The sequence below is a fragment of the Jaculus jaculus genome, chromosome 1 (genome assembly GCF_020740685.1).
Source record: "Jaculus jaculus isolate mJacJac1 chromosome 1, mJacJac1.mat.Y.cur, whole genome shotgun sequence".
NCBI classification, from domain to species: domain Eukaryota; kingdom Metazoa; phylum Chordata; class Mammalia; order Rodentia; family Dipodidae; genus Jaculus; species Jaculus jaculus.
In genome coordinates, this window is record NC_059102.1 from 211,115,020 (window position 1) to 211,259,198 (window position 144,179).

At 37.4% G+C, this 144,179-nt stretch overlaps 2 pseudogenes; both read left to right on the forward strand.

Annotated features, from left to right (window-relative positions):
* The first annotated feature begins 5,082 nt into the window (after positions 1-5,082).
* LOC101594123 lies at positions 5,083-58,326 on the forward strand (annotated as a pseudogene).
* Positions 58,327-97,084: 38,758 nt separating this feature from the next.
* Positions 97,085-97,811, forward strand: LOC101594415 (annotated as a pseudogene).
* The last annotated feature ends 46,368 nt before the right edge of the window (positions 97,812-144,179 follow it).

Sequence of the window (144,179 nt, forward strand, 5' to 3'; positions counted from 1 at the left end):
GTTTGCAGTGGCTGGAGGCCCTGGCATACCCATTCTTATGTCTTTCTCTCTTCTCTGTACTTCTCTCTGCTTGTAAATAAGTAAGTAAGTAAATAAATAAATAATTTTTGAGTTTTAGTATAAGTAGATTAAGCCTTAGTAAATCTATTTTAAAATTTTGGTGCACATGAGTCTCAGTTCTACATAAAACTGTCCTGATTCCTTCTCTTTTGAAGTAGTCCTCTGGTACCTTTAAAACTATGACAACTGTAGTAGTCACTGACTTATAATGATTCCCAAGTACCTTTTATACAACTTAATTTTCTCTTGAGTAAATCATAACCTTAAAAAAAATTGGTAAAGTAGTGCTTCTTTAAAAAGTTACAGTTGGGGGCTGGAGAGATGGCTTAGTGGTTAAGAGCTTGCCTGTGAAGCCTAATGACCTCGGTTCAAGGCTCGATTCTCCAGGACCCATGTTACCCAGATGCACAAGGGGGCGCACACGTCTGGAGTTCGTTTGCAGTGGCTGGAAGCCCTGGCGTGCCCATTCTCTCTCTCTGTCTCTCTCTCTCTCTCTCTCTCTCTCTCTCTCTCTCTCTCTCTCTCTCTATCTGCCTCTCTCTGTCTCTGTCATTCTCAAATAAATAAATAAAAGTAAACAAAAATTTAAAAATGTCACAGTTGGATTAGTGACGAAAAGGCAGATTATGCAATATGTGAGAACACTACTGTAAGAGTATTTTTGTGTGTATGAAAATACTCTTTTAAAGGTCTCTATTGTAGAGAATTCAACAATGGTTGACGTACCATGTTCAGTGCAACAGGAGATTATACTGAGATGACCAACTTAGTTTGTGTTGGAGTACAGAAAACACTATGCGTTTTCTGTGTTTCAGAAGCAGAGTACAGAACAGTGCTTAACGGACCACTTTAGTTCTTAGGAGACCATTAAACTTATTTAGAATGTCTCTTGCTTGCAGTTATGAATGAAGAAAATATAAAAATGACTGCACCTGCCAGAACTTAAGCCTGCTTTACAGCCTGTACATTCCAATACTTGTATGGCAAAACAACTTAGTTAAGTACACAATTTATTCCCAAAATATGCATAAAATGATTTTATAGACATTATGTTAGTAAATCAATAATTAAGAAAAATTAGTTTTGAAGTAAATGTTAGATTTAATCATATGAAATGTTATTTTGTTACAAGGATGGGTTTTACTGGTAATTTTGGTGATATTAGAAGATGATGTTTGAGTAACTTAGGTAAAAATGACACTGTGGAATCTTCCCATAAAAGCATGAATTCTCCTTTCCCTGTTCATCCATCTGCTATGGTGTCTGCTTTTGAATAGTATTTTATCTACTTACTTGAGAATCTTCCTTTCACATAAATTAAAGGACATCAGTCCTTCTTGGGTCTCATAAACTATGAATATCTGTCAATATTTGGAAATACATTACTATAGATAGAATGTTTATTCAAATTTCATATTTTGGAAAGCCTACTCTCAATTGGATGGCTTGAGGAACTTAAGAAGATTCCTGATGGAGCTTGCTTGCAGGCACATTACGATCCAGAAAGATGTAAGCAAAGAGCCAGCAGGATGTGCTTTCATTAGTACATGTCTACGGTGGCATCTTGATTTCAGACGATTCAACATTAAGAACTTTCAGCAATCATTTTCTGTTCTTTATAAGATATTTATCCTGTGGCATTTTGTTAAAATAACCAAATGAACAAAGATTGCCTCACATCTTTTTTTAAAATTTATTTATTTATTTTTATTGAAAACTTCCACAATTGTTAACAATATCCCATGGTAATTTCCTCCCTCCCCCCACTTTCCACTTTGAAACTCCACTCTTCATCACCCCCCCCCCATCAGTTTCTCTTTTATTTGGATGTCATGATATTTTACTCCTATTCTTATAGTCTGGTGTAGGTAGTATCAGGCACTGTGATGTCATGTATATCCAGGCCATTTGGTATCTGGAGGAGCACATTATAAGGAGTCCTACTGTGGTGGTTTGATTCAGGTGTCCCCCATAAACTTAGGTGTTCTGAATGCTAGGTTCCCAGCTGATGCATATTTGGGAATTAATGCCTCCTGGAGGGAGTGTATTGTTGGGGGCGGGCTTATGGGTATTAAAGCCAGTTTCCCCTTGCCAGTGTTTGGCACACCCTCCTGTTGCTGTGGTCCATCTTATGTTGGCCAGAGGGTGATGTCCACCTTCTGCTCATGCCATCGTTTTCCCTTGCCATCGTGAAGCTTCCCCTTGAGCCTGTAAGCCAAAATAAATCTCTTTTTCCCAGAAGCTGCTCTTGATTGGGTGATTTCTAACAGCAATGCGAACCAGACTGCAACACCTACCCTTCTTTTGGCTCTTACATTCTCTCCACTGCCTCTTCCACAATGGACACTGAGCCTTTCAAGGGGTGATAGAAATATTTGAGTGCTGCCTCTGCGGTTCCTTTTGAGTCATCCTAAGGTCACTGCCACCTAAAAAGAGAAGCTTCTCTAACCCAAAGTGAGAGTAGCATTAATATATGGGTATGAACATTAAAAGAAAGTGATTATTGGGCAGTTTGGTGAGCTACAGTATATATATTTAGCATGACACACATGCCACTATTGCACCTGTTAGCTCATTTGTCCTGGCTGGGCAAATATAAGGCTTGCAATGTCCACTGTTGAGTATCTTCACTGGTGATTTCTCTCTCTCCCATTGAACTGCATGCAGTACGGCTTTATCCAGATTTCTGTCATCTGGTTTACATGGAGGAGATTTACAGCTCAGCTCCAGCAGTATTGCTTAGTAACCTTGCAGTCCAAGTATGTGGGTCTTCATCAACAGGATCTTACCATGTCTTCCTGGTGGGAAACCAAGGGCCTTGGCAATGGCCTGTAATGGTTTTGGGTATCAGAGAACTCCCTGCCCAACAATTGACTAGAAGGTATCCCATTCCTGGTACTGATTCCTGACAGATATTGGTCATTTTCCCCCAGTAGCCCACATAGCACCTTATGGCACTAGACACACTGACTGTCTGGTGACTGACTCTCTTCCAGCTTCCAGCCATGCCATTCCACTTTAAGTGTCAACCACACATGGTGTCTTCAGGAGTACAGTCTTACCACTAATCTTTGGTGGGTCATCAGTTACTGTGACAGAAATCTGTCTTTCTTTTAGGAAACCTTTTATGTCTCTCTGATCAAAAGCTCGTTGTGGATGATAGCTACATGCTGGTACTGGGAGTTACAGGTCAGTGCCCACTAAGAAAAGGAAGAAAAAGATAACTAATATACAAGAGTTAGAGTTAGAGAGAGAAAGAGAGAGAGGGTGGGGGAAGGAGAGAAGGAGGCTGTGGAAGATTAAGGTCAGTCTTCATCATACCCTCTCCAGTGTCTTGTGGCTCAGGTGTTTTTAATGGCCTGGTGAAGGTTCAACCATTTGATCTGCCTTTTACTATTTAGAATTTTATGGTACTATTGCCATTTGGGTCTAGATTTGGGTTTCCCACCCCCTTTCTTTGCCTTCCCCTCTCTCCCCACCAATCTTATTGTCTAGTCCTCAAGATGCTTGCTGGCTATGTAAGGCATCTTGGGTAGATTCAGTTTAGGTGCTGTAGATGAGGGAGACTACGTGGTAATTTTCTTTTTGTGATTGGGTAAGTTCACTGAGAATGATCTATTCCAGGTTCCACCATTTTTCCTTAAATTTCATTGTGTCATTTTTTCTTACTGATGTGTAGATTTCCATTGTGTAGATAGACTACATCTTAGTTATCCATTCTTCTAGTGATGGACATCTGGGTTGAATCCAGCTCTTAGCTATTATGAACTGAGCTGCTACAAACATGGTTGAGCAAATCTCTCTGGCCTGTGGTTTAAAGGTTTTAGGGTAGATGCCCAGTAAGGGAATAACTGGGTCTGTTGGTATCTCTATAGTCAGCTTTTTCAGGAGTCTCCTGCATTCCAAAGTGGTTGTACCAACTTACATTCCCACCAACAGTGGATGAGTGTTCCTAATTCACCACATCCTTGCCAGCATTCATTTTCATTTGATTTTTTGATGTTTTCTATCATTACTGGGGTAAAGTGGAATCTCACAGTTGTTTTAATTTCCCTGATGATTAGAGCCAGTTCTTGGCCTGCTACTGGGCCTTAGTGGAAACTGAATGTTTGACAACGGTCCATCAAATTATAATGCAACCTGAGCTGCCCATTATGAGCTGGTTGTTGTCTGACCCACCAGACCATAATGTTGGATGTGCACAGCATCAGTCCCTCATCAAGTGGAAGTGGTATATATGTGATTGGGCTGAAGCTCAAGCAGGCCTTGAAGGCACAAGTAAGTTACATGAGGAAGTTGCCCAAATGTCTATGGTTTCTACTCCTGTAACCATGCCTTCTGCTCCTAGTCATGCACCCATGGCATCATAGTGTGTTCCCTATGTTCAGCTGACTGAGGAGAAGAGGATAAGGGTATGGTTTACATATGGTTTAGCATGTTATGCAGGCACCTCCCAGAACTCGACAACTTCTTTATTATAGCCTCTTTCTGGACCAACTCTGAAGGACTGTGGTGAAGGGAATTTTTTACAATGGGCAGAATCTTGGGCAGTGCACATAGTTTTGCATTTTACTTGGAAAGAAAAAGGGCCATATGTGTGGTTATACACTGATGGGCTGTGGCCAATGGTTTGGATGGTCCAGAACTTGGAAGGAGCAAAATTGCACAATTGGTGAGAAGGACATTTGGGGAAGGTGTATGTGGATAGAATTCTCTGAATGGGAAAAGGACATAAACATACTTGTGTCTCATGTTAATACTCCTCAAAAGGTGAGTTCAGCAGAGGATGACTTTAATATTCAAGTAGATAAGTTGACCAGTTCTATGGATAGTTGTCAACTTCTTCCCTCAGCCATCACTGTCATGTCTAGTGGTCCAATGAACAAAGTTGCCATGGTGCCAGATATGCAGGCTATGCATAGGCCCAACAACATGGACTTCCACTAAGTAAGGCTGACCTGGCTATGGCTACAGCTGAGTGCCAAATTTGCCAGCAGCAGAGTCCAACTCTGAGCCACCAACATGGTAGTATTCCATGGGTTGTCCAGCCAGCAACTTAGTGGCAGGTTGACTACACTGGCCGACTTCCATCATGTAAAGGGCAATTCTTTGTCATTACTGGAAGAGACACTTATTCTGGGTATGCATTTGTCTTTGCTGCATGTAGTGCTTCTGCCCAAACTACCATCTGTGGTTTACAGAATGCCTTATCCATCATCAAGGTATTACACACAGCATTGCTTCTGACCAAGAAACTCCTCTCACAGCCAAGGAAGTATGATCATGGATTTAACTGGTCTTACCATGTGGCCCACCACTCTGAAGCAACTGGCTTGATAGAATGATAAACTGTCCTTTCAAAGAAACTGCACCAACTATGTGGCAATAGCTTGGAGGGTTTTGGGGAGTGTCCTCCAGCAGGTTGTATATGCTCTGAATCAGCATCCTGTATATGGTACTGTTTCTACTATAGCCCAGATTCACAGGTCTAGGAATCAAGGGGTGATAATGGGAATGGTCCCACTTAACATCACCTCAAGTAACCCATTTCCAAGTTTTTGCTTGTTGTTCCCACAACCTTATGCTCTGCTGGCCAACAGGTCTTGGTGTCAGAGGAGGAAGTGCTTTTTCCAGGAGGCACAAAGAACATTCCATTGAACTGGAAACTAAGACTTCCCCTAAGCCCTTTTGGGATCCTGATGCTCTTGAGTGAACAGGCTGAGAAAGCAGTTACAATGATACCAGTGGTGACTGAATCCAGACTATGAGGGGGAAATTGGACGTCTGCTCCACAATGGAGGTAAGAAAAAGTATGTCTGAATTGCAAGAGATCCTTTAGAGTGTCTCTTAATGTTACCATACCCTAATAGCAAAGTCAATGGACAACTGCAAAAACCCAATGGAGGTAGTATGATAAATGGCCCCGATCCTTCAGGAAGGAAGGCATGGGTCACTCCTCCAGGTAAAGGTCCAAGACCTGCTGAGGTTCTTGCTGAAGGTGGAGGGAATACAAAATGGGTAGTTAAAGAAAGTAGTTACAAATACCAGCAAAGGCTATGTGACCAGTTACAGAAACTAGAAATTGCAGTGTTTGTGTCCTACATTCATATAGAGTGTTTGTACATATCTACACCAATATTAAGATTATATCACTAGCTAACTGTCAAATTTATGTTAGACCTATTATATTAGAGACTAAGCATTCATTAAGGAATCTTGCTTTGTGTTGGGGGAAGATTTTGCATTTCTGGTTATATGTGGGATAGTTATACAATGTTAGGCAGAATTATGAGTTTGTTACTGATTTCATTTGGAAATTAAGTATGATATAAGGAGATATGGTTTGGTATCAAGTTGACAATGGGTGGACTTGTGATAGTTAAGGTCCCAACTTTATTTGTTCAGTAATCCATGGAAATCCCTTTTAGGTGGGTAGTTTTTAGGAAATATTAACTGACGGAGGAAGTCCTTCCCTCAGAGTGAGCCCTTCACTCAGAAAGGGCTGCCTCTCTCAAAGGTGGACTTTGTATAAGGAAGCTCTGGATGAGAAGAGCCCCTTCCTTCCTTCCACTTGGCTGACAAAACTGCTTACTGCCTTCCAGTGTGGAGTGAAGATCAGCATGGACTGAAGACCAGTGTCAACTGAAGACCCATGTAGATTGAAACCCAGCAGCTCCTCAGGAAGCCTCCAGGCCTTCAGTGCTGGATTGGGACTGCTGAGGCATCTGGCCACATGGACCAAGAAGCTCCTGGTTCCTTGATTCTCAGGCCTGCAACTGCTTTTGGACTACCATAAACTAATCAAATAAATTCCCATTATAATATAATTTATTCCAGCAGTTCTGTTGTTCTAGAGAATCCTGACTAATACTTCCTATCTTGAATTAGAATTTACTTTAGTTCAGTTAAAGCTAAGTGCTGCTCAGCCCAGATTCTGTGACCTTCTTGATATAGTTTCTGTGAAGCAGGGTCACTGTGCCCTGGTAACTCACTTCTTTCAATCTAGTGCAACATATGCCCATGTACATATTAAGTCACATGAAAAGAGTTTGTCACAGAGAGACAACAGAAGAAAATGGAGGTCCAGGATTCATTGTGAGCTATTAGAATACAGGTGTAGTCACTTTAAGAGGCCAGATGCTTCCCAGAGCCAAACACAAAACCTGGAGTCACAACTTTAATGTGTTATATAGTGCTCATTTGATCCTTCCACTCTGCCCTTCCAAGAACAGAGGCACCACTAAAGGGCAACAGGACAGCATATCAGATTAGGCCTTTCCCCTCACATACCATAAAGGATCAGAGGCCTTCTATATCAGCCACTCTCTCATCCACTTCTTCTATGACTTTTCTCAGATTGCCTCTGACCAGACACATCCTCTTCCCCATCCAGAATTGTATAAAAGACAATGCCTTCCTTTGCTATTTAGAACTGAAATCCCAGTTTCAGAAACTGCTGTGCTCCTCTGCAGCATTCTGCTCCCACTAATGTACTTCCCTCCCCAGAGAAAATTTCCTGTCCCTCAACTGAACCTGTACCCAACATCTTTCTTGTAAAATCATGTATAATAATGGTGTATGAGTCATGGCCCCAAGGCTCAGGAAACCTGCACACATAGAGTTGCAGTGCCTTCAGTATTGAAAGGTAACTGGTGCAGTAGCTATGTTATCCCAGTAACGTCTCCCTTGTTTCAATATGCCACAACCCAGAACATTCCATAGTTATTTCTGAGGACTACAAGCAAAAGAGAAGTAATGTCTGAACCAGGTCATCCATAGATCCATCCTGTATTTAAATTAACATTTTCATACAGTAAAATGCAGTTTTGGTTATAGAATTAGGAATTATCATGATTTTGAAATTTACTGTAAGAACATATTGCATATTAGTCACATTTCTATATGGTTTTGCTCCTATATTTTCTCTCTCCTATTGCCTGCCATTCCTTGTTTCTTGTTTCTTACAATCTTTCTGTCCCCTTTCCACAATGTTTCCTGAGCCTTGGTGTGTGTGTGTTTTAAGTCTCTTTTAGTGTTTTATACTCAGAAGCCTCTGTTTTTCTGCTTTGATAAGTTTTGAGTATCCTTGGTGTCTACTGCCATTTCCTTGGTGGTGGGTCTCAGACTAGTAGTGAGAACAACACAATATTTAGTCTCTCACTTCCTCAAAGTCTCCAGAGTTCTAGGAGATGCTAGGCAGTCATCTTTCCTTGTTATATTGATGGCACTTGTGTCTCCCCAACATTCACCTCCATCTTTAAAAAGGAGATTCTCCAACCAACAGTAATAGTAGCATGGATGAAAAGGGATAAGCCTAGTTATTTACAGTACTTTTTGAAGGGTATACTCATTAATCCTAGTGAAAGAACAGTGGGAGCATTTATAGTCTGACTTTTCTATTCATAAACTTCTGACTGGGTTCTCAGTACCAGCAATGAATTCCGTCTCACTGGGCAGGCCTTATAGATAATCAGAGAACAGTTCCTCATATGAGATTTTACAAATGCAAAGAATTATGGGAACATCACTATAATAACACTATACAGCAATTCTATCCTCTTCAGAGGTTCTCATGTACTTTTGCTTACCCACCAGAACTAGAACTAGAAGCCCATATTGCTGAAGGATTCATTTGTTTGAGCTGCAGGTCACCGAGAAATCAAACTGGAATTGATCTGTAAGCCACTTTCCTGTTGGGACTAGCTTCCAGGATGCCAGAAAGACCTATGCAGTCTTTTAGGGAGAAAAATCATCAATGGTTTTAACCAGATGTGGACCCTCTAAGCTTTACAACTGGCCAGCCAGGCTAAATGTGTCAACTAGTGCAATGGTGGTATGTCTGCTATTGGGGAAACCAATTGTTCTTGATTGGATTTGAGGCCTGCTCCCATGGAGGTCACTTCATTCCTAGTACTGAAAACCAAATCAAAAGCAATAGAGGTAATAAGCCCCAGGAGGGAAGCTACAGCTACTGTCTTCTGACTAAATGGACATATTATTCTTACCAAACTGCCCTCTAAATATTTAAGTTTATGTTCATATATTAATGCTGCTCTCACTTTTGGCTAAAGAAGCTTCTCTTTTTCAGATGATGCTTACCACTAGAGTGATGCAAAACTCATCAAAGTGTTAAGAAGAAGTGGCAGTGGAATGTTCAGCACTAAGAGAGACATCTATATCAAACCTCCAAGGCTCAGGTTCTACTGTGGAAGAGGTGGAAGAAAGAATGTAAAAATTAAAGAAAGAGAAGGAGTGCCTATGATAGTCTTCCAGACACAAGATGTCTTTGATCTTTATGATTTCACAGTGGCTGGTGCTGCCTACTCAAGACTTGAATAATAGGAGAAAAAAAATGATGACATTAAAGTAGAAGGGAGACAAGTTGGAAAGAAGAAAGTATTCAGTGGATGGGGGGATTTGGCAGAGAGAAAAGGGAGGTTGGACAGAGGACATTATGATCATGGTATATTGTTTATATTCATGGAAATTGCCAATAAAAAAATGTTTCTGGGGCTGGAAAGATGGCACTTGCCTGAAAAGTCTAAGGACTCATGTGTGATTCTCCAGGTCCCATGTAAGCCATACACACAATAACACAAACATGCAATGAACACAAGGCACATGAACACAAGGAGACAAATGCATATGGAGTTCTATTACAGTAGCTGGAAGCCCCAGTATGCCCATGTTCTCTCTCATGTAAAAGAAGCTAGTCTGTTGAGGTTGCCTCAAAAAAAGTTTCTAAAAAGTTACTTTAGGTCACTTTTTTGTTGTCAAATCAATTTTATACTTATATGCTAAAACTAATGATTAGGTAAAATTTAGTATCACCAGAGGTTGTTAAATTTAGGGAGATGTTTTGAGAAGGATGCTCATACTGCCTTAAAGTATTTTCCTGCCATCCCTACTAGGTAGCCTCAAGGAAAAAGCAAATACTAATTATAGCTGGTGAAATCTGCACCACGTTCTCTGGGCAACACAGTTAACATCTACAATGAAGGACAGATGGAGACAATGGGATTCCAGATGTAATGTATTGTGAAGGACATAATAACAGTTGTTCAATATTTGGAACGAAAATAAAGAGTTTCTATAGAATCATGCTAATGAAAAACAATGAGCAAATCTAAGAGGAATATTTGTTTTTTAAGATGAGTATTTTTCAAACAATGATATGACAACAGATAAGGTACATTGTGGAGATGTCAGGTTAAAGGAACTTAAGAAGAACTGAAAACAAATATGTATCTTTGTCACTAATTAGACAAAATATATAGGTAACAATACTATGACAGACATTATTAAGTCAATTGGATAGTAAGTTAGGTACAAATTATCCTAGATGTCTTAATTCATTAATATAATAACCGTATTTTATTACATATGTTGATGGTTCTTTTCTTAATACAAGATGAAGAGTTAGGGGCAAAAAGGCATATGTGTTAACGTCTGATAATTATGTGACAAAAATTGAGAGGTCAACATTAGTATATAATATGTGATACAAGTGAGAGGAAACAGTAACAATATTCAATTTTCAGTGAAAGGCATACAAATAACCTTTGTGTGAGTTTTGATTTAAAAATGTTTAAGATTGAAATTATTTACAAATAAGATTTTTTATGTGGTTGCAGCATTGTACTGGAAGTGAGTTATAATTACTGTTTAAAACCATCTATTTGTGTCAAATTAACACATCAATAAAATATAAATAAAATTACATTGTTCTAAGGTAATAAAAAATGCTGTTAAATGTTTGTAAAACCAATCTAAATAAATAGTTACCAATAACTAGAAAAAAATTTGGGCACCTAAAGAAATGAGAGAAATGTGATACTAAATGGTATAAGACATTGAAAAAACACCTTGTATAAGACAGTGTGAAGCTTCTCAGAAATGAGACATACTTGAGCACAATAAAACCTATAACTGTAAACTATATTCACTATTTAGATACAATGCATTCTAAAATTTCAAAGCTGCCCAAATTGATTAGGAACTGGTACATTAATTATTCAATCCTCATGTTAAGAAGATGGCAATATTTTATTTAAAAAAATGTGTTCTTTACTTATCTCATCAAAATAATATTATTGAGTGTTTTAATGTAAAAAGTGATGAAAAATTTAATATTCCTCTACTTACAGATGAATGCATCTTCATTCATAACCAATGATCAAAAAGTAAAGGCTGGGCTGGAGAGATGGCTTAGCGGTTAAGCGCTTGGCTGTGAAGCCTAAGGACCCCAATTCGAGGCTCGGTTCCCCAGGTCCCACGTTAGCCAGATGCACAAGGGGGCGCGCGCATCTGGAGTTCGTTTGCAGAGGCTGGAAGCCCTGGCGAGCCCATTCTCTCTCTCTCCCTCTATCTGTCTTTCTGTGTCTGTCGCTCTCAAAAAAAAAAAAAAAAAAAATTAAAAAAAAAAAAAGTAAAGGCAGATATGTAAAAAATAAAACCTTTTCAGGATAAGGGGGGTGCACAAAAGCACAAAGTAACTTCAATGAATGTTTATGAAAAGTAGTCACTAATATTCAAAACCAGTTATCTCAATAGATAAATCATGCATTCCTGGTTAGGCTTGTTAGGACAATGTACTTTATCTCAGTGAATACTCATGTAAAATTCAGTATTAGGAAGAAGCCTCATAATGGAGTAAGATATGCTTTATCTAATAGAACATTTCACTTAGAAATATGACAAACTGCTTCTTGTCCCTTGGTACATTTTGTTAAGCTACAGAAAGTTAGCTTTTCTAATATCTGGAGATTTGTTATGTGGGGTCTTAGAAATATTTGTTTTAATGATTACCATCCAAAATATGGGAACTAAGGAGAATTAATTGAGAGAAGTGCCATGTCACAGATCATCACTTCAATGTGGAATAAAATCAACACATCCAAAATGCTAAGTAATCCACACACACTTGAATAAATGACTGACTTTCTGTCTCAAAAGTAAAAATAAAAAGAGCTGTGAATATAGCTCAGTTGTAGAACACTTACTAGCATGTGTTCAACTGGAACAAGAAAAAATCAGAGTATATTGATAGAGCTGCATTCCTCCAGGATCCATAAAACTTGTTTCCAAACACACATGTTCACTCAATATCATCCAAACCTGTGAATTCCAAAATACATTCTCCTGAGACTTTTATTGTCACATTTTGCTTATAAATTATCATGTGACTAGACAATTCAAATATCTTTCCTCCTGTTGGTAACTGCAATTAATTTTGTTAAATAATTTATTCTCCTATATAGAAATAAATAGGTATGAGGACACTATTTAAGAGAAGCATTAACAAAATTTATTATGAGAGTAGAACAACCTGGATGAGGGTCTTCACATATGGTCTTGTCACTAAGTGCTTCTCTAATATAAAAATGTTGGGAAAGCACTTGAGATTTAGCAAACCTGAATCAAAAATGTTCAGAACATATAAAAACATAGACTTCTTTACTTCTATTCTCATGACAGGGGATGCCAATGATAATTCAGGTCTATCAAGAATAATAATATTAATCAACATAGCTTAATGTTTGTTTATAAATATTTTTTCTTTTGCTAATATCTAGTTCATGTTATCATTACTTTGTAAAATCCACATTTCTCTTTCAAAGGACTTGCAGGGCTGAAAATAAACAATATACCAAGAAGGAAATGGCTACAGCTCTCCAAGTGCAAGATAAAATGATTAAATGACTCTTTTTTTATTTTTCCAAAGTAATGTGGTTACAGCATTATTTGAGCAGATGCTGAAGTAATAAACATCTTGCATTATTTTATTTAGTGGAAGCTGCATAAGTACCACTATAAAATAAAGTACGTGGTGAATGAAAAAAAAATATGCCATCATCAGACAAATGCCTTTATTATGTGCAGGATAAGATGGATTGGCCTTCTCGTTTTGATATTTGTTAAAAGAAGTGTACTAAGGAGTATGTAGGTGGCTAATTATTTTCAAGTGGCACTCAGTGCCTTAGGAATTTACTGAGACTTATCTTAGAAGGGCCAATGGCAACTCAAAGCACATCTCATCTCTTATGAAAATGTTTGATAAAAAATGATTCTCTCTCTCTCCCTCTATCTGTCTTTCTCTCTGTGTCTGTTGCTCTCAAATAAATAAATAAAAAAAATTAAAAATTAAAAAAAATGGGCTGGAGAGATGGCTTAGCGGTTAAGTGCTTGCCTGTGAAGCCTAAGGACCCTGGTTCGAGGCTTGGTTCCCCAGGTCCCACGTTAGCCAGATGCACAAGGGGACGCACGTGTCTGGAGATCGTTTGCAGAGGCTGGAGGCCCTGGCACGCCCATTCTCTCTCTCTCCCTCTATCTGTCTTTCTCTCTGTGTCTGTCGCTCTCAAATAAATAAATAAAAATATTAAAAAATAAAAAAATGATTTTCCAAGTAATATTAATAATTGGTAGAGTTAAAATATTTTTGATGTTTTTGAATAGGACCAAAGTGAGATTAACGAAGGTAAGTTGAGGAATAAGTCATCTTAACCAAAACTCAAACTAAAACAAAAAGATAAGCATGTATAACTTACAGTTTTCATGCCTAATCTTTAATGTTGAGCTGAAACATGATCTGAAAGATTATTAATCCTGCCTTGAAGCATACTCAGCTGCATTCTTTGATTCCAGGTTCAATTGTGTGAAATATGATTTTTTTCCCTTTTCATGGAAGCCAGTTCTTGGGAGAAAAAGGATATTTCTCACATCTTTATAGCTTATCACTGACCCAGGACTTCCCATACAAATTTCCATGCATTTTGAAGGAATAAGACTCCCTCCTCTATTTCTTTCCCATTTTACCTGCATCTTTTCCCCAATATTTTATGATATAATATAATCTTTGACTGCTATAAACCATTATAGATTATCTAAAAGTTTCTACCATGTTTAATTTTTAAAAGGTGAGCCAAAATGCAACCTGTGGAAATAAAGGGCTAGGATAAAATATAATCTGATTTGCTTCAGAATTTTAATCCATAAAATTGTCCATTTCTATCTCAGAAAAATGAAGCAATTTTATATATACTTTGTTATTGAATATAAGAATGGGTGAATAAGTAAATCACAAATGTGGTCTGGCTTGAATTTTTAGATAATTGTCTATGTTCCCTATTTCCCTAAAGTGAATAAACATAGTCAGAAGCAGATGCTACATTTTATATTCTTGGTGTCTGATATGTAGAAGTCACTGAGAAATAGTATTTAAAATGCATGTTTCTGATACAAGTGAATCTATCTGCATAATTATTTCCTATGAGGTTAGTGGCTGTTTTTAAACCAAAAAAAAAGTATTTAAATATGATTTATTATAAATTTATTTTCTGACCTATTTATGAAACAGAAAGTTATTCTTACACCACATTCTGAATGGGTCCTCTTATTCTCTTTAATAATTTTTTTGAGAAAAAGCATAAATTTGAAAGAATTATACTTACTGTTATGTTTATATATTGTAGAACACGTGGCTTTTTCTTCCATCTATCAAGGTATTGACTTCAGAGATTAGACTTCTTTCCTCCTGATCATATTGCCACATAAATATTTGGTGAAAACACTGTAATATTTGTTTTTCACTGATGATAAGGTTTTGATGATTAAGTGTTCATTTAAAAACATCTCTTATGCAATAGAAGCTATGTTCTATTTGTAAGGGTTTTAATTCATTGTTAATTTTGAAATTACCTCCCTAGTTACAAGGTTTAGAAATACATGGCTATAAAAATTTATTTAAAGTATTGTAGTGTCTGCATGCCCTAGCACATATACCACTATAGTTCCAAACATATAATGGGTTTACATGGTAGTATTAAAAATAATTTTTTAATAAATATAATTTATTAAATTTGAAAATGTACACTCATTAAACATAGCTTTCCTGACTGTTAATTAAAAAATAAAACTGTTCCTTTGAGGACAAATGTTGAAGATAGTTTCTCCTTGATGGTCAATGTTTTCTTTCTAAATAAAATGTCTCCATACATTGCCTGATTCATTTGCAGTTTTACAAAAGTTGTGGTAATTATTTGCAGAAGAAAGCAATTTACTGAATTTACTTTGCTTTCCTTTTATTTATCTATTTGTAAGAATAGGTATGCCAGGGCCCCTAGCCACTGCAAATGAACTCCAGATACATATACCACTTTGTGAGTCCAGCTGTATGTGGGCACTGAGGAATTGAACCTAGATCATCAAGGCATTGCAGCAAGCATCCAAACTGCTGACCTATCTCTCCAGCCCATTCAATTTATTTAACCAAAAAAATTCATGCAGATTAAGATCCTATTGCTGAAGACACAATAAGCTGCTGACATAGAGCAAAGAGAGACCTAGCTGGAATTCAGAAGAAAGCCAGTGCCCAGACAGTTAGCCTGTCTAGTGCTGGAAAGTGCTACATGAGCTACTGGGGGAAAGTGGCCAAAATAAGTTATGAGCAACCAGAGGTCTAAGCTACTGAAAAGCAAACATCCTGATGTATACACCAGTGCAATAATGACATACAACTTGAATGGGTAACCAATAACTTTCTGATTGGCTAAGAGATTCTCTCAGTGTAAAGGAACCCATATCTGGAATTTGGAACCAGGTCAGAATCCTATGTAGACAAAGATTATGTTCTCCAGTGCCAAGCTCTCACAAGTCTTTGGCTAAAAGAGTGGTCACATACATCAAATTCTCTCTAAATGAATAATGCTTAAAACTCACCCACGTTGGTTCTGGAAATTTTGCAGAAGAGGGAGCAAAAAGGTTGTGAGAGCCTCAAGTTGAGAGGCTTTCACTCTGAACCCACAATTTTAGAGGCATTCCCTTCCCCCAAAATTAACTGACTGCTACTCCAACAATGCATAAACCACACTCCATGGGGAATACCTGCCACTGAGGAGCATCCCCAGTGGAATGGGGCAGGGATAAGGTAAAAAAGAGTACCAACACATGATGTATCCATGTAAAATATGTTGTTAATAATAATAACAACAATAACATAAAATAATAAAAACAAAATAATAAAAAAAATTCAGAAGATAACTGAAAGTCCTTAACAGAAGTTTGAAAGGCATCTCTCTATAGACAGCAATGGAGGAACAAGCACAGTAAACTTACCACCATGCTGTCTTTCAGTGATGTTCCTCACTTGTCTGACTTCTTCCATCCTTCATTAATCTGCTATCTGTATAGCCTCTGTGGTGCTTGGCCAAATTATTGAAGGGTATAGTGACACACAGTGCATACTTAGTCTTCAGAGCAGAAATTCTTCACTTCTATTGTAACAGATGCTTTTGGTTTGCATGTCTTAACTTGTTTTTATGACTTTTGGAGGAAATTCACTAGCCCTCCAAAATATTCATGTACCATTAAAATATGTTTAACTAAACATTAAATAAAATCTCTAGCACACTCACCTAGGCCCAGGGAACATTGTAGAAGAAGGGGAGGAATGATTAAAAGAGACTCAATGTGGGTGAGATTAGCCTGATTAGAGACTGACTGAAGCTTTTAGGACCCCATTTTGGATACCAATAACTCCAGCAGGAAGGATCCTCAGTAGAATGGAAGTGTGGAGAGAGAACAGAACAGTACAGCCTTTTAATAAAACATCAATAAAATATATATTTCACATGATTTTCCCTTCCTTCTGTTCTCTTACTAAAATACTAAATTTACATGTTACTGTATCCTGTTGCACAGAGTAATCTCCTGGCACAATTTAATTCTCCCCCCATTCTAAGTCATCTAATTATTTTTAATTTATTTATTTATGATGTGCAAGCCAAGAGAGAAAGTGAAAGAAATGGGTGTAGAAAGGCCTCCTGGCACTGCAACAAAACTCCATACGCAGGCATCCCTCTGTGCATCTGGCTTCATGAGAGTACTGGGAAATAGAACATTTGCTATCAAACCTTGCAAGCAAGTACTCTTAACTGTTGAGCCATCTCTCCAACCCTAGTCTCATTCATTTGTTTTGATATTTTTTATAAATATTTAATTTTTTATTATATATGGACATATTTAGTATGTAAACAAAATATGTTGGTATCATCCTTTCCCTCCTCCCTGCCCTTTCTATGAAGAGGCCGTCCTCACCGGGGATGCAGTTCAACCCAATCAGGATTGTGGGTCATGGATTATGGGGAGGGGAGAAGCAATGTCTCTGTGCAAGATGTCCCAACTTGACTCTAACAATGTTTCTGACCCCTCTTCTGCAAAATTTCCTGAGCCATGCTGGGAGCATTTTAAGTCTACTTCAGTAATGAGCACACAGGAGCCTCTGGATCTCTGGTTTGGTGGGTATTGAGTGTCCTCAGTGTTGATCTCCATGATCCTTGTATTGATATCAGATTCACTAAGAAAGCAACACTCTTGCTCATTTCCCCAAATCCCCTGTGGTTTCAGCTGGAGCCAGGGTGGAGTGCACTGGGTCATTTATCTCCCCAGGTCCAGCTCCCATCTGAAAAGAAGCAGATTCTCCAATGGAGAATGAAGTCAACACTGGCTAAATGGATAACCATTAGTAATTTAGAGAGAAATTAAAGGGAATTTAAAGACTCTCCTACAGCCCAAGATCAGTGGGAGTTTGACAATGAAAAGCAGAATCATTATCTGGATAATATTCTGACTTGTTTCCCAGTTCCAGATATGGTTTCCTTTCCGCTAAGTAGATCTGTTAGTGAATCCAAGAGCACACGGTTACCCACCATGACTGTGTGCCACTATTGCACTTGTGTGAGCATCACATCAGGTTGGTTGCTTCTGAGTAACTTGGACTTTGAGTTGCTTGGACAGATGTTGGCCACTTTTACCCAGTAGCTCATGTAGCACCTTCCAAGACTGGATGGATAGCCCACCAGAGGTTAATGGTAAGACTTTACTGTTGAAGACACCATATGCTGTTGCCATGGACCATGGAGAGACCTGGTTGGAATCCAGAGGACAGCCAATCATCTAATTACTTCTAATACTACTAGATGGGTGTATTTTCCACATATTAAAAGTTTCCTTACACCCATGTGATCAACACAGAGAAAAATCAACTCCTACCAAATCAGATATCTAGAGACCCAGACCCCCCCCAACACCTCAGCACTGAAGCAGACCAAAAATGAACCCAACATGGCTCAGGGAAATTTTGTGGAAGAGGGGGTGAAAATGTCAGAGCCACATATTAGGTCATGATATGCAGAGACATTTATCCTACCCATAACTGTGGGTTAACTCCAGATTATGCATGACCCATACACCTCAACAAGGAGGGGCCAGCGGGAGAGGATAGGACATGGATGAACCTAACAATGGTACCAAAAATGACTGTATTCACTGAGAACAAAACTAATTAATAAAAAAAAAAAACAATTATATTAAGCAGGCTGGAGAGATGGCTTAGTGGTTAAGCACTTGCCTGTGAAGCCTAAGGACACTGGTTTGGGGCTCAATTCCTCAGTACCCATGTAAGCCAGATGCACAAGGAGATGCATGCATCTGGAGTTTGTTTGCAGTGTCTAGAGGCCCTGCCACACCTATTCTCTGTCTCTATCTCTCTACGTCATTCTGTCATTCTGTATTTAAATATATATATTTATTTCAGACAGTGAGAGAGTTGGAGAGAGAGAAAGAAGAAGAAGAAGATAATGGACAGGCTTGGATGTCTAGTCACTACAAATGAACTCCAGAGGCATATGCTACATTGTGAATCTAGGTTTATGTGGATACTGGGAAATCAAACCTGGGTCCTGAGGCTTTGCATGCTAGTGCCTTAACTACTGCCCCATTTCTCCATGCAGATATTTTTTCTAATTTCCATTTTATAACATCTACAATTAAAAAATAAAGTGAAATTCAGACTTGAACCATGAAGCATTTAATATTAATCTATACATCAGTCCCTGTAGTAAGTAATCTCAGCACTTTTGATATGTCCTGTAATTTGTTAATTGCAAAATTTTTGCTATGATTTTAACATCTGAAGGTTGATCTTTTATGACAATTTAAGAATATATTCATCTTCAAGCAGTAACTAAAGAATAAGGAAGCCAGACAAATGATTTTTAATGGAAAATTACATTTTGCTTAGAATCATTTTTATATTTTAGAGATAAATTATTTGATATGCTTCTAGACTTTGGAAAATATTAATAATAGTATAATTTCTCCCTGGCCTTATATGGAGGTAAGGACACTACCTGTGACTGTGTAAACCCTGTATAGACTTTGAAGAAGAATTGATTCCTTGGTATGATTTCTCTTTACTGGCGAGTCAGCAACTCCAAGTGTGTTATAAATATAGGGTCACATTTTGTGTTATATCTTGGTATAAGAATTTATGGAAGTTAGGAAAATTCACATATTTTGTAGACATCATATCACTTTTTCCAGTTCCAAATAAAATCTGGGCTTGGAATAACCATCCAACTATTGGCTTTCCTTTAACTGAGAGCATAAAAGGAAAATAAACATTTTGTTATATTCCTGGAACTTATGTCATGAGAAAGGCAGATATTAAAGGTCAGAGTCCTGAGGTGGTTTCAGAGGGCCATAAGAACTCTATAGGAGATGGAGATACAGGTTTATAGTAGATTCTAAAGCAGAAGCTGATTATATTCTATCATGTCATAAAAACTTGAAAGAAACTGAATTAAAATTAATAGACTATTTTTCAGAGATAATTTCAAGATAGCACAGCATTAATATTGTGGCATGGTTATTATTCATGGCATTATCTGATATATAGTGTATGAGAGGGAGAGAGAGCAGAAAGTTTAACAGGAAGACATGAAAAATATACAGCCTGTCAAGGAAAAAAACAAACTGAATGAAAGTTAAAGACAGAAATGTTAAGCTAAGAGATGAATCTTGCAGTTGAGCAGATGTGTATAAAGGTGCTATAACTGTTATAGAGATTAGTGTATATAAGGATAAATCTAAGACCATGTCCTGGGACACTAGAAGAGGTGCCTTCAGGACAAGGTCTCACTCACTGAGAGCCCAAGCGCAACAGTGAAAATTCATTTGAAAGGGGAATAATCAGGGGACCTTGTAGGAAATTGAACACCTAAGGAAGTCTTTCCCCAGATTCTATTGCACTTGCCCCCAGAGCTTATATATACTTATAGTCCAAAGTGGGCAGGTTGCATCTTGAGCTAGCAATAGAACTTGGTGTGGTCCATATTGTATGGATTTTTCAGGTATACAGGATGCCACACGAAAACCAGGCAATACATGCAGGCCAGCCTCCCTATAAGGAGAGCCTCAGAGGCTCTTTAGTGAAGCTATAAACTTGAATCCAAAGTTGCAATGGAAATCCTTTGATACTGGAGATGCTAGAAGCATGGGATTTCTGCTAAGGAAAGTTGTAGTCCCTGAGAGGCCACATGCACTGTAGGCAACAGAGTGGGAGAGATGAAATTAGTTGGGGTTCAGATGATGTCATCAAGATCTCCAATTTCCAGACATAGTGCTTCATGACAGAGTGAATTTTAGTCTTGTCTTGACCCAATCTTTTCCTTGTTTTGAATACAATCCTTCCCATTGTATTGTGGACTATTTTGTATATTTGAAATATGAAAGTATTTTATTGTTTCATATGCTGAGTCTAAAGTAGATGCATAGTCAAGGTCTGGCAAATTATTCTGGACTCATAAATAAACCATGAATTCTGCTTACAAGGTTAATATTTCCAGTCCTCTCTGGTTTTCATTATAAGTTGCAGGTGATTCCTACAGGTATTGTCATTTTAAATCAATGTAAAAGAGTAGAAAGGGGGCTGGAGAGATGGTTCATTTATTAAAGGTGCTTACTTGCAAAGTTTGCTGGCTCAAATTCAATTCACCATCCTCCACATATAGTGAAATATACAAAGAGGTACATGCATCAGGAGTTCATTTTCAGTGGCACATTCATTTTCTCTTTCTTTCTTTCATTCCCTCCTCCCATCGCTCTTTTCCCAAATAAACAAGTAAAAATATCTTTTAAAGTGGAAAAGGCAAATTGTTTTCTTACAAAAGGGGCTGAGAACAGAGGATTTCAGTTGAGAAAGGGATGAATAAAAACAAACCATAATTATGTTATGTATGAAAATTTCAAAATTAAACTCATTACACTGTATGTGGGCTTTAAAAATGCAGTAAGAATCACAAATCAAAATTAGCATATATTTGCAACCATTGCCTAATATATATTCATGTTCATTTGTGAGAATTTTGATAGCAGCCTACAGCTTTTAAGTATCTAAGTAAATTCAGGAGTTGTAGTACTATATTCTTTTTAAAATGTCAAAGAAAGCCAAGTATGGTGGCACACACCTTTAATCCTAGGACTTGGGAGGCAGAGGTAGGAGGATCACTGTGAGATCAAGGCCACGTTGACAATAATGAATTCCAAGTCAACTTTGTCAAGAATGACGCCCTACCTTGACATACCCAGCAAGCACCTCATGGACTAGACAATAAGATGGATGGGAGGGAGGGGAGGGAACCAAAGGGTGGAAAACAGTAATCCGGACCCAAACGGCAATGGTACCATAAAATTCTACTTCCTAAAAGACAGACCAAATGGCTGAACCTTCACTAGACCCTTACAGGAAACACCTGAACCACAAGACACTGGAGAGGGTAGGATCAAAACTGACCTAAATCTCCTACATCTTCCCTCCCTCCCTCTCCCCCACTCCCCTCTATCTCTCTCCTCTCTAACTCTTGTATATTAGTTATCTTTTTCCTCAATTTCTTAGTGGACACTGACCTGTAACCCCCACTTCCAGCTTGGGCCTACCATCCACAATGAGCTTTTGATCAGAGAAACCTACAAGGTTTCCCAAAACAATGACAGACTTCTGTCAGAGTACTTGATGACCCACCAAAGGCCAGTGGTAAGACCCTATTGCTGAAGACTCCATACGCAGCTGATGCGTAAAATAGAATGACATGGCTGGAAGCCAGGAGAGAGTCAGTCCCCAGACAATCAGCGTGTCTAGTGCCAGAAGGCGCTACATAGGCGACTGGGGGAAATGACCAAGATCTGTCCAAGCAACACATTGTTTAACTTAATTAGCAACAAATAACCAGATGTGATGCCTACCTTGAAAAACCAAAATAAATAAATAAAAATACAACTTCAAAGAAGCAATGAAATTTAGGGAAGAAATTCTGTAAATTCACACATTATACATGAGTTCATCACATTTGTATTTACATGTAAAACTTATTATGCATTCCTGTGGGTGTATATGTTTATAAATTTATATGCATGTGTGATAACTTGAATTTGCATGTCCCCCAAAGCCTAGGTATTTAAGCTTCCTGCTTAGGTCTCCAGTAGCCTGCTGGGGGGGATCAATCTGATTCTTGCTCAATGGTGTGGAGAGAAGAGTTTGAGCTTCTGGGATTTGTGATTGCTGCTCTTTGGTTTCTGCTTGCTTCTTTTTCTCTCTGTTTGGATGTACAGAAGGAAACATTTCTTCCTCATCTTGCTTGCATGGGGAGAATTGAACCGGAATCCTTTGGTTTTACAGGTAAGCACCTTAACTTCTAAGCCATCTCTCCAGCCCAATATATGAACATTTTAACTTCAGTATAGTATCTAAAATATGAGTTCATTATCAAAATATAAGAATATGCACTAATGTTTTAGAGAGTTATGAAAAAATTCAAATAGGAAAACAGAAAATATGGTATGTTAAAATATTTACAACTAACTTGTAGATTCATAAATCAAAGTATGGGAATTGTTTCCCCTTTACCAGGAAATTACCAGAGAATCCAGGTACTTCTAGTTATCAATAGGGTACTGCCTCAGAAGGAATAAAATGTCCAGTGTCTATGAGAGCTCTTTAGGGTTCCCACTCCATAACAGTATGAAATTTCCAGGAAATATTTTCTGTATACCCTTTAGTATGATAGATGTAGACCAGTTGGCTCAGAAAAAAAAAAAAAAAAAAAAAAAAAAAACCAGCACTGGATCCTCCTTGAACCAATATCCAAGACATAGCTGAAAATTAAGCATTTCACAGTAGAGCAGGGACAAAGTTAAATAACCTGCTACTAGTTCTTCTACTGTCTCATCCCCTGGTGTGATGGTTTGAATGGAACATGGGTCCCATTGCCTCATGTGTATTTGCCATTGTCTCAAAGGTAAATCTGAGCCTTTGGGAGGTGAATCTTTGTGACAAGATATGCACTATGGGGGCAGACCTTGTGGTATTATTGCCCACCTCTCCTACCACTAGAAGCTCACTTTCTATACTTTCTGTCTGCTGCTTTAGAGATGTGATGCCCAACTGTTTGCTCTTTCCATGCTTTTCCTGTCATGAAGAAATTTACTTTGGAAACAGTACACTGGAAATCACTCTTTTCTTCCATAAGATTTGGATGGATTTTTTTTTTCCAGCAACCAGAAGGCAACTGCTATACCAGACATGCCAGGATATTTTGTCTGCTTCTTGTTATTTAGACACCATAACTAGGAAACATATGGACTCAAAATAGAAACAATGTTCATTTGTAGTTACTATTTTCTATATATAATTCCATATTCTGCAAAGAGTAACAAGTTGAGATTTTCAAGAGTGAATCCCAATTTTTATTTATCTTATTCGATTGCTTTGGATTAGAGGAGGATACATAGGATAGTGCAAAGAATAGCATATGTGTGGAACTCTGTCTTTTCTCAATTTTGTTCGTAACTTAAATTTTCTAAAATACCAAACTGACTAAATTTTTTAAAAAGCACCAATTATAAACCAGCAATTAAATATTTATAGTGAGCAGATATTGGCCTCAAAAATAAAGGGTTTAAATTAAAATGAACCAATAAATTATAATGCTTTTGACAATTTCACTTAAACTATAGGTTAAATTATCTAAGACACCATGAAAATGAAAGTGCAAGTATTTCAAACAGTATTGTTTCTCATGAATTAAATATTCAGCCTGGTATTTGCATTCTAATTTATTTTACTGGAAACTAGTTACAAGGTAAATTAATTTTCATGCTAACCCAAAGTTGGCAGGTCTCCTTGCTATTAAATGAGAGTTGACAAGGAAGCTAAATCAGAGCTCCAATTACAGCATATTTTGCTATATTTAAAGTTTACAACATATGAATGGAAATATTGTTCATAGATGTGATATAAATTATTCTTAAGATTCATAATTTGTTTTTGCTGTTCGTAACAAAAATGGAAATCAAGATAATATATTTTAAACTACAAATAGAATTTTCTATTTATATTTTCAAAGTATATATATGTGTATAATGTGATATTATATAATATATAAAAATTCATTATATTTATATATGTTAATATATAAATATATTTATATTTTATGTTTTACATATATTGGATTAGAACAGAACTCCAGCTCTCATGTGTGCTCAGGGCATTAACACATAGCCTTTACAACTTGCTACAAATGGCCAAATGTGGCAGAAGGCACTGAGAGAGGACATGAAGTTCCTCTGTTATAAATGTGGAAATAATTATTATTTATATTAATCTAAACTCTTGTATCTATGCTCATGAGATTAAGCCTTCAAATATTCCTTTCCTAGTCAGCAAGTTTCTAACAGAAGTGAATATAAAATACAGTCCCATCTTTTCAGATCTTTGCTGACAATTCTGTCTGAAATTTAACCTTCCAAATCACTCCACAATACATTGCTATTAATATGTTCTTTGTCCTACTTTATTTTTCTAAGTTTTAACACCCATTCCATAAATTATTTATTTAACTATTTGAATTTTTATTATTTTCTGTTTTGTCATTTTTTGATATTTCCTTCTTTTTTATTTTTTCTTTTTTATGAAGGAGGGAGACAAAAAGTCTGAAACATAAAGAAAGAACGAGAGAGAGAGGGATAAAATTGACTTGCCTGGGTCTTCAGCCTCTGCAATGGAACTCTGGATACAGGGGCCACGTTGTAAACATATGTGACCTCATATCACCTTGTGAGTCTGGCTTATGTGGGACCTGAAGAGTCGAGCATGAGTCCTTAGGCTTTGTCTTAAGGAAATACATTCCAGTTTTTATTTGTATCTGCAGTACCAAGGAAAATGCCTTGCTTAGTGGTCAATAAGCATGTGCTTAATTATTTATGTGTGAAAATTTAAAAGCTCTTTTCCATACTTTGAATATATTTTTCCTTATGACCTTTTAAAACCATCTGTCATTTGGTTGTAGGCTGGAGTACATTGTGATTGTCTACCTGATCAAGTTTTGTACCACTGGCATTGTTTAAAACTGCCAGTGAGTGGGGAAAAGAAACAGGCTATTGATTTAAACTGTGTTCAGTAATGTACTTCTTATTGTCATCTCTTGTTTGGAGTGTTCTCATTACTTTTTCCTGGTAGCCATTGAACTTAAACCTGACTCTGGCTCCTTGGGAGGAAGGATTTTAACAAGGGAAGCAGCAGATAAAGGTGATCATGAACTTTGCAGTGGATCTCAAACCTGAAAAGAATTACTTCAGTGAATCTATTATCACTTTCTGAACTATTCTCTACAACCCAAACTTTGTGCTCTTGTGACTAAAGACACTAAGCTTCAGCAGTTCACCCAAGAAGTTCATAATGGCTCTTATCCTATGAACATGAGGCCAATTTCCTTAAACAGACAGTTTCACACGTGCTATATGTCTTCAGTGAGCATTAATAAAGGTGTACTACTATTGTAGTCAGCTCCATGTTGCTGGGACGAACATCCCACCAGACATAATTTAAGGGAGGAATGCTTTTATTTCAGAATTACAGATCGAGGGTAAGTTCCATCAATGCTTGAAGATGCTAACTTCCTTTAACAGAAGTCAAGCAGATAGAAATTACCAACAGCCAGCACAACAAACGTGAATTGCTAGAGTCCAAACTTCTCCACATCTTAGTGCTGGATTCCAGCTCTGCCCCAAACTCACCTTAGGGCCGGGTTGCAGGATCAGCCCTAAAAGACATGACCTCTTGTATCAAGAATGTGTGGGCTGCAAATTCAATTTTAATAAAACACCTGATTCTATGGGGCCATGCATTTTCATTACCACATTCAAATTATTACACCTAATATTGATTAAATGAGTTTCATTTATAATTTATTTGTATCATGAAAGGTAATGCCTTTTACCAACATGTAGTCAAATGATTTTCAAGGCAATATAATTTTACTCTTACAAACTAAATAAATACTGAATGGATTGGTATTTCTTTTGTCCTTCCTGCCCTATCTGCTAACAAAACTCCCTCCATCCCTCATTTCAATGAAGCCATCTAGCTGTGGGATGTTAACTTTATGATATTCAAGAATATATCTAAATGTTTTATTTCATTTGTGTGTATGAGAGAGAGAGAGAGAGAGAGAGCATCCTAGGGACTTCAGCAGCTGGAAACAAACTTCAGATGCATGCATCACCTTGTGCTTATGTGGGTCCTGGGGACTCGAACCTGGGTCCTTTGGTTTTGCAGGCAAGTACCTTAACTGCTTAGCAATCTCTCCAGCCAATTCAAAGATAGTTTTAACCACATGAAAAATACACTTACCAAGAGATTTTTGAGCTCTGTTCAGTGGAAAAAACATTATAAATATGTTTAAATAACATATATAACGTCCAGGTACACTATAAAGAGAAGTCTTTCATTAAGAACTGAACACATAATGAAGAAAAGACATTTTAGAGACTAATTTTAAATTTCTGGTTCCATTATTTTAAAACTAAATACAGTTAATTAAAGAGTAGAAAATTTAAAATACACAAATTCTTTATTTAACGACTACTTACTATTTTAGAAACTGAAGACAAATTGTAGGCACACAAAAATCTAAATTATATCTGTCCTTATGGAAATACACTTGTTCAACTACATTTCTTCAAATTCTGAAATTCTGGTCTTTCAAACTAGGAAAAAAATTATTGGTGAAACATACCAAATGACAATTTTAGAACAATTTACTTTCTAGGCATGTATATTAAATCTAAAACTCATTTAAAAATATAGTTTCAGATATTGTCAACTAAGTGCCTTACTTGACTCAGTAACTTTACAGATTATATCTGAGTTATCATAATTAACTAAAATCAAATCACTTATGATCAGTAGCCTAATATTGGGTTAAAATATCTATTAGTCCTTCTTAGTAGGTAACTGTTATCTTCCTAGAGGTGTCTTCTTAGAGTACTAACAGCAGATATGAGTTAGTAAAATAAAACTTTTAGGCTATAATGAGAGTCAATTTTTATGTCCTTTATAATCAGGATGAATGAAGGTGATGGAGAGAAGTATTTGGAAAAGGATGGACCATTGCATCTTACTCATAACTGATGGCTAATCCCACAATGCATACTCAGTATTCCCCAATGAAGAGGGTCCCTGCGGAGAGGTGGGGAGGACAAAGAGGAGGCTAATGATGGTATCAACATGACACACTGTGTACATAACTGATAAAAAAAAGAATTTATAAGACAAAAATTTTCATGAAATAGTTGCCTCTGAAAATCAGCTGTAAGACTAGCAATTCAAGAGGATAAAGAAAATGTGTTGAATTTCGTATAAATGGGAAGATGAACAGGAATTATTTCCTTTGTGCAAAGCCATTGTAATTCTGAGCTATAGTAAAAGAAGTCATGCACATTTTTTCAAAACCCAAGCAAAAAGTTTAAATGTTCAGAGTTTGGTAACTCTATCTGTAAATCATATGCTCATGATAATGAATACAAACTTAAGCATTACTTATTAATTTCTTATTAAGAAATTATATTTTAAAAATACTATTTTATAATTCATTCACATGCCTGAATGTTGTTAAATCATAACTTTTGTTTGGCTAAAGAGTCTGGGTTTAATGTAATATCTATATTGAATATTAGTACAGGCACCATTTATTTTTATTGTATTAAATAAATAAAATTTAATTAAGTATTTGCTACTTTTCTTTCTTTCTTTCTTTTTTTTTTTTTTTTTTTTTTTTTTGGTTTTTCAAGTTAGGGTCTCACTCTAGCCCAGGCTGACTTGGAATTCACTATGTAGTCTCAGAGTGGCCTCGAATTCATGGTGATCCTCCTACCTCTGCTTCCCGAGTGCTGGGATTAAAGGCGTGCGCCACCACGCCTGGCTCACATTTGCTACTTTTCATTTGATGTTTCTGTATGCTTATGTATATTCATTACACAAATCACTATCGATTTGTGTTTTCCACCCCATCCATCCTAGTGTCTAGTCCATGAGATGCATGCAGGGTTTCTAAGGCATCTTGGGTAGATTCAGGTTAGGTGCTGTAGATGAGTGAGACAATGTGGTGATTTCTTTTCTGTGATTAGATAAGTTCACTGTGATAGTTAAGGTGTTGTCAACTTGATCTGTTTAGTAATCCACAGGCTGCTTCTAGGAAGGATCAACTAAAGGAGGAGGTCTTTCTCCCAGGGTGAGCCCTTCCCCCAGAGTGGGCGGTCCCGCTCAGAGAGGGACTTGATATAAGGAAGCTCTGGGTAGAAGAGTTCCCTTTTCCTTCCTTCCTTCCACTTGGCTGCCGGAGCTGCTCCCTACCTTCTAGCGTGGATTGAAGACCAGTGCGGACTAAAGACCAACATCAACTGAAGACCCACGTGGATCGAAACCCAGCGGCTCCTCAGGAAGCCTCCAGGCTTTCCGGCTCCTCAGGAGGCCTCCATGTTTTCCGGCACCATCTGCAGTGCCGGTCGGGACTGCTGAGGCATCTGGCCACGTGGACTGAGCAGCTACCAGCTTCAGTGATTCTCAGGCCTGCAACTGCTATTGGACTACTGTAAGCTAATCCAATAAATTCCCTTTATAAAATAATTCATTCTAGTAATTCTGTTCCTCTAGAGAACCCTGACTAATACATTCACTGAGAATGATCTATTCCAGTTTCTACCATTTTTCCTCAAATTTCATTGTGTCATTTTTTCTTTCTGCTGTATCTAGACCCAAATGGCAATGGTAGCATAATATTCTACTTCCTAAAAGGCAGAACAAATGGTTGAACCTTCTCCAGGCCCTTACAAGGAACACCTGAACCACAAGACACTGGAGAGGGTAGGATCAAGGCTAACCTTAATCTTCTTCACCTTCCCTTTCTCCCTCTCCCTCTCCCTCTCTGTCTCTCTTCTCTCTAAGTCTTATATTACTTATCTTTTTCCTCATTTTCTTAGTGGGCACTGACCTGTAACTCCCAGTACCAGCATGGGGCTATCATCCACAATGAGCATTTGATCACAGAGACCTACAAGTTTCCTAAAAGACAGATTTCTGTCAGAGTACTTGATGACCCACCAAAGGTTAGTGGTACGACCCTACTGCTGAAGACACCATATGCATTTGACATGTGAAATGGAATGGCATGGCTGGAAGCTGGAAGAGAGTCAGTCCCCAAACAGTCAGCACGTCTAGTGCCAGAAGGTGCAGAAGGTGCTACATGGATGACTGGGGGAAAATAACCAATATCTGTCCATGCAACTCATGGTCTAACCTACTTAGCAGCAAATACATGTTGTGATGCCCACACAAGTGCAATAGTGGCACACAGCCATGGTGGGGAACTCACTGCTCTTGATTTGGCTAACTGATCCCCTCAGTGGTATAGGACTCATAGCTGGAGCTGGGTAACAAGTCAGAAACATATCCAAACATTAGCCCACTCTCCAATATCAAGTTACTATCAATCATGGGGCTACAAGAGGGCCTACAACTATTAAATTCTCTATTAAAAAAGTAAGGGTTATCTCATTTGTCCTGGTGCTAACTTACTCTGCTGGAGAATCTGCTTCTCTTTTTCAGATAGATGTAGATCCTAAGGAGAGAGACACCCCATCACACCTCAGACGGGCCCTGCTGAAACTAAGAACAATTGGCGAAACAAGCAAGGGTGCTGTTTTCCTGATGAACCAGATACCAGCACAAGGGGGAAGGAGACCAACACAGAGACAAATCAACTCCTACCAAATCAGAGAGCCAAAGCCTCAGAGGCCCCAACACCTCATCACTGAAGCAGACCAAAAATGAACCCAACATGGCTCAGGGAAATTTTGCGGAAGAGGGGGTGGAAAGAATGTCAGAGCCACATGTTGGGTCATGATATGCAGAATCATTTATCTTACCCATAACTGTGGGCTAACTCCACAATGCATGACCCATATACCTCAACAAGAAGGGGCCAATGGGGATGGGGTAGGTCACGGATGAGCCTAATAATGGTACCAAACTCACTGTATTTGCTGAATACAAAATTAGTTAACAAAAAAATTTAAAAAAAAACTATAAAATAAATAAATAAATCGATAAATAAACAAAATAAATACAAATAGAAAAATACTAAAAATATGGTATTAAAGTGGTTGGGACCCCATTCTGGTTGAAAAAAAAATTAAACATAAATACTAGTAGGCTTGAAAAGTAAAAAAAAAAAAAAAAATCACCATTGATAAGCTCTTAATATGCTTTCTTTTATACTATAAACCTGTCCATATATTTTGTATTTATTAGAAATCTACTTCCTGCATAGCTAGCTCTAGTCAAAACTAATTTAAAGTATATGTCTGTGTTGGAATTTCTCTTCCATATTTTTTTGTCTGACTTAATAATTATGATAAGGCATATATTACCATAACATATAAAACCCTAAGTGTATTAGTTCTTGGTATTTAAAATAATTCCATTATATCATCATTCTTTAAAGGTATTATGGATGCCATCGGATTTTGTTAAGACTTGAACAACAACAAGAAACAAACAACCTGATATCAGAAGAATGTATAATAATTGAAATAGTACATATTGAAAGTGAGTTCAAATCGTATTTTGTTTGTTCTCTTACATATGAGATGAGCGACTTGTGAATAAGCTTCAAAGAAATTCAAGCTATATAAAATATGAGATAATATAAAACTATTTTTGTTGAGGTTGATAAACTTTGCAGACTTACAAATACTTTAAATATTTATTTTAGTAATAATTAAGCACAGTAATTCTAAGCCCTAATGTGAGATTCCACATTAAGCTTTTGCATCTTGAGTGACCTTTCATAAATTCATAAATTTTGCACAATGCTTCTCTGTAGTGTTATTAAATCTTGATTTGCAGTAAACACTATTTCTTAATCTAGAAATAGCATTTCTAGAACCAACAACACACATAGAGACATGAGTCTCCTCTGGCATATAAATTATTTACCATAGATTTTATGAAATAGTAGACTAGATGGTTCCATAAATGAGAATAAAAGCACAACAAATTACCCATCATAGCCGTAGGAAAAACAAGATTTTATAGTCCACATACATTTAAAACAAGTTTAAAAGTCATCAAAATTTGAGCAAACACTAATTTTTGAATGTTACAATGATTTAGGACTGCATGACTTGGAAAGAGAAGGCTGTGGAAACATACAGTATACCCTTCATCTAGTATACAAGATTTCATGTTCAGTACTTCAGAGTATTCAGTATGTTAATTATATTTATTTTTTTATTATGAATTTTTCCCCAGGCATTTTAGATATGTGATATTTGAAGAAACTCTATGACAAATTTTATGTTAGATAACAGAAAAAAAATTCTTTTACAACTTACTTCTTTGAGACAAAGTGTACAATGTCAGTTAAAAGCACATGGAGACACTAAAATTTAACTTTCAACTTTACCTTCATGCTCATTACAACAGTTCACCAAAGTTACAAGTGAAGAATATGAATGAATATCTAAGTATTTCAAGATACAATGAAGATGTTAGTATAGAAAAAAAAATTAGAATAAACTGAATAGGAAAAGCAAAAACCCTAGGAGTTGTATATATGTATATATTTAATTTTTTCAATATCCTCACACATTTTTCCTCTTATGTCTTTCAAATTTTTTTAGAAATTTCATACTTCTGGATATAATTTTTATGGCCCTGAAATGATCCTTTCTTTTACCTTTTACTCATAGTCTGAGGAAATTCCTAAATTTAATCATTAATCATTTAATCATTTCCCTTCAGACTATTCATTCTCCTAATCATTCCTCTATTGGGACTTGAACAAAATAATTAGATACCTACTATACTTCATTAATTCTTTTTAAAGAAAATATGTTATTACCTCTGAAGACACTTGGCACATATTTCTTCCTCAGACCTCTTTTGGGTCTATTTGTTCTATTGATGGTTAGTTCTTCTGCTGATTTCCTTCCAATGCTAAGGATTTCAGGTTGATTGTTTGCGGGGCTCCTTCCCGCACAGGTAGTGCAGAGGGAAGGACCAGGCCTGCTGGTTCCTCCCTAGGGGTTGAGGGGATGATGAGCGTCAGACGACTCAGAAATCTCTCCTGGCCACCAGAGAAAAACCACACTGAGTCGGGAGTCTTTTCCATGCAGGAACAACTCTCTTTATTACTCTGAGCAGTTGCTTATATCATGTTGGGGACGAAGGCAGGGATTTTAGGGTGGGAGAAGAGGTAAGGGCCAATAGTAAACTTTAACTATTGAAATGGTAATTACAATTACCACGAGGAAATTACAATTACCACGAGGAAGTAGCAGGCCAGAAGCCCTTAGGCATCCTGCTGAGTCATAGCTGGTCAGAGACAGGTCGCCAAACTTTAGCTAGGCTCAGGAAGTTCCACTAGGCCTCACTCCTGGGCCTTTCAGGGCCCAACAATTGTTTACATTTGATTTTGAAAATTCCAATTAACTTCCAATTATGTTTGCTTAATACTAAACTGGTAACCTAAGTAACAGTGTTGGGGTCAGACTGAGAAATTTTTCTCTTTCCAAGGTCAACAGTTATCTGGAGAGAAGCCCTAAATCTAGGTCTAGCTCATGCACATGTTCTATACTTGCACCCCTGCTCAGCATCAGTGGAAAACATTAATCCAGTACTAGTTACATTTAAAGATTGAAGCTGGGTATAATGTTATACACCTTTAATTCCAGCACTCTGGAGGCAGAAGTAGGAGGATCACTGTGAGTTCAAGCACAGTCTGAGACTATAGTGTGTGTTCCTGGTCAGCCTGGGCTAGAGTGAGACCCTACCTAGAAAAAAAATTTTTTTAAATTAACTCTCTATTTTTGAAATAATATAGTTCAATGAAATACATGATGATTTTAAGCATGATGCTTATACTACAAGAAAGAAAACAACAACAAAAAAGAAAAAAAAACAGTACCTTGCTTATATAGCCAAAAAATATAAAATAGTATAGAAGTGAAACCCTACTATTGAATCTGTTAAAATGATTCCCCTATGTTTTGCTGTACTTTTTGGGTAACTGATTATTATTTTAAATATAGGGAGCTTCTTAAGAGATAAATATTTTCTTAATAGATTCATGAAATCTGTGTTTCTGGTAGAGCCCATGTTTGATAGATATTGGGCCAACAATAAGGGTATTCAAGCTGAATGCCTACTCACTTATGAATCCATGTTCTTCAAGAAGGTGGAGGGTAATAGCAAAGGTCTTCTTAGCTACCTTTCATATTCCAGATAGAGGAACAACACTATTCTCAGTCTTTGAAATTTAGTTAAAAATATCTACCCTATTTATTTACTTGGTGGCTAGAATTGTATTTTCCCATTGAACATTAATAACCAGGCTACATTAGTCTCAACTATCCTTTTATGATTCTTATTTATTTGAGAGAGAGAAAAGGAGAGAGAAAGAGGCCAATAAAGAATGGGCACTCAGGGCCTCTAACTACTGCCAACAAACTCCAGATGCATGTGTCCCCCAGTGCATCTGGATTATGTGGGTCCTGGGGAGTTGAACCTGAGTCCTTTGGCTTTGCAGGCAAACACCTTCACAGCTAAGCCATCTCTCCAGCCCTCAACTATCCTTAATGTCCCTGGAGTGAATGAAATAAATGACTGATATATTTGGAAAACTGTTAAACAATAAAGAGATGGGTCCTATTGGATAGATTGTACCCCCAGGCATATATCATAACAGCTGAGAATGCTACATTCTCTTGAACCAATCATTCTGTATAGCTTGTATATAAAATGATGTGTATTTTTGTACTTTTTGTATTAATTTAATGAATCATTTTACTTTGAATTTTAATTTTCTTTAGCATTTTGTGTTGTTTTAGATTTTATTTCTCCAATGACTTTAATTACAATTTCAAGATGTTCTATTAACTCTCAAACTTATACTAATGAGTAATATTTTCTAAATATGCATGCAATGTTCCAGAAAATTTAAATAACAGGTTTCTTAAAATAGGTTATAATTACAGTCATTGATGCAGAGAGGCCTCAGTGAACATCATGTAGCAATTATCTTCCTGGACAAATAGCATATGAAAGGCAAAACTTTATATTTTAGTCTTTATATTTGTCTGGTACATTTTAGGGGAAGTTTCATCATGATGGGCAAAGCACAGAAATAGCAGACAGCAAGGCATCCTATTTTGATACATCAGCTGGAAAGAAGCAGCAAGAATGTATGAGTTAGCATCACATCTCCATATCTACAAGACCAAACTATGAAGCACCCTTCTCCCTCACCTTCTCTTCCCTTTATATCTCCTTTGTAACTTACTGGCCTCTGCTACTGAGTTTTTTCCTTCTCACACAGAAGCCCAATCATCTATAGCTAGGATCCACATATGAGGGAGAACATGCAGCATTTGGCTTTCTGGGCTAGGGTTACCTCACGTAGTATAATCATTTCCAGATCCGTCAATTTTCCTGCAAATTTCATAACTTCATTTTTCTTTACCGCTGAGCATCACTCCATTGTATAAATGTACCACATCTTCATTATCCACTCATCAGTTGAGGGACATCTAAGCTGGTTCCATTTCCCAGCTATTATGAATTGAGTGGCAATAAACATGGTTGAGCATGTACTTCTAAGGAAATGAGATGAGTCCTTAGGATATATGCCTAGGAGTGCTATAGCAGGGTCATATGGTAGATCAATTTTTAGCTGCCTTAGGAACCTCCACACTGATTTCCACAATGGCTGGACCAGATTGCTTTCCTACCAACAGTGTAGAAGGGTTCCTCTTTTTCCACATCCCTACCAGTATTTATGATCATTTGTTTTCATGATAGTAGTCAATCTGACAGGAGTGAGATGGAATCTCAATGTAGTTTTAATCTGCATTTCACTGATGACTAGCGATCTAGAACATTTTTTTAGATGCTTATACACCATCCATATATCTTCTTTTGAGAACTCTCTATTTAGCTCCATAGCCCACTTTTTTAATTGGCTTGCTTTATTTCTTACTATTTAACTTTTTGAGTTCTTTGTATATCCTAGATATTAATCCTCTATCAGATACATAGCTGGCAAAGATTTTTTTCCCAATCTGTAGGTTGTCTCTTTGCTTTATTCACAGTGTCCTTTGTAGTACAAAATCTTTGTAATTTCATGAGGTCCCAGTAGTTAATCTGTGGTTTTATTGCCTGAGCAATTGGGGTTATATTCAGAAAGTCTTTGCCAAGACCAATATGATGAAGGGTTTTTCCCTACTTTTTCCTTTAGCAATTTCAGAGTTTCAGGTCTGATGTTAAGGTCTTTAGTCCATTTGGATTTAATTCTTGAGCATGGAGAGAGAGAAGAATCTATTTTCATCCTTCTACAGATACATATCCAGTTTTACCACCACCATTTGCTGTCAGTTCAAGTTGGCATGGCCAGGTCCCTGGACTGCTGCTCTGTTTGCTGGAGCTGGGCACTGGTGGTAGGGGAGGGGAGGCTGCTGATGCTGCTCTAGTTCTCTCACTGTTCCATGTGTTCATTCTTCTACCTTGTGATCTGCTCCTCTGTTGTTCACTGCCACTCTACCTTCATGTTTCTAGAGTTTGTGGAGAGCTCTGGTGTGAGTGGAAGCTCCACTCACCTGGCTATTCCTGCAGCTCAAGCCTAGCCTGGCGGCTTTCTGGTGCACCACCACTGCCACCAGAGCTGCCTCTGCTGTCCTGTGTGGGCTCTGGATGCTCTGGATCTCTCCTACTTCTCTGATGCCATTTCAATTTCTTATACACCTCACTTTTTAGTAAAAGTGTGCATTTTGCTGAGATTGTTTTTGGCTTTTACCCCCCTAAGCTGCTTTGGCATGGTACCTACCTCACCATCTTAACTGGAAGTCTAGCATCACATCTCCATTGCAGCAAGAAGCAAGTGGTCTTGCTTCTGGGCTTGGAGCTGAGCCATAATATACCAAACGTCTTTCCCAGTGCTATAATTCCTCCAGAAAGGCTCCAACCCCCATAAGTCCAACAATTTACTTAAATTACCACCATCTGGGAACCAAACATTGAAACATATGGGCCTATGGGGGGCACTTTATACTCAAACCACCATAAACTATATATGCAAGATTTTTAGATTTGTGATGTGCTTAAACATATTAACAATTGTTAAAAAATGATACGTAAGGACTGAGGATGTAGTTCAATAGCTGAAAGGCAAAAAGATTGTCAGCATTAAGTTCAGATAAGGCATGAAAAATGGTTCATAATAGATAAAGAAAATGGACTGAGACAATAATTAGGATAGCCTGCATAAAGCTCAATTTCACCTTTGTTCATGTAAATTAGTTTTTACCTATTCTTCTGTTCAATGATATCTTAAGGAAATATATATACACATATACATACATACATATATATATATGTATGTATACATATATATGTATACATATATACATGTGTGTATATATATATGTATATGTATATATATATATGTGTGTGTGTGTGTGTGTGTGTGTGTGTGTGGTGTGTGTATTCTCAGTAACCTAAAGATGCTAGTTTCCAGGACACATACATACACACACATACATACACACAGACACACACACATACACACACCACCTATAAGGTGATTCCATCAGTGTCAATTTTCTAGCCTAACAATGTTCTATATTGTGAAATTTATTATCAGTAGATGACTTTGGGTAATGAACATATCATAACTTTGTATACTTTGCATAGTTTTCTATAATTTATGCATTGCTTATGAGTATTATGCTACTTTAAAGCAAAAAACAGTTATATTTAAAACAAGAATCCTAATTTTTCCTGAGTTTAGATATGGGAAAGTAAATCAAATTGGAAAGAATATATAAATAAGGTTTGTTATTTAGATTATATGTCTTAATTGAGGAAAGATTTTAAAAAGTTAACAGTTTTTGAGAAAAGATTACTATAGTTTGTGAATTGATCTTTATTCAAGCTACTTATCTAACTCTTTAAAGGAGCATCTGAAAAATTATTTTAGCCTTTGAAAAGCAATCCAATGTTTTGCAGAAGTAAAATTTAAGTGAATATAATATCTTGCTAACATGATAAAAAGCAGGCAACGTTTCTGGCTGTCTTTATAATTGTCTCTTTGTTAGTGTTTAACATTGAAAAATATATTCTTATTACTCCATGATTCCATACTTAAAGGCTACATTAAAGAATTTGGGATGTGAGATATGTTTCATGATCTTATTTTTACATTTCTGTAAGTATGGTCCTCACTTATGAAACATGCTTCCTTTTGATTCTTTTTTTTTTTTTTGGTACTTTTTGTTCACTACCTTAAAGAGTAATCAATCTCACTACATTTTAACCTTAGCAAATAGAATCTGAATTTTAGCATGGGTGATATGTTTATGACTTGTTTATTTGTTTTCTTACCCAAGTTGCATTCTTTTAAAACAGGTAAAATAATTACTTAGACTTCAAAAACTAAATCAAAGCACTGCTTTGAATTACATGTACTTCGTGTACATGGCTTTCAAATGAGCTGCTTTCCTGCAGTTCTCATCATCTGTGCCTCTAACAACAACTTTTATCTTCAAATTTGCTAGCACTTTGAAAATCATTATTTCATTACCCACCATCTCCAAAGCTTTCTGAAGTGTTAAACAAGTGTTTCTCTTCTAAAGCTTTCTTCATTTCCCATGTGAAAAGTTAAGACACAAAAATAAGAAGTGACTTTCCTGGAACAAATCTCATTTTCAGCAGGAGCAGATTATTATGAGAGCATGATGGCCTCCTTAGTCTATTGAAAAGAGAAGCAAAGTGTGTAATAGTTATTATGTGCTTTCTAATTAAAGACTTAATTATGAAAGAGTTTTGGGGTTTAAGAACAGCGATTCAGGGATTGGAGAGATGGCCTAACGATTAAAGTGTTTGCCTGCAAAACCAAAAGACCCTGGTTCAATTCCCCAGTACTCACGTAAGCCAGATTCACAAAGTGATACATTTATCAATAGTTCCTTGGCAGTGGCTGGAGGCCCTGGTGCACCTATTCTCTCTCTGTCTCTCTCTCTCTCAAATACATAAAGAAAAATAAAATATTTTTTTAAAAAGAATAGCATTTTATAGGGAGTATGAGCCACCTTGGTACCCAAGAATAATAAATGTGAAATAATGCTGCAAATATGAAAGAATAATCCTACGAGAGTTGCAGAGAAAGTGTAGAAAGTAGCATGGTCTTAAGGAATTGATGCAATGAAGATTTATGCTGACTAGACATTGACCTATGGGGTTGAGCTATATCCATTGTAGTCCTTGAAAAATATCACTATTTCAATGTCTCTTTGGAATAAAGAGCATGAACTAAGAGTTCACTGATTATATTTTATTGGGGTGCTACTTACCAAATACAATATCTAAGCAATGTGAGGTCAAAACTGTAGAGGAGAAAAATGGAACTGTAGAGTCTGATGTCTTGTATTTGAATTCTACTTACTTCTGTTCCTTTTTCATGGTGTGACTTTGGCTCACTTGTTTTTCATTTTTTTAACATTTATTAATCTGAAAAAGGGGGGTGTAATCCTAGGAATTTCTTCATTGGTTACATACAAGGATTCAGTGCAGGGCTGGGGCTATGGCGATGGCTCAGTTCATTCATGTATTTGTCATGCATGCATGAGGACCTGACTTCAGATCACTAGGACACAAATAAGTGCCAGGAACAGTAGTGATGGCCAGTAAACCCAGTGCTCAGAAGGAGATGACAATAATTCCTTAGGCTGGATAGCTAGCTAAACTAGCCTAGTAATCCATGACCTCTAAATTCAGCAAAAGGTCCTATCTTGGGCTGGAGAGATGGTTTAGTGGTTAGGGTGTTTACCTATGAAGCCTCAGGTCCCACGTTCAACTCTCCAGTTCCCTCATAAGCCAGATGCACAAAGGTGAGGCAAGTACACGGTCATAATGCCCACTAGGTGGCAAAAGCATCTAGAGTTCAATTGCAATGGCTAAGGCCTGGCATCTCAATTATCTCTCTCCTTCTCTCTTTCTCTCTCTGTTTCTCTCTCTTAAAAAAACAAAAAATTAAAAGGTCCTATCTCAATAAAGAAGATAGGGCAGGAGGGATATCTTAGAAGTTAAGGCATTTGCCTGCAAAGCCAAAAATCCAGGTTTGATTCCCCAGTACCTACATAAGCCGGATGCACAGGTGGCACATGCATCTGGAATTCATTTGCAGCAGCTGGAGGACCTGTCACACCTCTTCATTTTCTCTATGTTTCTCTGTCTCTTTCACTCTTTCAAAAAATAAATTAAAATATAAGGCAGAGAGTGACAGAAAGGGACATCCATTATTGACCTGTGGCCTCCACATGCAACCAAACACATACAAACACACACAGAGGGAAAAATTATGCAGGGCTATATGTTCACTGGAATTGTGAAGATATTAACCTCACTATCTGGACAATAACAGTAAATGCAGTAATGGCAGAAAATCATGTCTGTGATGGTTGATGGAGTTCAGCCCAGGATACATAGAAGGTTAAGAACAGTGCATCCACACTGCAGGACAAAGGGGTCTTTGCTTGGCTTTGATAATAGTGCTAAAATTGATAGAAAATCAGAGAGACCTGGCTTAATTGATTGAACAACAGAAAGAGGTGGGCACCATAGTGTTTATGAACATGTCAAAAATGCAAAATTATAGGAAACTGTTCTTCCGGGGAAACCTATGAAAGGATGAAGTAAAAGGAGAAAACATTAGAAAGATGACATCAAATTCAGTCTGCCTTTAGAAAACAGGAGTCTTAGAATGTCAATGACTGGTTCTTCAGACGTCTGTATGTTAGAAATGTCAGCCTGTGAGCAACTGGGATAAACAGGAGGATGTGCTCTTTAGATACAGGGAACAGATGATCGGATTTTTTCAGTTGTTTAAATAAGTGGTTAAGGCAAAGGCAATGTAGAAAGGGAATGTATTAAAAGTTTTTATAGATTTTTATAACTTATTTATTTTTATTGTGCATGAGTACGTGTATGTATGTTTGTGGATGTGCACAGGTACATGCCTGTCAGTGTGTGTGTGTGTGTGTGTGTGTGTGTGTGAAGGTCAGGGGACAACTTCCGGGTTCTTCTGGTTTGTTACATGAATTCTGAGGACCAAATTCAGGTACTTGGGCTTGAGTGACAAGTGCACCAAGCCATCTTCTTTACCCCTTGAAAATTTCTAATGCTGATGAGATGAATGGATGTGATCATGAGATGATGTTGTCAAGAAAAGAGATTGAAATACTAAATCTGAAGATTAAAATTGGGCATGAAAATTCAATTTTGGCAGAATATGCTACTCTAGAACTATAGATTTGGAAATAGTAGCACTTGAAGTAGAGTTTAGGGCCAAGTAATGACAGTGTTACAACCCATATATTTAAAAGAGGACTTAACACACAAAAATTATTATTTACAAAGTCTGCTTTTACACTGATGGTAAAAACAGTAGAATGATTTAAGAAGGGTCTAAAAACACCAGTATCTAACAGTTTAATAAAACAGAGCACTGAGTAACAGTGCTAAATTATGCCAAGGAAGACGTAAGCACTTGGATTTTGCAATCTGTATGTGGCTGAATAATTTATTAAGAGCTGTTTCCTAATCTCAAATGTAGAGAACACACAATTCCTCTTTCCATGTATGAGTTACAAAGTTAAATGTTTGTATAAAGTTTTTAAAGTTGTAGTTGTTTTTCTTCTCCCATGTGTTTTCTAAAGAAACTATTCAACTTATCCTCAGTCCATGTTGGCAAAAAAGTTTTCATGTAGTATGATTCTGATTTAGCACAGACCACAACTGATTGAAACAGAGGAGATATACTTAAAAATATAACTGAAGCAAGTCATTAAATATTAATATATATGAAAAATAACATAAGACAGCATTTGTATAAATTATTTGCTGAATCTATAACACAATTATCAAGCTTCTAAACAAACTTGCAATTTAAGAATTCTGTCTTTCTCATGAAAATGTATCTAATTTCAGATTCTTGTGTCTAACATCAGACCTATTCAAATATTAAACAATTATCTTATTAAAATGTCTTCTCACTAGCTGGGCATAGCTAGCAAAATCCTAGCACTTGGGAGGCAGAGGTAGGAGGATCACCATGAGCTCAAATCCACCCTGAGATTACATACTGAATTCCAGGTTAGCCTGAATTACAGTGAAACCCTACCTCAAAAAACCAAAAACCAAAAAAAAGAAAAAAAAAAAAGAAAAAAGAAAACAGTCTTTTCACAAATACTTCTCCCAGCTGAAAATTTATTTCTGTGCTTTTATTTAATTAAATTTGTATAAACAATTTTTTATGTAAAGTGCAAATGTTATTCAAATAATATACCAAAAAATATATCATATATTTGTGTTATTACTTAACATATGAGTTTTGTTGGTAGATAGTTAAATTTAAATTTAACTCTAAAACTCATTATTTTCAAAGTAAATATTTTGAATGCAGTTTTAAATATTAAAGTGTTACAATTCTTCTAAAATAAAGTATTGATGAATTGTTCTTAGTGGCTAAACAATACAAAAGAATGGCAAATAGATATATTCTGAGGAAGACTGAAATATTTTTTGTAATTATAAAGTATGTAGAAGGTTCTTAGCCTCTTGGTGTTTCTGAAGTGAAAACAAGAAGTAATGGTAACCTTACTTTCTCATTCTCTCTTTTTCATTCTCTCTTATTCTTTCTCATTCTTTTTCATTCTCTCTCTCTCTCTCTCCTTTCAAATAAGTAAAAAACATAAAATTCAGCAATATAAAATTTGAAGAAGGAAAAAAAAAAACAATAGAAAATGATAATGAAGTATTGGCCTTCTTAATTGTTCGCAAATACTGCATAATAGGAATGTACCAGCTCATTTTGAATTTAAGGTCCTGCTTTAGCAATGATTTGTAGTAAATATTTTTTTTTAATTTTTATTTATTTATTTATTTATTTATTTGAGAGTGACAACACAGAGAGAAAGACAGATAGAGGGAGAGAGAGAGAATGGGCGCGCCAGGGCTTCCAGCCTCTGCAAACGAACTCCAGATGCGTGCGCCCCCTTGTGCATCTGGCTAACGTGGGACCTGGGGAACCGAGCCTCGAACCGGGGTCCTTAGGCTTCAGAGGCAAGCACTTAACCGCTAAGCCATCTCTCCAGCCCTGTAGTAAATATTTTAATCAACAATTTCTAAGAAATTGTGAAAAGACTTAAGGAAGTGTCATTTAGATGTGAGAGCATGCTCTGTGCTGTTTCAGTTTACTACTTAAATTATTCTTATTTCCAAAGAGTAGTTAGTAAGTTCTCCCTACAGGTAAGTTTTTTACATGTAATTCCAATTAATAGCTTTAATCAAAGGAAACTGCACTAAAAATGTTATAAAAACTCAGTATGAATATTGAACCTGAATCTAAAAATCAAAATATATATTTGGAAATATCTTTGTTCTTTGAGAACTTCATATTACCAATTTAATTTTTTTGCTTATTTTTATTTATTTATTTGAAAATGACAGAGAAAGAGACAGAGAGAGACAGAGAGAATGGGCACGCCAGGACCTCCAGCCACTGCAAAGGAACTCCAGATGCTTGTGCCACCTTGTGCATCTGGCTAACTTGGGTCCTGGGGAATTGAGCCTTGAACAGGGTCCTTAGGCTTCACAGGCAAGCGCTTAACCACTAAGCCATCTCTTCCGCCCTATATTGCCATTTTTTTAAATTTATTTTTTCTTTTTTTTGGTTTTTCGAGGTAGGGTCTCACTCTAGCCCAGGCTGACCTGGAATTCACTATGGAGTCTCAGGGTGGCCTTGAACTCACGGCTATTCTCCTACCTCTGCCTCCCGAGTGCTGGGATTAAAGGCATGCACCACCACATCCAGTTTATATTACCAATTTTTAAGTGGGAATTATTCCAATATATTTTTACAAAAATATAATGAATACTTACGTCTAGTGAAGAATGAGAAAGCTTGTAAAATTTTAGTTTTTGGCTGACGGTCAATTTTACACATGTATGTGTGGGTGTACAAACTGTTAGTATTTGAGTGTGAAATGTCTCAGTTGGCTCAAGTATTTGAACTCTTGGTTCCTAGCAATGGGTGCTGAATTGTGCGTGAGTTAGCAGGAGGAGATGGGTTTTCCTGTAAGGGGACTTATGGCTTGTAGCTTAGCCCAGGTTTTCAGGTAGAACTCTTGCTTCCTGATTCCCTGTGATGTAACAAGCAGATTCCGCCTCCAGGGACCACCACCAGCATGCCTTCCTGTCCATGATGTACTATATCTCTTTAAACCAGGAGCCAATATAAGCCTCTTCTTCCTTAAGTTTTCTATCAGGTCTTTTGTCACAGCAATGTGACATGCTTATCTTCATTCTTTGCCTCAATGTCTCATTGAGAATGGATGGGTGGTACCATTTTCCTTTATTAATACTGCTCCTTATGACAGGAATGTTTGCTGCAGGATATCCTATCAGACTAGTGTGACTATTTTGTACTTTTCAAGGGAAAAGCTAGCCTAGGGGAGCTTCTGTTCTCTATTTAAGATGAACAAATGAGTATAAAGAGGCCATTTGATTTTCTCCCATGATTTGCAGCTCACTTCATCCCCTCTGGAACTAAAATGAGTTCCATAGTTCATATGTACTTTCCAACATCACACTTTCTTTAGTGTAGATAATCTATGTGCCTCCTAAAGACTTGGGTATCTGGAATAGGGTGGAAGGAGCTACCGAAATTTTCATCCATATTAGGCAAATCTTAAGGCCTAAAATACAACTTTGTATTTTTTGTTTCTTTCTGCATTTAGTCTACATTTTATTCCCTAGATTTATTTTCTTTCTTGTTTTAGTTTTACTTTTACTTTTAAACGTACACACACACACGCACGCGCGTGCACACACACATACACACACACACACACACACACACACACACATATGTAAACTAAATATGTAATTATGATATTATTTGCCTGGGACTGGAAAGTAACCTCTAGCTTTCATATAGCATGTGTTTACTGACTCTTGTTTTTACTATAGTGTCTGGTGACAATATTTCAGTTACAGATTTAGTCAAAACCATAAGGTAAATACACATTTCCTTCTTCATGTATCTTTGTCTTACAAGGCATATTACATGAAAACTATAGTATTTGATTAAATAATCATTTAATTTCTTTTCTAATGTAAGCAGGTAAGAAATTTTACTTACATTTGGAAAATAAGATATTCTACTTTCCCTGCATTATCATAAAAATTAGTAAACAAAGTGGCCCTTTTCTCTATCAGCAAATATTCAGCTTAAATATAGTGGTTATATAAAGTAGCATAAGGACCAGCAGATAAGCAATGAATATTCACTTTAAAATATGCAAAATCACTAGAATCCAGGTTGTGGCTACAATTTAATGCCTAACTTTATCTGAATCATTTATAGCATGTAGAAAACACATTCATTGCAATTTAACATTTAAACAACTATGTTATATTCTTATCATTGTTTCTTTCTAGGAAAAAAGATATAATAAAAAACTTTGAATACATTCAATAAAATGTTACCCTTCATTTCAAGGTCTCTTAGCCTTAGAACTATTGTAATTTTGGAACAATTAACTCTTTTTAATAAGGGACTGTCTGGTGTACTGTAGTATGATGTTTGAAATCATCACTATCTAATTGCTACTACTAAAATGTCTCCAGACATTAACAAATACCCCCCATATGAGGAGCAAAATTAGCACTATTTGAAATTCACTCTAAATCTACAGTTTTATGATATTCCCTTGAATATTGTATTATGGTGTTCTAGCTACCTCATTTTGTGCATGTGCATGTGTGTGTGCATGTGCATATGTGTGTGTGTATGTGCATGTGGATGTCAATGATTGATGTTGGGTGTTTTCCTCAATCACTCTTCATGTTACTTATTGAAACAGCGTCTTTCACTTGAGCCCAGAGTCAGTAATTCAATTAGCCAGCTAGGTAGCCAGCCAGGATACTGTATCTTCCTAAAATTTCAGGCAGAACACTACATCCACTTGACTTTACATGATGATTGGATGCAAACTCAGGTTCTCACACTTCAGTAGCAATCATTTCACTCACTGCGGCTTTTCCCTGGCCTTCTAGTTACCTTTCATTGTGAAAGAATAGGTACAATTGTCTATGTCTTTTTATTTCTACATTTATTAACTGGGCCAATTAGAGATCTGAAAAGTTACAGCCATTAGTTATGTCTGTAAAATTTTAAAGACTCTTTCTGGTTTCACATTATGTCACTTAACAAACTATAATGTGAACCAAAAAGATTTCTTATATTTATATTATTAATGTGTTTATATGTCTATATAGGTAAATGATTAATTAGTCTATAAAGAAATAGAGTGTCCTTTATGACTTATGAAACTCTATAATTGTGAAACACACATATATGTTGCTTTGAAAGTTTTAGGATATTTTCTGTGATGATTTTATTTAATCAGTAAAATTATATTGACAACTTACTCTTTATTAAATACAAGTGAGTTGGGGGAAATAAATAAGGTATGGTTTCTGCCATCTTCAAACTCCTAACTCATTGAGGTACAAACATGCAATAATGAATTTATGGTTTTAATAAGTACTCTGATGAGATGTTACTTAATAGTATAAAATTATTTTATTTTTGACACTTTTGTACATGCATATAATGTATTTGATCTTATTTCTCCTAATCACCCTCCTCTCTTACGGACAGACACTAAGTTAGGGTGAGGTTACTAGAATACATGTGACATGAAGATAGCAGGAGGAAATAGTGGAAGGGAAGTGTTTAAACTGGGCTAAGGGTGGGAGAATCAGGGAGAGAATAGGGAAGGTTATCCAAAACTAAAGATATAGGATTAATCCATATGGAAACCTTTTTAAAATGTAAATATATTAAAAAAAAAACTTTTGTAGGAAGCTACTCTTTATGGTAGATAAAGATGCTTGCTCCTAGAAACCATAGGTTCATAAATGTGAATTCCAATGTATAACTATAATTCTGTTTACGTCATCAATGTTAGAAAACATTGAAACAGGGGCCTCTTGGAATTTAAAATTTTGCACAATTGTGATATAATAAGTAATACAACTCAATGGGAAATAGCAGTGGACATTTTATTTAATCTTGAATCTACAGTATCATATTGATATGAGTGATATCCTAAAACATTTTCCTTCCTAAAGGAAGAAGAGAGAGAAATGCAATACACAGGGAGCTCTATAGTCTACAAGTAATAATTGCTTCTGCTGACTGAGATGATGGCACTGAGCTAGAAACAGGGGATCATAATGCACAGTGGCACTTTGGTTTTGGGGGAGAGGTAATGTATTGAATTTTTGAGATAAAAGATAATTTAAATGTCTCCAATATCTTGTGTCCTCAAAATGGAATACATAACACACATATCTGAAATCTTATATTACATAGTCCATTCCCACAAGAACTTTAGGATTAAGACAGAAAAAGAAAGCTAATAGTATATGACTTCTTCCAGAGAAAGAATCATTAGGAATATGAAAATTGTGTTCTACATTTTTTCTTTATTTATGTTGACACTAATATTTTTTTCATGTGTGCATGTGTGTTCTGTTTGTTGGGAACAAGGCATTAGGTTAATCTAAAGAAGCATCTGTGTCTTCTGATTCCAAGTGGAAAGGTATGAGAGCCTCAGAAACATTGATTTTGATGTATTTCCCTTCATATAATTACAGGAAGGCAAATTAATTTGAGAAGAAAGAGGAGTGAAAGCCAAACTCATTCAATTAGATTTCCAAGGGTTAAGGAGTCCTGATGAATTTTAGTCATCAATAAAAATGAGACATGATATACCTCTGAAGACCTGCATGAAGCAAGACCTCCTTGCTAAAATATTTACTGTCATGTCCCAACCTATGTCATTTGCATGCCAGATGTGTATCAATTATACAAATTAAAATGTTAAAAATGATATGTAATTCATATGCAGGGAGCATAAGATGCTGTATTGAATGTAAAGGGATTTTAGAAGATTTTTTTGAACAGTCCTTTGCAAAAACAATTGAATGCTACACTAATTTTTGCTACATTTTTTAAAGTGGACCCTTAGCATTGAATAATTGTGGTAGGCAGAATAATGATCACCCAAGGATGTTCATGTGCTTACTTTGAGGATACATAAACATGTTACAATGACAAAAAGTGACTATGCAGATATAATTAAGGATCTTGAGAAAGGAATTTATACTACATAATTGACCCTATTTTAACCAGAGGACTCCTTCTAGGAGCAAGATAGAAACATGAGAATTATAGGAGATACCATAATGGGGACGTAGTCTGAGTATGAAACCACCAGTTGAGGAAAGTAGACAGCTAGATATGGAAGAAGACACTCTCCTAGAGTACCAGAATGCAGCCTTAAGTTTGGTTCATCTGGCATTTTTGATTATTTAATTAATTAAATGATAGGTGTGTGCTGTTTTACTATGCTTGTTTTAACTTGAAGTAGTTAAGAAGAATGAATACAGCCATGGACACATGTTTTTGCCCTCTTAGGACATCCATCAATCTTTTCCATGAGGAGTATTGTGATGGTTAAATTTTGTTGTCAACTTAATCTGTTTAGGAATCCACAGACATTCCTCATGAGTAGTTCTCTGAGGTTGCTTCCAGGAAGGATTAACTAAAGGAGAAATCCTTCCCCCAGGGTGAGCCAACCCTTCCCCACAGTGTGGGTGGCCCCTCTCAGAGCAGGGTCACCCACACTGTGAGTTTCTAAAGAAACTCAGAGAAAACAGAATCCCTACCTCCCACCTGGCTGCAGTGCTGCTTGCTACCTTCCATTGTGTATGGAAGATTAGCATGGACTCAAGAGCAGCCTGAACTGAAGACCAGTGCATACTGAAGACCAGCAGCTCTCCAGGAAGCCTCCAGGCCTTCAGTGCTTGCTGGAACTGCTGAGGCATCCAACCAAAAGGACTGAGGAGCTACAGGGCTCCTTGTCTCTCAGGTCTGCAAGCTGCCATTATTGGACTGCTGTAAACTAATCTAATAAATTCCCTTCTAATACAATTTATTCTATCCATTCTATTCCTCTAGAGAACCCTGACTAATACAGGCATGAATGTCTGTGTTTAGGTATTTTAAAGAGCAGATAATATAAAAACTTCCAATAGGGCTGGAGAGATGACTTAGTGGTTAAGGCACTTGCCTGCCAAGCCTAAGGATACATGTTTGACTCTCCAGATCTTACATAAGCCAGATGTGCAAAGGTGAGGCAAAGGTAAGGTTGCACATGTCCACTAGATGGATGGACTGCCTTGGCTGAAGCCTGGCAGGCCAATTCTCTCTCTCACTCTTTCTAAAATAAAAGTAAATAAATAGGGCTGGGGAGATGGCTTAATGGTTAAAAGCTTGCCTGTGAAGCCTAAGAACCCTGGTTCAAGGCTCAATTCCCCAGGAGCCACGTTAGCCAGATGCACGTGTCTGGAGTTCAATTGCAGTGGCTGGAGGCCGTGGTGCACCCATTCTCTTCTGCCTCTTTCTTTGTCACTCTCAAATAAATAAATAAAAATAAAACAAAATATTAACAATAAATAAGTAAATATTTTTTTAAACTTCCAATATTTGAAAAATTATACTAATTAAAATGCACAAAATTTTAAGGATATATTCAGTTATGGAGATAGCAGGAGAATATTTTGGTCTTTTCTTATTGCAAAGGTAAATGTTCTAAATCATAATTAAAATTGTGAGAAATATTGAGCATGATACTTAATAAAATATATTTTATTTATTTATTTATTTGACAGAGAAAGAGAGACAGAGAGAGAGAATGGACACATTAGGGCCTCCGGGCCACTTCAAACATACTCCAGACACATGTGCCCCCTTGTGCATCTGGCTAATGTGGGTCCTGGGGAATTGAGCCTCAGTCCTTTGGCTTTGCAGGCAAATGCCTTAACCACCAGACCATCTCTCCAGGCCCCAATATTTTAAGAAATACAAGCAGACTTGGATATGTGTGAGTCCATCAAAATTGACTTTAAATATATATGATTTTGCCCATTAGTTAATGCTATTCTTACTAGTATTTAGAGAAGTTCCTCTTCACAGAGGGCCATGAATACTGGGGAGATTCAAGACCCAGCAAGGTGACAAAGATAAAGCCCAGAGTTGAGTTTGAAGTGAGACACATCATCTCCACAGTAGCCACTGGGACCCAGAAAACCTTGTAGAGAAGAAGGCACAAAGAGTATTTGTGCTGCTCTCACTGCCTGCCAGAGTACCCAAACTATGGAGATGATGGAAGACACTGAGGAAACTTACAACCTAACAAAGCTGAAAATAAGAAGCTGTTGAGAGCATGCTGTTAAAGAAGTCTTCCCTGTGATTCCCTCCAAGGCTCAGGAAACTTTGTGGAAGAGAGGGTCACAAAGTGATATGGAGGTCTTTGGGGAACTGACATGAACCAACTAGTGCATTTATGGTGGTAGTCACTACACTCAGGAGACCTCCACAATTCTGATACCATCAACATTTTGATATAGAGGACAGAGAAGGACAAAATAATAAGACATCAAAACAAAAGAAGGACTACTTAGAAAGAAGAAGGTGCTTAGTAGAATAAGGGTGGAAAGGAGGAGGGAAAAAAGGAAAATGAGGTGTGAAAACAATCAAATAAGAGTATATTCATGTCTTAAAATGCTCTATGAAACATTCAAAGAAAATGAAAAAGATATAGAAGCTAAAGGATAACCTTAGCATATATGCCTGAGAAAATTCAATTTTTTAAATAGTCAACTTACTTGATACAGTTAAAATCATTTTAAAATAAAAGGATTTAAGAAAGAAACCGATGACCAAAGTCAAGACAGCAAATTCCAAAGAATTCATAATATATTATTTTATTTTATGCTCATTAAACATTGTTTTTTTCACTCAGACACAAAGCCTTATGCCTCTGACTGAAGACTGTTTTTTTTTTTGTTCCTTTCTTTTTTTTTTTTTTTTTTTGAGGTAGCGTCTTACTCTAGACTACGCTAACCTGGATGGAATTTACTATGTAGTCTCAGGCTACCCCCAAATTCACGGCAATCCTCTGCCCCTACATCCTACCTCTGCTCCTTGAATGCTGGGATTAAAGACGTGCCACCACTTCTGGTTGTTGCATTTTAAAAAAAATATTGTATTCATTTGCAAGCAGAGAGATATAGAGAGAGGAGAGACAGAGGGTGAACATGCCAAAGCCTCAGCTACCTCAAATGAACTCCAGATACATGTGCTCCTTTGGCCATCTGGCTTCACATGAGTGCTGGATAGTTGAACCCAGGTCTTCAAGCTTTGCAGGAAGGTTCCTTAACCTCTGAGTTACTCTTTGATCCTTTGTTTTCATAGTTATTTTGTTTTCTTTCTGTTAAAAGTATGGATTATTTCATGAACTCTAAAATACTCTAATCTTCTTTCTTTTAAACCTACAGATCTCAAGATATATTATTGTACCTTATAGTATGTATTAATTCACTTTTATGAGATAATAGCTAAATTATTTCTTTGGAAAACCATTAATAATTGATTTTTTCAGGAAGCAAGTGATAAGCAACTAAGAATTATATGAGAGTGTCTCTAGTTCATAAATATTTGAATAATTGTATCTTAAAAATAAAGCCATTTCATTCATATATATATACCATTTATTTGTAAATTACTACAGATTAAAACTACATTGTGATTCCATCTCACTCCTGTCAGATTGGCCACCATCATGAAAACAAATGATCATTAATGTTGGCGGGGATGTGAAAAAAGAGGAAAAGTATTTTCATTATCACACATAAGCCCAGTCATCTGTAGCTAGGAACCACATATGAGAGAGAACATGTGACGTTTGGCTTTCTGGGCCTGGGTTACCTCACATAGTATAATCATAACCAGGTCCATCCATTTTTCTGCAAATTTCATAACTTCATTTTTCTTTACCGCTGAGTAGAACTCCATTGTATAAATGTGCCACTTCTTCATTATCCACTCATCAGTTAAGGGACATCTAGGCTGGTTCCATTTCCCAGCTATTATAAATTGAGCAGCAATAAACATGGTTGAGCATGTTCTTCTAAGGAAATCAGATGAGTCCTTTGGATATATGCCTAGGAGTACCATAGCTGGGTCATATGGTAGATAAATTTTTAGTTGTTTTAGGAACCTCCACACTATTTTCCACAATGGCTGGACCAGATTGCATTCCCACCAGCAGTGTAGAAGGGTTCCTCTTTTTCCACATCCCCACCAACATTTATGATCATTTGTTTTCATGATGGTGGCCAATCTGACAGGAGTGAGGTGGAATCTCAATGTAGTTTTAATCTGTATTTCCCAGATGACTAGTGACGTAGAACATTTTTTTAGATGCTTATATGCCATTAGTATTTCTTCCTCTCAGAATGCTCTATTTAGCTCCATAGCCCATTTTTTGACTGGCTTGTTTGATTCATTATTATTTAACTTTTTGAGCTCTTTGTATATCCTAGATATTAATCCTCTATCATATATATAGCTGGTGAAGATTTTTTCCCATTCTGTAGGTTGCCTCTTTGCTTTTTTCACTGTGTCCTTTGCAGTGCAAAATCTTTGTAATTTCATGAGGTCCCAGTGATTAATCTTTTATTTCTTCCCACCTACTGGTTTTTGGTTTGTCTGGTTCTGCTTTTTCCAAGGCTTTAAGGTGAAGCATTAGGTCGTTTACTTGCGACCTTTCTAATTTCTCAATAAAGGCACTTAAGGCTATAAATTTGCCTCTTAGAACTGCCTTCAATGTGTCCCAGAGAATTTGATATGTTGTGTTCTCATTATCGTTTGACTCTATAAATTTTTTGATTTCCTTCTTGATTTCTTCATTGACCCATACATCATTTAGTAGTGTATTGTTTAGTTTCCATGATTTTGTGTATGCTGTATAGCCTTTCTTGCTATTGATTTGTAGTTTAATTCCACTGTGGTCAGATAGAATTCAAGGAATTATTTCAATTTTCCTGAATTTGTTAAGATTTGCTTTGTGTCCTAATATATGGTCTATTTTAGAGAATGATCCATGTGCTGCTGAAAAGAATGTATATTCTGCAGCCTTTGGATGAAATGTCCTGTATATATCTGTTAGGTCCATTCCTTCTATGAACTTGTTTAGTCCAGATGTCTCTCTGCTTATTTTTTCCCGGGATGACCTGTCAATTGATGACAGTGGGGTCTTAAAGTCACCAACCACCACTGTTTGGTGTTATCTGTGACCTTAGTTCTAATAGTGTTTGTTTGATGAATTTGGGAGCCCCCGTGTTAGGTGCATATATGTTTATGATTGTAATGTCCTCCTGTTGGAGTGTGCCCTTAATCAGTATAAAGTGACCTTCCTTATCTTTCTTGACTAACGTTGGACTAAAGTCTACCTTGTCAGATATTAGGATAGCAACCCCTGCTTGTTTTCTAGGCCCATTTGCTTGAAATACCGTCTTCCAACCTTTCACCCTAAGATAATGTCTATCCATTGTAGAAAGGTGTGTTTCTTGGAGACAACAAATTGTAGGATCCTGCTTTTTAACCCAGTCTGCAAACCTATGTCTTTTCATTGGGGCGTTGAGGCCATTGATATTAAGAGATATTATTGAAAGGTGTGTATTTATGTTTGCCAATTTTTTGGTCTGTGTGTGGTTCCGGTCCTACCTGTGCTCTCTTGTGTTAACTAGTATTTGAGTATTGCTTGTTTGTGCTAGGTTCCTTATATGTGTGCTTTTCCTTTTGTTCAGCATGGAGGATTCTATCAAGTATTTTCTGTAGAGCTGGTTTTGTCTTCAAATACTCCTTTAACCTGCTTTTGTCATGGAATGTCCTTATTTCTCAGTCTATTTGAATGGATAACTTTGCAGGATAAAGTAACCTTGGTTGACAGTTGTTATCTTCCAGAACTTGGAATATATCACTCCAAGCCCTTCCGGCTTTAAATTTTGTGTTGAATAATCTGCTGTATTCCTGATGGCCTTGCGTTTGTAGGTAACTTGATTTTTCTCTCTAACTGCTTTCAGTATTTTTTCCTTGGTTTGTGTTTGGTAGTTTGATTATAATATGACTAGGAGAGGTTCTTTCCAGGTTTTGTCTGGCTGGGGTTCTAAAGGCTTCCTGTATCTGCACTGGCACTTCTTTCCCAATTTGGGGGAAATTTTTCTTCTATGATTTTGTTGAAGACACCTACTATCCCTTTTGAGTGGAATTCTTCTCCTTCTACTATGCCCTGAATTCTTATATTGGATCTTTTCAGTGTCCCGAATATCTTGAAATTTCCACTCATACTATTCTATAAGTTTGTCTTTCTCTTTGTTGGACTGTATTAGATCTGCCACCTGGTCTTCTAGCTTAGATATTCGGTCCTCTCCTTCATCCATTCTACTGGTGAGATTTTCTACAGAGTTTTTTTTATTTCATTAACTGTGTTCTTCATTGCTAGTAATTCTGACTGGCTTTTCTTTATTATTTCTATTTCCTTATTTATGTCTTGTATTGCCTTCTTTCTTTCATGAAATTGGTGTCCTACATCTTCTTTGATTTCCTCTTTAAGTTCCTCCTTGACTCCTTTGATTTGCTCTCTGACTTCTTAGAACATATTTACAATCATTTTTTTGAAATCTTTCTCAGGCATTTCCTCTAACTCATTCTCACTGGAGGTCATTTCTGATGCATTAATACTTTTAGGTGTATTTCTATCGTCTTGCCTTTTAGTGTTCCTTGTGTTATAATGTATATATTTTTGCATCTTGGATAAGTTAATGCTTGGATTTTCTAGCTAGCTGGGTATTCTTAGCTGTATCAGTTGTTTTGATGTTATATATTTTCAGGGTAGAAGCTTAAGGTGTTAGGTTTGGCTCTTAAGACTCTCAGAGTATCTACAAAGGTGCTCCTAGGGGTTGAGTTTCCTTGCTATGGGAGTATTCAAGTAGACTGAGTGGAATAAAATACAGGTAGATTCTAAAAGTTAACTAAACACTGTACCCATTCAATCAACAACAGCCCCAATTATGTATACCAGAGTAGTTATTATTACAACCAGATCCTCTATCAACATAGAGGTTAAGATTTCTGGCCTGTTGAGGGATCCAAGTCAGCCTGTGACCAAGTGAGACCCTTCCCTGGTGCAATCTCAGTTACCTTGGATGATTTTGTTCTCAGTCAAGTTGCTGCCTGGTCTTCGGGCTTCTGTTGTGATTTCTGGAGCTGGGCACTGGCAACTGTGGCCCTGCATTTCAGCACCCCTGCTGCTGGAACTGCTGCTGCTAAAGCTGCCTCTGATGGGTCTTTCAGCTGCTGAAGCTGCTGCTGCTGGGCCCACTGCTGCTGCTGCCTCTGTTGCTGCTGCTGCTGTAGCTGCCACTTCTGGAGCCACTGCTGCTGTTGAAGCTGCTGCTCCTGGGTCTGCCACTGCTGCTGCTCCTGGGTCTGCTGCTGTTGGGGCCTCTGTTACCGGTGCCAGAGCTGCTGGGTCCCGCTATCACCCCAAGTTAGCATGGCCAGTCCCGGGACCGCTGCTCTGTTCACTGGAGCTGGGCTCAGGCAGTGGGGGAGGGGAGGGAGCCGCAGCTGCTCTGGTTCTCTCGCAGCTCGAAGTGTTCCTCTAGCTCGTGGTCTGCTCCTCTGTTGCTTACTGCCACTCCTCCTTCACGTGTCCTGAGTTGCGGATAGCGCTGGTATGAGGGGAAGCTCCCGCACCTGGCTTTTCCTGTGGCTGGAGCCGAGTCTGACGTCACTGCTGTAGTTGTCAGAGCTGCTGGGGACACTTTTGCTGGCCTGTGTGGGCTCTGGATGCTCTGGATCTCTTCTACTTCTCCTCTGCTGCTTCAATTTCCTATACACCTCACTTTTTAGTAAAAGTGTGTATTTTTCTGTGTTTTTTTGGTCTTCCCCCCCCCCCCCCAGGCTGCTTTGGCTGGTACCTACGCCACCATCTTAACAGGAAGTTGATGCTCAATTTATAATAGCTGGGAAATGGAACCAGCCTAGATGTCCTTCAACTGATGAGTGGATAATGAAGATGTGGCACATTTATACAATGGACTTCTACTCAGCGGTAAAGAAAAATGAAGTTATGAAATTTGCAGAAAAATGGATGGACCTGGAAAGGATTATACTAAGTGAGGTAACCCAGGCCCAGAAAGCCAAGCACCACATGTTCTCTCTCATATGTGGATCCTAGCTACAGATGATTGGGCTTCTGCGTGATAATGAAAATACTTAGTAGCAGAGGCCAGTAAGTTAAAAAGGAGAAATAAAGGGAAGAGAAAGGAAGGGAGGAGGGTACTTAGTAGGTTGATATTGTATATATGTAAGTACAATGATTATGATGGGGAGGTAATATGATAGAGAATGGAATTTCAAAAGGGAAAGTGTGGGGGAGAGGGAGGGAATTACCATGGGATATTTTTTTATAATCATGGAAAATGCTAATAAAAATTTTTAAAAAATAATTTTTTGTTTATTTTTATTTACTTATTTTAAAACGATGGACAGAGAGAGAGAATGGGCAAGCCAGGGCCTCTGGCCACTGCAAACGAACTCCAGACTGGTGCGCCCCCTGTGAATCTGGCTAACGTGGGTCCTGGAAAATCAAGCCTTGGGCTGGGGTCCTTAGGCTTCATAGGCAAGCGCTTAACCACTAAGCCATCTCTCTAGCCCCTACTAAAGAATTATTAACTTTCTAATTTTTCTTTGATTTCTTCCTTATTCCACAGTCCAATTATATGAGCATCTTGAAATTCTAAGTTTCTAAGTAAATTTTTTACAAGGGATATTGTTTTCCTTAAAAAATAAAGAGGAAGAAAAGTAAGGAATGAACAGTAAAGGGAAAAAGAAAGGAAGAAAAAAAGGAAAGGAAATGTGTTCTTTAATTCTACTCAATTTCTTTGAAGAATAAGAAAGGAAGCCTTCCTTTACCTCGAGTTAGAGACAGAAATGAACTAAGAATAGGAATAATAAAATAGTTTTTAAAATAGCTTACCAGGCAGAGCGGTGGCGCCCATGCAGGTCGGCTGCTTCTCCCTCCTCCTCCTGGCCCTGGGGCGGGCGCCTGAGGACATCGCCGGGGATGTGAGATCTTAAGAACCCCCCTCCGCCCCCCCCACCACCCCCAAACCTCCCCGGGGGACTCGGCTGGGGATCTCGCCTTCCGCGTCCCGGATCCCTCTGCGGTGGCTTGGTATGCGTCCCTTGGAAGCAGGCCCGATGGCTTCCCTGAGCGCCCAAAAGATGAATCTGTCCTCGGGCCCCCTCCGCTGCCACCGCCCGGCAGCAAGTCATCCACGTCACGCAGGACCTGGGCACTGACCTCGAAGCCCTGTTCTACTCGGTCATGAACCCCAAGCCCAGCTCGTGGCGGAAGAAGATCTTGCCCGAGTCCTTCAAGGAGCCCGATTCTGGCTCGCACTAGCGCCAGTCCATCACCGACTCGTCCGGAGGTCACCCGGGACCCCAGTTGGCCAGCGGTGCCCAGCGCATCCGCCCTCACTCGTCGCCCACCTCCCTGCAGCTAGGCACGGGCGCGGGCACCCTGCTCAGCAGCATGCGCACCTCCGCCAGCTGCCGCAGCCCCCCAGCCCCCGTTGGGAGTTGACCTTCACGGCCACTGGCCAGAGGTACTGCCTCAATCACATAGAAAAAATCACCACGAGGCAAGACCCTCGGAAGGTGATGACTCAGCCCCTGAATCACGTGAGCCTCCACCCTGCTTTCACTTCTGCCTCCGTGCCCCAGAGATCCATGGCAGTGCTCCAGGCAAACCTGGTGCTGAATCACCAACACCAGCAGCAAGTGGTGCCCAGTCCCCTGAGCCCGCAGAACCACCCGCCTCAGAACCCTCCCATGGGGCTCCTGAGCATGACCACCGCGCTGACCACCCAGCAGCAGCAAAAGCAGCTGTGGCTCCAGAGGATTCAGATGGAGAGAGAGAGAGGATCAGGATGCGCCAAGAGGAGCTCATGAGGCAGGAGGCCGCTCTCTGCAGACAGCTCCCGGTGGAAGTTGACAACATGGTCTCCATTCAAGCTGCTTCTGTCAACCCGCCCACTGTCACTCCAGACATAAGGTCTGTTTTGCCAAGACCCCTGACCAGGATCCAAGTCCTCCGGTCACCCAGGAGTCACCCAGAGAACTGCCACAGAAGCTGAGACACTCAAATGTAAAAGCAACAGGTTTCTTTGTTGCAAGCCTAGGCCTGGGCTCCGTCCACACAGTCCAGCACAGCTGTAGTGAGAGAAAGAGCCCCTGTCTTTTGGGGGAAGGGGTTTATATAGGAATTCAAACAAAGAAGTAGGGGATAGATACATGATTTTTTGAGTTAAACATTTCTGATTGGCTTGGGGTTTCAGCGGGCAAAGTGGAGGGCAGAAGCTAGGGGCACTCCAGGCAGATGAAGTAATCTCCATTGTCCTTGAAGTGGAGATTCCTCAGTTTCTTATCTAAACAGGTGGTCGGAGGCAGAGCCCGCTTCCCCCACCCCCCAATGGAGTGTTTCTGCAATGTCTTTGGAGTGGAGATTCCTCAGAAACTTTAGGGGGAAAGGCAGCAATTGAGCAAGCAAGCAAAGTTTACAGAAGCAAAGGTCAGCACATTAACAGGCTAGTTCTCTATCTAAGTCAGGCCTGGGCCTTTTTACTTAAAATATATATGTATTTGGTCTCTCAAGGTCCATCACCAGTAACAGCTTGGACCCTTTCCTCAATGGAGGCCCCTATCATTCAAGGGAGTGGAGTATAGACAGCAGCCTGGGCTTACGATGCTGCAGTGTCCCCACAACTCCAGAGGACTTCCTATGCAACGTGGACAAGATGGACACAGGAGAGAGCGCAGGTCAGGTGCCCATGAACATCAACCCCAGCAGAACCACTTCCCTGATTTCCTTGGCTGTCTTCTGGGAACAAATGTGGACCTAGGGACTCTGGAATCTGAAGATCTGATCCCCCTCTTCAATGCTGTGGAGTCTGCCCTGGACAAAAATGAGCCCTTTCTAAGCTGGCTGTAATCGCTCATTGGCTTTTGGAGGCAGCCGACATTTCCTGGGCCCGTGGAGGACTGGACGGAGCAGAGCAGCTCTGCACACAGGCCGCCCTCTGCCTCCGTAGTCACACTCTCGCCTTCCCACGTGGCCAGTTAATCATTGCCTGCTTTTGATTGACATGAACGTCAGTTAAATATAAATAAATACTCTACTTCCATTTTTTGAAAGCTTGCATTGTTGTGACAGGTAACAGAGGCTTGTGTCTGCAGGATAGGTTATACAGAATAAAATTTATTATTATTTTTTTAAATCTTTGCTGCCCCATAGCTAAGCTTTATGGGTGTTGGTTGAAATTTATGCATCGATTGATTATAAATCAGAAGAGTTGACCACAGGCAGTGAATCCCTACAGGGAGCTTGCTCCAGGAAATGTGCACAAAGTGATTGATACCTGAATTACAGTTTGAAAACTGTAGTGGTGACAATAGTAGCAAATGCTTTAAAACTTATTTTACTTGAGCTTTTCAAAGATCATTGTACAGGTAGTAACTGCTGTATGGATACAATGTAGCTTTGAACCCATGAGGGCCCTGATGGCTTGTTTAGTCTGTATTTCCAAAGGCACGCGGAGTCCTCCTGCTGTTAGTCCCCATTTTACTCCATAGCTTAGACAGACAACTTAGTCCTTCTGACCGAAAAGTGCTGGCAGCCTGCGCCTCCAATTCTTTCACTCGATCTTGGGAAAGAGACCAATTTGGTACCAGTTGACTATTATTAAGCAAAACTGTTTTACAAATTGCGACATAGACATGTTCAAAAACGCAGCTTAGCCGTTAGTGTGTATTTCATTGAACCCTGTAATGTAGCTTTTGAAAACGGGCAGGCAGGTGTTTTTGATCAATGGGTGGCAAACATGTTTGTCTTTGGAAACTGTTATGAAAACATCAGGGCAACTGGGTTGCTCCATGACGGGGCGCACAGTGAGCTGTTGTGTCTTAACTTCTGAAGATCCGCCGGTTTTACTTTCAAGATGTTAAGTGTTTAAAATAATCCTGTGTATGGAACTGAAGGATGATGCCAGTCTCTGACTGACATGTTAAAAAAAAAAATGCCACCAAGTACAGGGTGGAGACTTGGGCCTCTGAATTCAGCAAAGCTGGTTTCTAAGTATGTCATCCTTACACTGTTAGATAACTTGGTATAAAAAGACATGATATGTACTCAATACCTCTTATGTAACCAAAACCTTTTTATTTTTTATTTTTTATTATTAACTTTTAAAAACTGAGAGAGCGTTCTGTTCACCTAGCATACAGTTTGTCTGCATAGCCAATGAAGTCTTCAGCTGAACTGACATTATTTATAGTCTATGAATTTAATCTCTTATTTGGAAAGATATTAAGAGTTCAGGTCTCTGAAAGGAACCATCTAATTTCCATGGAGGTGTTGGGAATCTTAGGTAAGACCCTTTTGATCTAGAAGCACACAAACTAAAGAAGACATTGGATCTTGTTGGAAGGAGGGCAAGTGGGAAGGTCAAGGTGAAGTAGTGAGGTGATGGAAGACAGTGGAAAGGATTTTCAGTGTGAAATGGAAACAGACAGGTTGTAATACCCAAAGCAAGACATGAAAGAGGCGAGAGAGGTGTCCCAAAAGGACAAAGCAATGGTTTTACTACCACCCCCTTTATACCAAAAGACTTGGTTATAGAAGAGGGCTTTGGCGCACTTTACCGTGGTAGGGAGAGAGGAACAGGAGGAACAGGGCCGTGGTACCCTGTCCATGCCATGGCTAAACCAGTAGACAGACAAGAGCTAGACCTAGTGTTGCTTCCAGCATTCTCAAGGGATTACTTTGTCCAGAAGGACCCTCTGTTTGTTCCATAGCCTTTGGCCGTCTCCAAGCACACTAAGAGAAGTGAGGGTAGATGTTTGTCATGACTCAATTTGAAAGGGAACACTTTGTTTTCCTCTTTTCTTCGAAAAAAAAAAAAAAAAAAAGGAAGAAGAGCTCTACATTCTTTCTAAGACAAACAAATACAAAGACAAAAAAAAAAAAAGGACCTAATAAAACTTAGCAGTGTTACTGTATTTTTTAAAATTTGTATAGACTTATTTTCAGGTTATTGAATATAAAAGAAACAGATACTCTTCGTTTTTTAAAACGTAGCTAAATCATTGATGATTTATGTTATTGAGGTTTAGAAGTAATTTTCAAGTAAGCTTGTGGCATTAGAAAATACTAGGGTAATTTTTTAATAAATTAGGTGGAACAGTTTTAATAAATATAATATCTTTCCAGAATGAAATATGGCCCTTGACTGTTTACTAATAAAACCAGAAAATCAGATATGCTTTCTGTTGTTGTTTTTAAGACTATTGAATATGGTGTTTATTAAGGATCATTAAATCTAGAAATCTCAAACAAGAGCAACTTTTACTTTTTCCAGGGTTGGGGATTGGGCTCAAGCCAAGACTTTGGACATGCTAGGCAAGCACTGTACGCTGAGCTACATCCCCAGCCTTTACAGGGAGCTTTAATGATCCTTGAGTACTCTTACAAGAACACCCTGCCAAAGTTCACAATAAGGTGCTATTTATATTTGTTATTATAAGACAAGTACCAGAATAGTGACTCTTTGGCCTGAAATCAATCAATAAATTTCACCACCTCACCCCCAAATTTTGTCACAGAAAAGGCAAAATTAAATAGATAATTTCAGGGCTTTTATTTTTTCCTGATAAAAATTCATTTTATGAGGAAGTAAAGTTTCTTATAGCAAATAAACAATCAAGACCTATATGTAATTCTTCTATTTATTTTTAATTTTTTTGTTTAATTTTATGTATTTATTTGATGGTGAGAGAGAGAGAAAGAGGCAGATAGGAAGAGAAGAGAGAGAATGGGCATGCCAAGGCCTCCAGCAACTGCAAACGAACTCCAGGCGCATGCGGCCCCCTTGTGCATCTGGCTAACATGAGTCCTGGGGAATCGAGCCTCACTGGGATCCGTAGGCTTCACAGGCAAGTGCTTAACCGCTAAGCCACCTCTCCAGTCCCTATATGTAATTCTTTTAAGACTGTGTAGTTGGTAGGGAGTGTCTCACACAGGGTTCCGGGCAAGAAGGTCATCTCTGGTACTGATTTCAGCTTATACAGGAAGCACGTAAGAGAGCGAAGCTTCCATCCTGGGAGCTGCTACTCCCTGAAGGCAGGAAAGCTGTCTGCGGTCGGAGATGGAGGTGAGGGAGCTATCCGTAACTGCAAGCTGTGTTCTGATGGTGTAATTAGAAACGTCTGGAAGTACAGCGTTTATGAGAAGATACAAGCTGTTGAGAAAAGAAAGTCGATTAATTTAATTGGGAAAATGGGTGATTGACAAAGATCATTTTCATAATACTATCATTTATGTGTTCATACTGTAACTTCTTTAAAAAATTATCTCTACACTTGTAATGGTGCATGTGTGTTTATTCTTAATTCAGAATGTTCAGTACATGAGAAAATACGCAGCCAAATCTGTCCAATCAAACTCTTTTCTCTGGAGTTTGGTACACGTTTTGACTTCTCTCGTTCTGTATAAGAAGAATAAATGCAATTGAATTCTCCCTTGGGGGAAAAAAATAGTTTACCATATCTGCAAAAAGTGAAATTGCCATGGGTTTAAATAAATATTTCCGAGAGGTGTTTTATAAGCCTTCCTGGGGTAGTCATTGAGAAACCCAGCTCAATCACACCCTACCTTATTTCCATCTGCCTACATATAAACTCAGGTTTTTTTTTTCCCCCTATGATGCTGGGCAGCTTATCACCTACTTCATAGATTCTCTTTCCAAGAACAGTTTCTTCCACATTTATGAATAACAAAATAAATAATCTTAAGTTGGAAAAAGGGTGTGCTTCCACATTCTTTCATATAGTCATATGCAAAAGTAAGTAAAATGAATTCAAATATTGGTGTGACAAATGTATGATTTGGCTCTTGAATTTTGGAAGTTTTGACGACTAAAGAAAAAACTAAGGTAGATGTACATTATAATGAACAGTATTTGGTCTGTGTGAGAATTAAAGTTCACACTGTGTATTGTTAATTGGTTGTAATTCTGACTGCATTAATCAAAGAATTCTACTTACAGTTTCCTGAACTAGAAGAGCTAGTCTTTTGGAAGTTCATCATATTTGGCACTAAGAAGAATTTCCCCATTGTTTGTCAGAAGAAAGGACAAAGAATCACCTTTATCATGTTTATCTCATATAAATTGTCCCAGCTGTGGCTGAAAACTTTGCTTAAGTTTATATTATACAGAGAAATGCATAAATTCTATGGCTTATAGAGAAAAACACATCTTTAAGTATGAAAAGAATGAGCTGATTTTAACAGAAATATGAAATTATTAACTTTTTTAAAGGGACTACCTAAATACAAAGATGGAAAATTTTCCCTCTAAGTTACCTGGTAGCACCATATTCTAGGACACATAGTAATCAACTCTACATTTTGTACTAGGGCAATTATCCCATTGCATTTCATAGCAGGTGCTAGCACTAACACTGTTTTTCAAAATATTTTTTTTTTTTTTTTAGTATTTGAAAATCCTCCAGAAAGAATTTTTTTCTATATATGTCACTTGGTACAATGTTGTATTTACATACCTCAAAATTACAAGTAGCAATTTTCTTTGCTTATGCTGATTACTTTCAATACTCATATGTTTAAATAGCTTCCCGCAGAAGATATGTAATCTTAAAACATCATTCACTCAACAGGAAATTATTTAATCTAGTTCCAAAGGTACAAAATATTAACTTTAAAAAATGCATGCCTGTTGAAGATGGTGATATCTCTACCACAGGCAATAATGTATTTCTGAAGGTAACAATCATGATTTAATCAACCAGTTGTCATATAATTAGCACAAGATAAGTGTCACTGTAAGGTAATTATATATTTGAGGAAATTAATACCATATATAGTATTAATCAGAGTCTTCTTGAAAGCTGTTACTTATCACAGGTCACTGTTACATGTTACATTAGAAGTTAATTCCTAGGGTTTCCTCTCCTCAGGAAGATGCACACACATATCTGCCTGAAGGCCACAGGGAGACCTGCAACCCAGACCTGCTGACTTGGCTGATGTGTCTAGGGGCAGTGGAATGCTGACCAGCAGTAAGAAACACAAATAATGTACATAAGGCAGAGGTTAGGCAAACACTGGCAAAACTACAGTTAAATATAAAAACATATTCTAGAAGACTTAGTAATCAAATACAGACCTGAGCCTGCCATTCATCTGACCTCAAATCTACCATGCCCATAACGGAGCCCCGCAAAACAACATATACACAGACTGTTCGTTCAGCCAAAGGATTCCATCTGATTGATGCAACATTGTTGATAGAGATACATGGTTTCTGACCAAATTGTGTATGTATTTCTTTTTTGTTGTTAAATTTCTGCACTTTAATTTGAAAATAATCTTATTTCACACTTTTGTGTAAAAATATATGAATGAATTATGGTGTCTCTTTTCATTGGGATGAGGGGGGCAGATGTTCATGATCAAGCAAGTGTTTGAATCTTTCTGGTTTGGGAATTGTTCGGCCTTAATTCCAGAGTCATAGTTCTATAATATTAACTGAAAGACGGAGGTCTGTGGAAGCTGTCTGTGGGACACATCTCTTCAGATTTTGAATGGACTTCATGGGCCTGTACTTGGAACTTTACCCTTGTAAACCAGGAAATCTCACATGGGCTCCAATAGACGTCCTACAACTCAGGATCTCGTGTGAGCAGCAGATGTCCTACAACTTAGGAATCATGTGGGAAACAGCTATTGATGTTATAGTGAAAGGTGGCAGCTAACGGAAGATATTTCTCTTTGTTTTTGCATGGTGCCTACAGGCTTTTCTGGAACCACAATGCAGACTTCCTCGTGTAAATGGGAGGAACCATTTGCAGAACAGTGCTGGCTGTCAAAGCCTTCAACACAGGTCCTGACACTGCTTCCAGATGGATACTCAGCTGGGCACTCAACCTAAGCAGTGTAACTTAGCTTCAGATTGAATCCAGGAGCAGCTTGAAGGCACAGTGACACCTCCTATAATAAATATAGTAGTTGTAAGGTATTCTGTTTTAGAAGTATGGTATTTAATTTACATGATCTTTGCATTTCCAAATACTCTAACATAAAGATCTAGAGGAGACAAAGGGATTCTTCTCTCCTGTTGTCTTAAAATCCACTTCATGCCTAGGCTTAATTTCAGGTAAGTCACATAATACTTAATTTCTCTAAAACCATGTTCAGCATAAAAGTAAATCAATACCAAAGTTATTATAATTCATTTTGACCTAAGCTATGAATAGGAAAATCCAATACAATTTTCATCAAAGACAATTATGTAAAAGAAACCACTTAACATTTATCATGGGCCAATTCGCTTTAAGAGAGAAAAAGCAAAGCTATTTGGGGTTAGAGTAATTTTCTATCTTCAGAAGAGAGTTTTTGAAACCTTTAGGAAAATTGGCTAAATTTAAAAAATCCAGGTCAGAAAATTATTTTGAGATGTTGTAATTCTGTACTTCTCCTGTAGGAAATAGGGAATTTAAAACCTACATGACCCCAGACTAAACAATTAAGAAAACTTCAGCAAAACACTGGGAGTTGCAGGGAGGAGTGAAACACAGATCATGTTGTGGATACCTCCCATGTGGAAATAAAGAGTGAGTGGGTCCTTAGTTATAGCAAGGGCCAGCACAAAAGCCAGAAGGAGAAGAACTGGTGATGGTGCAAAGGGATGGTGTCTGGCAGCAGTGGGCATGCCCAGCAATGCCAACCTCTCTCTTTCATAGATTAGTCACTATGGGGGAAAAATGAAGAGGATAATAATATGTTTCAAAGAAATACAGATATGCTCTAATGAGAAATTATCCCTCAAAATCTTATCTTTAAGGAAATTCATTTAAATGCATACTTTTTTCCTTCCATGCAATCAAAAACAGAATAGAGAATAACCTTTTATTTTGTTAGATTATATGATTCCATTCAAAACAGTTAGCAATAGGCATATGTCAAGGTTATGCTCTGTGTTTGTCAGGAAGCTTTTCTTTTGTCCTTATTAAACATGACTTCACACTTCATTAATTATGGTAAGTTGAAATTTAATGAAAGCTACAAATATAGCGCCAAGTAAGTGTGCAGGAGAAGTAGGAAGTTGGGACATTCTTACCTGCTTTCTTTATTGAGAAAATCTTGAAAAGGGGGCAGAAAGGGAGAAGTAGTTAAAGATGAATTTTAAAAGATTGACTCTGTCCTGTCAAAATTATTTCCCGGTCTGTTCCTTTCCTTGGAGTAGGGCCCTGAGCCAAGACTCTTGTGTATTATCCATAGCAGTCACTTTCATTACAGATTTGATGCACTGGTTGGAAAGACAGAACTTTCTACACAAAATTGTGAAATGTGGACTCAGAGTAATGAATTGTACAGAAGAGGTAAATACAACAGTTATAAATATACTCACTTTTCAGACAAAAGAAATGTCTAAATCCCTTTGTTCTTAATATAATTAGTTTAATTACTATATACTGGAGTTCTTTAGACAAACACTAAATTTTCTATAGTCCTTTCAATAGATGAAAAGTTTTCTTTGTAATTATACAACTGTTTAAATATGAATGAAAATTAGAGTGAAATTCCATTCACATAGTAAAGAGAAAATGTATACCTCACTGATCAACTTTAAATTATTATTTCTGATTTTCCTTACAATACTTTAAGAGTCTTTATTTTATGAAACCATGGTAATATTAACTTATGGTGATACATTTTTTTTAATCCTGCTGTGGTAGTGAAAACCTTTAATCTCATCATCCTGGGAAGGGGATGAGGCAAGAGGATTGCTACAACTATGACACCAAACTGGGCTCAGAGTGATAACATGTCTAAAAAGTAACTTATTAGATAAATTTAAAGTATCATTAATTTGAATGCAAATAACTGCCACGGACTGACTCTCGGGGAGATCAGGACCAAGGGAGAACAAGGGCGAAGGCTCAAGGAGAACTCGGGATTTGGCGAGGAAATAACAGACAGACACACTCTAAGTTGAATATGCTGCTGTGATTTACTGAAGTTTTCATCAAGGTTTTATACAGATTGAACAAGTGATCTCAAGAATTCTTAATCTAAACAATCTTAAGTATTGTTCTATTCTAAGCATACATGCAGTGTTTATCAGGCAGGAAATGTACCCATTTTCTGAGAAGCACGTCTCGCACCATTGACCACAACATTATATGAACAGAAACTAGGGCAAAAGTTGTAAGGTGAATAACAGTTTACTTATTTCTTATACCCCAAGGACTGTCATGCCCCAAGGACTGTCATGCCCCAAGGACTGTCATGTCCCAAGGACTGTCATGTCCCAAGGACTGCCCCAAATTATCTTTTTTCCACTTATTAAATTATTTATATAATCCTCATATTTATTATAAAAGTGTTTCCATCCAAAAGACCACCAATATTTTAAGGCTGGTGTAATACTTTCTAGAAATTCCCTTCTTTCTTGTTTATTGTATAAACACCAAGGCTTACACTTCCTTGCTAAGCGTTCCATAAATGGAAGAGAATGCCATAGCCTCCTTTTTTCTTCATAATTCACCCATCTATTACCGAATTTATCATATCCTCCCTCATAGGGGAGTGGATCTAAGTTGTTTCCAGCTCTAGGAGTCCACTTCGGTGGTGTCCACCATCTGCCCTTGATCAAGTACTGAACATATCCCCCAGGAAGTTTCCTGGTGGGAATGCCTAAGTTTTGCAACTCCTTTTTTGCAGAACTGTCATGCTTCTTATGAACACTACCGATCAACATTTCTACTTTCATATTCTCAGGCTCAGTATCGTTCTCAAACATCATAAGCTGTTTTTGCTCTATACCATCAAAAAATTGTCCTAAAGTTAATTTTTTTATTCTTAGTAGAGTTATACATTCCCTCCATTGCCCTAATTATAGGAGGGGCACATTCAATGCTCAGATTGTTCCTTGTACTCTGATTGTGTGCATGATTACTAGTAAGCGTTGAATTAGCTGTTCTTAGACAAACAACTAGAAGGAAGCAGGAAAGAAACAGCACAGAAAACAGCCCATTGGAGCCAGCAATCGGGTCTTCGTGACTTCTTATGGGCAGCAGGAACCATTACAGTAACCGACTGCCAAGGGGTCACCGGGGGCATCCCTCCGAGGAGTGCTGGCCCTCTGTCCTCAGCTCTCTTCCAGTGTAGAGGCATCTTTGCTACACAGGCGAGGTCGCCGTGGACGTAGCAAATAACAGATGTAGAAAATACCAAAATTAAACTCTTCCTTTCCTCATGCAGTCAAGTTGAAGTTGCTCTTGGGTGTTGAGACAATGACTGTTCCCTGCTCTAAACTACTCTACACTGTACAGAACAACAATCTGAGGCAGTGCCATATCCCAAGTGGCTCCACTTTGTAGAGCATATGTTTCCTCCATTGTCAGTGGAAATATTAAAGCATAATGAATATACATCTTATTGTGCAAGCAGAGCACCATGTCTAACACAAGTCTTAAATAGCAGAATACTAAATAACATGGATGCAAGTAAATTATTACCACTGTCTAGTTTATCAGATTAAATAAGGAACACACTGATGGAGGTATTAAAACCATGCCTGATGAAACAGGCCTGTGATAAGGATTCAACCCCCTTATTGGTTCATATTAAAGGAGGGAACCCTCACACTTGGGTGAGCGGCACCCACCAACCAACCTTTGCTTCACATGGTCCTTTTGCTGGATACTGCCCACCTGAATGGACGTTGGTACTCGACCCAGCCCTCTGCCTTGAACCACCTCTGTGTTTAAAACCAGCTGTGTGTTTCTCAGAACAATCTGTGACCTGGTCCCTGTTATCTCATTTAACCCCTTAGGTAGAGTCTGCATCAACCCTCTACCTCTGCCTTCAACAGAGCCCTCTGTGACCCCTTTAAGCCTTTTTGTAGCTATTCTCTAATGTATATTACTGTGTGAAGTATGTGATTTGAGAATTAATATTAATAATTAAGATTAGAATTAAAAAACGTGATTGCCAATATCCAGATCGAAAAGTAAACTCCATTCTTATGAATAAAAGGTAAAGATGGGGCTGGAGAGATGGCTTAGCGGTTAAGCGCTTGCCTGTGAAGCCTAAGGACCCTGGTTCGAGGCTCGATTACCCAGGACCCACGTTAGCCAGATGCACAAGGGGGCACACACATCTGGAGTTCGTTTGCAGTGGCTGGAAGCCCTGGCGCACTCATTCTCTCTCTATCTGTGTCTCTCCCTCTCTCTCTCTCTCACTCTCAAGTAAATAAATAAAAATGAACAAAAAAATATTTTTTAAAAAAAGGTAAAGTTGATGAAGCTTGTGAATTGATGTTATTCAGTGAATTCTGACAAATGTGCCTATATATGTTTCTGAGGTATCTCACTGTTGATGGTCACATTTAGTCATCACAACATCACAATGTCTCATGTATGGTTAATTCAGGTAATAAATATGTAGTTAAACACATTCCTTATTTTAAGTTACTTGAAATAGAGATGATTTATTAAGAAAGAAAAAGAGGGCTGAAGAGATGGCTCAGCAATTAAGGCATTGGCTTGCACAACCTAATGACTCAGGTTTGATTCCCCAATACCCAAGTATAAAGCCAGATGCTCAGCGGCATAGGTGTCTGCAGTTCATTTGCATGGGCTGGAGGCCCTGGGATACTCTCTTTCTCTGTCTCCCTCTTTGTGTCTCTCTTCTTTCTATCTCTCTCTGCTTGGAAATAAGTAAATAAAAATATTTTATTAAAAAAGGGAGTCCTGAGAATGGGAGTGGGCTAATGGGCATTAAAAACATATACATTCATTATTAATAGTAATTTTCATAAAACTATAAATCAAACAAATATTTTTACAACTTCTTATATATGGAGTATATGTCTGAAAATGTCTTCTGTCACAAAGTACAAGAACAAACAGGCCAAATTTATAGATAAAAATAGAAATAATGAGTATAACCTTTTAAAAGTGCAGAAACTTAGATTCAGATATAAAGTTTTACTTTTGTTCTAAAAATGTAAAAAAATTGAAATAAAAATATACAACCAGTGGATCTCCAGTGTAGAATGGGATTTTAATAATATATGCAATTCTCAACATTAAATTTTAATAATTTGAGCTAATGTGCTTACTCCTAAAGGATTATTTTTCCAAAATCTTTTAAGTATAGAGGTCTATCTGATCAGTGTCATAATTTGTATAAACTCTTCATTAGCACAATGAACAGACAAATGATCACCACCTTTAAAAGGAACATGGTACCACTGTTTAAATCACTGTCCATCAGATATTATGTGCTTTGCCTCAAATTGTGAGGAAATCTGGCAGTCCAGTTAAAATCACATGAAAGAGTTTTAAGAAAATTCTGTAGCACTGTTGTGAATGACAGAAACACTGATTAACTTGCATTTCTAATATTCCTTAATTAATTTACTTCTCTACTATTCTTATGTACCCAATATGCATTAAATATTATTATGCTTTAATTTTAATTTATTGCCTATCAACAGAGATGGAGAAAAGCTCAATTGCATACATACTTCAGCACATGTTCTCCAACATATGGAAGCTGGCACTAGTGTAGCACGCTTCTCAGAACACAGAGGCAACGCTTGCTTATTCTTGAGATATTATGTTAATAATTACTCATTATTGAGATGACATATTAATTGCTTCTTTAAAATTGTTTCTGACTTTCTTTTTCTGTTTTTTCCCCCCTTTTTTTAGGTAGGATCTCCCTGTAATCCAGATTGACCTGGAATCCTGGAATTAGACTCAGGGTGGCCTTGAACTCACAATCATCCTCCTACCTGAGCCTCTCAAGTGCTGGGAATAAGGCATGTTCTACCATGCCCAGCTTGTTCTCAACTTTCTAAATAACATTTTCTGAAAATTATATACTTATTTTCCTAGCTACCATATATGTTATTTTTCATCTTTTCATCATTTACTGACAAGCTTACTTTAATGATGATTAGCCTAATTGATCTGTGTCTATTTCTCCAAGGCTCAGTTTAAAGTCCATTCACATATACTGTGGATTTACCAGTGAGAATAAAATTGTATAACCTATCAAATTTGTACTGACTTTTTAGTACAAAATTTGACATGGATCTCCACCACAGCATACATACAAGTCACCCATTTGGGAATTTTGAGGCATGATTCTAACAAATTAAAATCATAAAAGATGTACAGAAGTGGATAATTTAATATTAATGTAATGTTACATGCAATATAATGGACAATATACTATATTGTAACATGAAATTTTGTACCTGAGAATATCTCATCAACTAGTATGTGCTAAATACCTAAGTCAAAGACATTCATAGCGTATGACACTTGGATCCTTTTATCCTAATTAGAGGTAGTTTCAATAATAGCTCCAGAGAATGTGAGACAAAAACCAAGTAGAGGCTTGCAAAGCCTAATAGCTCATGTTTGACTCCCCAGAACCCACATAGACCTAAATACACAAAATGGCACATGCATCTAGAGTTCATTTGCAGCAGCAAGAGGCCTTGTTATGCCCATTCTCTCTGTCTCTCTCTCTCTTTCTCACTCTCTCTCTCTTTCTCTGTGCTTGCAAATATAAAAACAATTATTAAAAAGATATAAGTAATTTAAATAAGTAAAATCAGATGATAAAATTTTGTAAGAATTAATCTTTAAACATGCCAGTCTCAACTTGTAAAATATATACTATGATTCAAAACATTCTTGCAATGCTATTTACTTTCCATAGTTTCCCAAATTCATTAAAATAATTATAAGTAATTTCAGGTAAATTTTTAAATTGTGAGTTACAATGAAAAATTTTCAATAAAAAACCTTAAAATGTTGGGCTGGAGAAATGGCTTAGCAGTTAAGCGCTTGCCTGTGAAGCCTAAGGACCCCAGTTCGAGGCTCGGTTCCCCAGGTCCCACGTTAGCCAGATGCACAAGGGGGCGCACGCGTCTGGAGTTCGTTTGCAGAGGCTGGAAGCCCTGGCACGCCTATTCTCTCTCTCTCCCTCTATCTGTCTTTTTCTCTATGTCTGTCGCTCTCAAATAAATAAATAAAAAATTAAAAAAAAAAAAACCCTTAAAATGTGACATGTTCCCAAAGAAGTATACCCTAGAAATGTAAAAGAAAAGCATAACTCTTTCTGAGGCTGGGGAGAAATCTTACAAGTAAAATGTGTTTACTGGTAAAACCTACAGGTTTAGGTTCAATTTCCCAGTGTCCATGTAACTTCAGACACACAAAGTAGTACATGTGTTTGGAGTTCATTGACAGTGGCAAGAGCCACAGATTTCCCAACTCCTTTCTCTAGTTCTTTTTGAAATAAATAAAATACTTTAAAAAAAAATAGCAGGATTTCTGGTAAAGACGTCTGCATAGGAGTCACACCAATCCAGCCTAGGAAGGAATATCAGTAAAACCAAAGCAAAATATACTCTTTGTCTGAAAAGTGAAGGTGCATAGGTTTTTATTGACCATGGCTGAGAAGCAGGAGAAACAAAGATCTATCAGAAAAGTGGAATCCCACCAAAGAGACTGTGGACTCTGATGCAAGGAACCACAGGATCTGTGTGCCTGTCCAGCACCCAGCTGCAAGATCAGAGACCAAACAATGGGATTTCCCAACCTCATCAGCCTCCTTTCAAAGTCAAGAAACATGGAGGTACGACAGAAGAGGTGCTGAAGGGGACACAGATGGGACCAGCTGAGAAATTCCAGTACAACTCCAGGCTTCCTACACTCTCCCATCACCCAACTGACAGAACCATGACCCTCCAGAGAACACATTCACCTCCCAGTGGCAGGGCATCCAGCAGAGCTGAATATAAATGCCAGATTCACATCACAACACAGAAGTATTGAGGTGGGCACTCAGCATTGGTGAGATCTGAAGCCACCCCAGAAGGCACCAAGGCTAACTGACAAAAAATAGGTACACAGGCCTGTGCTGGAAGTGCTAATATCTCTTTCCATGTCAGGGCAGGTTACTGGTTACATATTCTTGGTTGGCTTTACCATTCTCAAATAAGCTATATTTGGGGATTGACTATTACTTCCTTTATTGCTTTCAGATTAATAGGGCCTTTGTCTTTTCTTCTGTCATTATTTGAGGCAGGGTCTGACTCAGTACCAGGCTGACATGGAACTCATTTCAGAACAGAAATCTCAACCAAACAACACACACCCTTAAGGATTTTGGCTTTATAAAGTTAGCTGTTTCAATCCCCTTACTTGATTACACTGTGCTGGATTTTATTCAATGTGTATCTTTCTCAGTTGAGTTCTATAATTGGCCAGTAAATTGTTCTACCCAGCCCACTAGAATACTTTAATAGCAGGAAAACTCAACACCTAGGATTATTTCTTCAGTTGGATTGGAGTAACAGAGCTACACGTGGAATCTTGAACTCCTACTCTGAAGAGACATAGAGTTGGATGTCCAAAACTAAAAGCACCACAGATAATTAGAAAAACCAAAGCATCAAATAAACTCAAGATGAAAAAATTACAACATTATGATACAAGAAACACAATCAAGACAATACAATACCAAAATGGCCCCCAATGAGACTGTTTTAGATAAAATACCTGACACAGATTTCAAAGAAGAAAAAAAAAAAAAAAAACCTCCTAAAGGAATTCCAAAAGAACACAGGAAACTAGCTAAATGAAATAAGGAGGTCACTACAAGACATGACTAAGGAAATAGAAATACTGAAGAAAAGTCAGGCATAAATTCTAGCACTGAGAAACACAATCAGTCCCCCCCCCCGCCAAAAAAAAAAACACTCTGTGGAAAGTGTCACCAGTAGAAAGGAAGACGGAGGAGAACAGAATATATAAACTAGAAGATCAAGTGACAGATCTAAAACAGTGTAAAAAAAAAAAAGAAAGAAAGAAAAACAAGCTAAAAGGAAGGTATGGATATAAATTTCAAGATATCCAGGACATTATGAAAAGAACAAGCATAAGTATTTTAGTAGTAGCATTTCAATCCAGACGCTTAGCAGCCATTTTCAACAAAATCATAGAAGAAAATTTTCCTGAGATTGGGAAAGAAATGTCAATGCAGATATAAGAAGCTTTTAGAATACCAAACAGACGAAACCTTAAAATAACCTCTCCTCACCATGTTATAACTAAACTATTAAACACACAAATCAAGGAAAATATATTGAAAGCACTTTGAGAGAAAAGCAAATCACCTACAAAGGCAAGCTTATCAGGATCACAGCAGATTACTCATCAACACTATACAAGCCAGAAGGACTAGGAATGATGTATTCCAAGTTCTGAAAGATAACAACTGTCAACCAAGAATACTTTATTCTGCAAAGCTATCTATCCAAATTGATGGAGTAATGAGGACATTCTACAACAAAAATAGGCTAAAGGAATTTAGGGCAACCAAGACTCTACAGAAAATAATTGAAGGATTCATTTATGCTGAAGAGAAAGAAAGCACACACATGAGGAAATGGGAAAAAAATAAAGCATACTCAAATAACAGTTAAAATAAATGAGTAAAGATAAACAAAAAAAACCTACAAAACAAGAAGAATGGTGAGAATAAACACATAATTTCAATAAAAACTTTTAATATCAGTGGTCTCAATGCCCCAACCAAAAGACGACACAGGCTTGCTAACTGAATTAAAAGGCAGCATTCTTTTGCTTGTTGCCTCCGGGAAACTCATCTCTCAATAAAAGATAGACATTGTCGTAGGGTGAAAGGATGGAAAATGGTTTTTCAAACAAACAGGCCTAGGAAACAAGCAGGAGTTGCTATCTTTTTTAAATATTATTTATTTATTTATTTGAGAACGACAGACACAGAGAGAAAGACAGATAGAGGGAGAGAGAGAATGGGCATGTCAGGGCTTCCAGTCTCTGCAAACCAACTCCAGACGCGTGCGCCCCCTTGTGCATCTGGCTAACCTGGGACCTGGGGAACCGAGCCTCAAACTGGAGTCCTTAGGCTTCACAGGCAAGTGCTTAACTGCTAAGCCATCTCTCCAGCCCGAGGAGTTGCTATCTTAATATATGACAGGATAGACTACAAACAAACATTAGGGAGAAAACATAAAGAATGTCACTTTATACTGATTAAAGGAACACTCCAACAGGAGGACATTATAAGCCTAAACATATATGCACCTAACACGGGGGCTTAAAATTTCATCAAACACTATTAGATTTAAGGTCACAGATAACACCAAACATGATTGTATTCAGAGACTTCAAACCCAACTCTCATCAACTAAAAGGTCATTAATACAAAAAACAAACAGAGACATCTGAATTAAGTGATGTCATGGAACAAATGGACCTAACAGATATTTATACAACATTCCATTCAAACACTGCAGAATCCAGATATTTCTCAGTAGCACATGGAACATTCTCCAAAATAGACCATATATTAGGAAATGAAGGAAATCTTAACAAATATAGGAAAAGTGAAATAATCCCTTGTACTCTATCTGACCACAATGGGATTAAACTACAAATTAGCAACAAGAAAAACTACAGAACATACATAAATTCATGGAGACTAAGCAGTACACTATTGAATGATGAATATGTCACTGAAGAAATAAAAAAGGAAATCAATAAAGTCATAGAATCAAATGATGATGAGAATAAACATACAACACCTTTGGAACACAATGAAGGCAGTCCTAAAAGGGAAATTTACAACTCTAAGTACCTATATTAAGAAATTAGAGAGTTCACAAATAAACAAATTAATGCTTCACCTACCTAAAGTCCTTGGAAGAAGAAGAACAAGGCAAACCAAAAATCAGTATATAGAAAGAAATAATAAAAAATAGGGTAGAAATTAATGAAATGGAAATAAACAGCAAAAAAAACAACAACAAACAAAGAATCAATGAAACAAAGAGTTGGTTCTTTGAAAATATAAACAAGATTAATAAAGACTTAGCAAATCTGACCAGAAGAAAGAGAGAAAAGACAAAAAATAATAAAATTAGAGATGAAAAAGTCGCCATTACAACAGACACCAAAGAAATCCAGAAAATATTAAGGACATCCTTTAAGAATATATATGCCTCTAAGTTTGAAGATCTGAAAGAAATGGATGATTTCCTTGATTCATATGACCTACCAAAATCAAATCAGGAAGTGATAAACCATTTAAATAGGCCTATAACATGCATGGAGGTCCAAGCAGTTATAAAAAGTCTCCCAACTAAAAGGATAAACAAGACTGATAAACCCTTAGCAAATCTGACCAGAAGAATGAGATACCAGGCACAAATTACAGATGAAAAAGGCACTATTAAAACAGATGCCAAAGAAAGTCAGAAAATCATATGTACATACTTTAACAATATATATGCCTCTAAAATCTGAAAGAAATGGATGATTTCCATGATACATATGACCTAAGAAAATTAAATCACAATGAGATAAGCCAATTAAATATACCTAATAAAAGTAAGGAGACCCAAGCAGTTATGAAAATTCTCCCAACTAAAACACACACACACACACACACACACACACAATACTCCAGACCCAGGTGGACTCACTGGAGAATTTTACCAGACCTTCATGGAAGAACTAACACTACTGCTTCTCAAACTTTTCCATAAAATAGAAAAGGAAGGAATTTTACAGAGCTCTTTCTATAGAGCCATTATCACCCCGATACCAAAACCAGACAAAGAACAAAAAAAAAAGAAAAAGAAAATGACATACCCATCTCCATCGTAAACATACATGCAAAAATTCTGAACAAACTATTGGCAAACAGAGTATAAGAATATATTAGGAAGGTATCTCAGAGATGCAAGGATGGTTCAGCATACACAAGTCAATAAATGTAATACACTATATAAATGAATGACAAAATCACATGATCATCTCAATATATGCAGAAAATGCATTTAACAAAATCTAACTTCCCTTCATGGTAAAAGTTCTACAGAAACTTGGAATAGAAGGAACATATTGCAACACAATAAAAGCTACTTATGACAAACCTACAACCAATATAATACTAAATAAGGAAAGACTTGAAGCTTTTCAAATATATTAAGGAACAAGACAAGGATGTTCACTGTTCCCATTTTTATTTAATATAGTAGTGGAAGTCCTAGCTATAGCAATAAGACAAGAGACACTCATGAAATGGATACAAATTGGAAAGGAAGAGATCAAATAATAATTATTTTCAGGTGATATGATTCTATTCATAAAGGACCCTAAAGAATCTACCAGCAGGGAGGCTTCTGGTCAAGATGGCGACCGCCTAGCTGCACTACAAACAACGAGGGAAAAAAAGGCAAGTATTCAAGGGAAATTAGGAACTTTCTGAAGAGGGAGGGCACAGATTGGGATAAAAGAGGGAAGCACACACCCCCGCGACCCACGCCCCGCCACCCCGCCCGCCGCGAATAACTGCATCAGGCGCGGCCCAGCGCCAAGCGGCCCGGCGCCCCGTGCACACCAAGCCCCACGCGCCACGGCGGCCCAGCGCACCCCACAACCCCCGTGCCCCACACCCGCCGCACCCCCCGCACCCCCCCAGCACGCCCCTCCCCCCCAGCGCGCCCCACGCTCCCTATCCACACACGGCAGATGCGGCCCAAGCCAACCAAGGCTTCCCGCGCCCCGGGCACGCAGGCCTGCCCCGCGCCCCTGCGCGCCCAAGACCCCTGCGCCCCACCCCCGCGTGCCTCAAGACCACCCCACGCCCGCCCCACCCTCCCGCACGCCCCACCCCCCGCACCTTCCGTGCTCTCTATCCACACACAGCAGGCACGCCCCAAGCGCCCCGCGCCCCGGGCGCCCAGGCGTGCCCCGCACCCCCGCACCTCCCGCGCGCCCTGAGACCCCCATGCCTCACCCCCACGTGCCTCGAGCCCCCCCCCGCGCGCCCCGCCCTCGCCTCCCCCCCCAGCGTGCACAACGCTCCCTACCCACACGCGACAGAGGCGCTCAAAGCCCCGCAGCGTCCAGCGCCCGGGCGCCCAGGTGTCCCCCGATCCCCCCGCGTGCCCTGAGACACCCCGCGCCCCACCCCCGCGCTCCTCGAGCCCCCCCCGTGCACCCCACCCCCGCCACGCGCCCAGACTGCCCCGCAGCGTCCCACAGCATCCAGCACTCCATCTTACCTCAGCGTGCTCCACGGCCCCTGCGCTACCCGCGACCCCCTGGACCCCCTCAGCCCCCTCCCCCGCGCGATCTGCCCCCGCCCCCCCTGCGAGTCCAGAGCACCCCACGGTATCCCACAGCACCCCACGCTCCTAGCTGCCCCCCCTCCCCTCACGCCCTGCTGTTTTCACATCACTTGCTGCCGGTCAGTTTCTGCTGTGTCCTGATTCTGTACCCACATCATCTGCCTCTGCACTACAATTGCACGTGCAGTGGGCCCAGTCCCACAGCAAGAGCCACATAAGTCCACACTGAGTCACTAGCACCAGCGCAGGTGCCATCCCCTACCTGTACATCGCCACCCATCCCCCACTCCCCTGAGGCGGAAGAGCACAGACTGTTCACAGACCCCAGTGTACCCAGCCAGAATCTAGGCACCTTCAAGGCTTGCTACCTCAGTCCCTTTTCAAGCTCAAAGGCAGGCAGCTTAGGTGCATTACTGGGTGAGAATTCAGGCAACTTTGGTGCCCCTGTCAGGCTATAGGTAGGCGGCTTTGGCAAGAGTGAGCAAAAACCTAGGCTGCTTACAACTGCCCCAGGCTGCCTTGGATTTGCATTAAGCTAGATCCCAGGCTGCTCCACCCACCTACCTGCCCATACACTGACATGGGTAGACCACAGCGCAAAAGAAATAACACGAAAAATAAAATGGAAGAAAATCCAGACAGATCACCCAGTCCAACAAGGATCACAACAAACCAAAACATAGAAGAGTGTTTAGGATCAGAACATCAAGTGGAAGCAATGAACAATGCAACCCTGACCAAACTACTGCTAGATCTGACAGGAAAGCTACAAAGGATAGATAATCGTATGGATGCTACCATCACTAAGCTAGAGCAATATGATAAGACACTGGAAGGAATTCAAAGAGAGCTAAGAGAGTTGAGGGAGAATGAAAAAAAAGAGGACCTTAAAAATCAGCTGGCCACACTAAATGAAAACATAAAGAAATGCAAGGATGATTTCCAAGAATCAGGAAGAAAATCAGAAAATGAGACAAAAAGGGAGCTGGACAAAGCGATGGAAGTGATACATAGGAAAGTAGTAGAAAATGCACACTTACTTGAACAAGTCCAAAACTCACTAGAGGCTCTCAAGAATAGAGTCAGCGAAGTGGAAGATAGAAATTCTGATCTGGAAGACAGGATGGAAGAAACAGTTCGAGAGTCCAAAAATTTCAGTAAGTTCAAAAGTTCCTGTGAACAGAACATGAGAGAATTGTGGGATATACTTAAACGTCCTAATATCAGAATCATTGGAATACCAGAAGGAGAAGAATTTCAGACCAAAGGCATGGAGAACTTATTTAACACAATAATTGAAGAAAACTTCCCCAGTCTCTTAAAAGAAAGGCCCATCAAGATTCAAGAAGCAAACAGAACTCCTAACCGACTAGACCAAAGGAGAAACTCCCCAAGGCATATTATCATTAAGACTCTAAACATTGACACCAAGGAAAAAATCCTAAAAGCAGCTAGGGAAAAACAGCACACAACTTTCAAAGGAAACCCCATCAAAATTACTTCAGACTTCTCAATGGAAACCCTGAAAGCTAGAAGGGCCTGGAATGATACTCTCCAAATGCTAAGAAACTATGGCTTTCAACCTAAACTACTCCACCCAGCAAAAGTCTCCCTTATAATAGATGGTGAAAGGAAAACTTTCCATGATAAAACTCAGCTTTACAATTATATGAACACAAAACCAAACCTACAGAAAGTACTCCAGGAAATTCTCCACAGAGAGGAAACAAATAACCAAACACAAATGCCTACAAGAAGAAGATCACAGCAATCAAACCCAGAGTAGATACAAAAAAAAAAAAAAATTCCATGGAAATGCCAACACACCTCTACCACCACAAAATGACAGGGATCAAATCAAATCTCACAGTCATCACCCTAAACATTAATGGCCTTAATTCACCCATCAAGAGACACAGGCTAACAGGGTGGATCAAAAAATTAGACCCCTCAATCTGCTGCCTTCAAGAAACCCACCTTACCACTAAAGACAGAAACCTCCTCAGGGTGAAAGGGTGGAAAACAATATTCCAAGCAAATGGGAATAAGAAACAAGCAGGTGTAGCTATATTAATATCAGATAAAGTTGACTTCAAACCAAAAACAATCAAAAAAGACAAAGAAGGCTACTTCCTACTTGTAAAGGGAACAATCCATCAAGAGGATATTACAATCATAAATCTGTATGCACCAAACACAGGGGCACCGCAGTTCATAAAACAAAACCTACTTGACAATAAAACAGAAATAACCACCAACACCATCATAGCTGGGGACTTTAACACACCATTATCAGTAATAGACAGATCATCCAAACAGAAGCTCAACAGGGAAGTAAGAGAGCTCAACAAAACCATAGAGCACTTAGACCTAACAGACATCTACAGAACTTTCCACCCCAAATCCACAGACTACACATTCTTCTCAGCAGCCCATGGAACATTCTCTAAAATAGACCATATACTGGGTCACAAAGATAGCCTCCACATATTTAGGAAAATCGACATAATTCCCTGCATGATATCAGATCATAATGCTATATTCCTAGAAATCAACAACAAAAAAACCAACAAGAGCCCCAACGGCAACTGGAAACTGAATAGCACACTCTTAAGCAATAAATGGATAGTGGATGAAATTAAAAATGAAATTGCAAAATTCCTGGAATTGAATGACAATGAGAACACATCATACCAAAACTTGTGGGACACAATGAAGGCAGTCCTCAGGGGAAAATTCATAGCACTCAATGCCTTCATAAAAAAGACAGAAAAATCCCAAATCAATAGCTTAACCATCTACCTAAAGGCATTGGAAAAACAAGAAAAATCCAACCCAAAGAGCTCCAGAAGGAAGGAAATAATTAAAATCAGAGCAGAAATTAATGAATTGGAAACCAAGGAAACAATTAAGGCAATTGACAAAACAAAGAGCTGGTTCTTTGAAAAAATAAACAAGATTGACAAACCTCTGGCCAATTTGATCAAGCAAAAAAAGGAGAGACTCCAAATTAACAAAATTCAAAATGAAAAAGGAGAGATTACAACAGACATCAGTGAAATCGGCAGAATCATCAGGACTTATTTCAAAAACCTCTACTACACAAAACTGGAAAATGTGGAGGAGATGGATAAATTCCTGGATGCATATCATCTACCAAAGCTAAACTCAGAGCAGATCAACCACCTCAATGAACCCATCACGCTCATGGAGATTGAAAAAGTAATAAAAAACCTCCCAAAAAAGAAGAGTCCAGGACCAGATGGATTCCCAGCCGAATTTTATCAAACCTTCATGGAAGAACTCAAACCAATCTTCCTAAAACTGTGCCACACAATTGAAGAACAGGGAAAACTACCCAACTCCTTCTATGAAGCTAGTATCACCCTAATCCCAAAATCAGGCAGAGACGCCACAAGAAAAGAAAACTATCGGCCTATTTCCCTAATGAACATAGACGCAAAGATCCTCAACAAAATTCTCGCAAACCGAATCCAACAACACATCAAAAGCATTATCCACCTTGACCAAGTGGGATTTATCCCAGGAACACAAGGGTGGTTCAACATACGAAAATCTGTCAATGTAATACACCACATAAACAAGCTTAAACATAAAAATCACATGATCATTTCGATAGATGCAGAGAAGGCCTTTGACAAGATACAACATCACTTCATGATCAAAACATTGGAGAGAATCGGCATGGCTGGTTCACATCTTAATATAATAAAGGCAATATACAAAGCTCCAAAGGCCCAAATAATTCTTAATGGAGAGAGACTGGAGGAATTCCCATTGAGATCAGGAACAAGACAGAGATGTCCTCTCTCACCTCTGCTTTTCAATATAGTTCTGGAAGTCCTAGCTCAAGCAATAAGACAGGAGAAGGAAATAAAAGGGATACAATTTGGAAAGGAAGAAGTTAAGTTAGCTCTATTCGCTGATGACATGATTGTATATGTAAGAGACCTGAGAGACTCCATCCCAAAACTCCTGAAGGTGATTAACTCCTATAGCAAAGTAGCAGGATACAAAATCAATGCACAAAAATCGGAAGCATTTCTGTATGCAAATGACAAAGACACAGAAAAAGAAATAAAGGACATAGTCCCATTTTCAATAGCAAAAGATAAAATAAAATACCTTGGAATAACGTTAACCAAGGAAGTAAAAGATCTTTACAACGAAAATATAAAAACTCTCAAAAAAGAAATTGAGGAGGACTTGAAACGATGGAAAGACCTCCCATGCTCCTGGATAGGCAGAATTAACATTGTGAAGATGACAATCCTACCAAAGGCAATATATAGATTTAACGCAATTCCAATTAAAATCCCTACAATGTTCTTCACAGACATAGAAAAAATGATCTCAAATTTCATATGGAAAGGCAGAAGGCCTCGCATATCCAAACATATCCTCAGCAAAAGAAATACCTCTGGTGGCATCACCATACCCGATATAAAGTTATACTACAAAGCCATAGTAATAAAAACAGCATGGTACTGGCATAAAAACAGGAGTATAGACCAATGGAATAGACTTGAGGACCCGGATTATGGGCCAAGCAACTATAGCTACTTGATATTCGACAAAGGCCCAAACAATATAGACTGGAAAAAAGATAGCATCTTCAACAAATGGTGCTGGACAAACTGGATAACCACATGCAGGAAACTAAAACTTGATCCACACATTTCACCATGCACAACACTCAAATCCAAATGGATCAAAGACCTCAACATAAGACCAGAAACTCGAAAACTACTGGAAGAAAATTTAGGAAGTACTTTCCATGATATAGGAATGGGAAAAGACTTCCTGAATAAAACCCCAGTGGCTCAAATTCTTAAACAGTCACTCAACCATTGGGATCATATGAAGCTGAACAGTTTCTTTATAGATAAGCATATAATAAACAAAGCCAATAGAATACCCACAGAGTAGGAGAAAATATTTGCAGGTTATCCACCTGATCGAGGCCTTATCTCTAGAATTTACAAAGAACTCAAAAGTCTAAACAATAAGAAGACAAATACCCCACTCACAAAATGGGGCACAGAGTTAAACAGGCAATTCACAGAGGAAGAGATACAAATGGCAAACACACACCTAAGAAAATGTTCATCATCCCTAATCATCAGAGAAATGCAAATTAAAACAACTATGAGATTCCACCTTACCCCAATAAGGATAGCCAACATCAAAAGGTCAAATGAAAATAAATGCTGGCGAGGATGTGGAGAAGCAGGGACACTCATTCACTGTTGGTGGGAATGCAGGATGGTACAACCACTTTGGAAAGCAATATGGAGACTCCTAAAAAGCTGACTATAGAAATACCAACAGACCCAGTTATACCATTACTGGGCATGTACCCTAAAACCTTCAAACCAAAAGCCAGAGAGATTTGATCAAACATGTTTGTAGCAGCTCAATTCGTAATAGCTAAAAGCTGGAATCAACCCAGATGTCTATCATTAGAAGAATGGATAACAAAGATGTGGTATATCTACACAATGGAATTCTATACAGCAGTAAGAAAAAAATGACATAAAGAAATTTGAGGAAAAATGGTTGAACCTGGAACTGATCATTCTCAGCAAATTTACCCAATCGCAGAAAAAAAAATCGACACATAGTCTCACTCATCTGCAACACCTAACCTGAATTTGCCCAAGATGCCTTACATACCCAGCAAGTACCTCATGGACTAGACAATAAGATGGATGGGAGGGCAGGGAGGGAATCAAAGGGTGGAAAACAGTAATCCGGACCCAAACGGCAATGGTACCATAAAATTCTACTTCCTAAAAGACAGACCAAATGACTGAACCTTCACTAGTCCCTTACAGGAAACACCTGAACCACAAGACACTGGAGAGGTTAGGATCAAGACTGACCTAAATCTCCTACATCTTCCCTCCCTCCCTCTCCCCCTCCCCCCTCTATCTCTCTTCTCTCTAACTCTTGTATATTAGTTATCTTTTTCCTCAATTTCTTAGTGCACACTGACCTGTAACCCCCACTTCCAGCTTGGGCCTACAATCCACAATGAGCTTTTGATCAAAGAAACCTACAAGGTTTCCCAAAACAATGACAGACTTCTGTCAGAGTAATTGATGACCCACCAAAGGCCAGTGGTAAGACCCTATTGCTGAAGACTCCATACGCAGCTGACACGTAAAATGGAATGACATGGCTGGAAGCCAGGAGAGAGTCAGTCCCCAGACAGTCAGCGTGTCTAGTGCCAGAAGGCGCTACATAGGCGACTGGGGGAAGTGACCAAGATCTGTCCAAGCAACACATTGTTTAACCTAAGTAGCAACAATTAACCGGATGTGATACCCATACAAGTGCAATAGTGGTACACAGCCATGGTGAGGAATCAATTGCTCTTGATTTGGCTAACTGATCCACTCAGTGGTACTAGACCCTTAGCTGGAGCTGGGAAACAAGTCAGAACCATACCCAAACACAAGCCCACTCTACAATATCAAGCTACCATCAATCACGGGGTATAAGAGGGCTTACACCTATCAAACTGTCTATCAAAAAAGTAAGTGTTATCTCAATTTTCTGGGTGCTAACTCACTCTCCGTTGGAGAATCTGCTTCTCTTTTCCAGATAGATGCAGATCCTAAGAAGAGAGCTGCCCCAACATACCTCAGAAGGGGCCCAACTGAAACTAAGGACAACTGGCGAAATAAGCAAGGGTGATGTTTTCCTGTGAACTGGATACCAGCACAAAGGGGAAGGAGATCAACTCAGAGAAAAATCAACTCCTACCAAATCAGAGAGCCAGAGCCTCAGAGGCCCCCAACACCTCAGCACTGAAGCAGACCAAAAATGAACCCAACATGGCTCAGGGAAATCTTGCGGAAGAGGGGGCGGAAAGAATGTCAGAGTTACATGTTGGGTCATGATTTTCAGAGACATTTATCATACTAATAACTGGGGGCTAACTCCACAATGCATGACCCATTTTCAATAATAAGGAGGGTCTAATTGGAGGGGGTAGATCACAGATGAGCCTAAATAATGGTACCAAACTGCCTGTATTTACTGAAAAGAAAACTAATAAATTAAATTTAAAAAAAAAAAAAAAAAAAAAAAAAAGAATCTACCAGCAGGGCTGGAGAGATGGCTTAGCGGTTAAGCGCTTGCCTTTGAAGCCTAAGGACCCCAGTTCGAGGCTTGGTTCACCAGGTCCCACCTTAGCCAGATGCACAAGGGGGCGCACGCGTCTGGAGTTCGTTTGCAGAGGCTGGAAGCCCTGGCGCACCCATCCTCTCTCTCTCCCTCTATCTGTCTTTCCCCCTGTGTCTGTCACACTCAAATAAATAAATAAAAAATGAACAACAACAACAGAAAAGAATCTACCAGCAAACTGTTAGAGCTGACAAACACTTTTAGCAACATAGCAGGATACAAAATCAACAAACAGAAGTCAGTAGCTTTCCTATGTACTAACAACAAACATGTGGAGGTTGAAATCAGAGAATCTCTCTCATTCACAATTTCCTCAAAAAAAAAAAAAAAAAAAGAAGAAGAAAGAAAGAAAAATAAAATAATAAGAAAAATAATAAAGTACCTTGGAATAAACTTATCCAAGGAAGTGAAAGAGCTCTACAATGAACCCTTTAAAACACTCAAAACAGAAATTTCAGAAGACACTAGGAAATGTTCTTGGATTGGAAGAATCAAAGTGTAAAAATGCCAATCTTATCAAAATCAATCTGCACTATTTAATGCAATCCCCAGTAAAATACCAATGGCAGTTTTCACAGAAATACAAAAAAAAAAAAAAAAAAAATCCTAAAATACATTTGGAAGCACAAAATATCTTGAGTAGCCAAAACTATTTTGAGCAACAAAAATAAGACTGCTGGTATCACCATACCTGATTTTAAGCTATATTACAAAGCTATAATGACAAAAACAGCATGGTACTGGGACAAAAACAGACATGTCAATCAATGGAACAGAATGGAGGACCCAGATGTTAATCGAGGCAGCCAAAAATATTCACTGGAGAAGAGACAGCCTTTTCAATCACAACAGTGAGATTCCATTTCACTCCCGTCAGAGTGGCTATCATCAAGAAAACAAATGACAATAGATGTTGGTGAGGATGCAGAAAATGGGGAACCCTTCAACAATGTTGGTGAGAGTATAGTCTGGTACAGCCATTGTGAAAAACAGTGTAGAGGTTCTTTAGGCAGCTGAAAACAGATTTGCCACATGATCCAGCTATAGGACTCCTAAGCATATATTCTAATGACTCTTCCCACTATCTTAGAGATACTTGCATGACCATATTTTCTGTTTCTCTATTCACAATAGCTAGATAATGGAACCAGCCTATATGTCCCTTAACAGGTGAATGAATAATAAAGATGTGGTACATTTACACAATGGAGTTCTATTCAGCAGTAAAGAAAAATGAAATTATTAAATTTGAAGGGAACTAGATAGATTTGGAAAGGATTATACTAAGTTTGGCAACAAAGGCCCAGAAAGCCACATATTGTATGTTCTCTCTCATATATAGATCCTAGCTACAAATCTTTATATTTGTGTGTGAGCTGCAACCAAAAATTGTTAGCAGAGGCCAGTAAACTAGAAAAAGGTTATAAGGGAGGGAGGAGAAGGAAGGACTTTAGTCGATGAGGATAGATAGATAGATAGATAGATAGATAGATAGATAGATAGATAGATTAGATAGATAGATAAAGATAAAGAATAACAGATTACAGGGAATGGAATGGCCTAAGTGAGGTCAGAGGAAAAGACTGAGTAGGTTAAAGGGAGAGGAGGGTCAATCAAAATTCAAGAAATTCTGAATCAGACATATGAAAATCTACTTTTTAGATAATGGCACACACAGAAGCCAAAGATTGCTACTAGAAAATTTTCAGTGCCAGGGATGGGGTATCTGTCTGTGAATTATTTTCCAGGGAGGTCCCTTTTCCCTCCAAAACTTTATAGGCTATTGCCAAGGCCCGTGGCTTCCCATGAGTAACAGATGATAAGACCCTATAGCTGAAGACTTCACATGACTGGACAGCAAAGTCACTGAGAAATCAAGCGGGGGCTGAGCTGAAAATCTTATCCTTGTAGAGCATCCAACCAAAAGCTGAAAAAAAGATGCACTGCATGCAAGCCCTATGGGAGACAGAAGTAATCAGCCGTGAAAACAGTAGACACCAGAAGCCTCACATTTGTTCAGACAGGACAAATGACTAAATGGGTGCAATAGTGGCATGTCTGCTCAAGAGGAAATAAACTGCTCTCTAATGGGACTGGAGGCCTGCTCTATGGGAGGGAATACATACTGAAAACCTAATCAAAAGCCTATTGCAGGGAAGATCATAAGCCTTAGGGGTATAAAGCCTGCTGTTGTCTGGCTAAAAGAATAGATTATTCACAACAACTTGCCCTGAAGGCACTACACTTAATGTTCATATTCATATATTAATGCTACTCTCACTTTTGGTTAGAGAAGCTTCTATTTTCAGAAGGCAGTAACCCCTGGGATGGTCCAAAATGCAACATTGTGCTGAAAAGTAAAAGGAATGTCCAGCACTGAAACATTTCTATCATACCCTCCAAGGCTTAGAGTTCATTGTGGAAGAGGTGGCAGAAAGAATGTAACAGCCAAAGGAAGGGTATCATTCCTTACAATGCAACTGTCCACACAGAAATTGGCCTCAATATCCATGACCATGAAGTTCCTAGCAATACCTTCACAAGACCTCATAACAGGAGAAAATGATTGTGACATCAAAATAATGGAGACAGAGCTCTTAACAAAGTATAATATTCCTCCATGATTAAAACACTGGAGAGACTATAGATGGAGGGATCTTATCTCAACATAATAAAGGCTTTATAGAGCAAACCTAAAGCCCATAGAATGGGAAAAAATTGTATTGAAGCATTTATGCTCTGTAGAACAATATTAGATTGTCCATTTTCCCCATTACAATTTAACATAGTATGTGAATGCTTAGCTTGTACAAGAAGCTCGTAGAAAGGAATGAGTGATACAAATTGGAAAGGAGGAAGTCAAACTAGCCTTATTTGGAGATAATATGATTCTATACTAAAGAAACCCAAAAGACTCCCCCCTTCAAAAAAATCTGCTAGAATTTGTGTACTCTTTCATCAAAGTGGCAGTGTATAAAATCAACACACAAAAATTCAGTAGTATCCATATACAGTAATGTCAAACATTCAGAAAATAAAATCAGGGCAGTAGTCTCATTTCTTCTTTTTAAAAATTTTTCTTTAAGATTTTTATTAACAACTTCCATGATTATAAAAAATGTCTCATAGTAATACCCTTCTTCCTCCCACTTTGCAAAGACCAATATGTTGAAGGGTTTCCCCTACTTTTTCCTCTACCAGTTTCAGAGTTTCAGGTCTTTAATCACTTTGGACTTAATTCTTGTGCATGGAGAGAGAGAAGAATCTATTTTCTTCCTTCTACACAAAAGTATCCAATTTTCCCAGCACTATTTGCTGAAGAGGCTGTCTTTTCTCCAAAGAGAAAATTTGGCATTTATATCTAATATCAGGTGGCTATAGCTACCTGGACTTACATCTGGATCCTCTATTCTGTTCCACTGACTGATATGTCAGTTTTTGTGCCAGTCCCATGCTGTTGTTGTTACTATGGCTCTGTAGAATGGGTTAAAATCAGGTGTGGTGATACCACCAGCCTTATTTTTGTTGCTTAGTATTACCTTAGGTATTTGAGGTTTTTGTATGATTCCAAATGAATTTGGGGATTTTATTTTTTCTATTTCGAGGAAGAATTACATTGAAACTTTGATGGGGAATGCATTAAATGTGTAGATTGCTTTTGGTAAGATTGCCATTTTCACAATATTGATTCTTCTGCTCCAGGAACAAGGGATGTTTTTCCATTTCCTAATGTCTTATGCAATTTTTTATTTGAGTGTTTTAAAGTTTTCATTGTAGAGATCCTTTACTTCCTTGGTTAGGTTTATTCCAAAATACTTTATTTTCTTTGATGAAGTTGTGATTGGGAGTGGTTCCCTGATTTCATATTCTGTGTTTCTACTTAGCAAATAGGAATGCTACTGATTTCTGTGTATTTATTTTGTATCCCGCTACATGGCTGTAGGTGTTTATCAGCTCTCACAGTTTGATGGTAGAGTATTCAGGGTCCTTTATACATAGAATCTTGTCATCTGCAAATAATGATTACTTGATCTCTTCCTTTCCAATTTGTATCCCTTTTATGTGCACCTCTTGCCTTATTGCTATGGATAAGACTTCCAGTACTATATTAAATAAAAGTGGTGACAGTGAAGACCCTTGTCTTGTTCCTGATTTTAGTAGAAAAGCTTCCAGTTTTTTCCCCATTTAGTAATATGTTGGCTGTAGGCTTTTCATAAATAGCCTTGAGATATGTTCCTTCTATTCCCAGTCTCTGTAGGACTTTTATCATGAAGGGATGTTGGATTTTGACAAATGCTTTCTCTGTGTCTAATGAGATGATCATGTGATTTTTGTCCTTCAGTCCATTTATATAATGCATTACATTTATCGATTTTCATAAGTAAAACAATCCCTACATTTCTAGGATGAAGCCTAATTGGTCACGGTGAATGATCTTTCTGATATATTCTTGTATTCTGTTTGCCAATATTTTGTTGAGAATTTTTGCATCTATGTTCATGAGGGAGATTGGCCTGTAATTTTATTTTTTTGTTCTATCTTTGCCTGGTTTTGGTATCAGGGTGATGCTGGCTTCATAGAAGGAGTTTGCAGGATTCCTTCTTTTTCTATTTTATGGAAATGCTTAAAAAGCAGTGGTGTTAGTTCTTCCCAGAAGACCTGGTAAAATTCACCAGTGAATCCATCTGGGCCTGGACTTTTTTTTACTTAGGAGATTTTTGATAACTTCTTGGATCTCCCTATTTGTTATAGGTCTAGTTTAGTGATAAATCTCATCTTGATTTAATTTAGGTAGGTCTTATAGATCAAGGAAATCATCCATTTCTTCCAGATTTTCATACTTAATTGAGTATATGTTTTTATAGTATGTACCTATGATTTTTTGAATTTCTCTGGTATCTGTTGTGATGTTACCTTTCTCATCTTTAATTTTATTAATTTTTGTCTCTTTTCTCTTTCTTTTGGCCAGATTTTCTAAGGGTTTACCAATCTTGTTTATCCTTTCAAAGAACTACCTCTTTGTTTCATTGATTCTTTGGATTTTTTTTTGTTTGGTTGTTTCTATTTCATTAATTTCTACTCTAATCTTTATTATTTCTTCCCATATAATAATTTTTTGTTTGCCTTGTTCTTCTTTTGCCGAGGCTTTAAGATGAAGCAATAGGTCATTTACTTGCAACCTTTCTAATTTCATTTCCTTTTCTTTCCCTTTTCTTTCCTTTTCTTTCTTTCTTTCTTTTTTTTGTTTTGTTTTGTTTTGTTTTTGTTTTTAGAGGTAGGTCCTCACTCTAGCCCAGGCTGACCTGGAATTCACTATGTAGTCTCAGGTTGGCCTTGAACTCATGGCAATTCTCCTTCCTCTGTCTCCCGAGTGCTGGGATTAAAGGTGTGCGCCACCATGCCCAGCTTCTAATTTCTTAGTATAAGCACTTAAAGGTATAAATTTACCTCTTAGGACTGACTTCATTGTGTCCCAGAGGTTTTGCTATGTTGTATTCTCATTATAATTTGACTCTATGAATTTTTTGATTTCCTTCTTGATTTCATCATTGACCCATTCATCATTTGGTAGTGTATTGTTTAGTTTCCATGATTTTGTGTATGCTCTATAGCTTTTCTTGCTATTGATTTGTAGTTTGATTCCATTGTGGACAGATGGAATGCAAGGAATTATCTCAGTTTTCCTGTATTTGTTAAGATTTGCTTTGTGTCCTAATATATGGTCTATTTTAGAAAATTTTCCATGTGCTGCAGAAAATAATGTATATTCTGCAGCATTTGGATGAAATGTCCTGTATATATCTGTTAGGTCCATTCGTTCTATGACTTCATTTAGTCCAGATGCCTCTCTGTTTAATTTTTCCCGGGATGACCTGTCAATTCATGACTTACATCTGGATCCTCTATTCTGTTCCACTGACTGCCATCACTATGACTGTGTTTGATGTTATCTGTGAGCTTAGTTCTAATAGCATTTGTTTGAAGAATTTAGGAATCCCCATGTTAGTTGCATATATGTTTAGGATTGTAATGTCCTCGTGTTGGAGTGTCCCTTTAATCAATATAAAGTGACATTCCTCATCTTTCTTAACTAATGTTGGACTGAAGTCTACCTTGTCAGATATTAGGATAGCAAACCCTGCTTGTTTTCAAGGCCCATTTGCTTGAATCCCCATTTTCCAACCTTTCACCCTAAGATATTGTCAATCCTTTGTGGAAAGGTGGGTTTCTTGGAGGCAACAAATTGAAGGTGCCTGCTTTCTCACCAAATCTGCAAACCTGTGTCTTTTGGTTGGGGGATTGAGGCCGTTGATATTAAGAGATATTGAAAGTTGTGTATTAATTTTTGCCATTTTTTGTAGTTCTTCTGGTTTTACCTTTGCTCTCTTTTGATAACTAGTATTTGATTATTGTTTGTTTGTTCCAGGTTCCTTATATGTATGCTTTTCTTTCTCTTCAGCATGGAGGATTGTTTTGAGTATTTTGTGTAGAGCTCGTTTTGTCTTCAAATGCTCCTTTTAGCCTGCTTTGGTCATGAAATGTCCTTAATTCTCAGTCTATTTGAATGGATAGCTTTGCAGTATAAAGTAATCTTGGTTGACAGTTGTTATCTTTTAGAACTTGGAATATATCACTCCAAGCCCTTCTGGCTTTTCATGTTTGTGTTGAGTAATCTGCTGTAATCCTGATAGGCTTGCTTTTGTAGGTAAATTGATTTTTCTTTCTAAGTGCTTTCAGTATTTTTTCTTTGGTTTGTGTGTTTGGTAGTTTGATTATAATGTGGAAATGAGAGATTCTTTCTAGGTTTTGTCTGGTTGGTGTTCCACAGGATTCCTGTATCTGCATTGGACCTTTTTCTGAATTTGGGGGAAGTTTTCTTCTATGATTTTGTTGAAGATGCCTACTATGCCTTTGGTGTGAAATTCTCCTCCTTCTTTTATACTCTGAATTCTTATGATTTTTATTTTCATAGTGTCCGGAATATCTTAAAATTCCCATTCATACTTTTCTATTAGTTTGTCTTTTTCTTTGTTGGACTGTATTAGATCTGCCACTTGGTCTTGTAGCTTAGATATTCTGTCCTCTCCTTCATCCATTCAACTCATGAGATTTTCTAGAGAGTTTTTTACTTCACTAACTGTGTTCTTCATTGCTAGTAATTCTGACTGGTTTTTCTTTATTATTTCCATTTCCGTACTTAAGTCTTGTATTGACCTCTTTATTTTATTGACTTGTTGTCCTGTGCGTTCTTTTATTCCTTTGATTTCCTCTTGCATTCCTTTGATTTCTTTTTTGACTTTTTTGAACATATTTACAATCATTCTTTTGAAATCTTTCTCAGGTATTTCCTCTAACTCATTTTCACTGGAGGTCATTTCTGATGCATTAATACTTTTTGGTGGATTTATATTGTGTTTAATTTTTGGTGTTTCTTTTGTCATAATGTATATATTTTTGCATCTTAGATTAATTTAATGCTTGTATTTTCTAGTTGGCTGGGTATCATTAGATGTGTCAATCAATCTGATGTTACATATCATCAGGGAAGGAGCCTAAGGCATTAGGTGTGGCTCTTAAGACTCTCAGAATATGTACAAAAGTATACCTTGGTGTTGGGTTTGCCTGTTATGAGAATATTCAAGTAGGCTGAGTGGAACAAAATACAAATAGATTCTAAAATTTAACTAAACAATGTACACATTAAATGAAAATCAGGACAGAGCATTTATGCAAGAATAGTATAAGAATAGGTATAAGAATAGATCTTTTATCAATAAGGAGGTTTAGATTTCTGGTCTTTTGAGGGTTCCAAGTCAGCTTATGACTAAGTGAGACCCTTCCCTAATGTATAACAGAAGAGGAAACAAAGCCACTAAAAATCAAGAAGCAATAAATAACAAGCCCAAATTATAGCTTACTTAAGATTGGCAAATCTGACCATCCATCACATATAAGTTATCCTGATATGGAAGGTGCAATTATCACTTCCAGTTCAGGGCTATATACAAGGTTTATTAGGTGGGTACTGTTGCAGTCTGGTTCACATTGCTGGTAGACATCACCCAACCAAGAGTAGCTTCTGGGAAAAAGAGGTTTATTTTGGCTTACAGGCTTGAGGGGAAGCTTCACAATGGCAGGGGAAAACGATGGCATGAACAGAGGGTGGACATCACCCCCTGGCCAACATAAGATGGACCACAGCAACAGGAGGGTGTGCCAAACACTGGCATGGGGAAACTGGCTATAAGGCCCATAAGCCCTCCCCCAACAATACACTCCCTCCAGGAGGCATTAATTCCCAAATATCCATCAGCTGGGAACCTAGCATTCACAATACCTAAGTTTATGGGGGACACCTGAATCAAACCACCACATTTCCGCCCCTGGCCCCCATAAACTTATATCCATACATGATGTAAAATACAATGCTTTCAGTCTGACTTTAAAAGTCCCCATAGTTTTTTATCAATCTCAATGATGTTCATATATCCCCATAGTTCAAGATCTTTTAACTGAGCCATAATACCAAAATATAACCTCAAAAAACCCATAATGACACAGAATAAATATTCACACTGCAAAAGACAGCATTGGGCATAGCAAAGAAACATTCAACCAATACAAGATTTAAAACAACCAGGGCAAACATCAAACTCTGTAGCCTCAAGTCCAGCAACTCTAGCCAGTGACAAATCTTCAAGTCCGATAATTCTAACCAGCAACAAGTCTCTGGCATTCCAATTTCACACCTCCAGCTAGGCTACTCACAGTCCTGGGAAACTTCATCAGGGCCGGCAGCTCTTCGGCAGCCATCTCATGGTCCCGGCATCTCCACTGGGTCTCCACTGCAAGCCACAGTTCATCCTCATGGCCCCATGGGGTCTCTATGCAGGCAACCAGCAAACCTGCTTCACACTGCCCATGGCCATTTCCAAAACACAAGACAGTGTTGCAAACTCAATGACCCTCTTTCCAGCATTTCTTATACTCCACAATACCAGGTAGGGTGCCAATTTGTTAATCCAGGGGGGAATAAAGCAGACTTTGAAGAACAGGGCACTCCTTGATCATTCAGGCCCCTTCTAAAGAGTCGACATTCTTCTTGTTGCCCCAGCGCAGGTCAGCTAGCCCAGTCTCAAAGGTTGTAATCTCTCAGTTTCAGCTGAATGGGCAGCAGTTCACCCAAAGATTTTTCTTTCTGTGCCATATCCCTCTGCTCACACCAGTTCATTTCTACGCAAAGCAACCCTGTACAACTTCTTAGGACATGGGCACAAGAGCAAGCTTCTCACACAAACTGCTAGCCCAGTCCAGGCAAAAGCTCTTTCTCACCCTCATAAGCCAAACCTCACAGTCCATAGTTCTTACTGCATTCAGGTCTTGCAGCTCAGACCAGAATAGTCCATCGATCTGCACTTACAGCACCGCAAGGCATCTCTTAGGCCAAGGTTTCAACTCCTTCCACTTTCCTCTTGAAAATCAGCTCCAAAAGGCCAAAGCCACACAGTCAGGTGTCTAGCAGCAATCCCACTCCTTGGTACCACTTTACTGCTGCAGTCTGGTTCGCATTGCTGGTAGACATCACCCAACCAAGAGTAGCTTCTGGGAAAAAGAGGTTTATTTTGGCTTACAGGCTTGAGGGGAAGCTTCACGATGGCAGGGGAAAACGATGGCATGAACAGAGGGTGGACATCACCCCCTGGCCAACATAAGATGGACCACAGCAACAGGAGGGTGTGCCAAACACTGGCATGGGGATACTGGCTATAAAGCCCATAAGCCCGCCCCCAACAATACACTCCCTCCAGGAGGCATTAATTCCCAAATATCCATCAGCTGGGAACCTAGCATTCACAATACCTAAGTTTATGGGGGACACCTGAATCAGACCACCACAGGTACTGACCTGGTATAATCCCAGTTACTTTTCGATGATTTTGTTCTCAGTTATGCTGTGCTCTTGGTTGGGTCTCTCTTTGGTATACTGTGGATAAGTAGGCTCGCTGGGTCACTGGAATGCTGCTCTGTTCTGAGCTGGGCACTGGCAGTGGGGCATGGTAAGCTGTTGATGGTGACTCTAGTTCTCTCACTGGTCCATGTGATCCTCTACCTTGTGATATGCTCCTCCGTTTTTCACTGCCATTCTCCCTTCACATTTCTTTAGTATGCAAAGAGCTCCAGTGTGAATGGACAACCCCCTCACCTGGCTTTTCCTGTGGCTCAAGCTGAGCCTGGCCACTGTGTCCCCGTGGACCTGGTGCGGCCACTCCTGGAGCCACTTCTGCCTGCCTGTGTGGGCTCTGAATACTCTGGATCCCTCCTACCTCTTTGCTGCCATTTTAATTTCTTATAGACCTCATTTTTTCATAAAAGTGTGTATATTGCTGTTCTTTGTTTGTTTGTTTGTTTGTTTTTGGCTTTTTCTCCCCTGGACTGCTTTGGTGTGTTTCCCACACCACCATCTTAAGCAGAAGTTCCAGTAGTCTCACTTCTGATAGTTACAAAAAAGGAATATCTTGGATTATCTCCAACCAAGGACATGAAAGACCTCTACAATGAAAACATTAAAACACTGGAGGAAGAAATTCTGGAAGACATGAGAAGATGGAAAGACTTCCCATGCTCATGGATAAGAATTAAAATTAGCAAAAGTATATCCTGCCAGATTCAGTGCAATTCCAGTCAAAATTGCATCATCATTATTCACAGAATTAGAAAAAATACATATATAGTCTAAAACTTCATATTGAGCACATAAGTCCTCTGTGCCAAAATGTCCTCAGCAAAACAATATTGCTTGTGGTTTCACCATACCTGATTTCAAGATATTCTCCAAAGCTATAGCAATAAAAAACATCATGATGCAGGCACACAAACAGATGCACAGATCAATTGAATTGAGTAGAAGAACCAAATATAAGTTCTTGTAGCTATATCCATCTAATCTTTGTCAAAGAGACCAAAAATATACACTGGAGAAAATACATCATTTTCAAAAATGGGTGCTGAGGAAATTGGTTAACAACATATGGACGAATGAACCTAAACCCTTTCCTCTCACCCAGCAAAAACATCAAATCTAAGCCAATCAAGAACCTCAACATAAAACCTAGAACTGTGAAACAAGTGGAAGAAAAATATGAATAACACTCTAATATATATGTGTAGGGAAAGACTTTCTGAATAAGACTCCAGAAGCTGAGGAAACGTAATACTCAGCCATTGGGATCTTGTGGCACTACAAAGATAATGTACAGCTAAGAAAACCATCAAAAGAATCCATAGACAACCTACAGACTTAGAGGAAATCTTTACCAGATATGTGACTGACAGAAGTTTAGTATTATACAAATGACTCAAAAAACAAAAACAACAACAACAAAAAAACTAAGCAATCAAAAGTCAATTAACCCAACCATAAAATGGGAAAGGGACCTGAACATAGAATTTGCAAAGAAATAAATGCCAATGCTACTCACTGCTCTGCTCACCTTCACCTCCAACATGGATGAGTGGTGCTTCAGAAGCTGAAATTGATCAGTATAAGCTATGTTTCCTAAGATCAGTAACATGGTGATAGTGTAAATTAAATTTTGGACCCCCTAGCTTCTCCCCTATTTCCTTCTTGACTTAGATTAATTCTTTCTATTATTTTCTATTTTTAGAGAGAGACAGAGAGACAGAGGGAGAGAGAAAGAATTGGCACACCAAGGCCTCAGCCACTGCAATCAAACTCCAGACGCTTGTGCCACCTAGTGGGCATGTGTTATCTGGCACACTTGCCTTATCTTTGTGTGCATCTGGTGTACATGGACTCTACAGAGTTGAGCATGGGTCCTTAGGTTTTGCAGGCAAGCATCTTAACCCCTAAGCAAATCTCTACAGACCAACTTATATTAATTCTTAATGAATCTACTTACTGAGCTTGTATTTAGCCCCAATTAGCTAGAATTAACATGAATTTAAACAGGATGCAGGTGATTACCATTTGAAGTGTTTGTATGAGAGTTGCTTTTCTCTAGACCCAGGGTATCTAGGGGAAACTAGAACCCAAGTGGTAGTGCTGGAATGTTGTCTCATAAAAGCACTTGCTTAGGGTCCAAGTAATGTCCACTATGGTCAACATGACATCTACCTGTTCCCCTTTTCCAAAATAAACCATATTCCATGCCAAAAAAGAGAAAAGAAATACAAATGACCAATAAACATCTTAAAATATGTTCAATAGCATTAGTCATAAGAATGGTCATCATCACAGACATTCTTTGCAAAGAGTCCCTGAAGTTTCTTGCTTCAACAGTTCTTGAAGGGAACCTAGCACTCAAACCCACACCACAGCCAGCCACTCACAGTCAGAGCCCTTTGCCATCACCTCACAGCATCCTTGAATCACCAAGGCCTGCACTAGAGCAGCTCCAGCACCACTCATCCAGCCATAACCGTGATGACCACATCCCCTTCTTAGGTGCCAGAATTACCACCAGGACTCAGAGCCAAATCAACCCAGAGCTGTATGCCTCCTACATCTATCTATCCATGTCTTACTATTGACCATCATGATGTGGCTTTGAAGAACTTTGCCAAATACTTTCTTCACCAATCTCATGAGAGGGAACACACTGAGAAGCTCATGAAGCTACAGAACCAACAAGGTGGCAAAATCTTCCTGAAGGATATCAAGAAACCAGCCCGTGATGACTAGGAAAGTGGGCTGAATGCAATGGAGTATACATTACACCTGCAAAAATGTGAATCAATCACTACTGGAACTGCATAAACTGGCCACTGACAAAAATGACCCCCACTTGTATGACTTCATTGAAACTCATTACCTGAGTAAGCAGGTGAAATCCATCAAAGAACTGGGTATTCATGTAACCAACTTGTCTAAGATGGGAGGTCCTGAATCCTGCATGGCAGGGGATATCTCTTCAACAAGCATACCCTGGGAGACAGTGATGAGAGCTAAACTGACTTCTCCAAAGCCATGAAGTAACTCCCCTGGTCACCAAGGCAGTGCATGCATGTTGAAACTACGTTTACCTTTTCTAAAAGTTGTACACAAATCTCTGTGTAAGTCTTTAATTTGTACCATTCCTTCAAATAAAGAAATTAGGTACCCAGAAAAAAAAAAAGGGCCATTATCAAAACATAAAATGACAAATGTTGGCAGAAATGTGGAGTAACAAAATAGTTCAGCCACTATAACAATGAGTATGGAGGTTTCTCAAAATTCTAAAAGAAACGGATCTACCATTTTACCCATCCATATCACTCCTGGGCATATATCTTAAGACTCTGTTAGTTACTATATAGATGTTAGCTCAGCCATGTTTATTACTGCTCTATTCACAATAGCTAGAAAATGAAATCATACCATATGCCCATCAAGTGATGGATAGATAATGAAGCTGTGATACAATTCTATTCAGTGGTAAGGAAAAATGAAATTTTGAAATGTTAAGGAAAAATGGATGGACCTGGGAAAAATTATATTGAGTGAGATTACCCAGGCTGTGAAAGACAAATGCCATATGATCTCTCTCATATGCAGATCCTAACATGGAATACTTAGATTTGTTTATGTCATAGTAAGTATCAGTAGTACTGTTTCAGAAGGTAGAATGAGGCTTGGAGAGAGAAGAAACAGAATGGGATCAGAGGTGATAATAGACAGGTCAGTGAAAGGTCAGAATATAGGGTGTTGGAAGGCTCTGGTGGATCAGAGAAAAGGGAGGAAGAGGAAGGGACAAATACATAAAACTAATGATAACATGACTAAATGTCATAGAAACTTATCTCTTTGTTAGATGATTAAAAGAGGTATAGTTTGAGCAGAAGCATACTATAGTGGTGGAAAGAGCTTGACCTTAAAACCAAGACTATTTCTTGTAAGTCTCTGTGCCAGAATTGGGTTATCCATTATATTGAGCTGTTGGTTAGGGAGGCATATGAGGCCCCTAAACACTGCAGATCATTTACAAAGTACTTTATTACTCAACAGATCTAAATGTTAAGACCTTATTGCTGAAGACACCAAAGGCTGTGGTCACAGGACATTGAGAGATCATTCTGCAGATGAGATGGAAGCCAGATCCCTGATTTCTAGTGCCCATAGTGCTGGAAAACACTTTGAGAGATGCTGGAGGATACAAGTCATCCACAGTGTGAACAAGCAGTGAATCCTGCAAGCTACCAAATCAACCAGCCAGGCAATATATAGCCACTAGTATAATAATGAGTGGCACATAGGTTATGGAGGCAATCAATTGCTCTCTGATTGACTATAAGACCTAGTGTTAGGCAAATTATGTTTGTTACTGTGAATCAGATCAGAAGCCTATGGCTTGGAAGATCCTAGACCTTAGAAAGAAACTTTCATTTTTCTTTGTATAACAGGAGAGGTTATATCCAAAAAAGTCTTCTAAATGTCTACTTTTAGCCATTTGATCCATGCTGTTCTCACACTTGGCTAATCTCATTTTGATATATGGAAGCAAAATACTGGGGAGACCCAAAATCCACCAGTATAACAAGAAATAGAAGCTAACTGCATATCACAAGACAAGCCATCTCTATGATATCTGCAAGAACCTAGGGGACATTATAGAGAGTGACAGATTAAATATCAGTGTTTCTCTCCCTACTAGTCTCAGAACCTCTAAGAAAGAGGTGGTAGTATACAGTGACGAGGTGAAAAGCTCATCAAAGCATAATAATCAGAGGCTGTTGAAAGATAACCAATAAAGAGGACTTATAAACTGCCCTCCAAGGCTCAGGGAACACTGTGGAAGAGGAGATAGAATGAATGCATGAGTGAACAGCTATACTTATGTAAGGGTCACTTCTATTCACTTACACAAAGAATGGGAAGGATCAGGAAAACCTTTCCTAAGGTTTCCATCACCAGAGCCTCATGCCCTAGCTGCAAATAATTTTGCATATATGAGAATATAAAGGAAGAGACACGTTGAGTATGAGTCAAGCCATCAGTAGTATAGTTGCCAGTGAATATCCCTGGGAGTTCTCCATTGTGCAAACACCTCATGAGTAGCTCAGGTTGTGTTTAGTATCCATGATCTTCTACCCCCCCAAAATTACTATCAAAGAAGGGCCTCAAAATTTCCAATGGGATCACATGAAGCTGAAGAGTTTCTTTACAGACAAGCATACAATAAGCAAAACTAATATATTACACACAGAATGGGAGAAAATATTTGAAGGTTATCCAACTGATAAAGGCCTAATCTCTAGAATCTACAAAGAACTCAAAAATCTAACAGTAAGAAGTCAAACATCCCATTCACAAAATGGGGCAAACTGCTGAACAGGCAGTTCACAGAGGAAGAAATACAAATAGGAAACACACACTTAAGAAAATTTTCATCATCCCTAATCATCAGAGAAATGCAAATTAAAACAATATGAGATTCCACCTTACCCCAATAAGGATAGCAAACATCAAAAAATCAAACAAAAATAAATTATGGTGAGGATGTGGAGAAGTAGGAACACTCATTCACTATTGGTGGTAATGTAGGATGGTACAACCACTCTGGAAAGCAATGTGGAGACTTCTGACAAAAGCTGACTATAGAGATACCAGCAGACCCAGTTATTCCCCTACTGGGCATCTATCCTAAAACCATCAAACCACAGGCCAGAGAGATTTGCTCAAACATGTTTGTAGCAGCTGAAGACACCTTATGTGGTTGACATGTAAAATGGAATGGCATGGCTGGAAGCTGGAAGAGAGTCAGTCCCCAGACAGTTAGTGTGTCTAGTGCCAGAGGGTGCTACATGGGCAACTGGGTGGGGGGGATGACTAATATCTGACCAAGCAACTCAAGGTTTAACCTACTTAGCAGCAAATAACCTGTTGTGATGCCCATACAAGTGCAATAGTGGCACACAGCCATGGTGGGGAACCAACTGCTCTTGATTCAGCTAACTGATCCCCTCAGTGGTACAGAACCCATATCTGGAGATGGGAAACAAATCAGAACCATATCCAAACATAAACCCACTCTCCATTATCAAGCTACCATCAATCATGGTACAAGAGGGCCTACACCATTAAATTCTCTATAAAAAAAAAATAGCAAGGGGTAGACTTCCGGTTAAGATGGTGGCATAGGTACCACATCAAAGCAGCCTGGGGGGGGGGACCAAAAAAACTCAGCAAAATACACACTTTTACTAAAAAGTGAGGTGTATAGGAAATTGAAATGGCAGTAGAGAAGAAGAAGAGATCCAAAGCATCCAGAGCCCACACAGGCTGGCAAAAGCAGCCCCAGCAGGTCTGTTGACTGTGGCAGCGGCAGCACACCAGAAAGCTGGCAGGCTCAGCTCGAGCTACAGGAAAGGCCAGGTGAGGGGAGCTTCCATTCACACTGGAGCTCTCCACAACTCAAGAAATGTGAAGGAAGAGCGGCAGTGAGCAATGGAGGAGTAGATCACAAGGTAGAAGAACATGTGGAACAGTGAGAGAACTAGAGCAGCATAGGCTCCCTCACCTCCCCCACTGCCTGTGCCCAGCTCCAGCGAACATAGCAGGGATCCTGGGACATGGCCACGCCAACTTGAGCTGACAACAGGACCCAAAAAGGAGCAGAGTCTGGCAGCAACATCAGTGGCTCCGGCACCAGCAACAGTGGCCCCAGCAGCGGTGAATCCAGTAGTGGCAGCTTCAGCGGCAGGAGTGGCAGATCCAGCATTGGCAGCTACAGCAGCAGCAGCGACAGACTGAGCAGTGGCAGCTTTAGCAGCAGCAGTGTCAGATCCAGCAGTGGCAGCTGCAACAGCCGTAGTAGCAGTTCCAGCAGTGGGGGTTGCAATCTGCAGGGCCACATTTTCCAGGCTCAGTCTGCCCCACAGGAAAAGCCAGTGCCCAGCTCCAGAAATCAGAACAGCAACCCAACAACCCAGCCAGCAACTTGACTGAGACCAAAATCATCCAAAAAGGTAACTGAGATTGCACTAGGGAAGGGTCTCATGGTCACAAGCTGACTTAGATCCCTCCACAGACCAGAAATCTTAACCTCTTTGTTATTAGAGCATCTGGTTGCTATAACAACTACTCTTGCAAAAATACTTGGTGCTGTTTTTGATTGAATATGCACAGTGTTTAGTAAAATTTTAGAATCTACCTGTATTTTATTCTACTCAGCCTACTTGAATACTCCCATAGCAGGGAAACTCAACCTTTAGGAACACAAATGTAGATATTCTGAGAGCCTTAAGAGCCACACCTAACAACTTAAGCTCCCAAAGTGAATATATATAATATGAAATCAATTGATATAGTGAAAAATACCCAGCTAGCTAGAAAATCCAAGCATTAACTTAATCCAAGATGTAAAAATATATACATTTTAACACAAGAAACACTAAAAAGCAAGACTATATAAATCCACCTAAAAGGATCAATGCATCAGAAATGACCTCCAATGAGAACAAGTTAGAGGAAATGCCAGAGAAAGGTTTAAAAAGGATGATTGTAAATATGTTCAAAGAAGTCAAAGAACAAATCAAAGGAATCAATGAAGAAATCAAAGAGGAAATCAAAGAAATCAAAGAGGAAATCAAAGAAGATGCAGGACAGAAATTTAATGAAATAAAGAAGGCAATACAAGACATAAATAAGGAAATAGAAATAATAAATAAAAACCAGTCAGAATTACTAGCAATGAAGAACACAGACAATGAAATAAAAAGCTCTGTAGAAAATATCACCAGTAGAATGGATGAAGGAAAAGACAGAATATCTAAGCTAGCAGACCAGATGGCAGATCTAATACAGTCCAACAAAGACAAAGACAAACATATAGAAAAGTATGAGTGGGAATTTCAAGATATTCGGGACACTATGAAAAGATCAAATATAAGAATTCAGGCCATAGTAGAAGGAGAGGAATTACACTCCAAAGACATAGTAGGCATCTTCAACAAAATCATAGGAGAAAATTTCCCCCAAATTGGGAAAGAGGTGCCAATGCAGATACAGGAAGCCTTTAGAACCCCAGCCAGACAAAACCTGAAAAGAACCTCTCCTAGCCATATTATAATCAAACTTCCAAACACACACACCAAAGAAAAATATTGAAAGCTGTTAGAGAGAAAAATCATGTTACCTACAAAAGCAAGCCGATCAGGCTTACAGCAGATTATTCAACACAAACTTTAAAAGCCAGAAGGGCTTGGAGTGATGTATTCCAAGTTCTGAAAGATAACAACTGTCAACCAAGGTTATTTTATCCTGCAAAGCTATCCATTCAAATAGACGAAGAAATAAGGACATTGCATGACAAAAGCAGGTGAAAGGAGTATTTGAAGACAAAACCAGCTCTACAGAAAATACTTGATAGAATCTACAATGCTGAAAAAAAGGAAAAGCACACATACAAGGAACCTGGCAAAAACAAACAATAGTCAATACTCAACAATACTCTTGTTAACACAAGAGAGCAAAGGTAGAACCAGAACCACACACACACACACAAAAAGGCAAACATAAATACACACCTTTCATTAATATCTTAATATCAACGACCTCAATGCCCCAACTAAAAGACATAGGTTTGCAGACTGGTTTAAAAAGCAGGATCCTCCATTATGTTGTCTCCAAGAAACTCACCTTTCTACAAAGGATAGGCAATATCTTTGGGTGAAAAGTTGGAAAAGGTGTTTCAAGTAAATGGGTCTAGAAAACAAGCAGGGGTTGCTATTCTAATATCTGACATGGTAGACTTCATTCCAACGTTAGACAAGAAAGATTAGGAAGGTCACATTATATTAATTAAGGGCACACTCCAACAGGAGGACATTACAATCCTAAACATATATGCACCTAACATGGGGGCTCCCAAATTCATCAAACAAACACTATTAGAACTAAGGTCATAAAATAATATTCTACTTCCTAAAAGACAGACCAAATGACTGAACCTTCACTAGTCCCTTACAGGAAACACCTGAACCACAAGACACTGGAGAGGGTAGGATCAAGACTGACCTAAATCTCTTACATCTTCCTTCCCTCCCTCTCCCCCTCTCCCCTCTATCTCTCTCCTCTCAAACTCTTGTATATTAGTTATCTTTTTCCTCAATTTCTTAGTGGACACTGACCTGTAACCCCCACTTCCAGCTTGGGCCTACAATCCACAATGAGCTTTTGATCAAAGAAACCTACAAGGTTTCCCAAAACAATGACAGACTTCTGTCAGAGTAATTGATGACCCACCAAAGGCCAGTGGTAAGACCCTATTGCTGAAGACTCCATACGCAGCTGACACGTAAAATGGAATGACATGGCTGGAAGCCAGGAGAGAGTCAGTCCCCAGACAGTCAGCGTGTCTAGTGCCAGAAGACGCTACATAGGCGACTGGGGGAAGTGACCAAGATCTGTCCAAGCAACACATTGTTTAACCTAAGTAGCAACAATTAACCGGATGTGATACCCACACTAGTGCAATAGTGGTACACAGCCATGGTGAGGAATCAATTGCTCTTGATTTGGCTAACTGATCCACTCAGTGGTACTAGACCCTTAGCTGGAGCTGGGAAACAAATCAGAACCATACCCAAACACAAGCCCACTCTACAATATCAAGCTACCATCAATCACGGGGTATAAGAGGGCTTACACCTATCAAACTGTCTATCAAAAAAGTAAGTGTTATCTCAATTTTCTGGGTGCTAACTTACTCTCCGTTGGAGAATCTGCTTATCTTTTCCAGATAGATGCAGATCCTAAGAAGAGAGCTGCCCCAACATACCTCAGAAGGGGCCCAACTGAAACTAAGGACAACTGGCGAAATAAGCAAGGGTGATGTTTTCCTGTGAACTGGATACCAGCACAAAGGGGAAGGAGATCAATGCAGAGAAAAATCAACTCCTACCAAATCAGAGAGCCAGAGCCTCAGAGGCCCCCAACACCTCAGCACTGAAGCAGACAAAAAATGAACCCAACATGGCTCAGGGAAATCTTGCAGAAGAGGGGGCGGAAAGAATGTCAGAGTTACATGTTGGGTCATGATTTTCAGAGACATTTATCATACTAATAACTGGGGGCTAACTGCACAATGCACGACCCATTTTCAATAACAAGGAGGGTCTAATGGGAGGGGGTAGATCACAGATGAGCCTAAATAATAGTACCAAACTGCCTGTATTTACTGAAAAGAAAACTAATAAATTAAATTAAAAAAAAAAATAAGGTCACAGGTAACACCAAACACAGTGGTGGTGGGTGACTTTAACACCCCACTCTCTTCAATTGACAGGTCATCCTGAGAAAAAATAAAAACAGAGAGGCATCTGGTCTTAATGAGGCCATAGAAGGAATGTAACTAACAGATATATGGATGACATTTCATCCAAATGCTGCAGAATATACATTCTTTTCAGCAGCACATGGAACATTTTCTAAAATAGACCATATATTCGGGCACAAAGAAAATCTTAACAAATTCAGGAAAATTGAAATAATTGCTTTCATTCTATCTGACCACAAATGAGTTAAACTACAAATCAGTAGCAAGAAAGGCTATAGAGTATACACAAAATCATGGAAAGTAAACAAAACACTACTAAATGATGAATGGGCCAATGAAAAAAATCAAGAAGGAAATCAAAATATTTATAGAGTCAAATGATAATGACAACACAACATCCCAAAATCTCTGGGACACAATGAAGGCAGTTCTAAGAGGTAAATTTATAGCCTTAAGTGCCTATATTAAGAAATTAGAAAGGTCTCAAGTAAATAACCTAATGCTTCCCCTTAAATCCTTGGAAAAAGAAGAACAAGGCAAACCAAAAATCAGTAGATGGGAAGAAATAATAAAGATTAGGGCAGAAATTAATGAAATAGAAATTTTAAAAAATCCAAAGAATTAATAAAGCAAAGAGTTGGTTCCTTGAAAGGATAAACAAGATTGATAAGCATTTAGCAAATCTGACCAAAAGAAAGAGAGAAGAGACACAAATTAATAAAGTTAGAGATGAAAAATATGACATCGCAATAGATTCCATAGAAATTCAAGAAATCACAGGGACACAGTATAAAAGCTTATGCTCCACAAAGTATGAAAATCTGAAAGAAATGGATGATTTCCTTGATTTTTATGACCTACCTAAATTAAAGCAAGATGAGATTAATCACTTAAGTAGACCTATAACAAATATGGAGATCTGAATAGTTATCAATAATCTCCCAACTAAAAAAAGCCCAAGCCTAGAAGGATTCACTGCTGAATTATACCAGACCTTCAAGGAACAGCTAACACCATTGTTTCTTAAGCTTTTCCAGGAAATAGAAAAAGAAGGAATTCTACCAAACTCCTTCTATTAAGCCAGAATCACCCTGATACCAAAAACCAGACAAAGATACAACAAAAAAAAGAGAAATTTACAGACCAATCTCCCTCATGAACATAGATGCAAAAATTTCTTAATAAAATATTGGCAAACAGAATACAAGAATATATCAAAAAGATCATTCACCCTGACCAAGTAGACTTTATCCCAGAGAAGCAGGGATAGCTCAATATATGCAAATCTATAAATGTAATACATTATATAAGTAGGTTGAAGGATCAAAATCACATGATCATCTCATTAGTCGCAGAGAAAGCATTTGACAAAATCCAACATCACTTCATGATAAAAGTCCTACAGAGACTGGGAATAGAAGGAACATATCTCAATATTATGAAAGCTATTTATGACAATCCGACAGCCAACATACTACTAAATGGGGAAAAACTACAAGCTTTCCCCTGAAAATCAGGAACAAGACAAGGGTATCCACTGTCCCTACTTTTATTTAATATAGTTCTGGAAGTCTTAGCCATAGCACTAATGCAAGAGACACACATAAAAGTGATACAAATTGGAAAGGAAGTGGTCAAGTTTTCATTATTTGCAGATGACATGATTCTACACATAAAGGACCCTAAAGACTCTACTAGCAAACTGTTAGAGCTGATCAAAACCTACAGCCATGTAGCAGGATACAAAATAAATACACAGAAATCAGTACCTTCATCTATGCTAACAACAAACATACAGAGGATGAAATCAGAGACTCACTCCCATTCACAATTCCAACAAAATAAAAATAAAGTACCTTAGAATACAACTAACCAAGGAAGGAAAGAATCTCTACAATGAGAACTTTTAAACACTCAAGCGAGAAATTGCAGAAGACACTAGAATGTGGAGAAACATCCCTTGTTCTTGGATTGGAAGAATCAATATTGTGAAAATGGCAATCTTACCAAAAGCAATTTACACATTTAATGCAATCCCTATCAAAATTCCAAAGGCATTCTTCATGGAAATAGAAAAAAACAATGCAAAAATTCAATTGGAATCACAAAAAACCCTCAAATATTTAAAATAATACTGAGCAACAAAAATAAGGCTGGTGGTATCACCACACCTGATTTTAACCTATAGTACAGAGCCATAGTAACAAAAACAGCATGGTACTGGCACAAAAACAGACATGTAGATTAGTGGAACAGAATAGAGGACCCAGATGTCAGTCCAGGTAGCTATAGCCACCTGATATTGGATAAAAATGCCAAAAATACTCCTCTGAGAAAAGACAGCCTTTTCAGCAAATGGTGTTGGGAAAACTGGATATATATCTGTAGAAGGATGAAAATATATTCTTCTCTCTCTCTATGGACAAGAATTAAGTCCATATGTATTAAAGACTTTACCATCAGACCTGAAACTCTGAAACTGCTAGAGGAAAAAGTAGAGGAAACTCTTCAACATATTGGTCTTGAAAAAGACTTTCTGAATACAACCCCAATTGCTCAGGCAATAAAACCACAGATTAATCACTGGGACCTCATGAAATTACAAAGATTTTGCACTGCAAAGGATACAGTGAAAAAAGCAAAGAGGCAACCTACAGAATGGGAAAAAAATCTTTGCCAGCTATATATCGGATAGAGGATTAATATCAAGGATATACAAAGAACATATAAAGTTAATACAGAATCAAACAAGCCAATCAAAAATGGGCTATGGAGATAAATAGAGCATTCTCAAAGGAAGAAATATGAATGACATATAAGCATCTAAAAAAAATGTTCCACATCACTAGTCATCAGGGAAATGCAGATTAAAACTACATTGAGATTCCAACTCACTCCTGTCAGATTATGAAAGGTAATGATCATAAAAGCTGGCAGGGATGTGGAAAAAGAGGAACCCTTCTCCACTGCTGGTGGGAATGCAATCTGTTCCAGCCATTGTGGAAATCAATGTGGAGGTTCCAAAAACAGCTAAATATTAATCTACCATATGTCCCATCTATAGCACACCTAGGCATATATCCTAAGGACTCATCTCATTTCCTTAGAATTACTTGCTCAACCATGTTTATTGCCACTCAATTCACAATAGCTGGGAAATGGAACCAGCCTAGATGTCCCTCAACTGATGAGTGGATAATGAAGATGTGGCACATTTATACAATGGAGTTCTACTCAGCAGTAAAGAACAATGATGTTATGAAATTTGCAGAAAAACGGATGGATCTGGAAAGGATTATACTAAGTGAGGTAACCCAGGCCCAGAAAGCCAAGTGCCACATAATCTCCCTCATATGTGGATCCTAGCTACAGATGATTGGGCTTCTGCATGAAAAGGAAAATACTTATTAGCAAAAGCCAGTAAGTTAAAAGGGTGATATAAAGAGAAGAATAAGGAAGGGAGGAGTATACCTAATATGTTGGTATTGTATATATGTAAGTACAATGATTGAGATGGGAGGAAATATAATGGAGAATGGAATTTCAAAGAGGAAAGCGTGGGGGGTGCAAAGTTATTACGATGGGATATTTTTTTGTAGTCATGGAAAATGTTAATAAAAATTGGGAAAAGAAAAAAAAAAAACAGCCATAATCAAAAGAACCCAGTCACCAGAGAGCACATAATACATGATTTCATTTATGTGTTTTATTTGGGTGTTGTGGGGGAGGGTATATGCAAGTGTCTGTGCAGATGCATACCCAATGTACACTTGTGCTAAATCCAGAAAAATAAAAAAATTAAAAAATAGTAAGGGTTATCTCATTTGTCCTGGTGCTAACTTACTCTCTGCTGGAGAATCTGCTTCTCTTTTTCAGATAGATGTAGACCCTAAGGAGAGAGCCTCCCCATCATACCTCAAAAGGTCCCTGGCTGAAACTAAGAAAAATTGGGAAAACAAGCAAGGGTGCTGTTTTCCTGATGAACCGGATACCAGCAAAAGGGTGAAGGAGATCAACACAGAGAAAAATCCACTCCTACCAAATGAGAGAGCCAGAGCCTGAGAGGCCCCCAACACCTCAGCACTGAAGCAGACCAAAAATGAACCCAACATGGCTCAGCAAAATTTTGCGGAAGAAGTGGCAGAAAGAATGTCAGAGCCGCATGTTGGGTCATGATATGCAGAGACATTTATCTTACCCATAACTGTGGGCTAACTCCACAATGCATGACCCATATACCTCAACAAGGAGGTTGCCAAAGGGAGGGGGTAGGTCATGGATGAGCCTAATAATGGTCCCAAACTGACTGTATTTGGTGAATACAAAACTAATTAATAAAAAAAAAATTAGATGATGAAAACTAAATCATAACAATCATTGTTGATAATACTGATCTTTTTAAAAACCATACAATAAATTTCAACACAACCCAGTTAGCTCTTTGAGTAGATCAATTATATTAACAAATCCCCTGCTACACTTATCCCTCCCCACCAAAGAAAGGGCTGGAGAATACTAATCAAGAATATAAGATTAGTAACATAAAAGCAAGAATGAATATTTCATACTTTTTACTTATGCAGTTTAATTGAAATGAGAAAAATCCTTGAAAATGTATTTGACAAAAAAATCATACGTAAAACATAAACTTGATATAACTTAAATAAATTGAATCTATTGTTTTAAAAGAAAACAAAGTATTATCACAAAGAACACTCCATTGTTCTCTTCCAATGAATTATTTCAAATGTTTAGAAAAACACTAATGTAAATTTAGTCAACTCTTCTTGAGAACAGAATCAAAATTAATACTTACCAAGTCATAGGTTTGATATCCATATCTGACAAGTGTGTTACAAGAAATGAAATTACAGTACTGATACTCATATAAATATAGAGGCAAGAATTCTAAATTAGTTATTAGCTTGTCAAATCTAGTTATAGATACAGGCACAAAGTATGTTCTAATGGAGTTCATTCTAGAATTCAACATCTACAGTAGCATAAATACATATCAACACATGAACAGGAAAACTTTTACAGAGATCCATGTGTGAATTTTGAAATCTATACAATTAATTGCACACTCATTATTTCATGATTATTTTTAAGGTGTTAACAAACAAACAAGAGAATTAATCTTTTATAATCTAGCCAAAAGTAATAAGGAGACCATATAGGTGATATCATCTTTAATTTGAGAAGGTGAAGGCATTTTGCAGTTGCATAATAACAAGAAATACTTCCAACTTTGAAATGAGCAACAACAAAGAATGGAGTCAACTAATTTAAAAAAAGGGAAAATTAAATGATCTTATGAGATTGGGAAGAACTAAAATCATCATAATTTCTGAAATGATAACATAAGTGTATAGTTACAAACATTTCCAAAGCTTATGTTACTAAATTATTTTCTGCAGTTAGGGAAAATTAGTGAATATATCACTCTAAATAATAATTAAAACTAGTAAATGAAACTGAAATTCACTAAAGTATTATCAAGTTAAAATGCCTAGAAACAAATAAAGGATTCAGAAATTGATGAATATAATCTATAGGACATTATGGAAAGAAGGTTTAAAATACAAGTAAATAAAAGTATTTCTCATGTATGTGGATTGAGTGGTACCACAGAGAAAATAGTTAAGTTCTCCTTTAGTAGGATAGTAATTAGCATTGCTCAAGAAAAAAAAAAAACTAATATCTAAAAGAATCAGTAATATAGTATGTAGGGCAGTGGAAAGTTCTCCGAGTACCACTATTCATTACTAAATTTTACATTGTTGCTCAGATATATCATATTACCATCATGTTTTTATACATGCTATATTATTAGTAATGTTATTGAATTTATACTAAGCGAATTCAAACAAATGACTTTTATCTGTAACATATTTGTTACCTTTTAAAAATATTTGTGATTTTTTTTAGGTCTTGTGGCCTATTTTTCTCATAACCATTGATGGCAGATTACTGATACTGTTTGTTTTTGTTATTGTATCTCTTCACATGTAAGTCAAGTAATCTATATTTAACTATTTGTAATGTCATCTCTTTTTCCTATGAAATGGGCCTTTAACTTTATTTTAATCTGGGCAATTTACTACACCTGATAGAAACTAAGAATTTATGTGATAAAAATAGTAGCTACATTGCTGGAATTTCTTTACACTAGTATCTGAATTTGTAGAAAAACTCATTTACTTGGAGTTTTACCATTACTCCTGAGAAAGATGGACAGCTTTGAGTGAAATTCATTTGTCCTTTGCAAATTCAGGATTTCAGCAGTTAATGGAGTTTAAAAAGAATTTAGAACCTGAGGGAAAGAGAAAGTACTCTCAGGTTACTCTTATTAATAAGATACTAATATAAGATACAAATTTCAAAAATTATTATTTTTTCAGCTACCATTGCATATTACTTTGTGTACTGAGCCATATTTATAACATATGATAATATCTCAGCTTATATTAATTACTCATGCACACATAAAATGATTTGTATGTAGGGATTCGAATCTAATTTTAGGTATAAAATCCTTAGAATATATTTAAATGCTGAGAAAATTACTTGAGCAATAATTCATTTCTTAATATTTATTAACCTAAAATTATTTGTAGAGTAGTTCATATTTAACAAATATTTGCAATTCAACAAATATAGGTTGGTAATTTTTTTATCTAATATAGTTTATGTAAGCAAAACTCTTTCTATTTGTTATTGTCATTCTTAGATTCGAATCAGTGACATTAAAGTGACTGTCCCTTATGAGGTTAAGATGCCAACATCCATTTTTAGTAGTTCATTTTGCATACTAACCTTATGTTTGTATGTTTGAAAGTTTATGACTCTTTGCTTTGACATTTAATCTTGCGCCCTTCTACAATTACATACATATATGCCATTCAATATTCATAGAATGAATGAGAAAATTTCATGGAATATTTTAAAGTGCATTTAATTTATATGGCACATTTTTACCTTGATACTTTTAAATAAATATTTTTATGATTAGCTAGATACAGTATTTAGAGACTCTGACAGAATATTATCAAAAGATATCCATGTGTCTCATAGTTTTGATTTTATACCCTGTTGTGGTTTGAATGTGAAATATCTGCTATAACCTTATGTGCTTTGAATACTTATTCTCCAGTTGGTGGCAATGTGGGAAGGTTGAGGAGCCTTTGGGAGGTAGAATCTTGTGGTGGAGGTTTATAACCTTGAAGTTTATTAGTGCATCCCACTGGTGATCAGTGCCAGCTCATATTAATTGGTTCCTGTGGCTGTGAAAAGAAGTGACTCTTCAGCTGTCTGTTCTGCCATGCTTTCCTTACTATGGTGATTTCCCTCAGCACTCTAAGTTGTACTAAACACTTTCCTTCCATCAGCTGCTTGTGGTCAGGTGTTTTGTCCCAGCAATGAGAAAGTAATTGCTGCCACATCTGGAAATGTGGCCTTTCTAAAGGCACCAGATAAAATTGAAGTGTGTAGACAAAGCTTCCCTTCTAAGGATCTAGCCAGTTCTGCTTAGTGTGCTGGTAGGCCAATCATATAGATGTGCAGAAGCAAACATGACAATTTTCAAGGAAATAACACTTACAAAGACTAACAGGATGATATGAGAGAGCAATCTGACTGTGACATCTGTTACCCCATTGATCCCCAGGGCTCATTCAGGTGCTCTTGCTGTGTAGTTGGGTATCCCCTTCTTCCCTCAGTTCTGCATGTGTGTCCCTCCAATAGCTGTGGACTCAGTTGAAGAGGAAGACCTCCCCTGAATGTAGGACAGCTACTCTTCTATTAAGTGTATTTGTAGCTGTCTCCTACTATAACCTAATAACAGGCTCCCAAGGAATGACCTGGGAACAAAGAGTATCGATATTAAATAACTTTATATTGCAAGTAATCTCCTATTTATATAATTAATTTAGTGAAAATGATCTAGGAACAAAAATACTAAGATGCATTTTTTTATATTCTTAGAACAAGTTAGATTATTTCACTTATTCTTTTTACTAATATACAATCTGAATCTCATATATTATTAATGTTATAGGTTTTTTAAGTGTAAAGGTACAAGAATGCACAGATGGTATTACAGCATAAGAGCCCAGTCCCTTACATAGTGACTTCTAATATCTGGAAATATTAAGACAATCATGAGGGCTTCCAAATTGCAACCTTCAACAAATCTTTAGTCTGATGAATGAGTTCACATATTTTTCTTCTCATTGCAAACAAGTAAGTGTCCTGATTCTAAAAATTAGGTTGAGTCTCCCCTCATTATAGCAATATGTCTTCAATTTTAAAATTATTTTTGAAGTCATCTAGAATGATGGTAAAAATTTAAATGATATATTCTCAATTAGTATTTACAAAATACTTACAAATATTTTCACAAAACATCATATTATTTAATGTTTTCTAAGCAATTTATAAAATGTTGATTACTCATGTTAATTACTTAAATATTAGAGATGGATATTGTAGTTTATTTACCAGATATTATAGTGAAGACTGTGCTTGGGTTTGACCCTTATTATTAATCCATTTAATGGCAAGACAACAACTGGTACAATTGTTATCTCTTCAGAGAAGTAAATTCCATGAAGGATAAAATTTGTGAGATTGGGAGTGGGGAGTTGCTAAGAGAGAAGAAGCAGGAAAGCAATGAGTTTTATAGCCTTAGTAGGTAATTTTTTTTTAAGTATAAAACTCACAGTTATAGTGCTAATGAATCTCAGTTGGAGGGAATTACATTCAGCTATAAAAGATTTATGACTTTCAGACTATACTTTTTAAAGAGGACTCCTACTGCAGTAGGGATTCCTTTGAAACCTAGAGAAAATATTTCACTCAAAAGTGTAGCTCTAAAAAAAAAAATAGACTATTCTGAACCATTAGAATTCCTGGTCCTTTTTATAGTGAAGTTTTTCTTTAAGAATCTTATCTCTTATACCTGGATTTCTGTAGCTCATTGGGGTCATAACACTTTTGACTCAGTTATAAAAGGTGTACTTAATATTTCTGATTGGACTCAGTGAACTCTGGGAATTTAAGATGGGGTCTACTTCTCACAAATACATGTTCTAATAAGACTATTCCCTCCTAAGACCAAAGACAAATTCTCACATCATCCACTTTACATTATCTATCATTTAAGGATAGACAACAAACCAGATGACTGTGGAAATAAAATTCTATTATTCTGATGCTCCTTACAAGCTGGCTTATAGAAAAACTACAAAATTCAAGTTAATATATTTTATTACAAATGGTAGATTACACTTAAATAAGTATTATCTAGTTCCTCTTAAAAAGCATTATGTGAAACAACACAGGAAAACTATTAATCACGAATTCAGACATTCATAGTGTGTCAGATAAACTAAACCAGAAAAAAAAAAGTCCTTTTCAGGCTGTTAACACTGTGCTAGAATATATTGAGGTGAGAAAAGTGAAGACATCTCTTAAAACACTTGAATAATTACTGTTAAACTATATATATTGTCACTTCTATTGAAAACTATTGTTTTGTAAATGTATCCACTCCCACAATAATATGGACAATACTAACTATGCACAAAGGTTTCCAATTTAACTTATCTTAGTGCTAACATCAGATCTGTGCTGTACATCTGGCTTGCCTCTGGAAAACTACTTCCCATTTATAACCTTGGTTGTTGTGTTAGTTACCTTTCTATTACAGTGTCAGTCATAAACAAATTAAAGGACTGTATATGTTTGAATGAAATATCCACCCCCAGACACACACAGGCTCATGCGTTTTAAATACTGGGTTCCCAGTTGGTGGAAATCTGACAAAGTTGTAGGGTCTTTGGGCTGCAGATCCTTGCTGGAGAAGATAGGTTACAGAATTTGACCTTTAGGTTAATATAGCCCCATCTCTGAACACAGCACTTAGAGTACTTCCTTCCAGCTGGTGTGGAACTCTGGCCCCACCATCCTACTCAGGCCTTCCATGCTTTCCTCTCTCTCACCATCCAATTTGCTCTGGAAATTCCAACACAGGCATATCCAGTATTGTGCTATAATATCTTAGGCATTTCTCAATCCAAACTGGCAATTAAGCTATAAATTAAACTATAGCAGTTGGCTAATATGTAAAGTACAAGTGGAAAAGACAAGCCAGTATTATATATCTGTGTGGGAGCTCGAATAAGATGCCCCCCATAGACTCATGGACTTATGTGTTTTTAATGCTTGGTGCCCAGTTTGGGGCAGTTTGGAATGTAAAACCTGGCTACAGGCAGGCTTAAGGATGTTATACAGCTGCCAGTTGCCAAACCTCAGTTAAACTTGCTGCATCATGTCAACTGCTGTGACAAGATGTGATAACCAGCCTTTTCCCCACTATCCTTTCTCTTCCATTATGAAGCTACTGTTGGAGACTGTAACCCAAAGCAAACCCTTTTCTGCCATTGGATGTTTTTGGTAAGGTATTTTTAGCAACACATAAGTAACTAAACAGACTGAATTCTATGCCAATTTATGCATCTGTCTTTACTTGGTACTTGGAAATCAAACCTGGGTCATCAGACATTGAATGCAAGCTTTTTAATCACTGAACCATCTCTCCAACCCCAATTGCCCAAATTTTAAAGCAAAATTATGTGCTTCTTTTTAAACTAGACTAAATATTTTAGACTAATTCTACCAAATTGTACAGTAAATGATACTGCTACTTAAACTTTCAAGCAACCGTTTGGCTCTTGTTTCAACCATTCTTTTTTCTTTTAATTGCCCTGTCAAAGTGAGCCATAACAATTTACCATCATACTGAATCCAAAGAAGAACAACCTTATAGAATGGCATGAATCCCAGATAATTCAACCTTCATGTAAATGCTAGTGAAATGATAATGTTTATTGTGATAGCTTGATATCTTGCTGTTTTTGGTAAGATACAATAATCTCTAAAGAATGAATTTATAGACAGAGACAGAATTCAGAGGAAACAAAGGGCTTGAAACATCAATTATGTTTATAACTTATTTTCATAATATCCTTGGGAAAATTTAGAAAGAATTGCACCCCCCCCAAAAAATGAAATAAACCTCAGAATGCTATAAATAATACCACCAACACTACCTGCAATATTTTGGAAAAAAAATATATAAGCATAACATTTTAGGACAACAAAAGGGAACACTTCATTTTTAAAGGATGATTTTTGATATTCTTTTAGTTTTTTATTATTGACAACCAAATTCCATAATTGTAGACAATAAATCCTGGTAATTCCCACCACTTCACTTTTTCTCTTTAAAGCTCTACTCTCCATAATTTTTCCTTCCTCTCTCAATTAGTCTTTCTTTTGTTTTAATGTCATCATCTTTTCCTCCTATTATACTGGTCTTGTGTAGATAGTGCCAGACACTGCAAAATCATGGCTATACAGGCCATTTTGTGTTGGGAAAAAGTGTATTGTAAGAAGTCCTATCCTTCCTTTGGCTCTTACATTCTTCCCAACACCACTTCTGCAATGGAACGGGAGACTTGGAAGGTGTGATAGAGATGTTTCAATGCTGAGCACTCATCTGTTACTTCTTTTCAGAACTACAGTGCCTTTTGAGTCATCAAAGTGAGAGTAACATTAATATATGACTATAAACATTAATAAAAGTATTTACCAGGCAGTTTGGTGAGGATAATATATTCAGTCAGGCATACACCAGCAGGTATTACACCCCTAGGGCTCATGAACTCCCACATCATAGATTTTTCAGTACGAGGCATTTTTTCCCTTCCATGGGGCTGGCCTCCAGTACAATTAGAGAAGGATTGGTTTTTCCCATAACAGACATGCCACTAATGCACCCGTTAGCTCATTTGGTGTCATTGGCCCAATTTAAGGCTTGAAGTGTCCACTGGTGTTTATCTCCACAGATGACTTCTCTGTCTCTCCCATGAAGCAGCATGAAACATAGCTTTTTCCAGCATTCTGTCAGTTGATCTACAGAGAGGAGGTTTTCAGCTCAACCTCAGCAAGATTTCTCCTTGACCTTGTAACTCAAACATGTAGAGCCTTCAGGAATATTGTCTTACCACCAATTCCTGGTGGGAAACCAAGGGCCTCAGCAATGGCCTGTAACATTTTGGTGCAACAAGGCCCTCCCTGGCTAACAACTCACTGGAAGTTATCCATCCCTGGAACTAAAAATTTTCTATTAGCAATCTATGGTTTCTGGATATGCCATTGTACAAAAAGTAGGTTTCCATATGATTTAGCCATACCCTCTTAGATTTTTCTTAATCCTCCCCCATACCTTTCCTTTACCCCCTATCTCCTTCTCCTGCCCTTACCTGACTTAGGCCTTTCCACCCTGACTAATCTGTGTGTGTGTGTATGTATATATATATATATATATATATATATATATCTCCATCCCCTTAAGTCTTTCCCTTGCTCCCCTCCCTTGTAGTCCCTTTCTAGCTTACTGGCCTCTGCTACTGAGTTTTATTCCAGCTCTCGCACAAGTCCAAATATTTGTAGCTAGGATTCACATATGAGAGAGAACATGTGGTTCTTGGCTTTCTGAACCTAGGTTACCTCATTAAGTATAATTCTTTCTGGATCTATCCATTACCCTTCAAATTTCATAATTTAATTTTTCTTTACCAGTGAACAGATCTCCATTGTATAAATGTACCACATCTTAATTATCCAATAATCAGTTGAGGGACACTTCAGCTGGTTCTATTTCCTAGATATTATGAATAAAGCAGCAAGGAACATGGATTGCAAGTATTTATAAGGTAGTGTGATGTGTCCTTAGGATATAAGCCTAGAGGTTCTATATCTCAGTCATATGGTATTTCTATTTTTAGCTGTCTCAGGGACCTCTAGGCTAATTTACACAATGACTATACCAGATTATACCAGATTGCATTCCTACTAACAGTGTAGAAGGTTTCCTTTTTTTTCCACATTCTCACCAGCATTTATTGCCATTTTATTTCTTGAAAATAGCCATTTTGACAGGAGCAACATGGAATCTTAAATTAATTTTAATTTTCATTTCTCTGATTGCCAAGGATATAGAACATTTTTAAAGACATTTATATGCTGAAATAGTTTGAATAGATGACCCCCAATATATTCAGTGTTTTATTAGTTTGTAGTTTTCATCTGCAGTCACCTGGCTGGAGGCAATGTCACTGGGTAGATCTTAGTGTATGGTGGTGCGTTTGAGATTTCAATCTAAAGATATGCAAAGTGTGCCTAGCTGGAATTCCTGAAGTATGTTGTGCTTTCTGGCTTTTAGGCTTGTGCTTCTGTCTGTGTGTTTGGTCCTGTGAAAGCAGGCTAGCTTCTTCTGCCATTATGGAACTTCCCCTGGATCTATAAGCTTTAATAAATATTCCTTCCTCTATAACTGTGCCTGGTCTGGAAGTTTATCTCACTGAACCTGAATGAAGCTGTCTACTATGTATACCATCTGTATTTATTCTTTTGGGAACTCTCTATTTAGTTACACAGCCCATTGTTTAAGTGGATTGTTTGATTTGTTATTATTTATCTTTTTGAGTTATTTATATAGCCTGGATATTAATCCTCTGTCAGATTATAGCTGGCGAAGATTTTCTCCCATTCTGTAGGTTGCCTCTTTGCTCTATTCATAGTGTCCTTCGCTGTACAAAGCTTTGTAATTTATCCTGAGGTCCCAGTGGTTTTACCTCCTGAGCCACTGGGGTTATATTCAGAAAGTCTATGCCTATAACAAAATGTTGAAGGGTTTCTGCTACTTTTTTCTCTAGCAGTTTCAGACTTTGGGTCTAATATTAAGGACTTTGATCTATTTGGATTTAGTTCTTGTGCATTGAGAGAGGTAAGGATTTATTTTCATCCTTCTACATATAGATAACCAGTTTTCCTAGCACCATTTTTGAAGAAAGTGTGTCTTTTCTCCAATGAAATATAGGTTAAAATCAGGTATGGTGATGATACCACCAGCCTTATTTTGGTAGCTGAAAATTGTTTTAGGTATTGGAGGTTTTTGTGCTTCCAAATGATTTTCAGTATTTTTTCTATTTATGTGAAGAATGCCAGTGAAAGTTTGATGTGGATTGCATTAAATGTGTAGATTACTTTTGGTAAGATTGACATTTTCACAATATTGATTCTTCTGATGCAAGAACATGGGTTTTCTTTCCATTTCCTAGTGTCTCCTGCAAGTTCTGTTTGAGTGTTTTAATGTTTTCACTGTAGAGACCCTTCACTTCCCAGGTTATGTTTATTCCAAGGTACTTTATTATTTTTTCGAGACATTTGTGAATGGGAGTGATCCTTAGTTTCATCTGCAGTATGTCTGTTGTCAGTATATAGGAAGGCTACTGATTTATTTGTGTTTATTTTGTATCCTGCTACAATGCTAAAAGTGTTTATCAGCTATAAACAGTTTATTGGCAGAGTCTATAGGATCCTTCATGTATATAATCATATCATTTGCAAATAATGATAATTTGATTTATTCCTTTCCAATTTGTATTACTTTTATGAGTGTCTCTTGCCTTACTGCTATAGCTAAGACTTCCAGTACTATATTAAATACAAGTGGAGACAGTGGAAACCATTGTCTTGTTCCTGATTTTAGTGGGAAAGCTTCAAGTTTTCCCTACTTAGTATTATGTTGGCTGTAGGTTTGTCATAGATAGCCTTCATCATGTTGAGATATGTTCCTTCTAGTCCCAGTTTCCGTAATACTTTTATCATGAAGGAATGTTGGATTTTGTCTTTGTCTATTAAGCTGATCATGTGATTTTTGTCCTTCCGTTCATTTATATAGTCTATTACATTTATTGATTTGCATATATTAAACCATCCCTACATCTCTGGAATAAAGCCTACTTGGGCAGAGTGAATGATCCTTTTAATTTATTCTTGTATTCTGTTTCCCACATTCTTGTTGAGTATTTTTGCATCTATGTCCCTGAGAGAGATTGATTTGTAGTTTTCTTTTTTGTTCTGTCTTCATCGTATTTTTTTTTTTAAATCAGGATAATGCTGGCTTTATATAAGGAGTTTTATGGAATCCCTTCCTTTTCTATTTTATGGAAAAGTTTGAAAAGCAGTGGTGTTAGTTCTTCCATGAAGGTCTGTTAAAATTCCCTCTGAAACCATCTGGGCCTGAACTTTTTTTAGTTCAAAGATTTTTATAGCTGCTTGTATCTCCATACTTCTTATAGGTCTATTTCAGTGGTTAATGTCATCTTGATTTAATTTATGTACGTCATATAAATCAAAGAAACCATTCATTTCTCTCAGATTTTCAAACTTAGTGGAGCATATGTTCTTAAAGGATGTCCTTGAGATTTTTCTGAATTTCCTTATCTGTTGTAATGGTGCCTTTTTCATGTCTAATTACGTTTTTAAAATATATATCTTATTTGTTATTATTAGATATGAACATATTTTGTATGTAAACATCACATGTTGATACCATTCTTTCCTCCTCCCTGCCCCTTTTTTGAAGTGGCCCTCCTCATTGGGGATGCAGGTCAATCCCATGGGATTGTGGGTCATGCATTATGGGGCAGCAGTCAGTTATGGGGGAGAGATAATGTCTCTGTGTAAAATGTCCCAATTTGTGGCTCTAACAATCTTTTCAGCCCCGCTTCCACAAGATTCTCTGAGCAATGCTGGTTTATTAATTTGTCTGTCTTCTCTCTTTCTTTTGGTCAGATTTGGTAAGTGTTTATTAATCTTGTTTATCCTTTCAAAGAACCAACTCTGTTTCATTGATTTTTGTTTTGCCTTGTTCTTCTTTTTTAAGGGCCTGAATGTGGATCATTAAGTTGTTTACTTGTGACCTTTCTAATTTCTTAATATAGGCACTTACAATTATAAATTTCCCTCTTAGAACTACCTTCATATTATACAAAAGTTTTTGGTATGCTGTGTTGTCTTTATCATTTGATTTTATGATTTTTTTTTTATTTCTTCATTGACCCATTCATCAGTTAGTAGTGTATTGTTTAGTTCCCATGATTTTGTGCATGCTCTATAGATTTTCTTGCCACTGATTTGTAGTTTAACCCCATTGTGATCTGCTAGAGTGCAAGGAAGTATGTCAATTCTCCTGTATTTAAGGTTTGCTTAGTGTCCTATTATATGATCAATTTTAGAGAATGTTCCATGTGCTGCTGAAAAGAATGTATATTCTGCAACATTTTGGTGAAATGATAGATATCTATTAAGTCCATTTATTCTATGACCTCATTTAATCCAGATGCTTATATGTTTATTTTTTGCCAGGATGACCTGTGAATTGAGGAGATTGAGGTGTTAAAGCTTGTGTTTGGTGTTATCTTTGACTTTAATTCTATACTCTTTGTTTGATGAAATTTGGAGCCCCCATGTTAGGTGCATATATGTTTAGAATTGTAATGTCCTCTTGTTGGAGTGTTCCTTTAAATAATATAAAGTGACCTTTATCTTTCTTAACTAGTGTTAGTTTGAATCTACCTTGTCAGATATTAGGATAGAGACACCTGCTTGTTTTCTAGGTCCATTTGCTTGAAATAACCTTTTTACAACCTTTTACCTCAAAAGACTGTCCATCTTTTTTGGAAAGGTGAGTTTCTTGGAGGCAACAAATAGAAGGATGCTGCTTTTTAACCCAGTCTGCAAGCCTGTGCATGTTGTTTGGGACATTGAGGCCACTGGTATTAGGAGATATTATTGAAAGGTTTTTATTTATTATTGCCATTGTTCCTGTTTTGCAATACTTCTGTTTTTTCCTTTATTGTCATGTATTACTATTGTATAAGTATGGTTTATTTTTCCCTTGTTCCTTATGTGCATGTTTTTATTTATTTTCTGCATAGAGGATCCTTTCAAGTATTTTCTGCACAATTGGATTAGTGTTCATATATTCCTTCAGCCCATTTTTTAATGTGTAATGTTCTCATTTCTACATCTATTTAGATGGATATCTTTGCAGGATAAAGTAATCTTGTTTGATAGTTCTTATCTTTCAGAACTAGGAATACATCATTCCAAGCCCTTCTGGCTTTTAGAGTTTGTGTTGCATAGTTTAATTTGCTTTTATCTTGATGGGCTTACCTTTATATATCACTTTATTTTTCTCTGTAACTGCTCTCAGTATATTTTCTTTAGTTTGTTTGTTCTGAAGTTTAATTATGATATGACTGTGAGAGGTTCTTCCCTGATTCTGTTTGGTATTCTAAATGCTTTCTGCATCTGCATTGGCACCACTTTCCTTATTTGAGGGAAGTTTTCTTCTATGATTTTGATAAAAAAAAATACCTGCTATGCCTTTGGAGTGAAATTCTTCCCATTCTACTATGCCCTGAATGTCAACTGCGAAGTGGTTAGAGTAATTATGTCACATATAGTCATGGATAAAGGGCATATACTTTTGAAACATTTCTCCCTTTTGAACTATGTTTGATCTGTTATAGTGTCCAAAATATCTTGAAATTCCTCTTCATGCCTTCCTATTAGTTTGTCTTTCTCTTTGTTGGTCTGTGTCAGATCTACCACCTGCTTTTCTAGTTGAGATATTTTATTTCTTCCTTGATCCATTCTACTGGTGAGACTTTCTACAGTTTTCTATTTGACTTACACTGTTTTTCATTTCTAACATTTCTGATTGGTATTTTTTCATGATTTCTATTTCCTTACTCATGTCTTCTATTGACTTCATTATTTCATTAAGTTGGTTCCCTGTGTTCTTCTTCAGGATTTTGTTCACATTGAGTCCTTTATTTTCTTCTTTGATTTCTTCTGTGATTTCTTTGAGAATAGATATAATCATTTTAAAAAAAAATCTGTCAGAGACTTCATCTAAAACAGTCTTACTTGGGAGTCATTTCTGATGGATTTATAATTTTTGGTGGGATGGTACTGTCTTGGGTTTTTTGTGTTTCTTGTATTATAATGTTTGTATCTTGAGTTTGGGTTTTATAATTATCGTATTATTCTTAGTTGTGCAAATCTGACTTTATAAAATCTTCTGGGTAGTATATTAAGGTGCCAAGTGTAGCTCTTCTACTCTAAGAAAAGAGTAGGAGTGACCCTAGGTATTGAGTTTGCCTGATATTCAAGTGTTCTAGAATACTGTGTGGAGAAATTTACTGGCAAATTCTAAAATTCAACTGACCAATAGGCACATTCAATCCAAACCAGCACAGATAATTTATGCAGTAGTGTGAATTTAAACAAGCAGATAATCTAATAAAGCCAATGTCCTCAAGGGTGATTGTTGCCCCACACCCTTAATCCTGTCAACTGGGAGTTTGAGATTTCTGGTCTGAAATGGGTTACAAGGCAGTTCTGGACAGGGTCAGACCTTGACCCCAATAATGATAGAAGAAAGGACAAAGGCCATATGAATCAGGGGAATGTCAGAGGCAATAATAGTCAACTCCAAAATATAGCTTATTTGAGAATGGTAAAGCCAACCAACAATATGTAACTCATAAACTTCCCTGACCTGGAAAGAGATTAGCACTCGTAGTGCAGGCCTATGTACTTGCCTTTGTGTAAGTAGGCCCTGTTACATTTTGGAATGGCTTCCAATATCACCAATGGTGAGTGCCTACCTTGATCCCTCTATATTGGACTGTGAATCTGGTGTTCTCATTAGCTATACTGGATGCTGTGTGGTTGGGGGTAAATGAGTATGGTTATGGGGGAAGGGAAACTGTGCAAGATCCTGGTGTTGTACTAAAGCTGGTCAGCTGATCCTATTTGTGTTCTCCTTCAGCAGCTGCTCAGATGGTCTCTGTTGTCTTTCCATTAAGATTTCTTGACTTTGGGAGGGTGGCTGATGTGAGTTGAAAATCTCTTCACCTGGTTTCTGCTCCAGAAGTTCTGTGCTGGCCTTTGGACATGTGTGGAAGGGGCCTGTGGCACCCCAGCCAGATTCTGGCCAGTTTCCTACTTTCTGGAAGATCTTAGTTTCTCCTGATTCTCTGCTATGTTTGAAAAGAACTTATAAACTTTTACACTTTTTTGGTAGAAGTGTGTGTTTTGCTGGCTGTTTTTCTGCTTATTTCCCTCTCACAGCTTCAGCATGGCTATACTATGCATCCATCTTACCCAGAACCACTTAATTCATTTGAGACAGAGTCTCTTACTGAACCAAGAGCATAACTGATTCAGGTAGGTTAGCTACCCAGCAAGCTCCAGGGTTCCTCCTGTTTTCATCTCTCTGTTTTTAGTGTTCTTATGGTAGTGGTGATGATTTTTTATTATTGTTATTATTTAGGAAACATTTAGTAGTTTAAATATGAATCAACCATTTCTCAATGATTTATCGAAAGACTTTAAACATAAACTTATACTATTGTGTTTAATTGTCAATGTGTTTGCCTTATGTAATCAGATGCATAAAATACCAGAAGATCAAGGCACAACCAGTACAAATAAAAATAAGATTAAAAAACCACAAGTATAAGGGCCAGACATGTTGCTGCATGGTTTTAATCTAAGCACTCAGGAGGCAGTGGTAGGAGGATTGCCATGAGTTTAAGGCCACCCCGAGACTACATATTCCAGGTCAGCTTGAGCTAGAGTGAGATCATACCTGGAAAAAAAAAAAAAGTACAAGAGAGGATTCTCTACCCCAAGTGAGAGTAGCATTAATATAAGGGTATGAATATTAAGAGAAGTACTTACTGGGCAGTTTGGTAAGCATAGTATATACTTTTATCCAGACATCAGCAGATGTTACATCCCTAGGGCTCATGACTACCCCTGTTTTAAGTTTTCAGTATCAGGGATGTATTCCCTCCCATGGAGCAGACCTCTAGTCCAATTGGAGGGCAGTTTGTTTCCACCATGATAGAAATGCCACTATTGCACCCTCTGGCTCCTTTGGCCTGGCTGGCCAATTATAAGGCTTGCAGGGTCCACTGTTGAGTATCTTCACTGGTGGTATCTCTTTCTCCCATTGAACTGCATGTAGAATGGCTTCTTCCAGCTTTCTGTCAGCTGATCTACATGGAGGAAGTTATCAGTTCAGTTCTAGCAGGATTTCTCAGTGGCCTTGCAGCCCAAGTATGTGGAGTCTTCAGCAACAGGGTCTTATCATCTATTCAAAAGGTATCATGGTTCTGGAAAGAAGTGACTAAAGTACTGAGTAACATCTTGATAACACCTTCCAAGGCTCAGGGTCTAATGCAGAAGAGGTGGCAGAAAGAATGTAAGAGCCAAAGGAAGGGTAAGACTCCTTATAATGTGCTCCCTCCAGACATAAAATGGCCTGGATATCCATGACCTCATAATGCCTGACACTACCTACACAAGACCATCATAAGAGGAAGAAAATATCGTGACATGAAAATAAAAGAGAGATTGATTGAGATGGGGAAGGGATATGATGGAGAATGGAATTTCAAAGGGAAAACGGGGGAGAGAGGGTATTACCATGGGATATTTTTTATAATCACGGAAAATGTTAATAAAAATTAAGAAAAAAAGAAAAGAAAATTACAAAAGTATAAAAAGAAAAGAAGAAATCAATGCTGATGTGACAAGTTAAACAGAAGCTGAAATTTACAGAAAATTCAAATGATCATGTACCAAATGCAAACAATTTCATAAATTATCTGGAATGTTGGACATCCAGCCACTAGTCAGTAAAGTTAATGTAATGAAAGATGAACTTGTGTCACAGCTTTGGTGTCAATTAATTTGACTTTCTTCCTTCATTACTTATAGACCTTAGCTGATTAATATCTGTTGTTTGTAGCAGGATGGATCAGTCACTAAAGGATAGTGTATATTCACTAAAAGAAAATATATTTACTAATAAAGACTAATTATAGGATACCTATAGCAATTTGATTGGTTTGTTATAAACTATTTTTGTTCCTCCTAATTTAATGAGTATGGGAGCCTCTCAGTGTTGTTAGTAGGCTGCCTTCTTGTGAATGGGAGCATTGAAGTTGATACTCATAAGCAAACAAATTCTCAATATTTTTTTATATAATACTCTTATTTTTTCATGATCTATTTTCATTGTCTTGAACTATTTATGTTCCAACCTTAATGGTAATTGCAAAGTGGTTAGAGTAATTATTTCCCATACACTCATGGCTTAAGAGTTTATACTTTTGAAACATTCCTATTTGAACTTTTTATTGCCAATCTTCATACATATACATAATGTAGTTGAATCATGCATGTGTGAGGTATAATTGATCATGGTTTTATATGTTGACAGATACATTTTGAGGTATTTCTAAGCCACATCTAAAAATAAATGGGTTAATCCAAGCAAATTTAAAAATCTGGACCTTAAGTTTTAACAACATACTGCAAAATTATGTTAAAGGACATGTGATATTTGAGATTGTGTTAAACAAACATTTTATTTAACCTTTTCTTCAGTCTCTCTGAAGTTTATCATTCTATGAAGTCATAATGTCCAAAATACTTTGTCCAGATAATTTCAGATGCTAAGAAGAAAGAAAAGGAAAATGAAGTCATATCTGTATTTATATTTAGGAGTTAGAGTATACACAAAACACAGAAATTTGTTAGTAACCACAAGACATGTTCACTAAGATCATCCATTTTTAATCTACAACTTGTTAAACTTATTTCAATCACTAAAATATAAATATTTATAGTTTATCTTAAAGTTCCATAGCAATATTTAATGTGTGCTTATAAAAATTAACTTATGAGACTGAGGAGATGGTTTAACAGGTAAAGGGTTCTTACCTCTTAAGCATGAAAGTCTTTTGGCTCTGAATCCTCAAGTTTGATTTCCTAAAGCCCGTGTGAAAAGCTAGGCATGGCCACACTGTATTTAATCCCAATGAGTATGGGCTAGAGACAGGAGAATTGCTGGGGCTCACTCATGGACACCATTTCTGAATTTAGAGAAACTCCCTCACAAAGAATATGGAGAAGAGTGATAAGAGAACACCTGCCATTTTTCTTGGGCCTTCTCAGACATATGCATGGGGCAAACACAACTGCATACACATATGTCTATGCCACATAATACGCAGACACACACACACACACACACACACAATTATTTTTTTCTTTCTCTTATCATAATCCTCCTTGTTTTCTTTATTTTTTCTTCTATTTCAAGTTAGTTTTGTTTGTGTTGATATTTTAGAAAAATTAGACCTGACATCATGAAATAATTAGCTGATCATTACCAGGGTTTTTGATGACAGTTACTTCTCTCTTTTCTTCACTTCCAATGCTTTACTTTCAGCACATCTATAAGCAGATCCACAATTTTATTGATTTACTTTTATTATATATGTGTATACATGCATGGGTAAATGTGAATGTATCTGTGTAGGGGTGTATCTTCACCTCAGGGCACACGTATGGGTCTGAGGACAAGCTTTGAAAGTTCATTGTTTATCTCTTCTTTCACATGGATTGAGACAGGGTCTCCCTTGATTTTCTTTGCATGTTTCTTTGTTTTGTTTTGTTTTGCTGTTGTGTGTGTGCAAGTCTAGCTGGCTAAAAGTTTCTTGTTTTCACATTCTATAGTCACAGGCATATTGTAATTACATATATGTACACCACTTTGTATCTAGCGTTATGTGTGTGCTGGGGAATTAAACTTGGAACAATAGGCTTGCAAGAAAACTTTTTGAAATGCTGAGTCATCTCCTAGCCCTTGGTCCATGATTATTAAATAACTATATAACATTCTACTACTGGTTAAGTATTAGACTAATATTCTAAACCCCAATATGATAGTGGTTTGAAAGAAGAGCCTTTCCAGGTAATTATTGTTAGATAATTAGATAATTACAATGAGGTTTTATAGAGGTAATATTAATGCTTAATACTAATATTAAGCAAAGAGGCTCTGGAGACTTCTAGATAAATGGCAAATTAGAAGTCTCACCAACAAAGGTCGGAGGAAAGAAGTGGCAGGATAATGCACAATACTGTCTTCCCGTAAGAGAGACAAGATCTATAAACATACTAAGCGAGGTGAGATCTTCACAGAGAAACAGGAAGGAACTCTTGATAATCAGTGTGGATCAGCTTACTTTTCTAGAAACAAATGGGCTGACCACTAGAAAGCATTTCCACACACATGTCAACCTTGAGAACTTTGAAGATGCCAAAGCGGAGAACTTGGAAGACTAGCTGAAGTCAAGGGGTACACCTCCACATAACATTACTCAACTTCCTCTTTCCAATATAACAGCAATAGGAACAGGAGACTGTTAGAAACCAAGGGCTCCCACTGTCTTGCCAACATAGCACCAAGTCCAGCTAAGCACAGGAGTATAAAACTAAGATGCCAATGTAACAAAAAAGGAAATATCTTCATAACTAAGTGCAACAAGGTTACAAATTCCTCGAAAAGGTAACTGGTATGATCTTCGCTGCATCAATTTTCACTATCCCAAATTGGCTTCTACAGATTGCAAAACAAATTGCAGAACCCATGAGAAGATGTATTGCTAAAGGAAAGCTCACAAGGAGAGAAAACTTTAAACCCTTTCCCATCAAGGCCAAAATACTAACCAATGCAGTAACTTTGTTTGAATGTACCCTTAGTATACTTTGCTTCTGGATCATATGAATGTTAGAGAAAAATTTTTTCATTTACACTTTTTTTTTCTCATAGTAAATTTTTGTCAGAATTTCACTTCTTGCTATGTATTTCATGATTATTTTGTTTGTTATTTTATATTGCTCAGTTGGATTTTAGGATTGTTCTTTATGTTTCTCCACTAAGTCTAATACTGTAATTTCTTGACTACTTTTATCATGCACAACTCACATACTTTCCATCTCATTGCAACCTCTTCTCCATATTCTTTCCTTAGACTCTCATCTTTATTACTCTACAATAGCAAACTTCCACAGCTTGAACCGCCTCTAAAATCTGTGGGAACTAGCAATATCTCATTTCCCTCCCAGATAATTTCCCACTTCAGTCCTTTTAAGAATTAATACGAGTGTCTATCCTAATTCACCCTACCTTCCTCCAACTTTGCCAAAAATCTTACTACACTCCATACTATCCTTGATAATTCATTTCCTAATTATGATTAAAGTTAAAGGGCTCATTGGGTTGATTTGCTACTATTAAAATTAAACATCAAGCTTATCCATCAGATGTGATCACTCTTCATGATAATATTATACTCTAAGAGTAATATAGAGACCAAATAAGATACCCAACACTAATGGTCTGAAAATACAACTTTTGAAGTATAATACCAAGAATATAGCAAATAAAACAAGAAAAGAAAACCAAGGAAATAACCTGAGATGCATAAATCCCCAAGATATAATACAAAAAACATGAAATATAAGGCAACACAACTTGTCCAAAAAATTATGAATCCCATAATCATGGCCTGCAGTAAAAGTCAGCTAGACAAAATAACAGAGAATTCAAAATAATGATTAGAAGTATGAAGAAACCAAACAAGTCAAAGAAGAAAACAAACAGCTGACAGAATCACAAGTGAGCTCATAAGATCACCTGAATGAGATAGTAAGGTTTGAAAAGAAGGGTTGGTGACATTGATTAGTGGTTAATGTGCTTGTCTGCTAAGCAAATGGACCCATCATCTATAGTGCTGGTGTAAGGATGCATAAGGTGATACATGTGTCTATAGCTGTTTGCAGTGGACAGAGGCCCTGGTATGTTCATGCTCTCTCATCCTCTCTCTCTCAAATAAATAAAGAATAAAATATTTTATTAAAAATTTGAAAAGCAATTCAGTAAGCAAGTATAAATATTGAAGAAAAACCTGTCTCAAAGACCAGACATGAAAAACCCAAATCAAATAAAAAGCTTTAGAAAGCTTCAAAGAGAGGACATAATGTCTGAGCTTAAAGAAAAGGAAAAAAAAACCAAAACTGGAATAATCCAACAAGTTAAAGGTAAATTAGTAAGAAGGCATGAGCAGGACTGACAAGATATTTGAGACATTATGAATGGTTCAAATCTAAGAATTTTAAACATATGATAAAGGGAATTTCAGTTTAATAGCATAGTAAATATTTTCAAGAAAATTACAGAAGAAAATGCCCAGAAAGTAGAGAAAGTGATGTCAATATAGACACAGGAAGTGTTTCGAACATCAAATAAACAAGACAAGAAAAGATCCTTATCATATTATAATTAAAGTAATAAATACAAAGTTCAAAGATGGTATGTAAAAAGCAGCAAGAAAGAAGACAAAATTACTTACAAAGGCAAGTGCATTAGAATAACAGTAATTTTGTATAGAAAATTTAAGAGGAAAGTTTATAGTGATGTATTTCAAGTTTGAAAAGACAATCACCAATCCAGTGACTATACCAAATTATCTATCATAACTTTACTTGGTATCTTAGTTGGAGGAGATTAAAACAAACATTTCATGGTTTTAAAAGATGGCTAAAAGAATTCATGGCCAATAAGTCAGCACTTCAGAAAATATTTGAAGGATTTTTTTTTTTAAGATTAAAAAGAAGAAAAAGCACATACATGAGACCTGAAGAGAGAGTAAACCACATTTTAAGAATATATAATGCAAGGTCAGTGGATAAGGCACTAGCCTGCAAAGCCTAACAGCCTAGGGTTGATTCTCCAGTACCCATGTAAAACCAAATGGGAAAGAGGAACATGCATCTGGAGTGCATGTGCTGGAACTAGTGTACCCATTGCCTCTCTTTCTCTGTTTCTTTGTCCTTGAAAATAAATAAATACAAATAGTTTTAAAGGACAAATAATTTAAAAAAATAGAATAGAGAATACAAGAGAGGAATAGAAAAAAAGCCAAGCACAAAATTATCAAAAATAATGACAAATATTAATACATACCTTCTTATAATAACTCTGAATATGAATGTTCCAACTTCCCCAAATGAAAGACATAGACTAGCAAAATAGACAAAAAGTGTTCCATCTGTTTGATGCATGGAAGAAACATCCCAATCTGAGACCCTTCTGCTGAAGATACCATACACTGCCAACACAGAGCACCAACATGGCTGAGATCTGGAAGAGAGCCAGTCTCCAGACAGTTAGCTAGTCTACATGAGCTACTATGGGAAAGCAATTAACAATGGTCTAAGCAACTGGAGGACCAAGATTCTAAGAAGTAAATACCCTGACATGATATGAAAACCAGTGCAATAGTGGCACACAGCCTCAGTGGATAACCAATAGCTTTCTGATTGGTGAAGAGATCCACTCAGTGCAAAGGAACCCATATCTAGAATTGGCAACCAGATCAGAATCCTATGGAGACAAAAACTATGTTCTCCAGTGTCAAGCTCTCACTAGTCTTTGGTTAAAAAAGTGTTACATATATTAAATTCTCCCTAAATTATTAATACATATTCCATTTAAACTTTGCTGACTTTAGTCTCCATTTGAGAATCTGTTCTTCTTTTTCAGAAGATAGTGAGACCCAAGGATATAAACTTCCCCTCGCACTTCAGCCAAGTCACGTCTGAAACCATGGAGGATTTGGAGAGATGAGCAAGAGCTCTGCTTCCTTGGTGAACCTGACAATCAGTGCCAGAGAGAAGGAGACGGACCCCAAGGATACTGGTCACCTATTAAATCATAGATCCAGAGGCATAAGAACTCATTACTGAAGTAAACTTAAAAACTCAACCACCATGGCTCAGGAAGTTCTGTGGAAGAGGAGGCAGAAAGTTTGTAAGGACCACCGGTTGAGACATATATATATATATATATACACACACACACATACATACACATATGCCTGTTTGGAACCAAATTATGTGATTTGTCTTTTATTGTTTATTGTTTTAGTCTTTATGTAAGTCTTATAAAAATAATATTCTGAAAAAAAGAAAACCAGGGATTTTGTATAATGCCCCTCTGTTTGGTTTTCTCTGATGATTCAGTATGATTAAAATATCATTGGGGTGCTAGAAATAAAGCTCAGTGATTACATACTTGATTGTGAAGTCTGATGGCCCAGTGTTCTAGTCCCCAGTATCCATGTAAAGCTGGTAGTACAAAGTGGTTCATGTATCTGGACTATCTTTGCAGTGGCAAGAGACCCTGGTACACCTATTCTGTCTCCTTTCCTGCCTTTCTTTCACATACACTTTCTCCTTACAAATAAATAATGAAATATATTTAAAAAATTATGATTCAGTAAATTTTGTTAGGAATATCACTGTGTGTTAATGCTCTTCACAGCAATTATATCAAGATCCCTAGGGTTGTAACACCTGCTGATGTCTGGATAAGTGTATATACCACGCTTATCAAACTGCCCAGTAAGCACTTCTTACCTTACTTCATACCCTTATATTAATGCTACTCTCACTTTGGGTAGAGAATTTTCTCTTTTCAGATGACAGTGACCTTGGGACAACTCAGAAGGTATCATGGTGCCGGAAAGAAGTGACTAGAGTACCGAGTAACATCTCGATCACTCCTTCCAAGGCTTAGGGTTTAATGTGGAAGAGGTGGCAGAAAGAATGTAAGAGCCAAAGGAAGGGTTGGACTCCTTACAACGTGCTTCCTCCAGACATCAAATGGCCTTGATATCCATGACCTCATAGTGCCTGACACTATCTACATAAGACCATCATAAGAGGAGGGAAAGATTACAACATCAAAATAAAAGAGAGACTTATTGAAATGGGGAGGGGATATGATGGAGAATGGAATTTCAAAGGGGAAAGTGGGGAGAGGGAGGGTATTACCATAGGATATTTTTTATAATCATGGAAAATGCTTTAAAAATTGAGAAAAATAAAATAAAATAAAATAAATTTAAATAAAGATACACATAGAATAGATTTTCTTATTAAGCATAATATTAATTTTGTTAAATTTATTTAGGAGGTAGTCATCTTCCAGATCTCACCAATGTCATGTTAATATGTTCTCCTTTGTAATTAATAAGCACCTTCTCAGAGGATTTTTGAGATTATGTACACAGAAGCATTCTTCCAGTTTTCACCTGCCAATTCAGGATAATTTGATGATTCTATTTTGAATAAGATGATTGATAGAAAGTGAACAAGTTTCTTTTTATCTTTTGATGCTATAAAAATCATTATTTATAAAACAATCATTGCAAAATACAAAATACCAGATATCTTTTATTCTAATTAATAGGTCATAGTAATCTTCCCTGTGTTATTTCTGTTTCAGCATACACGTCATAAAGTAAGTTCAACGTATGACATATTTTTAAATGTGATGATAAGATTTATAATCTTATAATGCTTATTTGAATCTTCAATATATCATATGTTCATCTACTTGTGTTTTTAAAAATATATTTTATTTATTTATTTGAGAGAGAGAAAGAGGGAGAGACAGGGGAAGAGAGAATGGGTGTGCCCGGGCCTCCAGCCACTGCAAATGAACTCCAGATATGAGTGGCCCCTTGTGCATCTGGCTTATGTGGGTCCTAGAGAGTTGAACCAGGATCATTTGTTTTTGTAAGCAAATGCCTTAACTGCTAAGGCAACTCTCCAGCCCCTATTTGTGTTTTTATATATACCTGATGTTCATCATCTGTGTCTACCATACCATTTATCACATTATGTTTTATGTCATTTTCAATGTTAATAATAAATAAATGGTATTAAGATTTATTGCCAGTCTTCTTTTACTCAAGATTTCATAAAACTATTTGGGTGATATTTTTATTAGATTTTTCAAAAATCACATTCTCTGTTACATCTGTTCTTACCTCTGACACATACAATTTCTTGATCATGAAATGAATCCTGTCCTTAACTTCTAGTTCTTCAGTTCAAGATACATGGCACATCTTTAATCCAACTTAGATTAGACCACATGCTATTGTTAAATGTTCTTTTATACTTCTTTCAGTAACTACCATGTTTTGTAATTATATATTTGTTTATCAAAGAAAATACCTGTCATCCTGGGTAGTCTGAGAATTCACAGAGGTCAAGGGCCCTGGCATCTTAGGCAATGCCATCTTACTCCCAGACTCAACAAAAGCAAATGGAGTAGCAGGCAGTCTTGGTGCTTTTAACTTGCTTTTATTCTTGATAGAGTACTATCAATGTGAAAATTTTATTTAAGTGAAAATTAACTTACATTCATTTCATATTACCTTATTTTATTTCAGGTTCATTTTGAGTTTTTGCCTAATCTTACCAGACATAAATGCCTCATTTTAGAAGTGTCCATTCTGACAAACCTCAATTTTACCTTCAATGTGGATTTGTCTCACAGGCTGATACTAGTAAATTCCAGGTTAACTAATTGAAAATGTTTCTTCTCTGGATTAAGGTGTGTTCTAGTCTTGGGTTTTGATGGAAAATAGCAACTCATTTTATCCACCTATTTTCAAACATAACTTTATTATAGATTCTAATATTTTGTTACATCAAATACAAAGCAACCTCAAGATGTTTTACTCAAAAAAAGTTATATTTCAACCAAACAATCCAGATAATTTGTTTTGTTTTGTTTTGTTTTTCAAGGCAGTGTTTTACTCTAGTCCAGGATGACCTGGAATTCACTCTGTATTCTCAGGATGGCCTCGAACTCACAATGATCCTCCTACCTCTGCCTCCTGAGTGCTGGGATTAAGACGTGCACCACCATGCCTGGCAAGATAATTTTTGTTAATGTTAGAATAATTACCATTAATTGCTGTTTTGCTTTGGTGACTCTATAACTTACTTTTTAAACAGTTTACCATTAATGCCTAGTTTCAGTGCTTTCACTTTTTAATGCATCCATTTTTTTTTTTGTTAGCTTTTTCATGAATATCATTTCTTCCTTTGGATTCTCTTAATCTACATGCTATAAATTCAAATGTTCTAAAAAACAAAGAATCTGAATTTTACATTTACAATCTGAGCTTTATAATTTGGGATTTTTCTAGTAATTTCTGTTGTGCTAATTTACTGAAATTTATCAATAGTAAAGATTCTGTTGTATGTAATTAGTGTTTACTCTTACTGTTGAATCATAGGCAGTAGGAATTTATTCAGTTTCTAGGGTTCCATATCACTTTATCTTCCACTGGTATTCATGGAATTAAAAATAAAGATTAAGAAAACAGTGAGGACTACAACTATTTCCTGGGCTTATACCTGCAGTTGTGTGAGACAAGGGCACACCACCTGGAAGAATCTTATCTAGTTATCTTTGTTGGTCTATATTAGTCAATGGAGAAAGCATAAATGTAAAGCTTTATTAATGGTTGTAAACTTATTTTCATAATTACATAATTTTAATATCTTTCAAACCTTTTGCCAACATCCTTTCCATCTACATCTTTGGCTGCTAAAGGCTTAAATATATTTACTATAAACTAGCTGAAGTTTTTATCTTAATTTGCTTTTATTATTTGATCTCATTGATCAATTTCCTCAATTAATGTTCCTTCAAATCAATATTGCTGAGAAGTAAAATCTAATTTCAACAATATTTATTCTCATACCTGGCATCATTTTATTATATCACTGGGTTATGTTTTTATATGTTCCAGCTACCATGGAAGTTTAAATTATCTTAATTTGTATAATTGCTGCAATGAGCAATATTTATAGGATTGTCTAATGTGATTAAGTCTGCATTTTGCACCCATTTCACATTTACTTCTTTTCAAATTACTTTACATAATTTATTGTGTGCTGAAAGCTGATCTTAAGCATAGAAATAAAATGACAATAAATGTTCTCTTAGAAACTCATGTGTATACTTGATATCTCACGTACATTAATTCTCTTAATGAAGATAAAGCTATTCAGATTTTTCCAAAAGTTTGAGTTTAGGTCTAAATTTTTGAAGGACAAAGTTTGATATGGACAAGTAAAAGAACATATACAAACCAAGTTCTTCAACAACAACCGAGGCCATTTCATTACTTGGAAATTCTATGTTACTTGAAGCTTTTAAGTTTCTGATATTTATGCCACATTTCACATTGGTATAAAATTGATTCTATTAAAGATAAAGATAGGGATGTTATTTAAAAGACATAATTTTTAGGAGTTTTAGGCTCCTGATTATTTTTAAAAATATTTTTTATTTATTTGAGAGAAAGAGAGAGGGGAAGAGACAGAGCAAAAGAGAATGGGCAAGCCAGGGACTGTAGCTATTGCAACTAAATTCCATATGTATGCACCACATTGTGTATCTGGTTTTAAATGGGTACTATGGAATTAAATCTGGGTCCTTTAGCTTTGCAGGCAAGCACCTTAACCAATAAGCCATCTTTCCAGCCCTAGGCTTCTGATTCTTTTATAGAACAAATGAATATCAAAAGATCCTAAAATTCCAGTTAACATTTATAATTAATAAATAACAATAAATGTTTATCACTATATAGTATAAATCATTATGATATATAAGCCATTATGGCATAATAAATATGTATATATAATAAACACAACTATTAGACTCTGCAGGTAAGTGTTGGCACTGTGTCTATGTGTATGTGCTCACACACTTGCACATGTGCATATGATTTTCTTGTGAGAATAAAAGTGATTCATTTTGAAAATCTAAGGAATAATACAATTATATGAGCATTTTTATTTACCTTAAGAGAAATGTTGATTTATATTTAAAAAGAAGCCTTCAGATATTATAACATAAAAGCTTCATCTTTAAAGGTATAACCATAAAACACAGCTATTTATACATTTTAACTTCAATGTTTTCTTTTTTATTATGTTTGAACAAAGTACCATAAAACATACAAAACTAAAAACACGTCTACCAGAGGGCCATAAACACTTCTCAGAAATGTATACATGGGTTTTTATTAATGTGAATAATTTGCTTGGGGATCTTTGGTTACTAAGGATTATTTTATTAAATAAAAGTGTTCTGCTAATCATTGTGGCATCTTGAGAACTGTGTTTTGATTGGCCATGACTGAAAGCCTTTGAAAACTGAGGCTGAGTGTGGGCAGGTGGCAAGGAAATAGGAAGAATTGCCCTGAGAGTTTTCCAATTCCAGTGCAAGCCTCAGGGCAGAATAAAGCCTGTGTTGGCTCAATTTTCACCATGATATGCAATGGTACCTATACAAGAGTGAAACAGACCAACTGTTCGGGCAAAACTAGTGATGCGTGAGAGACCACACAGGTAGAGAGGTCGTGAACTTTTCAGGCTTTGTTATTCCAGCTGGACACACACAAAAAAATGTGTACCAGCCCTACCATGGATCAGTTTACCTTTCTGACCCTGAAATTGCTAGGCCACAAGCTAGTTGATCCTCAATAATGCTATAGCTATAAGAAATCCTTGCTTAAAACCACGTGGATTGTTCAATGCTAATATGAAAAGATATCAGGATTTGTAGGAGTTTTATTTTTGACTGAGACAGTGAATATGCTATTAATTACTTGAGTCAGTGGTGCCAAGCTAACACAATTTGGGAGGACATTAAAACCTTTAAGTCTTATAAAAGTCAGCCCAACGGTTTAAATCAGAAATTCTGAAAGATATGTATAGTCATTTAATCTCTACAAGTAAAATTTCTTTTAAACACATGCTTTCAGCATATCTTGTATTAAAGAAAGTGATCTGCAGTTTGACAGATCTTAATTCACTTAATCAAGGTTAGTGCAAGTATGGAATTCCTAATAAAGTTTCCTTGAGGAAAATGTCTTTTAGACTTCAGACGTTTTCTTAATTTAAAAAGGTAATACAATGTAAATATCATGTTCCTAAGAAGCACTCCAGGGTCTAGGGCAGCAGCCCACGTTCAAATACATTAATATGTATGCAGTAAAGCAAGAAACTTCACACTAGGGGGTGGGTAAATAAAGACCAAGAATAGCATAATGTCAAATCAGAATAAGTTTCACTGGTATAATTAGCAACAAATTTATTGCAGCATTCATGACTTAAAAAGCTGATGGACATTGGAGTTACCGATTTATAATTTATATTTATATTTATAAATTATAATGGCCTAAGGATTATCCAGGAGGTGTCCTTTTCATTTCTAAAGTAACAAGAGAAGAAAGTAATGTGATGTCAAGAACAATGGAAGAACTCAATGCAAGAGGAAATAGCCTCATTTCAAGTGGCAATAAAGATGGCATGAATAAGTACCACATAAACTTACTTTGTTAGCAAATTAAATAATGGATTTTTTAAAAAGAGAAGAGAGTGATACTAAGGATTACATGCCCTGTTGGGGTGGAGAAAGCTTTACTCTGAAGCAATAGGTTATTGCACTTTGTGATCATGTTTTGGAACAACTTGAATGTGATAAAGACATAACAGTTTTTGTAAAATATATACTTGAGATGCCAAAAATAAATAAATAAGAACAAATAAAAATCCATTTTAACTAAAGAATAGCATGAGGAATGTTAGTAAAAGAAAAACATATTGTGATGCCAAAGACATATCTATTAAAAACAATTCAGTTATGATTCACAGTCCTCTAGTTATTGCCCTTATTGGAGTGGTTCATTATGTTTGCCTTGATGTGAACTCATTTAGAGTTATAACTGATGTCTAAATGAATACCATGTTCATTTTGTATGCCATTCTGGAATCTGGAGATTTTCTGGGAAAAGATTTCAAAGATCTAGAAAATGCTGAAAGAAATAAGGATGATCACAGGAGCAAAGGGAAAACTATAGCTGAGGAACAATATATCATTCTCTGATAAATTGTTCAACTTCTCACTTAATTGAGGAGAGTGGACCCACTGACCTTTAAAATAGTGTAATATGCTAAATTTCATGCACCTTTTGTCTTAGAAGATACTAAATGGTTTTCAAAGAAAAGATTTATTTCCTAAGTGGTATTATGTTGTAACAAATTGAAGAAAAATACAAAGTTCCTCTTCAATTGAATCTTTGCAACAAAACAATTTAATTTCCTAATATTATAGGGTCAATCCTTATTTTTTCCTTAGTCATGCTTCCCATTAAAGTCAAACTCCCAGCTAAAGAAAAGCTACAAGAACAAGTCCAAATTCACTATGGGAAACCTCATCTTGGACTTCAATTTCATTTCAGCCAAAATGTTTGTGAAGTCACTGGAGTACAGAGTTTCTGAGTTAGGTTTTCAGTTATTCCACATGACAAAATGAGACATGTTCTTATTCAAATAAATTGGAAACAATCACAAGTCTGTGAGCCACCCAAGTCAGATCAATTTGCAAAAGTAGTTCAGAGATAATTTTGTTACACTAAACACCACTAAAATTTTAAAACATAAATTGTGCTATCTTAAGTACTTTTTTTAAAAGACTTTTTTTATCAATTAAATATTATAACATGAAAGTGAGATTAGAGTAAGAGTGAAAGTTAATATTTTATCTGCTAGGTGTTTCTTTTTATATGCAAAATTCAAGTAACAATATTTATACCAAATGAAATCTATTCAATCATTTGCCATGCATAGTTTTCAAAGTTACTTATAATGTTTATATATTTCAAACAAGATTCAGCTTAATAGAAATGTTAGAACCAGGCTGGAGAAATGGTTTAGCATTTAAGGCACTTGCTTACAAAGCCTAACTACCATAGTTTAACCCTCTAGTACATACATAAAGCCAGATGTACAAAGTGGCATGCATGTCTGGAGTTCATTTGCAGTGACTGGTGGTCCTGGCATGCCCACTCTCACTATCTCTCTTCTCTCTACCTCTCTCTGCTTAAATAAAAATATTTAAAAGGCAAAGAAATGTTAGGACCATGGCAGAATTTTAGGCTTATATACACACTGTGATAGTTAAGGTGTTGTCAACTTGATCTGTTAGTAATCCACAGGCTGCTTCTAGGAAGGATCAACTAAAGGAGGAGATCTTTCTCCCAGGGTGAGCCCTTCCCCCAGAGTGGGCGGCCCCACTCAGAGGGGACTTGATATAAGGAAGCTCTGGGTAGAAGAGTTCCCTTTTTCCTTCCTTCCTTCCACTTGGCTGCCAGAGCTGCTCCCTACCTTCTAGTGTGGATTGAAGACCAGTACGGAATAAAGACCAACATCAACTGAAGACCCACGTGGATCAAAACCCAGCGGCTCCTCAGGAAGCCTCCAGGCTTTCCGGCACCATCTGCAGTGCCAGGTCAGGACTGCTGAGGCATTTGGCCACGTGGACTGAGCAGCTACCAGGTTCGGTGATTCTCGGGCCTGCAACTGCTCTTGGACTACTGTAAGCTAATCCAATAAATTCCCTTTTTAAAATAATTCATTCTAGCAATTCTGTTCCTCTAGAGAACCCTGACTAATACAGATTTTGGTACCAAGAGTGGTTCTAGAGAAACAGAATTGTAAGGATGGATTTCACTAGTGGGCTTAGTGCTATCTGGGGTTGGCTCTCCAATTTCAGTGCTACTAAAGGCCCTACTGGTGATAAGGAGAGCAATTCTGTTCCTCTAGAGAACCCTGACTAATACACAGACATAATAACATTTTAACTTTTTTATTGATAAAAGGATCATAGAAAGAGTATGTTCATCTGACAATATATATTTTCTTATATTTAACTAATATATCAACACTCTTAAACTCACCAATAAATATGTCAGTCCATGCTCCACAATTGCATATCTCAACTTTGGTGTCTTGTAAAAAATATGGCACAAAAACCTAGACTAAAATCTTCTTTCAAAACATTCCATTTTCAGAAATGCTTAATGTTCACACCACAGTATAAATTATGAAAATATTGGTCATTGCAATTAACTAAGTTCCAATCTTAAAATAAGTTCCATCTTAAATTGTTTATTTACTTGTAAGAAACACAGTTTCTAGATATATTTATTCATTGACTAGGGAGAACTTCTCATTAAGTAATATTTTCTTGAACCAGAAAAAATATTTTACCTATGGAATATTTTCAATTATTAATTAGAAATGGGGAAATTGCATATTCTTGCAGGGTTTTGTTTTATTAATAGTTAGTAAGAATGGGATCTGGAGAGATGGGCCAGTGGTTAAAGGCACATGATTACAAAACCTAATGGACTGGGTTGCATTTCCCAGTACCCACATAAAGTCAGATGTGCAGAATTGTGCATAAATCTGCAGTTCCTTTGCAGTGATATGAGGTCCTATTGTCTACATATCCATTGTCTCTCTCTCTCTCACTCTCCCCCTTCTCTCTCTCTCTCTCTCCCTCTCTTTCTCTCTGTGCAAATAATTAAATAAGATACACCAAATGGTGAGAACTGAAAAAAAAATGAACTAGAATAACATGAAGTATGTTTTAGAAGTCAAAATATAAGCCATTATTTGAAAGTGGACTTAGAGATTAATTATATGCATATATACATGTATTTATTAACTCTCAACTCATCAAATTTGATTTGATTTGGTCTTAATCTTAATTCTCTGATATTTCCAAAATATGTAACTATACAAGTTCAGTAAGTAGAATAAAGTGTCATAGAAAACTCAGTTTACTATTCTTCCTACATCTAGCTAGAAAATTTGTCTTGATGAAGCCCATTTGCCTGGGTATGAGTTGGCTATTGTGAAACTAGCACTACATTATGTCATAACTTGAATTCCATTCTGAAGTCTTTCTTTGTCTCCCCATGTCTCCTTTATTAGTCACTTACTTTAAGAAAGACTTCTCTGTTTCTGTAATGAACAATAGTATTTTCATAGTTTCACTTTAAATATTGTTAAGTCTAAAATGAAATTATAACCCACTTATAATAGAAATAAGACTTGCTAAGGAGAAGAATGTGGGGACTGGAGGTGTGGCTCAGTGATTAAAGGTGCTTGTTTGCAAACCCAACTGTCTGGGTTCAAATCCCCATAACTCACATAAAGCCCGAAGCACAAAGTGGCATATGTGTCTGGAGTTCATTTAGGGTAGTAAGAGACCCTGGAGAACTCTCATCCTCTCTCTATATCACTATCTTGCTTTCTAAATAAGTAATAAAAATACAAAGATAAAACATTTTCAAAAAAGAAAAAGAATGCTCTATAATAGAAAATTATGTTTTTGTAAACACATGCTATTTGTATAATCCACATGCTCATCAAAAGAAGTTTCTATCAATATTCTGAGATAGATTCTTTTTGGATGTCAAGAGCAGTTCCTATCATGTATGTAATACATTTCTAAAGCAATACAAGTAATTAATTGAAAATACAAATAAATCATATGTCTCACAATTATAATATTGATTCTATTTTTAAAAGGTTAAAATGCCATTATTTGTACAAAGACACTTTGCCCTTTTGTTTATCACTAGTAAATGACTATATTACAATTTGCAGAGGTACTTCTGCCAAAGCTAGCTCCTTGTTGATGAAACACATTCTCCAGATACTTCTTACAATACCTGAGTCATGGTGTTAGAGGGAGAAATGTCACTATTGTATGGTGTGTGTATATGATCTCCTAATGAGCCTTAGCAATCCTGGATGCTGAATTCCAATACTCATGCTGTTGCAGTCAGGTTCACATTGCTGACAAAAATCACCCAACCAAGAGCAGCTTGAAAAATGAGGTTTATTTTGGCTTGCAGGCTTGAGGGGGTATCTCTATGATGGCAGGGAAAATGATGGCAAGAGCAGAGGGTACAGTATCACCCCCTGGCCAATGTAAGGTGGACAACAGCAGTAGGAGAGTGTTTATAGGGGCCACCTAAATCAAACCACCATATTCTGCCTCTGGCCCCCATAAACTGATAGCCATATGTGATATAAAATGCAATGTATTCATCCAACTTTAAAATTCCCCATAGTTTTTATCAATTCCAATGATGTTCATATATCCCCATAGTCCAAGATCTTTTAATTGAGCCATAATACCAATAAATAACATCAAAAACCCATAATAGCACAGAATAAACATTCACACTCCAAAAGATGGCATCAAGCATAGCAATAATATTCAGTCACTATAAGATTTAAAACAACCAGGACAAACATCAAATTCTGTAGCTTCAAGTACAACAACCCTAGTCAGTAACAAATCTCCAAGTCTCATAATTCTAACCAGCAACAAGTCTCTGGTATTCCATTCCACCCCTCCAATTAGGCTACTCACACTCATGGAAAAGTTTATCGGGGCCAGCAACTTTCCTTAGCAGCCAACTCATGGTCCTGTCATCTCCACTGGATCTCCACTATAATCCACAGTTCATCCTCATGGCCCCATGAAGTCTCCATGCAGTCATCCAGCAAACCTGCTTCACACTGCCCGTTCCCTTTTCCAAAACACAAATGTTGCAAAGTCAATGACTCTTTCCTGCATTTCTTATACTGCACAGTACCAGGTAAGGTGCCAATTTGTTAATCCAAGGGGGAATAAAACAGACTTTGAAGAACAGAACAGTTGGTTCCCCACCATGGCTGTGTGCCATTATTGCACTTGTGTGGGCATCACACCAGGTTATTTGTTGCTAAGTAGGATAGACCATGAATTGCTTGGACAGATATTGGTCATTTCCCCCAGTCACACATGTAGCACCTTCTGGCACTACACATGCTGACTGTCTGGGGACTGACTCTCTCCTGGCTTCCAGCCATGCCATTCCATTTTATGTGTCATCTGCGTATGGAGTCCTCAGCAATAGGGTCTTAATACTGATCTTTGGTAGGTCATCAAGTACTCTGACAGAAGTCTTTCATTCTTTTAGGAAACCTTGTAGGTTTCTCTGATCAAAAGCTCATTGTGGATGATAGCCCCATGCTGGTAGTGGGGGTTACAGGTCAGTGCCCACTGTAAAAATGAGGAAAAAAATAACTAATATACAAGAGTTGGGGGGGGGGGAGAGGTGCGGGGCTCCTTCCCACTCAGGTAGTGCTGAGGGAAGGACCAGGCCTGCTGGTTCCTCCCTAGGGGTTGAGGGGATGATGAGCATCGCAAGACTCAGAAACCTCTCTTGGCCACCAGAGAAAAACCACACTGAGTCGGGAGTCTTTTCCATGCACAAATAACTAGCTTTATTACTCTGAGCAGTTGCCTATATCATGTTGGGGATGAAGGCGGGGATTTTAGGGTGGGGGAAGAGGTAAGGGCCAATAGTAAACTTTAACTATTGAAATGGTAATTACAATTAACACACGGAAGTAGCAAGCCAGAAGCCATTAGGCATCCTGCTGAGTCATAGCTGGCCAGAGACAGGTCACCAAACTTTAGCTAG